The 144179-nt window shown below is 36.7% G+C and overlaps 4 protein-coding genes across 6 annotated transcripts in view; all 4 read right to left on the bottom strand.

Moving 5' to 3' along the window:
• The window catches only part of LOC121418383 (2-oxoisovalerate dehydrogenase subunit alpha, mitochondrial-like), a 19174-nt gene extending 16632 nt beyond the window's left edge, over positions 1–2542 (bottom strand). Inside the window, exon 1 of the mRNA XM_041612222.1 lies at positions 2395–2542. Coding sequence (XP_041468156.1) covers positions 2395–2508 — 114 coding nt within the window. The 5' untranslated portion in view covers positions 2509–2542. The remainder of the gene's footprint in view (positions 1–2394) is intronic.
• Positions 2543–10713: 8171 nt separating this feature from the next.
• LOC121417956 (extracellular tyrosine-protein kinase PKDCC-like) lies at positions 10714–16435 on the bottom strand. Its single transcript, XM_041611668.1, has 5 exons — positions 16299–16435; positions 15373–15480; positions 13232–13472; positions 12723–12830; positions 10714–11859 (listed from the first exon to the last, which is right to left on the bottom strand). The coding sequence occupies exons 1-5, from the start codon at positions 16320–16322 to the stop codon at positions 11582–11584; spliced, it is 759 nt and encodes a 252-aa protein (XP_041467602.1). The 5' UTR covers positions 16323–16435; the 3' UTR covers positions 10714–11581.
• A 51536-nt stretch (positions 16436–67971) lies between these two features.
• On the bottom strand, positions 67972–73060 carry LOC121417955 (serine-rich adhesin for platelets-like). Its single transcript, XM_041611667.1, has 4 exons — positions 72842–73060; positions 72281–72364; positions 69821–70776; positions 67972–69129 (listed from the first exon to the last, which is right to left on the bottom strand). Exons 1-4 carry the CDS (start codon positions 72971–72973, stop codon positions 68157–68159), a joined length of 2145 nt encoding a protein of 714 aa, XP_041467601.1. The 5' UTR covers positions 72974–73060; the 3' UTR covers positions 67972–68156.
• Positions 73061–92870: 19810 nt separating this feature from the next.
• Positions 92871–143264, bottom strand: LOC121418382 (endoribonuclease Dicer-like). Of its 3 annotated transcripts, XM_041612220.1 has the most exons (20): positions 143145–143264; positions 137269–137420; positions 136340–136502; positions 135053–136061; positions 133935–134314; positions 132557–132744; positions 120130–120281; positions 119738–119879; positions 118426–118501; positions 115887–116023; positions 115099–115278; positions 112010–112223; positions 110552–111555; positions 109679–109831; positions 102944–103812; positions 102325–102580; positions 101396–101558; positions 100387–100462; positions 95753–95908; positions 92871–92960 (listed from the first exon to the last, which is right to left on the bottom strand). In XM_041612220.1, the coding sequence occupies exons 2-19, from the start codon at positions 137392–137394 to the stop codon at positions 95755–95757; spliced, it is 5442 nt and encodes a 1813-aa protein (XP_041468154.1). In that variant the 5' UTR covers positions 137395–137420; positions 143145–143264; the 3' UTR covers positions 92871–92960; positions 95753–95754. The 3 variants fall into 3 exon arrangements, with proteins under 3 accessions (XP_041468154.1, XP_041468153.1, XP_041468155.1); XM_041612219.1 differs by lacking the exon at positions 92871–92960 and having other exon boundaries at positions 94625–95908; XM_041612221.1 differs by lacking the exon at positions 92871–92960 and having other exon boundaries at positions 94625–95908; positions 110552–111552; positions 143145–143263.
• Between the last annotated feature and the right edge of the window lie 915 nt (positions 143265–144179).

The following is a 144179-nucleotide window of genomic DNA, read 5'->3' as shown; positions in this document are numbered from 1 at the left end:
GTTTATAGCTTACACATAGGATCCTCACATTTGAAGATGAAACTATGTGATATTATGATGAATAGGAGATTCATGTATGTTCACTGAATTTGATATAATTAGTTTACTTAAATAAGATAATTCAGGTTTTGTTTTGTGGAATTAATGACCAGAAAGGTTACACTGTATGTAGGTCAACTGAAAATCAAGATATGGTGGCTTTATATTTAAAACACAAAGATACACCTGAAGTTAATAGTATAGTGGTAACCCTAATTGCTGTGTAAATCAATGTGTCAATATACAGTCCGACCTCTCTTATCCGGCCTCCCCTTATCCGGATCTCTCTATTATCCGGACGCACACTTGCCGAGATTTTTTTTTTTAAATCTAGTACAGGTACGTGAGGAAATGAGATTTCAATCTAAACTCAATCCTATACATAAAACCCACTCTGATTACATATATTTCCCAACATAGTCACCCTACACCAAACATATTTTTCATGAAAATATCTCACCCAAATCACCAAAAGAACTTTAGGAATGATAATTTCCAGTAAATCAGGGTGCAGCGCAAACATTTCATTACGTTTCTCTTTTTGATTCGCAGGAAAAACAACACATGTCTTGCTAGCTAACTTTAGGCCTCAATACGGACAGCGCCATCTATCATGTTTGAGCCTACAGTCAGTGGAACAATGGCTGACATTAAGAAGCTGCGATACCCGCCGCGATGATCTCATTTTAAAACTTGGTTTCATCGAGTCATTCACTTTCTTTCGAAGTATGCTCGATGTATACCTCAGTCATTTTAGCAGGTAAATTATCCAAGAGTTTTGGCCATCGATCGATTTCATTTCAATAAAAAACACATAATTTGCACTGACTCTGCAGTGAATATTGTCTTTACCGTACGCCCACTACAATAGTGCAGTGTAGCTACCGCCGGTGGCCTGGAGAGGCAGCCGGCAGCGCAGCTGCGTGTATTTAATATTGGGTCTCCCAGATCCGGATAAATCCCTTATCCGGATTGGTGCTGGTCCCAACGTGTCCGGATAAGAGAGGCGGACTGTACAAAGATTTTATTTATCAGATTAAGCACATTTCACAATAATTGTTTAGTTTGTTGCTTATTAAAGAAAGAGTGAATTATCAGATGATCACGCATATAAACATACAGAATGTATTTATGAAGCTTTTTTGTATGTTTCATTGATACAGTTTTCACAGAGCTTTTGGAAATATCAAAGTTTGAAGATGATAAATCGAAATAAGATGAATCAAGAATAGTCTGGAAGCTCCCGTAGAAACATTTTTCTGTGTTTCATTCGTGTACCTCGAATGCTGTCACAACCTCCTCAAAATCAATAGGCTTCCTGGGATCAATTTAAGCATGATACACACCAAATTATATGAGCCTAGGTTAAGTTAAACTGAAGTTATCACATTTACAAGGACTGCAGAAAGGTAAGGTGAAAACATGTCACTGTGACCTTGATCTCAAAATCAATAGGTTTTTTTTTTTGAATGTTAGCTGAGTCACGATGGTTCTTGTAGTTCCCGACATCATATGAAGGTATAAAATTTTTATTCATGTAGGTTCTGGAGTAGGCCTATTTGCCTAGTCGGACAAATAAATTTTTGATTGAATAAAAATGCCACAAGAAATAATACATGTAGTTCACTTACACAGAAACAAATCTGTCCAAATAAAGTTAAATAGTTTCACAACAAAGTTTTACTGTTTTACATACAATTGGCCATTATTATGAACCATGATTGTTATCACATTTATTTTTTTTCAGAGTTGACTTTTATCTTGTCCATCATGACCCAATATCATTGTGAATATACTCTTTAGACTTTAAATTTCCTCTTATCAGATCATATTACATTTTTTTAAGGGGGGGGGGGTTGCTGCACACAATAAAATTGTGGAATCACTGAAAAGAAAACAGAAATAAACTAGAGATACTCGGCGGGTCGCGCAGCCGAGCACATGTATCCCCCAAACCCACCGCGTCATCCGTCATTGCGATATAGAGCTCACATAGTCATAGAAATTTGACAAAAAAATACAATTAATTATCATGGCGACAATGACCCTAGCATGCAGGTCCCCCAAGTCCATCTACATGTACCATCCAAGTGTGGTTGAAAAGTGACTTATGGTTGTGGAGAAAGAGAGTCTTGCCTAAACCTGAGTTTAAGTTAAACCCGACTTCAGAATACGGGCCACTGCCATTAATGACTGCTTGCATTTATACCGTCATAACCACTCATTCACTAATACACTGACATAAATATGAATGGATGGGGCTGACTTAAGACTGCCTGGGATTCGAAAATAAACTGCGTTTTAATTTTAAGGCGTTACGAAGCATGTTTCAGTAATTAATCATATTTTGCTTACCGAATAATATATACTTCTAGTTTGCTTCGAAGCTATATGCTGAGCAGGAACTTTCACCTGTTTCTGATAAAAACGTAGAAATCGACATGTTCTTTGGAATAGTGACGCCATCATTACTACAGGGCAAGTCTGGCTCAGAAATTGCTAGTGCTCGCGCAACGTACTATAATAAACTATGAACATACTGTACTCTATATGAACCAACCAGCCATCGTTTCCTTATAAAGTATGAATATGCATGATTACAATGGAGATTTTCACCCACAGAGATTGTATACTAATATATCTCCATGTTTTCACCCTCTTTTTTTGGAATTCCACATAATATAAATTTTTGTTATGGTTCTTAGTTCAAATGACCCGTTTTCGCACATTTTTTTTTCTTCAAATAAGTATATTTTAACTGATCATAGTAAAAACTGCAACTCATTTACAAATTACTATTTTTAAAAATATATTGTTCTATATCATTATCCCGATATTTTTCTCATTAATTAGTCTTCATCTTGCGTTGAGGCGCTGCATGCAGAGTGATACAGAGTCATATGTGGAAGCAAGGAGGTATATTACTCATTTGTATATATCTCTATGTGAAGGTAGACAACTTTCACCTCAGTGTTTCTGATAAAAACGTATGTTCTTCGGAATAGTGCCAGACCCAGCTAAGCACAAAATATTATAATAATTTTTTTTTCAAAGATCTTAGAAATGCTTAAAAAAAACACACAAGAAAATTTGCATAACATTAATGAAACATTATTCCCCTTCTGTTACACATTAAATAAACGTTATCCAGCATACAGGCCCTAATATTTTGATGGCCTGACAAGAAAACATTTAAAAGATTTTTTTTATAAAAATCATTAATACATCTTATCAAAATGTCCAATCTTGAAGTAACAAATACATGAAAGAAACATTCTTAAGAAAACAAAACAATATTTTTATAACGTTTTTATAATGTTACATTATTAACGTAAAAATTATATTTTTAAAAACTTTCTGAAGATGTTATTGCAGTAAAATCTAATGTTCTATAAAGTCATGAAATATATGTTTTCGAAATATTTCAACAAAATATTTTTGAATTTTTTTTAATTTCTCCGAGTCTGAAAGTGATTAAAAAATGTATTAGCCAACATAGTGATTTTGACATTTTTTGTGATATAATTTTAACATTTTAAGAGAAACACAATAATATCTTACTGTCATCAGTTATATCTTGGATGAAAAATAGCATTTAAAAACTTTGTTAAAATATTATGAGAGCTAATAAACGCTCTTGAAATGATATATGTATATGAAACTATGATTTTACTTTTACAATATCTAAACAAAACAGTTTTTGAAACAAATTTGTTTTCCTAAATTTTTTCAAAAATATGTTAGAAACATCCTTATTTTTAAGTTTTTGTCATGCCAAACATTTTTGAGAAACAAAATAGCATTTTACTTACATCTTCATTACGTTTTACATTGGATGTGAAAATATAATTCTAAAAAACGCTGTTAAAATTTTTGACAATAACATCAAACGTTCTTGAAAGGTTATGAAACTATGTTTATATAAAATATATTTTAACTAAGCGCTTTTGAAAAATGTTTCCTTCTATTTTTCAAAAACGTTTCTGAAATCTATTTTAGACATATTTCCCAATGTTTCTTTTAATATGATTTCACATTTTTTTTTCAGAAACTAAAATAATATTTTCCTAGCATTCTCGATGAAAAAGTAGAGTTGTTAGAGTATTATGACAATGTGTATTTTGAGTTTTTGACAGACGTGTATCAATCAGGTATGATTATTTACGTCTGGGACCGACCTTTAACGTCACCATCCGAAAGACGTGACCAGGGCTCGAACCTCTGCATCAATTTGTAACTTCCCCACAGCTTGGATTACAGGCGCACGCCACAACGCCCAGTTGTGACATCAACCTTTATAGATATGTAATGATAATGTATTTTTATAATAGTTCAACAAAACATTTTTGAAAATTATTGCCAAAAATATTTCAAACTATATCTGAAATATCCTTATAGTAATATGATATAATATAATAGCGTTTTATTTACCCGGGGTAGCCACTTCATTTTATTGTCTTTATAATACAAATTTACCATTTGTTAACTTGACTATCATCTTTATAAAGTTATACATGGGCTCAAAATATTTGTAAATTTTGTTATACTATCATAGCAATAACATAAAACGTGATTTGTTTTTTATCCCTAAGTGCTAATGAAATGTCCAACAAACATCCTTATTTTGATGTTTTTATGATATCATACTTACATACTTTCAGAAACAAAATATTTTACTAACATTACGATACATTCTATATAAAGAAATATACCTTGTTAAAACATTGGTGGAATGTAATGATAATAGCATTTAGGGTTGTAGAAGATATGAAAATATATTCTCAAAATATTTATGCTAAATGATATCGAAAAATATTGTTTTCCATAAACGTAAATAAATATTATTTCTAAACACATTCTTTAAAACGTTTGGCTAATATCATAAAGATGATTTTTCAGAAACAAAACGTTTTGAAAATGTTATCGGAGTATTACATGAATAACATTAAACGTTCTAGAAAGGTCACGAGAAAGTATTAAAAAGATATTATGTTGAACACCATTTTATTATTTTTTACGTTTTCAAAACCCTATATAAATGTAGATAAGAGTTCATGTTAAACAAAACCATTTTTCACATTTTCATGATGATTGTTTTTTCAGAAATCAAAGAAAAATATTAATAACACATTTTCAATTTTAAAAATTTGCTTTCAAAGTTATCAAAATGTGATGACGTCAATATCAAACGTTCTAGAGAAGTCACCACAAAATATTTTTTGGATTTTCCAATTAAGCTTTTTATTTTAACATTTGTTAAGCGTTTTAAAAAATGTTGATAGAATTTTATTTAGAGATTTATTGTTTTAATGTTTTCATAACATCATATTGAAATTTTTCAAGATAATCTTTATTTCACATTGAAAATATTGATTACAAGATGAAAACAAAATGTTTTGAAAAATGTTATTACAATATGATTAAAATGAAATCAAACGTTCTAGAAAGGTCATGATGAAATATTTTGACAATATTATTATGAAACTTTGATGAAAAAAAATGTTGGAAATTATGTCGAGGAAAACCATCTTTAATGTTTTTATGACATCATGATGACGTTCATATGTAATTGTCATCCATTTTATTTGTACATGACCCAACCTGCAAAATCTGGTTGCAATGTAAGCGTTCAAAGTTGGGGGCCTGGGTTCGATTCCGGTAGAGGCATATATTTTGGCATCACCAATTTTTCCAAAGGGCAGATAGCTCTGGGGAACCTTGATTTGCGCTACGCCTATCACCGTTCTCTTCATTCTGCAATAGCTTTGATCCATCAGCTGAGGCATGGCGACTTGTCATCGTTCAAAACTCACATACACCCGACAAAGGAAATTCAATTGGTGGTGTCGAAAATCCGTTTATCTGACGGTCAATCGGTAGGGGTCGCCCTTGTCACTTACCCGTCTCTGTGATCTAGTGATAAAGGTACTGGCGTTCAAATCTGCATGATTGCCCGGGTTCGATTCCCGGCAGAGGTATTTTTCGACATCACTAATTCAAAACGGCAGATAGCTCTGGGGAACCTTGATTTAAGCTACGCCTACCATTGTTCTCTTCATTCATTTCTTTCACAGTATACTTAAATTCAAGAATTACCAAAGCTGTTGTACATGTATGTAAAATTTCTCACTTTTGTATAATTTGTCCCATACATGTACTGTATCTAAGCAATAGCTTTAATTGATCCATCTGAGCATAGGCGGCGGAAGCGGGAGGGGGGGGATAGGGGGGACAAATCCCCCCTAAATTTGAGGTGGGGGGATGAGCCCCCTCTAAAATTTTAGTTGATAACCTTTTTTTTTGCTTGTCAATTTTGTTTCCTGCGTCCCCCCTAAATTCATGTGGAGCTCCCCTAAAATGTGTTTGCCCCCCCCTTGTGAAATTTTTTACCTGTGTCCATCACAAAATTTCAGATGGACCCATCCTAATTTTGTTGGCTTCCGCCGCCAATGCATCTGAGTCGTGGCGGCTCACCTACACCGAGAATGGAAATTTAAATGGTTGTGTCGAAAATCTGTCTATCTGACGGGCAATCGGATCGGGGTTGCCCTTGCCAGCGTTCAAAGCTGGGGCCCGGTTTCGATTCCCGGCAGAGGCATTTTTTTCGGCATAGCCAATTTTTCTAAAGGGAATATTGTCTGGGGAACCATGATTTAAGCTACGTCTACCATTGTTCTCTTCATTCATTTCTTTCACAACCCCTCCCCCCATCAGACACCTTTATATATCCCCGTCCCAGTGACACTCACCTACACACCCTCAACACACCAAAACGTTCAGATGAAAGAACAAAATACTGTGTGAAATCACAATTTATATTTTATCTGTACTCGAGTCCTGGGGGGCGTTTCATCAATATTTTCGTCCGACAAGTTGTCAGATCTGACAACTTTCCTGGATTCTGATTGGTTGAGAAGCACTGTTACTATAGTAACTGTCGGATAAAACAGGACTTGTGGGATAAAACGTCCCACAAGTCCTTTCATGAAACGCTCCCCTGAAGGAAATACCACTGTGACATTATGGGTTGCGACATAATACGTTGTGCTTTGGAAATTTGCTGCGACATGTTACGTAAATGTGTTAGAAAAGTTACGACATTATGAGTTGCTGCGACATTATCGGTTGTAACAGGGCCTACATAGTTCTTTTTGCCCCTTCGTTGTCGATCTTCTTTTTTTTTTGGGGGGGGGGGCGGGGTGGGGTCTTCAAGCCCCCCCCTAGAAGCGCGGCTTCTCTCGATACCCTCACTAAGTTTTGTTTCATTGTCTTATTTTCTTTGTTTTCACATTATTTTTTAAAATCTTTTTTTCACAATCGTCTGTTCAATATCAGTGTTCCTCTTTTTTAATGTTATACTGGACAGTATTGCGTTAGGTTTATTATCCCATTATAATGGCCCTTTATACCTTAACTTATTCTGCAGCAGCATATACGGCAGTCATGATTATCACTGCTACCGAGGGGGGGGGGGGCCTCGGCCCCCTGGATCCGCCTATGCTTAGAATGTTGAGTTTTCTGGTCAAAAATAATAAAAATTTCCCCTGTTGGCGGGAGCTGGATCCGCTCCTGATTCTAAGAACCTTTTTTGAAAAAAACTTTTTATTCAGATCAACTGAAGCTTTTAATCAACTGATCGAAAAAGGGACATGAATAGAATGTATTTATCACCAATCAAATAGAGCGAGAGCGAAGCGCGAGTGGAAAAATCTTGAGATATTCGATCTGAAAACTGGATTGGTTGAGCAGGACTTTGATAAAGAATATACTGCACTTTTGCAGATTTAGAACTAAATCAGAACATTCGAAGCTATGTAACTATGAAGAAGGTGTGCATAAATCTAAGCAATTGATGCGAGCGCGAAGCGCGATCTGAAAATCTTTAATTAATAATAATAATAATAATAGCCAATTTTTATAAAGCGCTTTTCCCAGAATGGCCCAAAGCGCGTTACAGCATATTATTACCCCGGTCATTGGATTCATTTCAATCCCGCACGAAAAGTGCACAATTTCCACTCCCTGGGGAGCATTCCTTGCATTCATCGCAGCCTCATTATGGCGCTGACAAAATCAAACATACAATATCTATCGCATCCTACCGGGTACCCATTTAGCACCTGGGTCGAGAGTGGCAAAGTATGGATTAACGCCTTGCCAAAGGACGCTAGACCGCGGTGGGATTCGAACACACGACCCTCTGTTTAAAGGCGAGAGTCAGAACCACTACACCACGGCTCTTCTTTAATTCAAGGTCTGACATTTGGACATTCTAAAAACTTTTTTGTGATTATGAATAATATGCATAAATAACTAAGCAATACATGCGAAGGCGAGCTGAAAGTCTTGATCAACTGATCTGTAAAATCACCTACTAATGACTGTGTGCAGTGACTCATGAATAAGGACGATTAAGCACTTTTCTTAATTAAAGAAAATAGTCAAAAAATGTGAGCTGAGAGTAACCATCAAGAGGGTGGGCATGGAACGAAATAACTTTTGCGAGAGCGAAGCGTGACCTGAAAATTTGTTCTTTTACAACCTTCAAAATTTGACACATTTTGCAATCATGAAAACGACGGGTATCTAATGAAACATGCAATGAAGCTTGAAACGTGAGCTGTTTTTTTTTTAGATTTAGACTTGAAATCGGGCATATTCCATGCACTTTTTCTAATCATGAAAAGGAAGGCTATCAATGAATCATGCGTGGCGAAGTGCGAGCTGGAAATGTTTGATATTTTGACTCTTTACACGTTTTTATATTAAGAAAAAAATCGGATTCTGCATCTGTAATAGACAGACTGTCTATCCCAATAAGCATAATTAGAGCGCGAAGCGTGAGCTGAAATAATTTATATTTACTGACCCGAAAGGGATCCTTTAAGCACTGTCCAAGATGAAGGAAAATTGTAAAGAGGATATGGATTTCACTATAAATGCTGCGAGCGCGAAGCGCGAACTGATTTTTTTCGGGGGTACTAGGACATACTTATCACTGTCAATACAGAAGTGTGAACTGAAAACCTTGATTTTACAGCCTGAAAATTGGACATTCTACAAGCTTTTTGCAATCATGAACACGATAGGTATCTACTCAAACAATGACCTACTTTTTTTTAAGATTTAGACTTCCAATCGGACATTCCATATATTTTGTAATCACGAAAAGGAATAATGATGAATCGATGAATATTGTGAGCTGAAGCTTTTTTTTCCAACTTAGATTCTTTTTTCTCTTTCTCTTCTCTCCCTTTCCTCTTTCTCTCTTCCTTTTCCCCCCTCCCGCCCCTTAATTTTCTTCATTTTTTCCCGACGGCAGCGCAGATTTACGGACGATATCCAGAGAAGTGGGAGGGGGGAGTTGCACCCCCTTTTAGCGACGACCCTGCACACAGATTAACCTATTTTAATTTCGTCGACCATGACACCTCCTCTTTCTCCTTTTGTTTTCCTTTCGTATTTTCATTTTGTTTTCTTCTTTCTCTCTGCCTCTTCCTTCCTTCCTTCTTTTTTCTTTCTTTCTTTTCCTTTTCTCTTTCTCTTCTTTCCCTTTTCTTTCCTCTTCTTTTTTTTCCTTTTTACCCATTTTCTTCATTTTTCCCGAGGAAATTCAGAGTAGTAGGGGAAGGGGAGGGGGTGTCGCATCCCCACCCCCCTTTAGCGACGGCCCTGCCACTATCACTCTCATCGAGACTTTCAAATCTGAAATTTTCCAGCCACGGTGTGAATAATGTGTGACATATTGGGAGCCGGCGCCTTCGCATATTGCGCTATACAAAATCTTGTTCATCATCAGTCTCCCTTCCTTATCATCAGTATAATCAGTATAATCATTTGTATAATGATAAAGGCCATATTTTTTTCATCGAGGGGCGTCCTTTTCCATGCCTTTGTGATTATGACTGCCTCCTCCCATGAATGACTGTTATTATTTTACTATGAAACATCATTGTTAATTCATTTTATTCTGTATGTGGTCAGTTATTTCATGGAAATAAAATAATCTATTATTAACATCATCGTCGTCGTAATTATTATCATTATCATTGTCGCCATTATCATCATCATTACCACCATCACCACCACCATCATCATCATCACCGTCATCATCGCCATTATCATCATCATCATCGTCGTCATCATCGTCATTATCATCATCATCACCATCATTATCCTCCTCCTCCTTATCATCATCATCACCGTCATCATCGCCATCATCATCATCACCACCATCATCATCATCATCATCATCATCATCGTCACCGTCATCATCGCCATCATCATCATCATCATTATCATCATCATCATCATAATCACCGTCAACCACCATTATAGCTCAGAAAGTACAACTCAAGAAACAAGGCCTAGTGGGTGAATATATTTTGTTTGGAAATTGATTATTGAGAATAAACAGAATCCTCTCATGTTAACGATGGTAATAGTGAATCCATAACGAAATATTACATTTCTAAATACAATCAATACCAGAAATATTATTGTTTGGATCACCGTAACAATGAGTCAATTTTTATCCACAATCAAATTCAAAGGAAATTATTTTTTATTGCTTTGATTAAGATAAATAATTCTTATAAGTCTGATAAGACTCTTGTCCTTATGAATCATGATTGATCTTCATATGATATTACCAGATATATTTTGTCTCATTCCTTCTTCCCTATCTTCTTAGTCATCACCATTTATTATCTCATCTTCGATGTTTCTTCTTTTAATTTCTTTCTTGACCTCTTTTTGACAAAATGTTACGAATTTTGTGCCTCTTCTGGACTGGAGCTATAACCCTATAATTGACTACCATTATCAGCACAGCTTAATCCATGCCCATCTGGGCCCCCGTTTCATAAAGAGCTACAAATGTTAACTTTGCCCTTATGGCAACTACCATGGCAACATGGTTCAGCAGCCAATCAAAATCAAGGTTTCCATAGTAGTTGCCATAATGGCAAAGTTACAACGGTTGTAACTCTTTATGAAACGGGATCCTGAATTCGGGGCGAACGACACGAATAATATCTTAAACCCCATAAAAAATATACAATTTCCCCTCTGTTGACCAATTATAACGTCAGGTTTAAAAAAAACTTGGGAAGTGTTTTACGAAAAGCAGTCATCGATTTCACTGCCTGAAACACACTGAAAAATATTGGGTCAAATTTCAACCAGCACGAGGGTAATTATGTGTCCAACCGATTTGGGGCAGTATTTTACCCAATGCGGGAAGCATATTATCCAGTAAGATTGACAAATAAGCAGCTGCTAATTTAGAATGGGCAAAATTTTCGTCACAATGGATAAACAAAATTTTTTAGAGTACATGCTCTGAGCCAATCAGATGCATGAATTTTTTTAAAGCTCATTTCAACAGTCAGTGAAAATAACTGACTTTTTGTTTTATTAAATGTCCCCGAGTTCTATGAATAAAAAAGAAATATACTGGATGAAAGCTATACCATAACGATAGTCCTCTAAGCAGTGGCGTTGAGGATGGGGGTCCACAATGGAACTAACGGTTTTATCATTATAATGTTGGAAACACAAATAGAGTATTTCCTTTGCTAGGTCGGATAGACATCATTGAAATGGCTTTCTTAAAATGAGCAATGTATCTTCCTGTCCATGTTCTTTCCGGAGTCAAGACAAAGGCTACACACTGTCGATCTCGAAGACATATTGTTATTGCTTCATTCTCATCGTGTACAGACAGCACACATGTGGCAGCGAGTTGTCTGGTACCAGGACACCAATATTCCTCGCCTTGATCGGCAGTATGATCATGATAAACACGGAAATGTGAATCTATCAAGATAAAAGTTCAAAAGAAAATATAAGGGCTTATGAATTAAATTGTAAAGAATAAGTTTTCAATACATCAGCAAAATCGCATGGAACAGCTAGAATGAGTCAAGATCATATTTGTTATTTTTTCTTTTTGGTTGAATATTTTGTACAGTTATTATGATTAGGATTATTTGTAAATTGATTGCTTATAACTTCCTAAGGTTTCTATGGCGAAGAAGAAGAGTGTAGTAGGTTTCACGGTACACCATGTATCTTTCTTGGGCAAGTGTTGGTCCTAAAAAGGACCACCCAATCTTGGGTGGTCCTTTTCAGGACCCACACTTGCCCAAGAAAGATTCATGGTGTACCGTGAGACCTACTCCACTAAATTGATTGCTTGTTTCCATTCTTTTTAACAACTTACTCCTCAATTTCTTGATCACTTTGCACATTAATATATGCATATTTAGTCAATGACACTCTTTACTCATTATTTATTCATGAAAATGCCGATTAATGATTATGAATCACAATTTGTTATTCATCCTTTTATATGATAATAAAGTATGATTACAAAGGAGACCGATTTCAGACAGAGCGACGGTATTTCATTCGGAACAATATCATAGTATTGAAATCTGTTTGTTGATGTGACGGCGACATCAGACTCTCTCGTCTTCTATGCAAAAACGTTGTTTAAAATTTTAAAAACGTTGTTTAAACCTGTCACTCTAACAAGTTGTTTCAACTTTTAAACAACATGTTAAAAGCTTTCAACATCTTGTTTTAAAATCTTCACAATAGTGATGGGCTTGAACGTGCCTAAAATTTTAAAATGCGTTTTATATCAATCGAACTTTATCTTTCACTAGTGTTCTTACCATTAATATTTGAGGTATATCCTTGGTCTATATATTTTCCCTGCTTATAATAACTTAGTATTGTCTGCATATGCTGCAAACACTGTCTTGGAGACCACAGAATCTTTTCTGAGGATAGAACAAAAATAAATAGTATCAAAGAAAAAGGTCAGCATAATCATGCTTCCTCACCAACTCAATCACACGATGCAGTTTTTTTAACATACTGTGAATTATGACAATAAGCAATTAAGTATAATTCTATAATCATAAAAAAAATAATACAACCTCCGCAAGACATTAGTTACATTGCGTCCATGTTCTACGCAAAAAGTAGAACCTATGTTGAAAAAAATATTTTGATATATTAAGGCCTAATACCTCTATTGTTTTCTGTTGTAAACATATACATAAATACCAATTTGATAATAATTCTTAATTCAAACCGTCTTTTTTTCCATTCAGTTTATAATGGATCCCAATGAACACGTCTCTAGCAACTGTTATACTATTCAGGGAAATGTACTTACTGGTGTTATTAATAAATTGTCCTATGAGTTCACTCATCCCAGGTGGTTGTTCGAGTTGCAGGAAAACGAAGAACTTTAGGTAGGAATGTGCCATGTTCGATTTCTGACTGAAGTTAGAACAGACTTCATTGCTACACGAGGTGTAGAGTGTAATATTGGTTCCCATATCAATACTGCACTCCGAACTCGTTGAACACGGCGAATGATTGTTATCGACATCGTCGAGGTCCGCAAGTTTAATCTGAAAAACATGCAATTATAAAACATTGAATGTAGTTGAATGAAAAGGAAAAATCTTAGCTGATAAGATTTCATATAAAACAAAGATAGGGAAAGCTTTAAGAAAAATTTGTGAGGGCTACAGTAGGAGGGTAGGGTCGCATTACCCCAGTGGTGTCGCCAGGATACATGGGGAGGGGGTAAGTGGAGAGCAAAAGGAAATGTTTGGGGGCATTTACTCTACATTTGTTTTCCTTATTTTTTTTCTTGGGGGCAACTCGGGGGGGGGGGGTGTAAATGTTCCTAATGTTTTATTTCACTTTTACTTATAGATAAATATCGTATATTGTACATGCCTCAATTTATTTTGTCTATATATAAGTTCATTTTAATTATTTCGACCACATTACTTTGTTCTGTTGAAAATGAAATAAATTGAAATTGAATTGAAATCGAAAAAAAAAGACCCCTTGGTGCCGGTTAATACACGATAACACGAACATGATGAAATGATAAGTTTAACTGTGAGCATGGATCCCGGGGGGGCCACTTCCATTCACGAGTGGATACCATGCGCGACCATGGGGTCTCGAAAAGCACCCTAAACACGTAATTTCCATATTCTGAAAATGCACCCTTAACAAGTATTGGCGTGTGAAACCTTACCCTTTACAAGTATTGGAAACAAAACGATACTCTTGGCAAATATTCCCTGAAATGGACCCCTAAACAAGTATAGGAATGTTTTATTGTTACGGGTCCTTCGGTCGTCGGCTTTACCTTATTTGGTTTAGTACGAACCCACCTTCTACACCTCGCGCAAATAGGACTCTAAACACGTAGTGTTGGGGCAAAAAGGACATCCTTTATAAAACATTTTAATTTTGTTTTATCATCCCCGCAAATTCGACCCTAAACACGTAATTTTCCTAGAGAAATAGATACCCTTTTTTCATTATTTTTGTGTTTTTGACACCCTTATCACGTTACGTACGTAACGTGCCCTATCGCGAAAAGGACATCCTTTTTACGTGTTTTTTTGGTCGTGCATGGTATCCACTCGTCAATGTAAGTGGCCCCCCCGGGGCATGGATCCTACTATCCATGCCTAGCGACAAAGTCAAAGCATCAATTAAGAATAATCTATATGTCACTGAGTAATGATTTAATGAGACAAACTAGGAATGCAAATCATCAGCATTAAGAAAAAAAAATGATTACATCGATTGTCTTGCCTGAAGATATGTGAGAGTGGATAATCATCCTCAATCTATTTGAGAAGATGAGAAACTTTACGGATGCGTCATTTATCAACCTATAAAGTTTTGATAAACTTTCATTCATGTGTGATTTTATGCATAAAAGATGAATAATGCACCACACCTTTATTTTTTCATCAGCAATAAGAAAAAAATGATCACAATGACTGTCTTGCCTGAAGATATGTGACTTTGAATAATCATCCTGCATCTATTTGAGAAAATGAGAAACTTACTGATGCGTCATTTATTAACCTATAAAGTTTTGATAAACTTTCATTCATGTGTGATTTTATGCATAATAAGATGCATAATGCACCACACCTTTATTTTTTTCATCAGCAATAAGAATAAATGATCACAACGGCTGTCTTGCCTGAAGATAAATGTGACTTTAAATAATCATCCTCAATCTATTTGAGAAGATGATAAACTTAACGGATGATTTATCAACCTATAAGCCTTTGTGCTTATATGACTGTCCCCTCCCATGCAATGATTGTTTATTGTTATTTTACCGTGTAATATTGTCAATATTTTTTATGTTGCATGATTATTTTTTGCATGGAAAGAAAAAATCAATCAATCAATCAATCAATCAAGTTTTTATAAACTTCATTCATGTGTGATATCATGCATAATAAGATGAATAATGCAGTATACCTCTCCATCAACGGTGATGAATTGAGAAAGCTTGTAGTCATGGATGGCCAGGGATCCAAGAGGTGATTCGGAGAGATAAACCATCAGTCTACTTATACCAAGACATACCTGATAAAAACACATTAATAATTAATTATATTTATAATCACATGATAATATTAATAATAATAATGATAATCATAATAATAAAAATAATAATGATAATAATAATAATAATGATAATAATAACAATAATAATAATAATAATAATAACATTAAAATAATAATGATAATGATAATAAAAGTAATACAAATAATAATAACATTAATAATGATAACGCTAATTGTAATAATAATAATCATGATAATTATAATAATAATAATAGCTGGATATATAAAGCGTTTTTTGCCTGAGGACATTCAGTGCGTTCAAGGATTTAATCCTACCAGTAACTAATTCATCAACTGAGTTATGACTCTTATTAAGAATACAATATCAGAAAAGATGAATATTGTATTGGGTCAGTGGCGGATCCTCGAAAAAGTTAGGTCAATTTTTAAAAGGACAACAGGAAAGTATATACAAACACCATTCATGTCATTGGGCCCCCTCTTTGGCATATGGTAAAGGGGGTGATTAGAATGATGATATCTGTTTTTTAATTTGTCAGAAATTTCATGAAAAAGAAGTAAATAGCTACACTATTTATTCAAACATATCAAGGCGGTATACAATAATAAAAAATGTACAACCAAAGAACATGAAAATTACAGAGAAGGATTGATGTTCATATTCATTCCTACAATTTATTGACATCCATTCTTGCCTTTCGCATTGCTCGAGCAGCTGTTGAAATATATTTCTATGGTAAGAATAGAATATTCTGGATAGATGGCGCTATATAAATGCCTATTATCATTATTATTATCATCAAGAATAGACATACCCTTAGGCGATCCTCCCAAGTCATCTGAAGAAGATTGATGAAAGTAAGAGGTGTGCCACGTTCTACGATAGTCAAACTTGAGGGCGTCCTATCGCCTGATCCTTTGAAAGGATCTTCACCTTTGACACAAAAACCTAAGAGCTGTGTGTTGAAAATGGATGTAGGAGAGAGGGAGAGGGAGAGAGAGGGGGGGGGGGCGAAAAGGGGGAGGATGAGAGCATAAATTAATTATAGAAATGATCTATTTTCAAATATCATGTACAAGTGTAAATAAGAGTCAGTCTCTGAGCTAAATATTAGCTCACCTCATCTCAACAATAAACCAGATAAAGACACTATATTATTCCAAAGATCTTCTGAATCACAATTAAAAGCAACATTCCAGCAGTTTTTGGCGTTCAACTCGAAAAAAAATAAAAGCACGAAAAAGTTGGAAACAATAATGCCAATACATTGTGTGGCATATAATACAAGATGAACTTCATGCAACATAATAAATATTGACCCCCCCCCCTCCATCTGTTTCTCTATCTCTTATTTTTAACCAGGGAATTTCCTCATCTGAAAACACTGTGCATATTTTTAGTCACTGCAGAATATACATGTATATAAATACTCGAGTTGATTAAAACAAAACAACAACAAGAACAAAACGATGTACTGTTTTGACCATTCCTATATAGCATTATTTTGATCACCCCCTTTGATTTACAAATAAAAGTACTTGATGAAATTGCTAACCCGACGACTTCCGAGATACTGTAAAAGCTGTTATTTTCGCGTACAGAATTTTTCGCGAATCGCGGGGGTCCCGACATTTTCGCGGGTTGTTAAATTCGCGATCGGAAGATGTACCATACATTTCCACAGCATTTCAAAGAAGCAAAACTAGTGCAATTCATGTGCAAATCTACACTCTTCAAAGTCACCATGCTCATATGTATTTTGTACATAAATATGTCCCTGTAAAAACAGTTACAAATTGTGGAAAAAGTGGCTTAAATTTCACTTTTTTAACCTTTAGATCTAAAAATTCATCATGCCACAGGATCTATAGAGTTAAGCAATCTTTGGAATTTGTGTTTGGTTCGATTCATTTTTCAAAAAGTTGGTAAAAAGTGCAAAATTGTGGAATTTTGTGAACAGAATGTTCACCTTCAAAATTCTGGTCATGTGACTTATGAATATTAATGAGTATGCAAATAGCTACCAATACGTGTGTATAGAGTCAATCATATGACAATAAAATCAAATTGTTTCATGGAAAATACATTTTAATATTACAGTGAGTGTATAAATATTGATAAAATAATGTTAGAAAATAGTTTAGGCCCCGATTTTGTTTGAGAAATTAAAAAAAGTGAAATTCTAGCTAACTTTTTGAATCACTAACTGTACTTTCTAAGCCTTATTTTTTGTACATATAGAGGTGCATATCTCCATTTTCTCATTATGCAGGATGTTTTCAATAGCATAGCTTTGACGTTGGGGGCATTGGCACTGATTTAGAAATGTGTCAATATTTTCGCGTGTTGTTAAATTCGCGGCCGATCGGCAATTCGCGAAATACGCGAAAATAAAACCCCCGCGAAAATAACAGCTCCTACAGTATATGTAATAACCGATCTAGTCGTTCAATTTAGGAGCTTTTCACCTTGTTATTGTGTTCAAAACAAGCCACAAGGCCCCTTCAATCATGAAAAAAGAGCTTCCAACGTGAAAGTAATTGAATTTGTCATCTTTTCGCTTACGAAGTCGTCGTATTTCTTCAATCATTGAGGTGGGACTATGAATAGAGACAGCGGGGTTGATTTGATTCATTCAACCGTTACGATCAGAGCATTCATGTTGTCACTATCCTCTTCCTCAAGATCTCGATCTCCTTGTATCGCAATCGCGTCGTCAGGTAAATGCACTTTCCTTGTCGATCTCATATGGGCATACGAAGATAACATTCCAGGAGGGGACTATAGTGACAAGATACAACCAGCTATGATTGATCAGACTGTCACTTCTAATCCAACTCTAATCATGTGACCAAGTCAATTTAAATTTTGCAAAACAACACGGGAAATTGAAGGCAATGTAATTCTTGACAAAAAAAAATCGGACTGCTCGTCTGTTAGAGTTTACAGATGAAGTTTTCCTGATGCCTCGTGACTTAAGGTCTTTGAGATATTGTTTTAAACGCTGAACAAAAACAAACAGCAAAACAAAGCGCGACTATGCTTGAACCCCCCCCCCAAAAAAAAAGAGCGGAGAGCACTGAGTAGACCTATATTTACGAAGAATTAGTTTTTACTGACAGTAAATATGAGAATAATAGTAATAATGATAATAACAATAACAACAACAATAATAATAATGATGAGGAGGATAATAATAATAACGATAATAATATAATCTAAGTGACTGGTGGAAAAGAGTCGATGAAGAACATGATACCAATTAAAGAATAATAGGGGTATAAAGGGGTGGGGGTATAAGAAAGATAAAGCGAGGGTCTGGGACCCCCAGTATACTCCTTGGTGCCTATCTTGACAATTTCACACCACTTATCTCTATCCCGCGGAAATTGCCACTTCAACCTGTCAGGATGATCTACTTCTATCTATCTTCCTAAGATGCGAACTGATTCTATATTTTCAGACGTACGATAAGGAAGCAGAGTAATCTCAATATGTTTACACACGGACAAAATTGTCAACAAATCGCTATTATTGGCGGTAACATCTTGTGTGAAAATCGAGCAAGCGTGATCTACTAGTGAATTTGAACAGATTTACAAAAAAATCATTATGGAACCAATAAGCTGAGAAAAACCATGTTTGATGAAAATAAGCCTACATGATTATAATAGTGAATTGGGCAAAAGTTAGACCCACTTATATCAAACACCATAATACACCAATATCATGTAGACAGTACTCATTCCATACAGCAAGCTATCACTTTAAACTAATCACGGAGTTACAATAGTCAACACTCAATTTATGAGACAGTAATGGAATTCATTTTAAATCCATTGTCCGATCATTGCTTTAAGGCTGACGTCCTCAGTTATTTAGATGAGATTGTACTATTCGAACGGTTTTCCAAGAGCACAATCACGTGACCAATATCAGGCGATACTATATTATGTATGTGGGAAGGCGCCAAACGAAGATGACATTCCAGCCCCCCGATTGTTATGTTCTCATTTTCCTCCCTTCGCCTCAGGTTAAAATGAAAACCAAGCGAGGGCAATGTATTGAGACACTAATGTCAGTTCGCGGGATATAGATACCACCTCGAGCACATTGCTAGCCGACTTTTGGATCTACTCTACCCATAGTTTACATAAAGTCATGCCCCAGTTTAGTTGTGATCGATGCAAATTTATGTATCTATCATCCAGGATAATGAATGAGATGTACAATCTGTTTGGTGATGTTGAGGCATTTTGCCGCACAACGACATGTATGGGAATAATTATCATATGAATCCAAGTTAAGCAATATTGATGAATAATTATCGACCTACAATTCATCAATTCCTATTTTTATTTATTCATTTTTTTTTTTTTTTTTTTTGGGGGGGGGTACTTCATTTTCACACTTTCACCACAAACGGCACTTCCAAGTTACTTTGTATTCATCATTAAAGTGCTTATCAAATTAAAGTAGGGGAGAGCGGGATGAGTCCGCCCACCACGTGAATTCCCCTTTGCTGTGATTGGATATAAGTTTTGTTGATGATGTAATGACAACCTATCCGAAGGTGACAACATACCTTGGCCAGAGGTCATGTGCTTGGAATCCCCAAAACTTACGGCGACTTATCCGTTTCGAGGCCATATGAATAAAATATATATATGTATTTCAGATTTCTTGAATTTGTCTGTAAACACCAATGAATGCAGTTATAGCAAGCTTTGCTGTTGGAAGGTGAGATATTTGCCTACTGAAATATGCCATTGATACTTCAACCATGCTTCAACAGAGGTTCCACATTTCGCGTAGAACAAGACAAAGGGAAATGGATGCCCGAGGGGCAAAATAATTCGCCCCTTTTTCTGACGGGGCAGGTTTGCCCTAATTTATGAACATGTAGGCTTACATATAGTTCTATACACAAATTTTAAAAATAGTAGTAGTTGCTGTACCAACATAAAAAAAGTTTGGTGCCTTAGAACCCATCATTCGTGTTCTATATCACTGTTTTTCCTTATTGGCTAACTCGCCCCCAACTTGCCCCGAGCCCGTTCTTGTGAAAACCGTGTGCACGTCCTCAGTGAAAATATGATACCCTATTATATTATGTAGATATTACCTAGACCTTTATTTATGATAAAGCACGACATTCCTGCGAAAGAAATGACGGCTCTGTAGAACATGAAGAAGAGTGGGGGGGGGGGGTGGAGCGAACTCGCCCCGCTATCCCCTATTTCAGAGCATTGGACTCATAATCGCAAGGTTGTGAGTACGAATCCCAACTCTGCCATTGTCTCCACTTTGATAAAAAGGCCCGAGAGTGATATCTGTCGTCTATAACGTCAGCCACTATGACTGATTAACCTAGACGTAAAATGTTTCATAGGTAATTGGTTATATACAAGCTTGGCGTTTACCAGCAAAAATGCTGTCCAGCCGATTTCCTACGGGAGTTACCACAAACAGAAACAAACAGTGTAAACCTAGTTAATTTGGCAATTGATTATATTAGTAAAATGAATATTAACTAGCTAAACAATATCTATTATATAATAATAATAATAATATAGAGTATTTCTAAAACGCCAAATCCACATTGATTATGTGCTCAAGGCGCTGAAATATACTTGGTTTATTACTATTACCCCGGCTGTAGCTGAGCGGCCATAAAGGCGCTAAAGCATTCAAGGAATAAATCCTACCGGGTACCCATTTACATCATCTGGGTCGAGTGCAGTACAATGTGGATAATTTTTTTGCTGAAGGAAATTACGCCATGGCTGGGATTCGAACCCACGACCCTCTGTTTCAAAGTCCGAAGACTAATCCACTGGGCCACAACGCTCCCAATTACCATATTATTTATATCACCGATGCCACGAAAGCCTGTAATTACTCTTGGTAATAATTACATATATAATGAAGGAGAGATACATCATATACAAACTTTGTCACTTTTGGTTGGAAGGGTAGTTTTTGACAGACGTGATTATGTAGAGTGGGAGAGAGTGTTGACCTGAACGATCTGTTATCTCCACGGTAGAACGATTATGTACACACCATCAGACCATGCAGGAGACTCCAAGCTCTGAGCCATACGGGACGATGACCTCTTCTCCAGGCGAGTTTTAATTGGTACACGATGGTGGCGGTGATGATGCTGATGATAAAGATGATGATGATGATGACGTTGATGATGATGATATTGATGATGTTAGTGATGATGATGTTAGTGATGATGATAGTGATGATAGTGGTGGTGATGATGACGACGATGATAGTGATGGTTGTAATGGTAGTGATGATGATGATAACGATGGTGGTGATAATGATGACGGTGGTGGAGGTAATGATGACATGATGATGATGATGACAATAGTGGTGGTGGTGGTGATGATGATGGAGGTCAAGATAAACAATATGGGGCGATGACCTTCCATTACTTCTAATATTTACCATCATGTTTTTGGTTTAATATCGGTACCCCCCCCCCCCCCCTCTTTCTCTCCAGAAAATTGACTACGCCCCATAAACTTCCGAACGGGCAGAAGGCAGTCGAATTATATTGGAAAGCGAAGACAGATGGTTAAAATACACAGTCGCAAGTAACACAAATGGAGCTTTAGTTAGCGTAAACATGTGAGCTATCTATTGGCGTATCTTGGCAATGAATTCTCTTTTCCCTTACAGTGTCTTCTTACAGTGGGAATGTGAAGAACTGAAATCGAACCTTACTGAAAAGCTGTCTTAAAGATTATACCTGAAGTAACGTTCACACGCATAATACTTTGCAGAATTGTATGCTTCGATATATCGCCAACATTACATCGCTACGTGCCAACATTTCAGATTCTTATGAACTTATATGAACTCTGTATTAAAGACAAGTTGCATGTTCTTCGTTATCATTAATTTATACTTTCCTTTCTCGATGATCGTTTGTACAAATGGTATAATTCTGTGATAACACTTGTATCAGTTATTGTATAATTTGCTTATGAGACTTATATTGTTTTATTTTATAGTTGATTTGAGAGAAGGCAATAAAAACAAATTATAAAACACACAAAAAATACAATAACTTGTGTTCTGAACCATTTTCCCCATTAAAGATGTACAGTATGAACAAAGTCAGGTTTGTCTGTCCGCGCCCGCATTATTTTTTTTTTCTTTGGTAAAAAAATTAATACACAGCTTGTTCAGTTACAGATGCAGAAACTGAGATCGTTTTAATGTAAAAACGTGTAAGAATGTTAAGTTTTCAAGTTGAAATATCCAAAATTCTTAGTTCGCGCTTCGCGCTCGGTCTATTTGATCAGTGAGATGAGTAATCTATCATGAGTCACAAATGGAACATGTCCTTTTCAGAACAGTTATTTAAAAGTATCGGCTCACGCTCGCATGAACTGAAAGTGCTTAGAATTTCAAGTTTTCTGATCATATTTTCAGCTCGCGCTTGCACCAATTGTTTGGTTAATACCTCCATCCTCTTCATGGTTGCAATCTGGTGTTCAGGTCCAAATATAAAATTTTTCAGCTAGCGATTCGCGCTCGCATTTTTGGATTGGTGAGAAATTTAATATTTCACGGTTCACTGCGAACAGTCTTCAACAGGTCTGTTTGCTGGCCAGTATAATCACAATTTCAGCTCTGAATTTGCGCTCACATGGATTGTTTAGTTAGATACCCCTCTATTTTATGATTACAAAAGTAGTCACAATTAATGCTCCATTTTCAGGTCTAAATATATGTATATAAAATATTCAAAAAAATTGAGCTCGCGCTTCGCGCTCGCACGGTAATTCATTCAGGCCACATGAAATACCTAATCTTGCTTCTAAGAATGACAATTTAATCAGGACTATGAATCCTTAAAAAATAACAGATTTTGGCGGCCGCGACGTGGAAAATGCGGATGAAAATATTTTCGCCCCCCCCCCTCCGTTTATGAAAGCTGGAACTGCTACTGAGCATGACGAAAGAAAATGTGACTAAGGGTAATTGTAGAACAAGAACAAGATTCATGGTTGCGGGACGTCGGTAATCGGTACTAATATTTGTCGGTGATCAGGGCCTCCACACCCCCACCCCTACTGGAAAAGACCTGGCGATGCCCCTGATTGGGGCTGTAAAAATAAATGATAATTTACAAGCGTTATTGCAACAAAATATTTGCAGTGTATGGAGAAAGATTATAACATGCTGTGGTAGGTAGTGTCCACTGGAAGCACAATTCATTGAAATTAATTGACTACCCTGGATTCGTTATTATTAGTAGTAGTACTAATACTAATTGCAACTCTCTGGCAACCCAACAATTTTCTTTTAATTTCAAATTTCTAAATGCTATGAATAAATATTAATCCTGATCCAGATAGCCCAGCTTGATAATACTCATAATCATTTTTGTTTTTCAGTGCGCCTCATTGCTGATAATCAGTAAATTCCCCTTCAATATTACTTTTGGCATTCCTCAAGAAATGGTGGTTGAATTTTTTTTATTTTATCCCGACATCCCAGGGTAATTGAGCTCCTATACTTTGTTACTGAAGAAAAACTTTCAACATGATTGATAAAATATATCATTTTCCTCGTATGAACTCTTCGTTGTATCACATCACCCGTTTATTCCACCTCTATATTCAAATAACTCCCCTGTGAATTCACCGTGAATTCAATTCAGTATGCGACATCAGAATGCATCCATATAAACGAAACGAATAAAAATACTCACAACTGAGATCACAATACTTTAAAGACAAACTTTAGACAAATAACACCGCAACCTCCGGCGAGAAGTACATTTAAGAGAAGTGTTATTTTGTTGAGAAGTTTGATCAAGGGATTAACCTTCTATCTCTTCTGTCACGAAACAGTTACAAGTAAGTTATTTTTAGGTTATTCTTGCATGTCTGGTCAGACGAGAAGTAATGCTAAGTCATTTTGAGAAAGAAGACTCTATACTGTAATACTGATGCAGGCATCCATTTTGGCAGAGACCAATTCTTAGATTCTGGTGTAAAACTATATAGAAAACTATCCAGAAAAAGACAATAGAGAAGATATTTCATCTGACCATTAAAAAAGAGGTAATAAAAAATTATTGCAACTATTATAACTAATTTGCGATTTTGGGCTTCTGGCTTCAAGACGGTGGCCTCAGTGTTTCACTAAATCGCCCCTTTGTTTTTTTTCATGAATTATTGTTTGTAATAAAAAATAATTTGTTTCTGAAGAGCGAGCGAGCGGATCGAGCGAACAAAAATTTTGACCTTTTAAATATAAAAATCTTATTTTTTGATAGATTTTGACATAATATTCAGCATATGATATTATATTTCACCCTTTTTCTTCTATTTTCTTTTACTTTCTCTTTCTTTTACTTTTTGTTGTGAAAATTTTGGGGGTCAAGACCCCCAACCCCACGCCAGTGAACAACAGTTATATAGCAAATGAAGTCGTCATTTCGAAAAAGAGACATTAATCTTGTTACGTGCAGTTTCTAACCTTGTACCAATTTCACCAAAAAAGAGAGAGAGAGATAGAGACGAGTTGAACATGTTGTCGAGATCTCCCTCATTCTGTTTCTAATGTTTCTTTTCTCTCTCCCGTCGCCTTCCATATATGCTAGTTATTGATGCTTGGTAGACCGGGGGTAGACCTCTATATATCTCATGCGTATGATGTTTGATGTGAGAGTTCTGCCGAATGCTAATATCATAATGGGGAAAATTGGAACTGACATTTCCTTCAAAATGTCACTGATTCGGGTCGATCGATCCGTCATATTGACTGGAATTCAAGCAAAAACATCGTCGAATATGGTTCGCTCTATTAACTGCAACATAGGATCGACTTTCATTGCGGAATTCCAACGACATAAAAAAATAGATGATGTACAGTCCGTATCAAAAAAAAGTTTACACTTTGAAATATTCCTATAAAATGATATATTTCTAATAATTATCCTAAAGTTTTTTTTTACATATCGGTAAAGATCTCTTTAATCGAATGAAGTTAAATTTGTGAAAATAGGCCCATCATGTTGTATTTTTTCCCCAATTAGGGGGCTTTTCAAAACGTTTTATTGATACGCACTGTATAAAGAAAAAGTATTCTTGAACATTGCTTTCTTTAATGTAAAAACATACTCAATAGTTGCCGATATTAATCATGGTCAGAAATTATATTACTCATATGGGCCTATCTGATAGATAATTACAAAATAGCCTGTATTTTGTTGTTTGCATTGTTGACAAGAACAGTGCTTATTTTCCAGTAGATTGTATCAATAATTAGGAACACTCGGAGTTATGATTTTAAAGCGGATAAGATGTCAAGGAGAGGAGACTATAAATGCACAAAAAAACTCTTAAACTACATGAATTATTAGAGCGCTGGACTTCTTTTAAAGAAATGGTTGAATTCTATATTTGACTATTATTATTATTCTATCTCAATGCTTATTAATTATAATTATTATAGTTTTTGATGAATTTTATTATTATTTATTTATCATTATCTTCTCTACTCTCCATATCTTCACTTTGAGACCTAAATATGCGATCTGCTATCTCGCTGCAAAGGTGTCAACAGCTTATGAACATGTGTGGAGGCTCTGAGCGAAGGAGGAATTATGAAAAATTGCCATTAAAATAACCCTATTGATGCACTAGAACCAATAGTGCCCTATTATTTCTTCCACTTTTCTTCGTAACGTTGCCTTTTACCCCTCTTTTATAGACCCTTTCCCCTCCCCTCCTCCCATTCTTAATCTCCCCTTCCAAGATCTCTTTTTTGTCTATATTCTTTCGGCATATCTTGTAAATCTGGTCTTATCCATGGATATCACGTATGGTTCTAAGTGATTAGATTCTTCCAGCCTTACAAGGATGTGAAGCTGTCATCAGCCTTCCATTAATGTATACAAGCAGCTTTACTTTATTTCGACATTCGTGAGCGTAGGGAGCGAGCATTCTCAAACTCATGTAAAGAACACCGCCTGGATAGAATCCATCTTCCTTCATGCAAATAGACGAGGAGCGCAACAAGCACTTCATCTATAGATACCCCCCAAAAAACCTCATCCATCACCATGAACGGACATATTGCAACGTTCCGTGGGTTAACCAACGAAAAGTAACGAAATTAAGGGGTATCTTTTATCAGGTTTGGGCGGTCTATTCTTTCCGAACCCAACATCGGTTTCTTGGTTTAGACAAGAGGTACACAGGGACTCTAATTGTTATGGATTGACTTTGAAAGGCTTGCACGGCAATTTGTCCATCTTTCATCCTCCTACTCAATCATTCTATCGTATTCCCCTCCTAATGCTGTGACCTTTGACCCCGTCTCTAGCTCGAAGGTGATGGATTGCCTTGGTGCTCGGAAGCTGCGATGTCGGGGTTTCTCTGCCATATGCTCGGTGAAGGGTCGGTGATGTTTGTTAAAGTGTTCCAACAGTCAATTCATCAATTTTATCAAAATCTTAAAAATACATTACTAACTTCCAATTCCCTGTCTGAACACGCTCATTCTGTGAGCAATAATGTGATCATTATTAACTAACGACTTAATTCATGTCTGATACTCATCTTATCGAAAGAAACCCAGCCAAAAATAAGTTCCCGCCCTGTTTGGTGAGTCTAGTAGGCCTATATGCAATCTAGCGAATCCCTTTTACATGTTTTAAGAGTGAAAACTTAGGATCCCTTTAACATGTTAAAAGCACAGAGAAAATATTGCGTGAGGTGAAAACATATTGGGGTTGTGCGGCTGGGGGTAGGATGGACCAAGTAATGGAACAAAATGTTTCTCACATTCGGTATAGCATACAGTCATCCATATATATCAGTTACATGCCTATATTGATTCGACTTGTTTTACGCGTTTGTCTAAATGACAGGCCCATGACTAGATCCGGACAGTCCACATGATGAATGGATACATCTGGTCTTTCTTCATTACACTTTATTATCTTTGTTGAAACGTGAAACTACCGGCGCCACAGACAGACAAATTGACATACAAGCGTGTAGAAAGACAGACAGACATAAAAACAGACCACTGGGTCTACTCAAGAAATATATATGAATATAATGGCGTAGCCAGGCTGCAGACTCTATACTTTGGCGTCAATATGGAATTCGGTTGCCATAACTATACATCTACATCGTTCTGATCTTCTTTGTTTGATCCCTTTTGTTTTTTATTTACTGCATAAAAATCAAAACAATGGAGGGCCTAAAGTCAGAAATGAAATGAAAGTGTTCACATGGTGTAAAAGTTTTTTTTTAAGCACGGATAGAACACTCTTTTCAGGACTCTCTTTTTGGATACACATCACCAAAAACAATTATATTCAATGATTATAGATGTACATCAGATGCATGATTAATCTTATCATTGTTTGAATTTTTGTAATACGTATCGTTTTTACCTGTAAATCATCTTCAAAAGGAATTACTTTTTATATTTCTAAAACTGGAAAATTAATACCAGCCTCGCCTTAATTGATAGCTCAGTCGGTATACAGAGCGGGGGTTTCGGATTCCGGTGACCAGGGTTCGATTCCAATAGTGGTGCGCTTGTGCCCTTTGCTAAGGCATTTATCCTCATTATCAGGTTCCTGGGAGATGACCCTAAGCCGTTGGTCCCCTGGTTGATTTCTCACAGGCATTCGTGCTTTCTAAGCAGTCAGGTAAAAAAAAAACTCGGTATAAAAAATGTGATCGACGCCACCATGTTGTTTCGTGACTTGTCAGCCTTTCCGCTGCACCTTTCCAAAAGGATGTCATTTCCAGACTAGAGGGGGATTTAAAGATTTAAACGAAGCTCAAGACAATAAACACTATGGATCCTAAGACATTGCGGGTATAACGTGAAGACATTGGCGTTTATTTTCTCTGAATGTCGCGGTAGGTCAGGTTTATGATGGAAAATGGTATAAAGGAGGTTTAAATCCCCGTATACGGATCTCATTCCACATCTCTGTAGGTCGAATTTGCCATCATCATTCTCTTCGTTAGATGTGTAAGTTGTCATAATTGGGACCTCGTGTTGAAAATGTGAAAGAAACACATCATACATAACACGTTGCAGGGTTAACATTATGAATATACATTTAAAACTCAAACATTACTTTTATTTCACCTGGATATAACGGAAATTCTAATACCATTCTTATTCTCACATTCTTTTGTTTGGTCATGTTCCGTCGGTTGCTAGGTCAAGGGGCTTCACATACCCCGTTGTCGGCTTCATTTCTCATTCCTATCCAATATCAGAGAAGTCATTGAGATCGGGAACCCAGTACGAGAGTGAGTGAAAGGAGCCTTAGCGGGACGGTATGCGATGACGATTTAATTGGGGCGTCTCGAATGGAGAACTCGGGGGAGATAAAATCGGTCTCATTTTGGTGAGCACTCATTCCACTCGATAAAGAGAATTGTAAAACGACACCTTATCACCTACACCCGCTTCACATTGAATTTTCTTCTCCCTTATTTAACCCCAAGGAGGTACACAAAGTACGTGATATATTTCCATTGAATCTGGCCCTTTCGTAATAGGCTAATTATTCCAATTTATCGGAATTGTGATATACGTTTCGTTCGTCAAAATTGATTTACTATTAGACATTCCTTTTTTATTCAGCAATTTCCTCAAATAATTTAGTGGGGTTTTTTACTATGGGAAAGCAGGCGAATATCAGACTCACTAGGAACTTGACGTTCAAAATAACAAGGAATTATTTGATTTTTTTTCTAATGAATACGGTCAATCATTGATGCAAAACCTGTATTTCGATTCGTTTATTCCTCTTATATAAATAGTGTAAAATCTATTGTACAATCTACCTAATTATAATGTACGACAAATATAAAATTATCCCGAGTGCAGGTTTATTTCACCGAGGCCGAGGTGAAATAGACCTGCACTCGTTGACTATCATTGACTACACTATCGTTCCTCCGTAGAGGCCCCTTAATACGTGGAAAGTCTTCTTGGATGTTTTACCATCTTGAATCATAATTGTAATGATGATTGCTATTGTAATCATGACTGTGATTAGCGTTCGTGATTCTAATCATGTTCAAGTTTGGTTTCACACGTGCTAAAAATTCGCCATTATCCTTATTTTTCACTGGAATCATCATTCAAATTACGATTTTTGTTACCGTGTGAAAGGGTGGTATGTTTAGAGAATTAATAAATAATTCTTTCATTGGCATTTCTTGCCACCCCTTCACATGGAAAAAATTAAATCGTAATTTGAATGATGATTCCAGTGAAAAAAGGATAATGACGATTTTTTAGCACGTGTGAAACAAATACTAAAACATGATTAGAATCTCGAACGCCTGCAATCATCATTACAATGAGGATTCAAGATTTCACGTGTGAAAAGGCCATCAGAGCCTAATTTCCAAGGCTACTTTAATTGAAAAGTGAAGATTTGAAGATCTTTCCCTTAAATACCAACCAGTTGGGAAATTCGATTTAAGTGGTGAAGTGTTTAAACCAGTTTATAGTACCAATATGAGCATCTTGAAAAGGTATTGGCAAATTCTTCATGTTCCGTTGCATATGTAAGAGAGCCGAAAAGCGGCAAATATCGTTGCCAGGTTCTATTCACATAATGGCTTCGAGCACCAACTTATTCAGTATCATCGTGAGCCTTTTATCATCGCAACAATTTATAGTTCCTTTGAAAGAGATCTATTCAGGGTAAAAGCCACATCAATTGGGCCGTTAGGAATTAATCTCACTTCATCAGCGAGTTACAAAACTATCACATGAGTGCCATGACAATAGTTTCTTCTCCATGAAAACTGAAGTTCTTTGTGCTCCAAACTTTCGCGTTGTGTGATTGCCGTGCAGTCCTTGCATGGAGGATTCCTCCAACAAAAGGTGTGTTCCTGACGGAAACCTCACAAGGAGATATGCGAAAAAAATGAAAGATTCAGCCAACTACCATTAAATAACTTTGAATAAGACAGACCTACAATTGCAGATGAGCTCTTGAGACGTCTGATACTGTCAATATTCATGGTCTAATTATTTCCCATTCAAGGTACCCCAGTCTTTGCAGCAATATCAGACATGTCAGAGCAATGTACACTTAATGACTCTTATGAGTCTTAATTTGAGGTCACTAAAAGCAATATTTCATAGAACTAAAATGTATGAATTGGATTCCTGCAGCATATTTTTGCACAAGAATAATCCATCTATAGTTTGACCTATAAAATGACGAGAAAGTTATACGGCAGAATATCTTGTCAAAGCTACAACAAATATTTCAGAAATATAAAGAACTGACCAGTGATCGTCATGCCAGTTTCATGTCTCTATGGTGCAAGATTTAAAGGATGATGAGGTTGATTATTAGGTTATTTGATCAATTAATAAATAATTAAGTTATTAATAAACAAACACCCTAACAGTTTTCAGTCTTTACACTTTGACTCATTCTCGTCAACACCATTTTCTTATTGACACTTTATCCATTTTCCCAAGTTGTGTAAAATGTTTGCCACTACTATCATGATTGTGCATGCATGTAGTTGTCTTGAAAACAATATAAACACTGGCAAAAGAGAAGAAAATCAACACATATCAATGTATGATCTATAAGAATCAACATCACTTGGGATTTTCACTTTGTTTCCCTTTGATTTCAGTTACAGCAACAAACAGAATGATGATGATGATGATGGTAAAATGGATAGTTATGAATGATAGTGATATTGAAAACTACTAGTAATAGCAATCGAACTGGCTCTGCGAAGTGCACTTACGAGAAATATTACCTATAAAAATATAATAGCTTTTCGTCAGATGTATACTCAGTTATTCCCTATACATAATTATACACATTTTCCAGTAATATACTTTGGGAATATGGTGCATGGTCGTAATTAATTCTGCTTAATATATGAATTTTCGTCTAGCTACCATTTTCAGAAATTATTAGTGGCCAGTCCATTTGTCGACCCCTCGCCCATTTTCTTTATTCTTCCTCTACCAATCAATGTCAACGCACTAATCAAACACACCGATGCACTCCGCATGCATGCCAGTGGTCAGAATGAGAGCACTATTAACATCTCGTTCCCATTGCATTAATATGAGCATCTCCATCATTTCTGTTTAATTTATCAGCACTTCTTCGAGGTGGGTGTGCATGTGACGGGTTGCGCAGTTGAACGAGTTGGAATGCATCGGATATTAATGAAATCGGCAGTGGGATTTGGGTCTTTGCATGTCAAGCGATATTGGCCGAGAACGAAAAGGTGCACGAAGCGCGCGTTGAGCGTGCCCCTATTCGGCGGGAAAGGCACGAAGAGTCAACAGTGACAAATTGCAATACAATGCAATTCATTTCGCACCCTCTCCTTTTCTCTCTCTCATTTATTTCATTCCAAACCTCTCACTTCTCTCTTCTACGATACGAATTTTTCATCAGTAATAGCTTCTCGGATTTCAGATGAAGTCTGGATATTTCTATTTTCGTGAAATAATGATTCCTCCGCCAGTATTTGATTGACAGTTCAGTCATATGTGATAAATATCTCAAAGCTAAGTATCGTAGACGGATGACATTGACGTAGTGGAAAGTGTGTCGTGTTGGACAGGTAGTCTTTTATATTTATACGTCATATGAATAAAGATGATACATGCAAACATTTTGTAAAAAGAGAAAAGGAACAGGTGTCTGCATTAATGTAAGCATTGTGGCACGACCTTATTTTGTTTAAACATTTCAAAACAGCATTTTACCACTCATAAACAACTGATATAGAAATGTGGAGAAATGTGAAGGGAAACACTTAAAGGTCAAGTCCACCCCTGAAAATGTTAATTTGAATAAATAGAGAAATATCAAACTAGCATCATGCTGAAAATTTCACCAACATTGGATGTGAAATAAGTTTTGCTTATTATATTTCACAAAACAGCTATATGCACAACTCATTGGCATGCAAATGAGACAGTCGACGATGCCCCTCACTCACTATTTCTTTTGTTTTTATTGTTAGAATTATACAATATTTATTTTTTTACAGATTTCTACTGAAGATATGGATTCATTAGAAATAAATAAGATAAGCAATTTTTATTGCATCACCATAGTCTCTATATAAGGTAGCCTCTGATTTCTCAAACAAAACTTGGACACATTGTGAGAGATTTATTCTTCAATATAAAGTCAATTCATTTCAGGTATTCAGATTTATTTCCAACAGAAATGTTGATACCAATCATTTTCATAAATTTATAACAAATATTTACGATACAAATCACTGTCATTATAATTATATTAAACTACATCAATGATAATTAAAATAAAGATACATACAAATATGGTGCATTTTATAGACAAATTATAATCTATGATTTAAATAGAAAAAAAGTATCTGTGGAAATGGGAGATTCACTCAAAACCATAGCTTGTATAATGTGAACCTTCATAAAGGAAGGTATGAAGGTATACGAAGTATCCAAACTATTGAATTCCACTCCGGAGTTCAATCTTGAAAAAAATTAGAAACGGTCGAAATGCAGTTTTTATTGAATAAATCATCAGGAAAATATTTACCAACGATTTGAATGATTAAAACATGAAATCATGGAACATGAGAATAACATTAAGATAAAAACAAAGTATAGCTGAAAGAGAGTGAGAGCAAATAACGCTGATGAAGATACATGACTGGATGTTTATAATCTTCGTTATTTTACCTTCAAAAACCTCTTGAAATTCACAAAAGTCCAGGATCGTTTCTCATTAAACAATATATACGCAGCCTTCGGCAGCATACTTTTGAATAGCGTTAATAAAAATACATTGGTAGATTTTGTGGGCCTCCAACCTGTATAGATACTTTATTAATATCCTTGATCTGAATCTGAATTTTTCAGGCATTTTAAGAGAAAAGAACCGATTCAAAACTGATTTCAGCCGATATTGCCTTTAATGAAATATGAGACTCACTGAATGACTCAAGAAAGGGAGATTCTCTTTTCGTTTAGTTCTACGCAGTTCCAGAGATTGCGAAGAGGGAGACTAAAGTTCTTGCATACCATTCTTTTTAAAGTAAGGCATCAATAAATATTAAAGAAGGGCAATTTATGACAGTGTGTTCCATTCCCCCAAGCCCTCTCTTCACCAGGACATCAACGCGTAAGCTTTGACATTAATGTCTGAAAAGATGGTATAGTCTGCTCCTAATCAATGCCTGAAATGCTGTTGCCATGGTAATGATAGCCTCTTGACATTCATCTTCGATCCTGAGGTCGTCAGGAGCAAATCAATCATGTCTTTTAAAGTCTCATAGCCCACGACCCTCTTCAAACAATAATAAGGAGAAAAACTCTGGCATATTGGGAGTGCCTCTACCTCGGGGCCTCGGTCGGTCGCCTAACCGACTCGTCGATGGAGTCCGGTGCCATCATTCCAAGTGGAGTTAGGGGGTTAGAAACCCAGGGCGCTTTGTAATTGACCGTGAAACGGATGAAAGGCTGGCTAAACAAATCAATGTTAAATAAATCTTGGTATACTCCTCTAATGTAGACGTAGTGAAGCACCCATAAACGGTGCTGAAATCTGATCTTCGCAAAATCCATTATGGTCGCCAAAATATGCAAATTTATACCCATGAAAATCATAAAATTGCCCGCACATTGGCTATGAAATGCATTTAATTGTGCTGCAGCAGTAATATTCTCTGAAAAAAAAAGATTTTTGACAAAATATTTACACACATCACATTGGTTTTGAAGGTAGTCCTAATAATGCTGTACCTTGAAATTAAAAATGGCTGCCATTGGCCAAACCTGGGGATATAAAAATAATTTTGACAGAATTTGGCTTTGCACGACGAACATTGCATATAATTTTGATGTAAGAGTGAAATATCGTATAAAACCATGGTTTCAAAGCGAGATATATCATATCTTGTGTAATTAAGATGATAAATGCTGTATTTTGAAACTGAAAATGGCTGCAATAGGCCCTTGTCGTATTATGTACAATTTGAATGGGGATAAGTTTCACAAAATTTATATGGCGGCCATTTTGAAATATAGCATTTATCTCCTAAATTACATAAGACATGATATATTTCGTTAGAAATAATGTTTTTAGACAATATTTCACTCATACAACACCATCTAGTCAGGCAAAGCCAAAATCTGTTAAAATCATTCGTCCCCATTCACGTTGTACATAATACCGTCAGCAGGTAAGGGCCTGTAGCGGCCATTTTGACTTTCAAAATACAGTATTCATCACCTTTAGACGAAATGATATATCTTGATAAAAATTATGCTTTACTCACAGATCACAATTACGTGCATTTATGGTGCCCACTCCTGTGAAAATTGGTTTCCCAGTTCGCATTGTACACAAAACAGTCAATGTCTATGGCGGCCATTTTGAAAGTCAAAATACGGTATTTAACACAAACTTGAAACCTGAAAGATATATTTCGTTACAAATTATGTGGGGTTTTTTTTAAGACAGGGTCCCATTTATTTATCACAAATACATGTACATGCATTTTAGTGCTCACTCTTTTCTTTGGTCCTGTTCTCATTGTATATAATACTGTTAGGGTCTTTCATGGTGACCATTTTGAATATTAAAATACAGCATTTATCACATAAATAGCATATTAGAGAATATATTTTGTTAACAACTATGTTTAGTCAGTATTCCACTCGTTTATCTTAATAATATGTATTTTAGTGCTCACTCTTATGAACTTTTTGGACCCCATTGCCATTGTACATAATACTGTTTGGGCCAATGGCGGCTACTTTGAATACTAAAATACAGCAATTTTCTCAGACATGACATAATGAATTATATAAATTAGTAATGATGATTTCCATACTCTACTTCGTTCATAGCTCACAATTACTTGCAGTTATGTGCTCATTTTTTGTGAAAATTAGTTTTCCCTATTCATATTGTACATAATAGAGTATACAGGGGTCTATTGCGGCCATTTTGAATATCAAGAAAATAAATATTTTGTCAAAAATCTTTTTTTTTCAGAGAATATTTCAGTCCTGCCACACAATTGCATGCATTTTATAGCCAATGTGAGGGCAATTTTACGATTTTCATGGGTAATTTGCACATTTTGGCGGCCAAATTGAATTTTGCCAATTTTCGGAAAATGCTCAAGGTTACACGAGTGGCATCATTCAGATTCGTAATAAGCACCCTCGAATTGACAAGAAACCATAAAAAATAAAGTATATATGAAAAACCAAGGTTATGCCTCTTCTAGCCTGGACTATAAGATAAACTTTAACGATAACCAAAAATCATATAAGAAACACCTGAAAAACATTCTACTTGTCGAAAATGAACCAAAAATCATATAAGAAACACCTGAATAACATTCTACTTGTCGAAAATGAACCAAAAATCATATAAGAAACACCTGAAAAACATTCTACAGTGCGTATCAAAAAAAAATTTAAACTTAGAAAAAATCCTGTAAATTTATATATTTGTAATATCCTGAAGATTTTTCCGCATTTTAACATTGGTACAGATCCATTTAAGCAAATGACGATATAACTGTCGAAAAATATTTCCGCTTGAGTGAGCACCACTTACTTTTGAAAAGTTAGTGAAAAATGATTTGCGCAGAACTTGGAAATAGTTATGCGAATAAAAGTAGACCTTAATCATGAAAAACACGTGGAATATAGCTAATAAAATTGATATGATTAATTTAACCATTTTTAACTTGTTTCCTTGCCCAAAACACTTCGAAGAGTGCATTGCGCCCCCGGATTGCGCCCCACCCCACTCCCCCACACACCGAGGCCATCTTGACGATATTTGCTTTACACTGAGCTGTGATTTACATGAAATGGCTAAGGCTTCATTTTCATTTTATTAATCATTGTCAAGCTCCGGAAAAGTGTGGAGGAAACAAGTATCAAATTAAAAATAAATTTTAACCCACTTTAATGACATAAACTTAGTGAAAAATGCTGGAGATGTCTGATGTAAACTCTTGTTCAGATTCAGTTATGTCCTCAGATCCAGCTGGCACACAAAAGGGTAAAGGTTGTGCTTACGAAGTGTTGAAATTTCAATTTGGGTGGCACAATTGTTACAAAATGCTGGAATGCTTCCGTTTTAGTTCAATCGACTAAATGTGCAAGGGAAATGTATGAGAAATATTTCGCAGGGTAAGTTTGATTTCGCCCTTTCCCCTTGACACAGCATGAAAACGAGCATTTCTGCGCAAACAGATTTCTGCGAGCTTTACAAAAATGGACAAGTGTAACATTCTGTCAAAATTTTTACTTTCATTAGATAGATGAGACCCAGACCCAAGATTATATGTGAAAAAATTACCCACATGTTGTATATTTTTTTTATTTCCCAGGGCTTTTTCAATTTTTTTGATACGCACTGTACTTGTCGAAAATGAATATTAACATACATGTGCAGTACACAAAGTAGTACGTACACTCCCCCCCCCCCCCATTGACATTGCTCCTCTGACGGATATCTGTTCCATTGTATTGCTATATAGGTAATAATGTTACCGAAATAAATATTTATATATAATATATATTCATTTTCAAGCCTTTACTTGTGTATTACCCTTTCTTTATAATCGAAAGTCATGGTACCATGTGCCTGGGAAGCGGGAGTGCTGAAGCATCCCTAAGATTTTCCTTGGGGTGCTACGTGCATTGCTATATTCACCGTAAGCAGCACCCCCTGAAAATCTGATGTCTGCTGAATATCATAAATTCTACCAAGATTACTTCCATTTTGTAGCGAAACTTTTTTTTTTAACTTGTCAAATTTGAACCAGCACCTCCTCTGAAAAAAAAAAAGAAAATCGTTTTCATGGCTCCGCATGGTACTGGCATCCTATAACTCCTTCATTCTTATTTTACTTATTTGAATGTGTATTTTATTGCATGCATTATATTTATAATGTAATGACCTGCTTTTAAAAATATGAATATGGAAAATAAATGAAAAGAAATTAAACGTATTTCTTCGATGATGTCCTCGATAGCCGCATCCATACTTTTGCATTAAAGCTCTATTCAGCTCCGCCTATCCAATCTATACAGTTATTTTTACACTTCATAAACGTGACACCGATTTTTCTCTCTCCATGACTGCATCCAATCGAGCCCGAATCAAATTCTAATTTCGAAGCCGTGATGAATTTTGATTGCATGATGAGGACTAACCATCGGGAATTGGAAAGTAAAATGTAAGCAGAAGCAGTGATAACGACCGCGCCAAGAAGAAAAGGTTAAGTGGGGAGAAATTCGTCACCGAATTGAACATCTAAGGTTTCATAGGCCGGAGATGGCACGTCTTGTTTTGAAACTTTGCAGGTGACAGTTTTCACCCAAAAAAATGTATTCATCCGGCATGTCCAGTATTTAGACTTTATTCAATCTGTGATTATTTCTGGAGGGCATCATAACACATAATTGACAATAATTAAATAAGGGACAATTTAGTTGATCAAAACACCAATATGATTGGAAATCATAGGGTGAAATCATCACGCGTAACATTCAAATTTCACTAAAATTTAATGTAAAATAAGATAGCAAAGAGCATTGATGATTATAACAACATGGTGACACACCACTGGCGTAAATGTGGTCCGAGCACTTTGGGGGATGATAGCAATATATTGACCTGACAATCATGACAATTCAAAGTTTTCGGGACACTCCCACACAAAGGGCTATGTATCAGAGGCGTCGATTATGGGGGGGGGGCAGGGGGGCGATCGCCCCACCAATGAAAATATTGGGGGGGCAAACCTATCATTTTGCCCCCCAATAATTCCGCATGTGCTAAAAATAAAATAAGATTGTAATGTTACACAGAAATCAGCAAGCGAGATTGAGATACACAACTCGTTCTTCGTCTAAAATCGTGCTCAAAATGTCCACTTTTCAGATTGGAATATCAAAAAAATTCAGCTCGCGCTTCGCGCTCGCATCATTTTTGTAACAAAAACCCATACTTTCCATGATTAAATAGGTGAATATGGTCCCGTTTTCAGTTCTAAACCTCAAAAGAACTCCCACTTCGATTTGCAATAATTTTTTGTTGGATATATATATCTTGTTCTTTATTAAAAAACGTCCATTAAATTTATTTTTTTTTCAGATCGAAATATCAAAATTTTCAGCTCGCGCTTCGCGCTCGCATTAATCTGCTGGTGAGATATGTATATATATATATATGTGTGTGTTTGTGTGTAGATATATATACATATATATATATGTACACATATATATAGGCATATGTGTGTGTTTATGTGATCGAGCGCCTTTGGAAAATTGATTCATGATTTTGCCCCCCCAATCTGAAAAATTGATCGACGCCCCTGCTATGTATAAGGGGTATAATTATAGCCGTGTACATCTTTCTGTTAAAGCCTGCATGTAACGATTTTTTTAATGACAATATTATAATGGATTTGTTGTGATATAAATTAATGAATTACAGTCAACTTGAAATGCGAGCGAGCAATTTTCCAATAGTTGGAAGAAAGAATGATGGCCAATATCTTCTTTCGATGGGTGTGTAATGATTGCAGAAATGTAGCTAGTGAGCCTTGAAAATGTTGCTTCAGTCGTTTGTGGAGCGTTGTGGCCCAGTGGATTGGTCTTCGGGCTCTGAAACAGAGGGTCGTGGGTTCGAATCCCAGCCATGGCGTAATTCCTTCGGCAAGAAATTTATTCACATTGTGCCGCACTCGACCCAGGTGAGGTGAATGGGTACCCGGTAGGATTTACTCCTTGAACGCTCTAGCGCCTATATATTGCCGGCTCAGCTATATACAGCCGGGGTAATAATATGGTACCAAGTATCAAAGCGCAGTTGAGTATATATATGCACATAGTAACTGCGCTATATAAATGGACATTATCATTAATATTATTTAAATGATATGCATTTATTACCGAGGATACTAACGGTAAATTATCAGTAATTTAAAGATGAGGAAAAGAAGCAAAGTAAAGAGCAAATAAGATTAAACAGTCCAGATCCTGTTAAATGAAAACTCATTTTCTCACTGGTTAAAGATGAGATGAGAATGCGAAAAAATGATATTATGGTTATCGGGATTAAGGGTGCTTTAGAAAATGATCATAATTAGGCCATCACCATGATCACAGGGAACGATATAAACTTCCAAAAAACGTGGAAATCACAATTATGCATATTAAAACGAACATAATTGCAAAAAGGGAATATGTTGAATAATTTCAAGATTATATCAAATTATATTATATTTAAGATTATATGATACAAAATTGCAATATTCAAATTTTGAGCAAAATTCTTTTTTTTAATATATTTATTAGATTTTTATGGAATAAATGTGATTTAAAATCTGCTGTTAACATATATTATTGTAAAGTGGGTGGGAAATATTGCTGTCCTCACTTACATATGTGTTTCATTAATGGCATTGACTTTGTCTATAAAATTCATCGTACACAGTAAAAACGCTGTTTAAAATTTTTATACAACGCTGTTTACTTCATGAACCTTACAGTGATTGTTTAAATAGTTTAAACATGTTAAACAGATGTTTAAAATCTTAAACAACAAAGTTTAATTTTCGATATCTAATCTTCGATAAATTAAACATGATTGTTTAAACTGTTAAACAACTACTGTAAGGTTCATATAATAAACAGCGTTGTATAAAATCTTAAACAGCGTTTTTACTGTGTACACTTAATATGAACTACTTGTTTGTTTTTTACAAAATCCCCCGCTTCCACTTATTTTATCGGATATGACCCCTCCTCCCATTCACGCCAGTGTATTCAAAGGATGCTTTGATTGGTTCATGATCAAAGTTATAACCATATTTAAACGTTATTGGTATCATACAGTTCATAATCGTACGTATTATTAGCAGACTCTAATGATGCAGCGGATATATTAACTTTCGGACATGGACAGTTAAAATCTTGTGAGATAAAATTGAGCGCACAAGAGGAGCGACCACGAGAAACTTGGCATAATGCAAAATGGGTCAATTTATTAAAGCACAGTAGTAGTAATCATTTGATAATAATTAGAAAGGCATATCGGTTTTGCAATGAAAAGTCGGGGGATGATTGTACATGCAATTCCCCTCTCCGAAAAGTGAAGGGGGGATATATCCCCTCATCCCCGGTATTGAAGCTCGTGTGACACAATGACAAAAAGGTCGATGTTCAAATGACACTAAGCTTGCGATTTCACTCATGTCTTATTTCAAACGTCTTATTCTTTTATAATTTGAATAAAGAAGAAACTCTCAATTAAATCGCAATAAATCCAAATAATGATCACTTTCGTATCCCTTGAGGAGTAACACCGTTTTGTCACATTGGAGCTAAAATTCGAATTATTTGAGCGCTTATACTCATAACAAATACAACATTAATAGTCATTTATCGGATAGATAGATAAATATAGACATGAAACAGTAAACTGATAAGGCGGTTGATTTTCCAACTAGAACTGTTGAATCAGCACCTTACCCTGAACAAGCTTCATTTCAATGAAAATATTTACAGGCCTGTTCAATAACTTCGTCAAAACTTTGTTCATACTTTTAAGCATAATATATCAGAGTTCATATACATGAATATCCTAATGATAAACTGAAGCAAGGCATGGTATTTATCCAGATAAAATCCCTGAAAAATTCCTTTAAAAATTGAATAGCCTCGAACAAATCATGTATGATTTATAGTGGAAAGTGTGTCATCTTCCAGACCGTTGAGTTTGTGTGGTCGGTGTGGCCAGGTGTGCGTGACTCAAGCATACAATCGAAACCGACCCAAACCGACCGATAATATGCCACAGCGTCGATCGATTTACAACTGGTTTAGTAGGTGTGACTGTATACATGAGCTTGGGGAAGTCTAAATTCATGGGGGACCATTCCGTACACGATGCTCACTGTATGTCTATAATTCATATCTCGGGTAGTATGAAATGAATAAAATCAAATACGACGCTATAAATGTCACATTGCTGTAAACAACAAGACAGTTGAGATTCAGACCGTTTTACAGGGATTTTTATTTTCTTCTTTTTTTGTATAACTGTATGCTGGTGTGTGTACCCATAATCCATCATAAAGTTGTATATAACTTCCACAATAAGCTAATAAACCGTTTCGACAAGACAATAACTTCATAAACTATAATTATAGCCGATGGCGTATACCATTCCCTTTTTCGTAAAAAAAAATGGAGGGGCGCATCTCACAGTTTAAGACACGGCGGAAAACTATACTAGTGTCTTCTTTCTGGCCAATCTCGCCCATTCTCTGCCAGCTATTAATATTTTGGTATCATTATATTTAGCAATTTGATGGGAGACGGCAGGTGTGTGTGTGTGAGGGGGGGGGGGCGTTTGGTAGTGTCCGTGTGAAGGGGTAGTTATGCACTCCAAATACACTTTCAATTTATTATCTTCCCCCAAATATTTGAGGCTCCGTCGTTGTTGTCAGGGATTGATAACCTCGTAACTCTTGTTTTATGTTGTTGCCATAAATTCCAAATCTTTTGTCGTCAAGAGTTTCTGTGGAATCATTGGATATTTGGCAGGGTTTGTTGAGAAAAGCACATCCCCGCTATTTATGATAGTAAAATTCCCTTTGGACAAACCATTTTCTTTTTTGCTATGTGAACTTAATTACACATCACTCATTTACTAAATCCAAAAATTACATGAAGATAAATAGAGTAATATACATTTTCTTTGCCTCCCTATACATTGAGTACAGGGCCCTGAGGATTTTTTTTAAACAGGGGGTGTTGATTTGAATGTGACAACAAAGAAAAGCTTTCACTACAAAATGATCAGTTTGGTAAGAAAAAATTAGACAGCAAAAAATGGTTTCACTATGAAATGAAGCTGATTTGTTTAAATTTCTGCATTTTTGTATACCAACCAGATTTTCAGGGGGTGTTGCTTATATGTGAACTAATATACGCAGCACACCCCAGCTGAATTGCACCACAAGCACCTCCGCTTCCCAGGGCCACGAATTAAACAGAAGTTTATATGATTACTCTTTCTGTTTTTGGTAACTACCGTAGGAACTCAGCAGGACAGCATTTTTGCTGGTAAACGCCAAGCTGGTATATAACCAATTACCTAGGAAACATTTTACGTCTTATAGACATAGCGGCTAACTTTGTAGACGACAGATATTACCATTACTCTTGGGTCTTTTTATCAAAGTGGATACAATGGCAGAGTGGGGATTCGAACTCACAACCTTGCGATTATGAGTTCAATGCTCTAACCACTGGACCACATGACCACACTGATATCACTTGGTATATAAAGGAACGAGACCACTGCGATCATTCCCGATTTCTGCCTAGCCAAGTCTAAAAAAAAATATGTACTTGTCGGCTTATATGGCTAGCAACAAATCCCAATGTTTCCAATGGCAAAGTTATGGTTTTCTGAAGTTGATATGGAAGGAAATCTAAAATTTTCTTGGCAGCTTTCTTGTCTCATTAGACAATGCTCTCAATTCATATAAATAAATAAATATAAATTATATATACATATATATATATATATATATATATATATATTTGTATTTATATATTTATTCATTTATCTATATGAAATGTTCTCAATCCATATATATATATATATATATATATATATATATATATATATATATATATATATATATATACATTTTTTTTTGTTTTGAATAATACACACACACCCATAATATCCATATGTATATTTGTATTTACATATTCATTTATTTATATGGAAAGAGAACATTAAAGATAGATGGGGAGATAGGGTACCAGGCGCCCCTGCCTTAGGGTAAAGCATGAACCCGATACAGCACCTGATATCGATGTGCTCTCTTCTCAAGCGAGGCAAATGGCGTCACAAGGCTAACAATTTTCCGCCCTTTGAGTTTTCGATGAATCCATTTCCCTATATTCTGCGTTAGCCGGTATTTCATGCCACGTACAGTACGCCAATTTTTCAAATCCACCTACGTATTCTACATATGGGGCCTTTCTCAGAGCGAGATCAAACAAAACTAATAAACTATTTCACGAGATGATTTAGATGCGATATTCGTTTTGTGTGCTCGGTCACTTTGCTTGGACTAATTATGGGATAGGGAAAGGTATGTCAGGCACCACAGGAAAATAATAATTTATGTCGCCATGTATTGGTGATCTCAATATGAAATGAATTTTGTCAAGACACATTATCTCAATTTATTTCTACCTTTTTTTTACTAAAGAAATATCTTAACATTTTTCACGCTTGTAATCATTTTAGGGTAGAAAAATACTAATGAAAAAAAAATGGATTTTAATCCCGCATGGTAGGCGTAATTAGTTTATAAATATAAATACGGTCGTACGAGAGGCCAATTATCTTTTCGACTTTTTATGTTCTACTTAACATCCATATAAGGACATGAAAAATACATTAAAAGTAAACAGAAAAAAGGGCACATCCCTCTTTAACCTGCCGGAGTTGTATCATCCCCGGATCGGTGAATAAAACGTTATTCAAACTGGTTTTTCCAACAGCCTCTCATTTTTTTTCGCATGCTCCTGTTGAAATGTAAACAGTTGGGACTACCTCATCTTACACATTCATCCGAAGACTCCCAAGGATCGAATGAAGGGAATGTTTTTACAGCGTGGTCGATCTCGGCCAACCTTTTTACTTTCCCCTTCATTTCCCTGACGTACCGCATACATGTATTGCTCTAATTCTCCATCCCTTCCGCTGTATATCTTCTTCTACGTGAAAAGAAAGCTTGCCAAAAGCAATGTTTTCGGTTGTAGAGAAACACCCTTTTTAAAGGTCACTTCGTTTTTTTCCGACTGCATTATACATCATTTTAATTTCAAGAAAATAAAGATGATGTTTTACATCTATCGCAAATATTTGGACTGGTGCAAGTCTAGGGGTAGTATTCATCCCTCAAATTGTTTAATGTAACAAGTGGAAATGGAAGATATGTGAAACTATAGATACTGCTCTGTATATAGCTCTTGGTCTTTGAAGTCATATTTCAAAGAATCGGTCTATTTCCTCATATAATTACCACCTAGAAAATTTATATCTGAAACACTGTCAGGTATTTTGAATGAAAAAAAAATGAATTGGGAAAAACCTCCCCCCCCAAAAAAAAAAAAAAAAGAAATGTAAAAAATCAATTTTTTATCAGTTCAATTTAGTCCAATTAAATTTTCATTTCATTTCAATTCAAACATAATACAAAGTAATATAAATAAGATACAAATTAATGGATTAACATGTTAACCGTTTTTTAATGGGGGTCCATTCGACCCCCCCCCTCCTCGACAAATTTCGTCACTACGCCGTCGCGCGATTTTTTTTACCGCACCGCTCGCCGACGTTTTTACTTTCATGTCTTGCGCATCTTAATTTTGTGACGCCCATGTACGCAACATTTTGTAAGTGCATGTCAGACCCAAAAGTGATCAAAAACGTGATTCTTTGTACAAAGTCAATGCAAAATTGTGTTTTTCAACCAAAAATCATTAAGTGTATGTTTATTTTTACTTTTGTTTAGTTTAAATTGATTTATTTTATGTTATTTATGATCGCAGAAGGGACCCCAACAAAGTTAATCGGAAAAAAAACAAAGGCTTGAAAAAACACTAAAATACATAAGTAATTAATTATATTTTGGCAATTTTTGGAGATATTTGTTAGAAATTTAAAAATTGATACTCTCACCAAAAAATGATATTCTACTAGCTATATAAAATGAGTCAAAGGCAAAAATATAAAAAAATAAGGGGCAAATTTCTTCCCCTTTTTGCATAATTGATTAATAACAATACATAAACAATTTTTTAAAAAGTTTATTATACAGTCTGGTAGTTTACATCCGGCTTAACGCGCGTACAAATTTTCGCGGTCATCGCGCAATCAGCGGCCGAGATCTGAAGGGGGGGGGGGTCAAATTGACCCCCGTATATCCTGATCTGAAATAGCCCAGTCAATATAGGGTAGAAAAAAAAATTAGATAAAGCAATGTTTGTAAAGTATGGATCCCACTTTACAATGTAAGAATAAACCATTGGGTACTTTAATATTAAACATGCATGCGTATATGCTTTTTAAAAAGACAAAAAGAAAAAAAGAGGAAGAAACTACAAAGGTGGAAATTAAACTGAGGTCAACAGTATTTTGAATTACAGATTTAAGTATGGCATCGTTGCGTAATTGATACGATGTTACAATTTTATGAAATAACGTCATTTAATCGAATTTTCGAAAAACGAAACGGACTCTTTCTAAGACTAGTAAATTGAAGTGGCGTGCAACATGTGCAAGGAGAAAACGTGATTCGCATTCAACAAAAATGACTATCGTAAGAACCATGATAGTAACACTCAAATGTAAGAGAAACCATGTACTTCTGAAAACGTCACCTCGTGCTCTTCTTAAAAAAATCGAAACAACTGTCAAATAAGGTATTCTCTGCCGGATATCTTGGTTCATATATACATATATAATTTTAAGTTGGCACGATTGCCGTTCCAAACTTAAGACATACTCAAAACTATTGTGTAGTCGTCTGAAAATGTCTGACGGAAAGCGTTCGACGACTTTTGTAAAAAAAATATATATATATATCTTTTTGTTACGTTTGAATACCGGTAAACAATGATAAAATATAAACGTTAAATGACTATCAAAAGATCAGTAATTATAAAACCGATCTTTAATATTATCATTCTATGGAAATTTTAAAATGAAACGTATCAATAAAATGAAATGTTCCACATCTAAAATGAAATACTGAGTAGATTATGGTCTGTAGTTTCATATCTAACCATGAGTGGTATCATCTGACTTTTGATGTTATAATGTTTTCAGATGGGATGAATTCAATTAAGGCTAATTGAAGAAGTAAATTAAAATGACCTAAATACCTCGATCAGGCATGCTAGCTAGACCCGATAGTAAAACGTATAAACGATACACGTATTGGTCATGAGGATGTGACCCCACCCCCTAAATAAACTCTTCAAGTCGCATGATGTTGCACTAGCTGCTATCAATTCGGAAGATATTTTCCACATTTGTAATCAGGTAAAATAAACATTTATTATGATTGAAGGGTGCCTTACATAATCATATACATAAGATTTGAGACGTTAATCACGTGATTTATTTATTTATTTGTATATAATGCACATAAAAATTGACTAAGTGATCGAGTGATTGGTTTCAATGAGTGATATTTTCGCAACAATTACTATCCTCCACCAGCCAGTAGAAACAGAAGAATTATATACTTAAATGTGATTTGTGTGTGGGAGGGTGTGTGTGTGCGTGTGTGGGAGGTGTGTTTATGGTGTGTGGTGGAGTGTGTGTGCATGGGTGCGTATGGTGAAGGTAGGGTGAGTGTATGTGTAAGGGCGCGTGTGGTGGAGGGTGAAGAAAGTATGCGTGACTGTGTGTGTGTGTGGGTTTATAGGGTGGGATGCGTGTAAGTGAGCGTGTAGTATAAAGTGAGGTGTGTGTGTGTTACACAAAGGTGTATATTAACGAATGTGTGTCGATGGCGTTGAAAGAGGTGAGCGATTTATACATTTTTAAGCAATCTTAACCTTTACAAATAAATTTACGAGTAATTAAGGTTATAAATATTCGTATCAGAAAAATCGGACATGTAATGGTGAAACATTCAGGATACCTCAACTAGCCACTATCTTCATGTGTAAAACATCTTACATACAGGAATTAGAACATGAACTTGTAAAGTGATATATTTATTTTCTCATACTTTGTTACAATAATAAAATTTAGATTGACAGAAGCAATTACGAGAAATCAACGATTTATTACGTTTTATTGAACCAAAACTGTAAAACAAAATTCATGGGTGTTTTGCGAGAAAAGACATGATACCTTGACCAATCGACTGGGTGTTTCTGGACTTGCTATCGGAAAGTATCCTTTTTCTAACGCGCGTGCACCTTTCTTGACGGAGTCCCAATAGATAACGTGTTCAAACAAGTTCACACCGTTTTCTTTATTTCCTCAAGGGTCATTTGCAAATCAATGCCTGCTTTCTCTGAAGATTGTGTCGTGACTCATCCAAACGCCTGACAAAAAATATATTCCCTCTTTTCCTTTCCACTATCTTTTGAATGAAATAGAGGGATTTAATGGTGACAAGTCTGCTATATTATACATTACGTATTTGTTGCGATTTGTATGCAAGTATAGCAGGATGCCGGATGCTGCATCGGGCAATGTGGTAGGCTGCATCCTCGCGGGACGCAGGAGAGAACACCGGAGAAGTATTTCTCTCTTCAAACAAACCTCTCATCGCATAATGTTAGACTTGAGCAGCAAGGAATTGATACTTCTACTAGGTTAATGCAGTTTGATTCATCTCCATATGGAAGATAGCACGGAGGGGATGGGAATCGCCCAGGACTGTTTAAAGTTGAGTGGATGTGTGGTCGTGCCTCTGTGATTCATCACACCACGGATAGGATGACCAGGTACAGAGACGGTGAGGGAGAGAGAGAGAGAAAGAGAGAGAGAGAAAGGGGAACTAGATGAAGATATAGTCATGTTCAAATACTATACAGAAGTTTATATATTGTATAGACATAAATCACTTGAAAAAGAATGCAGCATCATGTATGGTAAAAAGATCTTTTGAGATTGAAAAAGGGAATAAAACATATCTATACGATGCAATGTGGGAGTTATAATAGATAAGAGTTGGTTTGAGTTTCAAAAATCGATTATATGTTTAGTTACATCAAAACTATCTGGAACTGTGCTAATTTCACCCCAACAATAAAAATAATAAAATGAAGGTAAAAAAAACCAGGCCGAATATATTTATGTCACCCGCATGCATTAGTTTTTCAATCTATGCTTTTCTTTTCCTTTCTCATTATACGCCAGTGAAAGACGTTGATGAGACTCATCACCATTTACACAACAGCAAGGAAAAAATACCAAATAAGGCCCTATATAAAAACATGACTACCGAGAATTGGGAACATATATCAACCGTTTTGGGACTTCAATTTTTTTTAAGATCTTGCTTGTTAATTCTAGAGGAGACAAATATAGATCGTTCTATCTCTTTGGTCGGCCATTTTATCGACAAGATCCATTTTTTTTCTTCAGAAAGCGATCTCCCATCGCACTCTAAAAAAGTTAATGCGGGAGTGCAATGTTACCGGGGTACGACCAATCACTTTTGTAAGGTGGTAAATTCTGCTAGGTTCACTGTCTCTTTCAGCTCTCTTTAGGTTCATTATTTTTTGGTCACTATCGAGAATTCTTAAAATGATAGGGTGTTGAAGGTGATACCAGGGGAGCGTTTCATCAATATTTCCATCCGACAAGTTGTCAGATCTGACATCTTTTCCTTGATTCTGATTGACTGAGAGGCACTGTTCCTATGGTAATTGTCGGATAAACTGGTACTTGTCGGATAAAATGGTTGACAAGTCCTTTCATAAAACGCCCCCAGGTTATTCATCTTTGTTAGTGACTCCCAAACAGCAAGTGATGTCAATAATTGATGCTTAAATCTCATTTAAAGAAAGACACTTTGAAAAACGATGGCACTTATTACCATAGGTAGTTATTGATGATGCCAAACAGGGATTCTTTCCCCGCATGATAGATATAATAGTTCTTGTGGTTGTACTGTACTATGATTTTCTTGCTATAATTACAACTATACACACACAAAAAAAATATTACCCCTTCCACCGGTTCCAACCTTTTTGGGTGTAATCTTGCACCCTAAGTAGAAAAGGAGCAAAAATGTTTATACTTATATTTCTGTTAAGTTGATCTCGTTTTCACCATAAGAGGTGCATTTTTTTTCACTTTTTAAGGGATATAACACTTTACGTTAAAAGGGTTCAATTATTATATGTACCTTTATTTACATGGTTCATCTCTGCACCATATAGATTGCCTAAAATGGCTATAGCTGCACCCTCAATGTGCACAGATGCGCATTATTTCACCCATTAGCACCACTTTGGTGCTGCTATTGTACCAACCCCAAGGGTTCCATTTTGAACCCCTTTAGTGTGTACAATTTTTTAAATTTCAAGATGCAAAAAGGAGCTGAATAACTGGCTTTATCCTCATTTTTGAAAGTATTGTTCTTTACAACAAAAACGGATCCGGTTATCATTCCATGAGCAATCTCCTTGCCAGTAAGTTGGAATAGCTTTGAGTAGCTTAAAAACAATTTTCCGTGAGAATAACTGACGGTTGTTTACGAACCGGTTCCATGAAATTTAATTGACAGTAATAAGTAGACTCAAGTCCAGTGGTATCAGAGTTTCTTAGGCGACATTTGCATGTGTTCTGGGGCCCGTGTTATATTAATTGAAACATCTACAATTGTGATTAAATTAGTACCTTTTCTGTTTTGGATTCAATTGTTGTGATATGAATCACTACGATTCTATTTATCACACGAATTGAATAGCATTAGACAATTAAAAAAAAAACGAAAAAAGATCTCCTAGTAAAAATACATCAAATTAAAAATCGTGTATATTGTGAACATGTTCCCTTCGGCACATTCACGAAATTCATGAAAATGCATTATAACCAAACGAATCAAAAGGAATGAAAATAAAACTATTTAAATTCACAGAAGTACAGCAACCAGAAATAAAGAAAATATACGGAACCCCCCTTTATCTACAACCTTTTGCGCGTGAGGGTGTATGCGTGTTTGGTTGTATGGTTGCGGTTTTGCAATCGAGCTCCTCATTATACAGTATTAAATGATATTACTATTTAGAAACTTTGGAGTGTGCATTTCATGTTTTTCCCCCAAACAAATATTGAAATAGAGCCAAATATTCATTAACGAATGCAATTTCTAGGATAACTGCTAGATAATGCGAAATAATTATTGAGGCAGGCATTTTGATGAAGCTATTCAAGTATAGACTTCATTTCCCACGCATAGTGTTCTCCACACAAAAGCATGGCACCGGTAGGATCTATTCAAATCATTGCTTGGAATCCTCTAATAATATGATTTTTATGTAATGGAGACATTTTCAACCCGACTGCACAGGCTCCAAAACCCAGATGGGGACAAAATAGATGCCAGTAGAAGCCCCGTAGTTCTAGCATACAATTATTATGTACCAAAGGAAATATGCCGCCCGAGCGAGCGTGAAATTCGTCTATGAGTCGAGGAAATAGAAGTGCAAGCTACCTCCAAAAAAGCGATCGCCGCTCGCCAAACAATTCACTTGTTGGCTCGTCAAAATTGACCAGACGTATTTAATCCATTTTACATCTACTCTATTTTAAAAATGGGAAGCGAGAGGCAGGATGGCAACGGGGATTGGGGTATATACTGCTTTTTGCTTGTTTTTTGTGTCTGAGAAATGAGAATGACTCATCTTACTACCATCCATTGTGACGTGTTAGAACCATAATCACCTCCATTCTAGTCATTTCTTCATCATCATTACTATCATGGTGCGAGAGAGCAGAAGATTCATTAAAACAAGTTTAGTCATTTGTGTTTAAAAAATCTAAACATAATGATAATAATAACATTTTATTTACACAGGGGAAACTGCTCTACCAGCGAGCCCTGCATAACATTATATGTTAATATTACTTGAACATTGTATTGTAAAATGTAATCAATGGAATATATACTTGTATTTTAGCTTTGTAATTCACATGCAATTCAGACTGTTAACTGCAATATGTGGAGAATTTTAATAAATACCATTTATCTATCTATCTCCAATCTAAATGCTGAGCACCTAGCAAGAAGGCAGAAGGTCTAATTTTCATAAGTCTTTGGCATGACTCGGCCGAGGATCGAACCCACGACCTCTAGTTCATGAGGCGGACGCTCTACCACTGAGCCACCATGCCCGGTATAACAAGTAAATAACATGTAAATTCTAAATGTTTTGCATGACGATTAGATAGTTATAGCATTAAAGCCAATGTAATTGCTGACAAACATTCATTTTAGATGTGTATCGCTATATCTTTCTTTCACAGGGGTTTGTCTGAAACGAAACCACCATGAGAAGAGGAGGGACATAAGAAGTGATAGAGGGAGGAGACATAACGAGAGAGAAGTAGGGAAAGCGAGGGGGAAGTGGTTGGTGTGGCGAAACATATATCGACTGAAACACGAAAAAAAATGGAAAAAGGGCATAAGGGCGTAACCGATGATTATCATTTTCCCTTTATTGTAACTCTATGACATGATGACCGTCATAAATTAAGAAAAATGTGACTTGGCGCCATGGTGAAAAACAGGTATGACGCATGAAGAGCGCACATCTTATAGACTTCTTCAATTCCTCCATGGAGTCTTTAAGAGGTAAAAATCTATAGAGTGAATGGGGTAGGTAGGGTGATGAAAAGTACTGGCAGGGGCAAGAATACGAAAATGGGCAAGACAGGGATAAGTGGATTTGAGATGGACAAGGAAATTGGTCTTCGGTAGGATTCCACCACCTGCTAATAGGTGCTAAAAAAGTGCATTCAAGCTTTCAACGTAAAGCTTTTCATATTGAAAAGCCGAGTGTGATGACATACATGACATAAGGGAGCGTGATAATAAGTAGATTCATCACCACTTAAGTTATCATTTTATCGGATGCGAAATTTTCGATGAGTACTTTGTTTGACAGACAACATCATGTTTTAAATTGATATGTGAAGAAGAAAACTTCAACAGATCCCGCAGCCAGATAGCCATGATAGCAGGAGTTTGAATTATTCTGATACAGTTCCCTGTATTTGTCTTTGAGGTTATTTATTGCCCCTTATATATCAAAGATTCATCACGAAAGGAACATTGGAATGTAATAAGACTAAACAAGGGAGACGGTACTGAATTTAAAAAAAAAACCTATATATAAAAATTGTGTTCGCGCTTTGCGCTCGCATTATTAATGTAAGGAAGATCCCCAATTACTCTGATTTACAAAACATGAATAGTGTCTCGTTTTTAGGTCTAAATCTCGAAATTTTCCGCTCGTGTTTCGCGCTCGCATCAATTGTATAGTTATATACCTATCCTGTTTAAGTTGCAAAAAGTGCTTAGAATTTCATTTTTTTTGTGTAGAAATGTCACAAATTTACAGCTCGCGCTTCGCGCTCGCATTATTGCGTTGCTGAAATATATAACGTTCGAGCGGCCCGATCGGCGAAAATATGGCTGAAAGAAATTTCTGGCGAGTGCTAGCTAGATCCGCCCCTGTTGGTCTATTTAAAAAAAAAGTTCTATCAGGTATACCAATCCATCAACGTGATTAGACAAAACACCAAATTGATTGTGTAATAATTCTTATTTTTGTATATTTTGAAAAATTGACTACATAAAAATCCCTAATTGGAGGGCAAAAAGAAAGATCATACACCAAATTATATATGTATAACGTTTGATCTTACCTTTACAATGTTAGGGTGGCGAAGTTGGTGAAGAAGTGCAGTCTCTTTCAGGAGTTTGTAGTTTGCCAGTTGGATGCAGTCTCGTTTCGCCATCCCCCTTTCCAAGCAAGCCGTAACATCATTGCCTTCCGTCCTTACCGACTTAACAGCCACCCATCTACCATCCCTCAGCTCCACCCTCTCAACCCGTTTGGTGTAGCCTGATCCTACCAGCTCTCGGCTATTTACATGGGCTAAGTCCTCGCATCCGAGGTACGGCTCGTCCAAGATCAAAGCCGCATTGGTATCCGCCTCGTTGGACGGTTGGTTGAGGGTGGTGGTCGCAGCAACAGGGTTGGTAGAAATAAAATCGGATTCTGATAATCCATTTCGTGAATTATCCCAAGATTGATCATGTTGATGGCTTAGAACATTTTTCAAGTCACTCGATTTTTCAAAGTGTTTGTCTCGGCTTCCTTTGGTCTCATTTTTAGCCTTTTTAGACTTGTGGTGATGGCCAGGTGCTAAATGTTTTTCCATTGATAGGGTTGACGCAGACTGATACAAAATTATTTCTTCATTATCATCATAATAAGACTTTTTCTTGTTTTCGTTGTGTGGTGTTCTACGCAACGCCTTGGCATCTGACATATCTGCCCTTTTCATTGATCTACTTTTTGCTGTATTTCTTGAAGTCGCTCTCGTCTTATTACTTTTACTGGCCTTGACACCAGGTATAGTTTGATCGTCTCGAGTTATAGCACCGCTGCTGCCGCTCTTGCCATGTCCATGGTGTCTACCAGGTCCCTGGCTGCTCTGAGCATCCATCAAACGGCGCTTGAGGCGGTGCTCATTGCCCTCCACTCTTCCCTCGTCAAGCAGATGCTGGTGGTGGTGGTGGCGATGATGCCGAGAGTCCAGCTCACGTCCACCATCCATACCCTTCTTTCTTGCATTCAGTGTTTCTAATCTTAGTTTAATTCTCTCCTGATGTTGCAAAAGATCCATTTCCAGCTTCGCTGCCAATTCCAATAACTCTTCCTCTCTTGATCTCAATCCTTGTTTTTCCTCAAGGATTTCTCGATTTTGAATGACTGTAATATCGTCTCTATCATCGTCTTCATCGTCGTCATAAACCGCCACAATCATAAGAAAAAGGAATGTAAACATTAAAGCTATCCATAAATAATTAGGCATCGAGATGACAAAGCGATTCCGTTTCCTACGAATAAAGCAAAAATTCCTCATTTTGGAGCTTCTTTGTTGTACTTATAATACTCGTAATGGATTCAGGCAATTTCAATTCTTTCGAAGCACCATTTGAAAATAAAATCAGTTATTTCATCCTCTGCAACGAACTATCGAATCCTTGTCAGTAACTCAATTATATCCATTCAAATTTCCTTTTCAGTCGAGAGGTTCTGAAGACTTATGTTCCATCGGGCTGAAAAATATTACCTTTCGACCCTACATCATTTAAGCGCGAAAAATGTAAATCAGCGAGATTCGTGTCCGACACGAAGCTTGGTGTGATTATTATTGAAATAAACTGTTCATCTTGAAATCATTCACCACACAGATCAAAGCCAATGCATGCACTTCAACACTCAAGCGAGGAAATATGACATCCAATCTGATTTTACCAACTTGAATGGGGATAAAGATTTGCGCAAATCCGAGCAGTTTTTCAGTTCTCACGTAGAGGTCATGTCGACAATTTAGAGTTAAGCAAGATTTCAAAAAAAAAAAGCTTTTTGTTAATAACCAGGCTAGCCTAGGCTGTTGACCACGTAAAATCCAGGGTAATAAAACTGGTGTATGATGAGTTCCTTTGTCAAAATAGTGCTGATTAACTTTGACGACCTGGTATCCATCACAAAGAAATATGCTCCATCAGAAAGAAAAAAAATCAACAGCCATTTAATCTTGCCTCCCGGTCTTGCCTGTTCAATGAGGAAGACATTTATTACAATAGTTCTACTTCCACAAATTCGTCATGAATGTAAAACGGAAAAAACAACAGTTCAGATCAATTTTTGTTGTATTGAAATAATCGCCAAATTCCAAGCGGTGCCACCTAAAAGTATCCTTTCCAAATTAATAATCACCAACAGTACAGTTTAGTCGTTGTATTATATGACAGAACATGAGAGGCGAGTCAACAAAATCATCCCTTCCATCTCAAGTTTATAGAGAGCTGACAGTTTGGTGTAACATTATTTCCCCCACGGCATGAAAACGACTCCATCAAGTTGAGAAGACCAAACTATATGCTGTGTTCGCCGCCAGCTCAAGAAGTTAAATGAATTGCAAGAAAAATCGCACTCCTGACCCGACCGCCCAGACGAATGCTCGCATTTTGAGGTGAGTTCACTTTGCATCAGTGAGCGCATAAAAAAGGAGTCGCATGTTCAAAGAAAGGGATTTGAGAAAGCACTTATCATGTAGTGTGAATTTGCGGTTTTATTGCTTATTTTGCGTATAGTATTTAGAATTTTCAAGCAGCATAGCCGACCCTGTCACGTAATCAAATAATTTCTCATCAATATCCGTGATCTGTGTTTTCATGTTGTCACGATTTCCCTCCACTTCGAAATTATATTTGGCAATATACCCACACTGAAGGCTTCGTTCGAAAGAAGAACACTCTCGGAGCTGCCGAATATGAATTAAGCGCCTGATGCAAATGGCGTTACAATATCTTCTTTGGAGTTACACATACACGATTATGTTAATGATGATGATGTCGATCAGATGTTGACTCAATGGGGCCTACAAAAATTATATTTCCCATATCTAAAAGGGAGCTTTCCAGGGGCCTGGGAATGATTACGTTTAGGGGGGGGGTGCTGATGTAAGTTTGAAAAGCAGAAAATGAAGGTAATTTCTGTTACATTGTTCCTTTTTTTCTTTTTAAACTTCCAAAATACCGGAGGATGCTGCCTATATATGGAGAATAATAAACGCAACACCCCCAAACTATAATTTCTTCATTTCCAAGGGGGATCCACACTTTACAAGCTTTGCTTTTTAGTGGATCCCCCTCAATCCATTTATGCTCTATATTGTACTGTTTTTTTCTGTTTTACGAAGTAAGAATGCCCTATAAAATTGTACTTGATTTGTATTGCTTTATATTACTTTGTATTATGTTTTGAATGGAAATGAAATAAAAGAATTGAAAAAAAGGTAATTTTGGGGTGCTGGCAACACCCCCATGGAACTTACTTCATCCAGATTATTGTTCATGTTCATGAAATTGTAATTATACCTAATCATGAAAAACTGGAAACGTTAGGCCCACGTTATGTCAAATAATTATATTTATTCGAATTGTCATTTCCTATCTCACTACAAGTAACATAAATGGAAACCTGATTTTTGCATATGGCATTATGGAGTACTTTGTCGATAAATTATATATAGATGGGATTGCAATGAATATTGGTTCTGATAGTCAAAGACAAATTGCAGAACGTGACTCATCCCTGTACACAGTAGGTTGGTATTGATAAGTCACGATATCACGCATAAGTTTCGAGATCAAGGGATGGTGAACGGAAGAAATCCTACCTGTACGCATCACGTGACTTAACTTTGTGTACCTACATGGCGAGATGAAAAGGTAAAAGCGACTCTTTTAGCTCCTTTCTATACTACTCCTGACAGATAAGACGGCTAATTGATCCACCGACAATGGAAGGGGAACTGCTTGTGAAAAAATCTCGGTGCTGAGCTGCGAGCGGACAAACTGAACTCATTAGGGCCTGTTAGATCGCTCTTTTGTGTATTCACTTGAGTTTAGCGCAAACAATCAAATAATAGATGGACTAAACCTCCACCTTTCAAGGATTGACAGTGATTGAAAGCAAATTATCTTTCTCAAAGAATAAAATAGAGGGATGGAAGAAAAGTGGTTACGACGGAAAACATTCACTTGAAAGCAAAGTATCTTTCTGAAGAAAATAAACAGGGAGTTGGAAGAAAAGTGGTTTTGATTGAGAAACATTCGCTTCGCTGATTTTCATTGCAAATGATAGGTATTTCGTTTCTATAACCACTCTTCAGTAACAATGGCCCGAATTCACAAAGTTACTAAACAGCGTAATATAGAACCTATACCATGCAGATCTATGCGATATATACACATGTGAAGTTGGTCCTTATTGTCAAATCTGTAAAAAATTGAAATATTGTATAATTCAAACGATGAAAAACAAAAGAAATAGTGAGTGATGGACATCATCAACTGTTTCATTCGCATGTCACTAAGTTGTGCATTCACTGTTTTGTGAAAAATGAGCGAAACTTGAAAATTGCATAACTCTCTTATTATTTTTTTAATGAAATTTTCGGCGTTATTCTAGTTTGATTTTTCTTTATTTATTCAAAATTTACATTTTTTCTGTGATGGATGTGACCTTTAATAAAGTTTCCAGACTGACCTTGCCGTAAGCTATGAATAAAAGTGTTTATCTTGGCTAAAAATTTATCTTAAAATTGAAAAAGTAAGTCAAGCTGGGGCACATAATTTTTTTATATAGTGAAAGATGTTGTGCTCATTTTAGATAATTTTGTTAGCAATATTCCTTAAAATAGTTGTCAAAAAAATATATAGCTCTAATACCACAGTAAATACTTAGCGATATTAACTATCGCAATGAACTTGCAAGCTATCAAATTCAGTATTGAATGAAATTTGAGTACTTTTGAGAGCAAGTTTCAATATTTTGTAAAGAATGACATATTTGTTACACAGTCTATTATTCAAATCGTATCGAGGAATCATATCAGAAAATTGAATCTCACCGCGAAGGAAATGGGGGTGGTGAATGATTATTGACAATATCAAAAGTACAAAACGAAAACATACCCTGATCGTGAGAGGTGAATAAATGGAGGTGGACATTATTGAGGCAGTAAAAAGAATTTTATGATTATTGATATTTGGTAGTGACTTAATAAAATCACCCGGGCGAATCAGTTTCCAAAGCAACTCTATTCTATTTAAGGGGAATCCAACCCAAATAAAAACTTGTGTCTCACTAGAGGAAAGGTGTCACGCGCGTAAAACATTCCTTATAGACTTGTGTGTTAAAATGGCACTTTTGAAAAATTCATAAAAAAATAAATGTCAAATCGGAGGGTGGAATGTTTACTACCATTGGATAGGATATATATCTGACATTCCATATCTGACCAGGAAAAGGTACCGTAGCCAGCTCATTTTAAAAATAAATCGCCATTTATGAAGATAACAATGAATGGATCAAATTCATCAACTGAAACAGTAAAATAGTCCTAATTAGTCCGCCAGTAAAAAATAGTTCCAGGTCACTTATTTATCTTCCCAATATGGGCGAAGGAAGTTCAGTAATAATTTATAGAATCAGTGTTAGATTTTGAATCATATTCATACATTTTTGTCAATCAGCAATATCAAATTGAAAAAAAATCGAATGGGTTGGGACGAACGAATATCTCTAGCCCTCCTGATGTAATTAGGCTCGTGGCACCGAAAAAGAAAAATCAGATAAGTTGATAGGTGATGGTTTGAACAATATCGGACAAACTTGCTGGTAAACTGGTATTATCATTATTATTATTACCTATAGGAATGACGTCTAAGTTAATAAGTCAGAGTGGCTGACCCGAAAAACCACAGATATTAGTACTACTCTTTAGTGGGGATTCGAACTCACAACCTTGCGGTTATGAGTCTATTGCTCTAACCACTGGACCACACGACCCTGACATCTGATTTCTGTTCACTCTATTCTTTATAGAGGCTTTAAAGTAGAAAATGAATGACTATTGTGTCGTCATTTTCATCATCATCATCATTGTTATTTATATCATAATTATAATTTTCATTTCATCATATTTTCATAATCATTATCATCTGTACTATCATTATGGTATACAATCATCAGTATATTATTTATTGATTTTTATTATCAACATCGGAAAAACAATTATGTTGTTCATCAAATATCTTGATTTTAATTCAAAAATATTTTATCAGAATATGAAAAAATATTTTTTGACTGATTGATTGATTGATTGATTAATAACCAATTTATTTCATTTCAAAATTTTCAACAAATTTACAAAGCAAAACGAACTATAATACAACATAATGAAATGGGAACCTTCTGGCAAGCATATCTTGTTTATGAAGGTTCAATTAATCTGCATTTTATCATCATGCATTAAGAAGAAAAAATATATTGCCAGTCGGGTTAGATTTAAGAAAGAAGTTATATACATTATGCTCAATAAACAGATCACTTTATACATGGTCCAGACAATTGTTGTCATTGTTTTAGATAGATAGATAGATAAAATGGTTTATTAAAAGATCATCGCAGCCAAAGGCCGAATTGTGATCAATTTTACAAACATGCAAGTTACATATAAAGTTCTCGTACAAAGTATCGTAATATTTTCTTAAAATGATACACGAACCTATTATGTATACTATGTGATCTTAGAGAAGAAAAAAAAAGTCAGTGGAGAAAAAGAAGAATGCAGTGGTAGGTGAGCGAAAAGAAAGAAGGATACTAGAAAAATGTAAATGGAAGTTGTGAAGGTGTAAGGGAATAAATGGAGAGAATGGAAAAGAGAGGAGACAGAAAAGGGAGGAGAAACCAGAAGGAGGAAAAGAGGAGAAAAGAACAGATCACGTTCATCACATCTTGACATGTACACATGTAGTGAGATTTAAAAAAAAAATAAACATTAAAAACGTTCAATATATAATAAGGTAAAATGATAACAAACGATGTAATTAAACTGTGGAATCGTCAAAATATAGAGTAAAACAAAATTAGATTGATTACATGTTATTTAAAAGATTAACAAAGTATGGAAGAGACCTACATTGGAAACGTTTAGTTTTGCATTTATATTGTTGATATTTCAATTGTGATCTTAAAACATAATTACATTGCTGCCTGAGAGGTAAACTATTTGTAAATTGTGGATGCTTGGCAGGAGAACTGGCAAAGTCAAAACATAACTGTTTTCGTCTTGCCTCTAAATATTGCACGTTTCCAATGCGTTAGCATAGTCTTCATACTGGAATCCAAGCATTATCTTGCAAGCACGTTTCTGGATATTTTCCAAGGCAAGTACATGGCTTTGAGATAGGTTACCATTGTAAAACGGTACTCCGTAGTCTAAAATTGGGCGAATGTATCCTTTATATATTAAAATAAGGTCATCCAAAGGGAGTCTATACTTTTTAAGGCAACGAAGCATGTGCAATTATCTATTACATCTTTTTATAAGATCTGATACCTGGCTATCCCACTTAAGATTAGATTGTATAAGAATACCTAGTATTTTTGCTTCGTGAACAAAATTTAAATTATTATTTCCAATGAAAAATTGACTTTCTTCAACATAATTTTTCATAAATGTTATAACCATAGAAAAACATTTAGATGGGTTTAAGGTCATGTTATTTTTCAAAGACCATTGATGCAAGTCGTTGATTGCATTTTGTATATTAGACTGAGATGAAACTTTACGGCTTCCAACAATAGTCAAATCATCAACATATTTATAATAAGGTAATTCAAAATTATTGCAAGCATCGTTAATCATGACGACAAAAAGGATCGGGCCAAGTCTGGTCCCTTGAGGGACTCCTGCATTGACAACTTTAGTGTTTGAGATTTGGCCAAAATATTTAACCTTTTGCTGACGACACTCAAGGAAACTCACAATCCACGATATAACCATAGAGCTATTAGAGATAACACAGGGTCTCACATGAATGTCAATCAATTTATTAATAACAATGTTGTGGTCGATGCGATCAAACGCTTTAAAAAAATCGGTGAGTATAACAGTGGATAGAGTCTTGGGTTCATCAGCATTGGCAAATATCTGATGAAGAAATTGTATCAAATAGTGATTCGTACTTAATCCAGGTCGATTTCCGTACTGGTTTGGATCAATACACTCTACAATATCTTGAAGTAGCCATTTACATATAAAATATTCAGAAAGTTTGGCAAAGTAGGAAGTTAATGAAATGGGACGCAAGTTCTGCACTGTAATAGTTTAGATTTTGGAATAGGTACTATTTCAGCTGTTTTCCAAATTGAGGGTACAACAGAGTTCTGAAATGAAGCATTTAAAATATGGGCTAAAGGAAAACACAACTCAGGCAAATTCCTTTGTTATTCTTACAGGTAGATCACCAGATATCCCAGCTTTGCGTTGATTAAGAGACTGCAGTTGTTTATAAACTTTATAAGGTTGAACAGTTGGACATGTATATTGTGATGGTAGAAATGCAGGCAATTTGCTTCTATCCAAACAAGGGAGATCTGCTGCTACGAGAGAAAAGTGATCATTTACACAATCAGCAATAATCTTAAAGTTAAAAGGGTTGTTATCGATGTTTGGAATATCAACCGGTAAATATTGTTGCCTATATTGTTCGAAAGAATCTTGATTTGCTTATACCTAGCAGCAGGATTTGTTGTTTTTAAGTTTTTTACTCTAGTGTTATAATATCTAATTGTTTACTTCTCAATCAAACGCTTAGCTTTGTTTCTAAGTAAACGCCATAGAGATTGATCATTTCTGTGAAATGCCAGTTGTCTTTGACGAATAATAGATTTAACTTTTCCTGTTACCCATGGTTTATCAGATTTGTGGATTCGAACGTCCTTAACTGGTAAAAACAAATCTAAATGATACCGCAATGTATCCATCAATATATTACACTTGTTGTCAATATCACTTTCATAGTAAATATTATTCCAGTCATTATGAACAATCCAATCTCCAAAGCTTTGAATTCCACTGCTTTTCAATGGACGGACGGTTTTCCTCTGATTAAACATTTCTCTTTTGTATCGAGACCTATTGCGAGGCAACCATAAAACACAATTATGACCACTGGTACTGATCGGTGACAACATTTAAACTTCTTTATACAAAAAAACCTATTATAAGTTATTATTTTCTCTAGAATGTTGTTTCCTCTGGTGGGTTGGGTAACTATTTGTTTGAAGCCATCAATGCTCAAAATCTGCCGAGTGTCAAAATCGTTAAAATCGCCTAAAATTGAGATGCCCGCTTCTGGGTATTGAACGAGCATGCTATCGACATGATCGATAACTGTAAATAAATGGTCAGAATAAAGTTGTGCATGTTGGCTCTTCGGTGGAATGTAGATAACGCACAAAATCAGGCTAGATACAAATCGCGGTAAACGAGGTGGTATCATTATTTTGAATCCATAATGCTTCAACTCCATCAGGAACCTGAACATTAAGGACTCTTGCCTGAAGATATGATTTGACATAAAGGGCCACTCCTCCTCCTGAACGCCCTTCTCTCGGTTTAGAAAAAGTTGAAAAATCAGGTAATGAAAACAATTCTAAAGGGGTATCGTTTTGGAGCCATGTTTCGGTGATAGCTACAACATCAACATTATTAATATCTGTTACGATAGCTAAATCGTCATGTTTATTTCTTAATGATCTGCAATCAGATAAAAGGACTACCGGGGTAACATATTCTTTAGAATTGGGGCAAAACTGCAACGATACTCGATCAATCCTAAGTAGGTACGATGATGATGACGATTCCTTCCTATTGCGTCGATGTGATGTACGAGGTCTATAATAACCGGTATCGGATTTGACAAGAGGCGTTGTTTCCGGATACCTCCCCGTTTTCCTCTACGTATGTGTTTCAAAGAAATACCAAGATCTTTAATAAGCTTCCAAGTTTGAGGAATAACTCTGGTATTACAAGACGGCCGGAGATTATAAAGTTCTTTTACAGAATACATGTATTTAATAACAGGATCACCATTGGAGTGGTTATCATAGTTATAATGTAATGGGGGACCCGGGTTAGGATGGATGTCACCACATGAAAGAAGATCAATTAGAAATATTATAACCTCGTTCGTAGGATGAGTGCTGACATGTAGACACTCCATTGGGATAGTAAAGTATGCGGTGTTTTAGATATTTAACATGATTCAAGCGGCATACTTTGATCAGTTTGTTATAGTTGAATTGTTCTGTATAACAAACTTCTGTTGATATGAGACATGATAGAGAACGAGGCAAGCACACACAAGAAACATGCGAAGAAAACTTGTATTCAACATAGTCAAGTTTACACATATTCTGGCTTGTCACAATCATGTCCATTGTCTGTTCAAGGTTGAGTGATCAGCGGGAAATTCAAATGCACATAGCTATGCAAATCAACTGTGGAGATGGTGCACGATAGGCACCTATATGCGATGTGTACAACGTCAGTTAGCAAAGTTACTATATAGGCCTACATATCTGCTCAAAAATCACTCATGAAATGATGAAAAACACGGTCATACACATACCTCAATGGTCCAAAGATATCACAACACATAGCACAATCAAATAAGCAACATCCAAAACTCAGCAAAATTGTACAATCAATGAAAAAATGAGCAAAATCAAGGCAAAAATGAGAGCTCAAAATAAAGGACGTGCTGCCATTAGGGCGCCATCATTTGTAGTTTTTCGTATAAGTTTAGAATAGGCTTACTTGTAACACAAATTGAATTTTCAAAAAAAATATATAAGGACAGTACACTGCAACAATGAAGGAATTTCCAAGAACACCATGCATATCAACCACTCCCAAATGTCCTAACTTGTGATTTTAGTGGGGGTAATGTTGAAAGATCCCCATCCACAAGAACATTTGTGTCAATCATCCCCCAACCAAGAATACCGTTCCACACCCATGATTAGGCTATATGTGCTTTTCCTTTTCTCTCGTTTTAGTGTTCTTCATAATTACTTTATCTTATTTCTCCCCAACAAAGGCACCAATTTTTGATACTTTCTACTTGCTGACATCATTTGTTGAAATGTAGAGGTTTTCAAGTCGCCCTCCCTCCTGGCTCCAGTTGTCTGCTTATTATTGCTGGCTCCTTTCGTCTTGCCGGACTTACTATTTTTACATTTATGATTCAATTCTTGGTCTTGGACATTATCATTTCCGATTGTCACATTTAATTTTTATTTATGAATAAATTGTGTAATTTGGGTTATAACTGTGTTACGGTGATGGCACTAGGTTTTCCAGCTGTTTCTTTGGGTATCTCGCTAACAGTCATTCTTCACTTTCACACACTGCCTTAAATAGTACAGCGCTATTTGATTTATTGTAACTCAACATAAAATAAAATATATTGAAACAATTTAATTTCATACTGTTGTGTAATTAACTTAATTCCTACGAAAAAGATATTGCTTTTATGACAATTCATGATAAAAAAATGTATATGAAGTAGATTTTTGTTTTGATATTAAAATTTCGTCGACAATATCAATGAAAAGAAGATCGATAATAATTAACATCACCATTGCAATTGGGAGTATATATAAAATGTTATTAAAACATAAAAAACGTACATGGTAAGGAAGAAAGAGAAACTAAATTAAAGCTAACCTTTTTGAAGAAATTAAAATTTAGATTAAATGAGGCCCTAAGGAAAAAAATAAAGAAATTTATGAATTGCCTGTTATTTTGGAATTGTATCATTAGGTTTTATATATAAAATAAGTAGTGGTTGAAAGTAAATGCCCCTGTTATATTGGTAAAATATTCCATTACTTTTTTTATTTGAATAAATTAGATGATATTACAATCTTCGAGTTGAAGATTGTTTGGAGTGAATGATATCATCTCTAACTCTTTGCTCGCTAATTTGATTGGGGATAATAATGACAATTGTATTCGTGATATTTTATTTGAATCTATAATTTTCCAAATTACGCTGCTAATAATTGGATACATGCAATAGATGTTATAAAGATCTATATAGCATAGCTCCTCCAAATAGAGTCAACGGAGAAAGCTAATTATTTCGATTGTTGAATTCAATTTTACAAAATAATGGGCAAAATTACAATCTTTACAATCCTACAATGTTTCCATCTTGGGTTATCATTTCTTATTTCATTATCATGAGATTTTATTGCGTTAAAGAAATATTTCTTTTAAAAACAGACGAGAAGTTGGTCAAGGGAAAATAATAAGGTTTACAGTCATTATGACAATTATTATCATTACTTGTGTGTGCATTATTTTGTTTAGATATTTATCATACTTGGAAAAAAAAGTACAATTCCATTTTAATACAAAGGAGGAGTGAAGATAATAAAAGCAAAAAACAGAAGCTTTTATGCAGTCATGAAAATGAATTGTATTTATATGACAGGACCAATTAGGTTTATTTTGTTTTTAACTGTTTTTTTTACTTTGAGGGGGATGGAGTGGATGGGATTTCATGTGAGACTGCATTGCACAATTCCTGGTAAATATGAACTTTATTTCACCATTTAAAAAAAATGATAAATTGATTTTTTTTTTCTACTAAAACTTCTACAACTTGAAATGTGGCATCGATATTGTCCCTCTATTCCCCTTGCGCCTATCTTGTCTCTTCTTCATCTCTTTTTCTTAAACATCTCTCTATTCTTGTCTCTTTATCTCCCATCTCTATCTTTCCACTCCTCTCTCTTTCTCCCCCCCCCCCCCTCCTCCATACCATCTCCTCACCTCTTGTTTCTCCCTCCCTTCTTATCTCTAACTTCGTGTCTCTGTGTATCTTTATCTTCCTATCGCTCAAACTCTTTATTTGGGGTTATATGACTATATCTATTATCATATGATAATTAGTATTAAGATATTATATGAGTATAGGCATATTCCAGACAGTATCTTTGGAAAATGTAAAAAAAAAAAGATAATCATCATGAATAGTCATGAAATGAATGAAAACATGTATGTAGTATATACATTGTCTCCAAACTAGAATATATTTCCAATGTTGGTGGTCATGCATCAACAGAAAAGTGTTTGCAAGACCAAAAATATCAAGTTTGGTGGGAATGTATTCATCTTTCAATTTGTCTATTTTCACCAAAGATTCTGTGCCTGGAATATTAGCCCTGGGGCCCGTTGCAGAAAGAGTTGCGTTTAAACGCAAGCCAAAAAAATCAATCGCAAGTCTAAAATGCACGCTGTTGATTGGTTGAAAATCAAGTTGCGCATGATTTTTTAGAGTTGCGATTGATTGCAACTCTTTCTGCAACGGGACCCTGGCCAAGAAGTTCAGACTGATTTTGTGATTTGAATGTTACCGTTTGTATTATATTTTTTTACATCGAATCTCATCTTTGTCATGCTTCTGCTAGCTTTGTCCAGTTTAGCCCCACCCCACACCCTCATTTGTTTTTCTTTCTCTCTCTCTCTTTTCTCAACCCTCTCTCTCTTTCACTCTTACAATTATCAGTTCGTGTCTATCAGTCTCTCTCCCTCTTTCAACATGCTTCTCCATCAACAACCAATGATGACACTGTAACACAAGTTTATTTGATTAAAGTAGAAAAATAGATATACATTTTATTGATCCCATAAGGAAGAAATATATACAACCACGAACTTGTTTTGATATTGTTAATAAAAGCACCTCACAGCTTGATGAGATTACAGCGTATATTTACCCCCCCCCCACCATAGACCTATGACATTTTAAGCATGGTTATGAATAATGCACATATTCCATGTCCAAGTTTTTATTCATATTAACATTCTAAATATGAACTGCATTTGTTTAATTTCTTATTTGATTTTTTTTGGAATTCATTTGCTGATTGTGCTAATGATCCGGCTAAAGCAGAAACAGTTCATGAAACACTCGCGTCCTATGATAATCTTCTACCAATTAAGATGACATCATTCCTACAAAAAACAAGAGACTCTTGGTATTAAACGTCTATAACCATATTCATAAAACCTGAATAAGTCTAGTCATCACCTAATAGCAAACTTAATTAGATGATTAATAGACTCAAAAGGGGTTTATGAATATGGCCACAAATTATATGCTGCAACAAAGTTCATCCATAACATTCCTCAAATTTATTTGATAACCAGTTTGTAAATACCAATGACTCTTTAAAAAGTCATTCTTCTTGTAATTTATGGCATATCAGCCCCCAAAAATAATAATACCGATGTAGAAGATCAGGAGACACAATGGAAGCTAGCAACAAGAAGCTATGGATAGTTCACATTCTTTATGACTTAAAAAATTCTGTGAGTCTCTGCAAAATGCTTGATTATTATCAATATTTTTGAAAAAAATATTTGTTGTTTCATGCCCCAACAGCACTATGTATTGTCAGGAAAAAGTGCTATGTAACTCCAATTGTTTTCATTAAAATCGCTGATTAGATTATAAAAATACAAGGAGAAATGACACAGGCATTGACAGCAATGAAATTAACATGTTGATACTTATTCTGATCTCAGTGGAACTTGTCTTAACCAGTGGGTTATTAATGTGTAATCAAATTTAACGTTTGGTGCATTAACATTTCTGGCTGTCTAACAGTTAACATAAGCCTCTGTGGACCTAAAAGGTAAAAAAAAAAACAATACAATACTTGAACTTTAAGCATTCAGATTATATACAAATAAAACCGTGATACTTGTAGCTACCAATACTTACCAAATATAGAACCTGTAAATGTGAATTCAGAATAGATAGGATTGGACCAATGAATATATAACTTTGTTTTGTAGGTTAATATGCCCCTGGGTACCGTTTTGTTTGTGTGCATTTGTAAAGAAAGACCCCCCCTCCATCTCCCAATAAATACGCTTCGAAACATGTGAAACGGTTGTTTTTTTTTTCAAGACATTTTATTCAAATCTTAAACTACCTGCAAAGTCTATTTACAACAAAATGACATTTTTACAATTGGGCAATTCCATAAAAAATTGATTTTGCAAGTCTGACTCCCATTTTTCATTGTTTTGCTCATCATTGTACACACTGTTCAAGCCACAATAATTTGTGAGCAAAACAATTTTTTTTTCATGTGAAAAATAAAAAAAGGTTCAAAATATACAGGACGGGGCATTAATACTTTATGGAACTGTCCAGTTGTAAGTAAATGTGATGAGATTGAACTTACCTCTGGTACTTATTTTCCCCTAAATAATAAATGTTGCAATTTGTTTTATGGTTTGTAATTTCATTCAGCATTGATGCCCCCATTTCACCCCTTTTGATTCTGTTTATATAGTGTTCTTGTATCACTGTAATGCTAATTCAATGGCTTTGAGAACTGTTGAAACATAAACTAGGCTTGGTCGCTTGGTAGGGTCCAAATCGCAGCACTCAAGTCCAATGTTCAGGAGGGCATCCAGATGAAGACGGTTGCCCATCCTAACAAAGACACGACCAATCTGGAACGTGTCCGACTTGATTGAAGGCATCTGGCCGTCAAGGGCAACCTCCGGTGCTACATGATTGTAAAGCCCTTCCGTCCGATACCGTCTCTTTGCATCTTCATTAAGGCAGTAGATACGGGAAGGGCAAGCAAGCCGGGTTGCATGACCAAAATCAATGATCTTGGCCCTTAGTCTGCCTTCCTCCTCACTAAGCAAGATGTTGTTACACTTGAGATCGTTTATCAGGAATCCTTGTTGATGCATTTTGACGACTCCCTCAACGATGTCCAGGGCGATGGTAAACTTTTCTTCCTGCGTCCATCCGGAAGGTCTCCTTTCCAAGGAGTCAGCCAGAGTGATGCTCTTCCCCCTCTGAGCATCACCCACAAACTCCATCGCCAGAGCAAGCGTATGGCAATCAACGGTGGCGTATCCGTAGTACCGGGGGAAGTTACGGAAAGCACTCAGATCTTTCTGTATGCCGGCCTCCTCGCTGATGACATATAGCTGGCGCTGGCGGTGCGCAGGTTCCCTAGACAGAGGGAAGTTCTTCAGGGCGATAGGATCTTTAGTCATCGCATGCCTGAAGAGGTATACTGCCCCATTGGAACCCCTTCCAAGCTCAATGGTCCTGGCTGTGCTTGTTGTTGACCACAAAGCAATGTCTTTCAGCTCTCTCACCATGTTGTCACATCTTGGTGGAGTGATGGACTGCATTGCTTTGTGGATGCTGGTGAAAGCTTCAGCACTGGTCCAAACATGAGCTGCTCCAGAAGATGATATTGAAGAGCTTGATGAGTTGAGGTTCGAAGAGGATGCTGTCGTCGAAGGGAATCTGTTGGACAAAGAAAAAAAAGAATTAGTTTTATTTAAAAAAAAAAATTAATCATTTCATTTATTATTTACCTACTAGCAGTTCAATTTTGTAGTGTTATGATTACAAAGGTTCTTCAGAACTATAACTAATCTAAAGACTGAAATAGATTCTACATTGAGATTTGAAAAACAAAAGGGATTAGATACATGTAATCTGTTTAGAGTGCACATTTAAACTTTTATTTTCACATGAAAAATATTTTGGAAAATGTACTACAGGTAAAGCTTTCCTTAAGATAATTTTAACTTCAATACTTCTATTATATTGCAGTAATTGTTTTAATATGATTACCATACCATACATTAAATTGTGTTACTTTTCATAACTCTTATTTCAAATGTTCATACTAGGCATTGTTCTTAATTGACTTTACTTAATGAAAATATTCCAGTAAGTAGTGAAGATCTTTATACCTTTGTTAATGTTTATGTCACTTTGAACTTTTTTTTAAAAAGAAGTTCTTGAAATCTTAAACAATGTATGAAGCCTACTAATAAAAAAAAATCTTTTTGCATGCCTGACCCCCACCATAGTAATAGGTCCATGCCCCCACTAACTAGTATTGTAAATATCAAGTAACTAGTGAAGTTCTTCACACCTCTATTTTTTATGAGTATTATTTTCATGTTTATAAATTTTATATACTCACTCCTCTTCACTTGATCCATCAGATGTTCTAGTGATGTTGAGTGCTGGATGGATAAGCCTGAGAGAACCTTCCTGAGATGATGGAGAAGCTGATCTGAAATCTCCAGCAGGAATTGGTCCTGTTGACTCGATCGGTGGAAGGATGTACGTCCGATCCTGGCCAAGGAATTCCTGGGGAGAAGGTTCCCCTTGCGACTCCTGGTTCTGTTGGTTCTCTGTGGGTGATTCGGGAGGTGTTGGGACGGACTGGAAGCTAAGAAGCACGGCATCGTTGGGCTGATACTCTTCGTCCAGAGGCACGTTAGAGGCAGAGTCTTCAGCTGTTTGGGAAGAGTTGCCGTCTGTCTGTGCCTGAAGGTTGGTCATCTCTGGGAAGCTCTCCAGACCAGATGGGAGGGAGACTGAGGAGGTCTCCTGAGATGATGGAGAAGCTGATCTGAAATCTCCAGCAGGAATCAGTCCGGTTGACTCGATCGGTGGAAGGATGTACGTCCGATCCTGACCAAGGAATTCCTGGAGAGAAGGTTCCCCTTGCGACTCCTGGTTCTGTTGGTTCTCTGCTGGTGATTCAGGAGGTGTTGGGATGGACTGGAAGCTTAGAAGCACAGCATCGATGGGCTGATACTCTTCGTCCAGAGGCACGTTAGAGGCAGAGTCTTCAGCTGTTTGGGAAAAATTGCCATCTGTCTGTGCCTGAAGGTGGGTCATTTCTGGAAAGCTCTCCAAATCAGATGGGAGGGAGACTGGTCTTGAGACCGTAGAGCTTTCCAGAGACGGGAGGGAGGCTGGGGTAATATCCAGAGATGGTAGGGATACCAAGCAGCTCTCCTCTGGTGATGAAAGGGAGAGTGATGATGGAAGGTCATCTCCCTCGGTTGTAGAAATCCTGTCAGCGTCAGCAATCTGATGATCCAAGGAGCCAGAGATTCGCGGTTCTGTCCCACGTTGGAGTACCGTCTAAAAAAATATAGTAATATGTTGATAAGTCTACAATTAAGAAATAATTTATCAGCATTTGATTAACAATTAGTGAAGACCAAGGCGGTGGAGCGAAGTTGAAAGTGGGGTGGGCACAGGGAAAAAGGGCACTTCCTCTTTTTGAAAGGGCATATCCACCCCACTCTAAATGACAGATGTAGCCACCATCAGATCATGTTTTTGCCTAAATTAGCTGTTTGTTTTTGTGGTAAATGTAAGTTGAAAACTTTTTGAAGGATATTTCTGATTATTGAATATAAAGTATATGTTAGCAATATATTATTACGCAAGAGAGCGTAGCGAGTGAGCGTTTGGAAAAATTAGGAAATTCTATATAAAGTTGTAGAAGTTGCTTTGTTATCTATTCTAGCACTAATAACATAGTAATTTTTCTGCATTTTTCAGTATTTTAAAAATGTACAGAAAAATATTCCTCTTGAAATGATTTTTTTGTTGAAGAAAAAGTTATTGTCGGAAAATTCTCTTATGAAAGACCTTTTTATCGCTTGAAGAGATCATAAAGAGCCATGTTATCACAAATAAAATATGGAAGTGGGCAACTGTTTCATAACATATATGCAGCATATAGTTCATCCATTTATGTGTTCTCTGTATTATATAACTTTTTTAAGGACATAAAAAGAAAATTTATGTCTTCTCTGTATTATATGCCTTTTTTTAAGGACATAAAAAAAGAAATGAATAGAAAACGAAATACTTCACTAAATGAATAACATAACAAATAAAAGAGAATCAACTTCAGAAACGAAAACGCAGATATTTGTAAAAAAATTGTTATCTCACAAAGGACATATTTCATTTTTAAAAAGGGTATATTGTCATAAGGGAAATTTTAAGGGGCAAGTGCCCCCTGCCCCTTTCGGACTGACAATTTTGAACAAACTAGAAAAAGTTAAGGCATATTTATCAAAAGTAAATAAGATCATATAAAAGTGTTATTATTTTATTCAAATGGGACATGGGGCACTTGATCAGAGTGAAAAAGGAAACACTGCAGAAGAGGGTACCAGTTAACACATAAAACCGGGCCCTCCTATGAAGAGGCACTGAACATGTTTGTAAGGGGGCATTTTTCTTGAGTTAAAAGGGGCACTTTTTTGGTGCTTGGGGGTAGGGGCCCTGTGCCCGCCTGCACCCCTAGGATTTACCAATATGTTATTGTTTTACATTTTGATGTAAACTTTATTAAACACATGCTAGACAAGAAAGATCATTAAAGTAAATAAATTATGATGAATTGTGAGAAGTCAAGGGCAATATCCTCCCCAACAACCGTCGGTGGCTCTCCAATTAGCTTTGTTTCTATGTCTGTCTGTCATTTATATAAATTTTCCTTTCTTCTTCATTGCCGTTTTGCTTGAATTTCTTCTAAAAGTCTTGATGATACCAATAATGTTCAAGGTAAGTGAAGATGATGATGAAAATGAAGATGACGACTTGGATGATGGGATTCCTTCCTTACCTCGAGGAGTACCTCTAAGTCTTTGACGCGTTGTTGTGCGGTCAGAAGTTCCTCTGTTTGGTCTCTCAGTCTCTGTTCTACTCCCTAAGTATAAGAAAGAAAGAGCACATAAATTTGAAAAAAATTAAGACATAAAAATATTATTTTGTAGCATTTGATTGAAAAAAATAACATTCCACATGGTTTACTTTAAGCTAGTTCCTTAAAGACGAATGACTTGGTGGCACTTCTGTTTTAGATTGACAGTGAAAGTTTTTTAGTCTAAATGAAAATGTTTGATTCTCCATGATGATGATGATGATGCTGATTTTGAGTTAATTAAACATTGGAGCATTTTTATCATATCTGATAAAAAAGAGGGGGGGGGGGTGTTTACAATTTTGCAAAACTACTTTGTATCACGCTAGCACTAAAAGTAACATACTTAATTTCATCAGCAATAGGCCTATGCATTAGTTGTTTTTTATGGAAAAAAATCATACACAATGTAATATCATTTGAATATAACAAACATGGACTTATTAAGTTATATCTACTTCTAAAAAATGAATGAGTCCTTACTTGGAGTTGAGTGGCAAGCAAAACATTCTGTTGTCTGTCTTGCTGCCACGCTGTTGCTAACGCTGGAATAGGGTTGCCAAGATCAACGCCAACACCCATCTCAGTGGCCAGGTTGTAGAGATAGCGTACCATCTGGTCTCCCACATCGGCTCGAAGCTGTAGCTATATTGTCATGAAAGTCAAGAAGAGATGAGTCAATTTGGAAGAGAATGGAGATCAAAAGTAAAGAAATGAAGAAGGAATGAACAACAATAAATGTTCTAGCCCCCCCCCCACCAAAAAAAAGTCATGCACACAATTTTTGTTGTTGTTGTGTGTCTGTGTTGATCAGAGGGAAAGGAAGGTGATAAGATTTTCTAACCAAGCTAGTTATGACCTTTACCTCTCACATCTCCTCCCTCCCCAATCCAAACAGGAGAAAAAATTATGATTTATAGATGAATGAATAAATGAGAAATTAGATGAATAATCTTCAAAGAAACAAATATGGTTTATTCTGGGTTAAGGAACTTACATCTAAAAGCTGAGCACCACCCATGGTGGGTTGGCCATGCTGTACGGTAGTCTCTTGCCTGAACAAAGGCGGGCTGGAGACACCATTTTTATTGATGGAGCGAAGAACAGAGGATAGGAAAGAAAGAAAGAAAGAAAGAAAGAAAGAGAGAGAGAGAAAAAAAAAAGACGAGGACATGACAGAGAAGGATGTGAAGAGTTCCCGGACAGCAGCAAGGGATAGATATAGGAAAGAAAATAAAGAGGATTACATGTAGGAGAAAAACGGAGATAGTAAAAAGACACATCCATCACATGCATATGCATGCAGTGACCCACAGGAAAATGTGAAACGCCTCTGGCAGTCTCGCCTGCATTACGCGATTTAATATAGCAGCAGTGCTAACTTTGAAAACTACTATAAAACAATCAGTCTCAAAAACACCATTCATATAATGACATAATACCGCGTTCATTAATTGACCATAAACGACATTTGAACGGTGACTTATGACTTGTCAACTACACCCATGTCCACATTTCATTCACTCTATCCATAAACTGTCAAAGTTATGTTGGCAATTCAACAATTACCCCAACATGGCCTAAGTTTATTGACCTTAACTGACCGTTGACCATGGTTTTGTGACCTGAAACTCACAGGGGATGTTTAGTGATACTTGATTACTCTTATGTCCAAGTTTTATGAACTAGATCCATAAACTTTCAGTTAGGATTGTAATTTAACAGATACTCCTAAAACAACCAAAGTTCATTGACCTTAAATGACCACTGACCATGGTCATGTGACCTGAAACTCGTACAGGATGTTCAGTGATACTGGATTACTCTTATGTCCAAGTTTTATGAACTACATCCATAAACTTTCAGAGTTAGGATGGTAATTTAACAAATACCCCCAAACGGCCAAAGTTTATTGACTTTAAATGACCACTGACCATGGTCATGTGACCTGAAACTCGCACAGGATATTCAGTGGTACTTGATTGACCTAATGTCCAAGTTTCATGAACTAGGTCCATATACTTTCTCAGTTATGATGTCATTTCAAAAACTTAACACCAAGTTAAGATTTGATATTGACGCCACCGCCTAAAAAGGCTATAGTCATAGTCTCGCTCCGCTATGCAGGCGAGACAAAAATTAACTTAAACCTTGAATGATTAAAGAAATGATAAAACTTGATTCTAATATTACATTCATGCCTTTATTTTTCATGTCAAAAAGGAAAGTTTAAACATTTTTCTTTGCAATCCGTTGTCGTGTTATGACCAAGATCTCTGGAAACAAATCTTCAAGAAGCTGTAGACATAGGCCCTAACTTTCAAATGACCGAAAATGTTTTCTGCTGCCATGTTTATAGGCCTAAGTCTAAGACTTAGTTTAGGGAGTTAGAGTAAGACCCTACATCATTCACCATTATATTGATTCCATCAAGTAGATCTGGCATAGGTCTAGACTAATGTAAGATCTAACTTAGATTTTTGAAGTTGAAACCTGATCCATTTTCAGGCTAGATCTAGATCTAACTTGGATCGAGCATCAGTTCTAGAGTCAAGATCTACAATTTCACCCTCTTCTTCTGATCTCCAAAGCCTCGGGCCTAGTATTACCGGTAAGGTACTGATAGTTTTGAAAGTCAAGATTCTAGATACATGTAGATCTAGATCTAACTTAGGCCTAGATCTATTTTGTAACTCAATAGACTCTAGTCTAGGCCCTAGTTGTAACTTTGTTTCTCAGTTTTTTAAGACTTTGCACTAGGCCTATACAATAAAAAAAATTATGAAACCTTGCTTGTTAACTTTTTTTTCCAATGACTGTTTAACTTTTAGTTAAAACAAAAGATTTTCCAGACACACAGCTTGGTAAATCTACTCTAGCTTATTCACTGTAGTTCAAAACACAAACCATGCACATATTTTGGGTTAAAGCAAATGCATTAGATCGATTTCAATTTAATTAACGTTAGGTCTAGAAACTAGTTCTAATGTTAATAAAGATATAAATGTGTGACACTTCCTACCTTACCCCACCCTAACGGAAAGACACCCAACTGCCATTAACGTTACACATGTAGAAATGAATGAGGATTTTAAATTAGGCCTAGGCCTAATTTTATTCAACACTCTAAAATGGCATAGAAATATGAAAATATTTCATGATTGGGAAAAGCAAAATTTACCCTAATTTATCAATGTCAAGGCTGTTACATTACTGAAATAATATGGTACTTACCGAAAGGTTTGCTGGTCCATATTCGCTAAAATATAGAATTTTCTCTGAAATAAGTCAAAGATCAATCAATTCAGCAAAAAGTTGAACGAGTGAATGGGTTTGTTTACGTGTATATTAACAAACGAGACATAATTTGAGCTATTGCGCAGCGCAGCGCGCATAATGCTAATACGAAACAATGGTAATCAGATCCTTGCGCGTAGCAATACCTGTACTAGCAAAATAACTATAAAAAAACCTCTGAGAGGGAGCCATTAGTAATTATCTCTGTGCTCTGGGGAGTGTTTCATCAACATTTTCATCCGACAAGTTGTCAGATCTGACATCTTTCTCTGATGTTGATTGGCTGAGAGGTACTATTACTATTGTAACTGTCAGATAAAATGGGACTTGTCGGATAAAACGTCCGACAAGTCCTTTCATGAAACGCCCCCCCCCTAAATACAACAGGGCCGACACTAGGCCCATGTGGGGGTGGGGATGCGACCACCCCCCCCCCTGCACTGTCGTCGAGGCGAGAAATAAGATAATAAAAGGGGAAAATAATTACAGATAAAAGGGAAAGAAGTAAAAAGAAGGTTGGATGAAGAAAGGGGCAAAAAGAAACAGTTAATACAAATGGAAAGAGAAAGATAGAGAGGGGGGGGGGGGGATCGAGAAGGTAGTTTTCAAATAATATTCCTGAAAAATATTTAGCCCGTGCTTTGCGACTCAAATTAATTCTTTAATTAGATACCCATGTTCATAATTGCCAAATTAAAGTGCTTCGAATGTACAGTTTCCAGGTCGGGAAAAAATAATGACTCGCACCAATCATTGTTTAGATACTTGTTCATGGCTGTATTGATTTTAATATCCAGTCATGACATTAGATTTAAGAATATATAAATTTCATATCAGGTCGCGCTCTTTGCTCTTATACCGTATACATGAAAAAGTGCTTAAATAAAACTGACAAGTTTTAAGGACGGAATAAAAAAAAATTCAGCTCGCGCTTCGCGCTCGCATATATTGTTTAGTTAAATATCTATCCTGATTATAATTATAAAGATGCTTAGAATGTCCCTTTTCAGGTAGGAATATCAAAACTTAATTTCGCGCTTGCGCTCACATCAATATTTAGTTATATACATACATGAACATGAACATTATTCTTCATCAAAATATATAAAGCTCAATTGATTTGTACTCATCTTAACTGTAAAAGCTAATTTTACGGGGATGTTTCATCGTGTTCGCCGCCTGTTCACGAGCTTGAGATTGCCAACACCCACACCAACACCGAACTTGAAATCATGATTTTCCCAATCCCTGGAGGTTGGTGTTGGTGAATGGGGAAATTGCACGTAGATCGTCAACACCAGCCGCAGTGCTGGGTTTAGCAGACGATATTCAACACCATTCTTCAACACGAACTGCCGGAAATACGTCATATTTTTCGAGGTCAATCTCAACACCAGCCTGATTTCAAGTACGGTGTTGTGGCTGGTGTTGTCACAACACCAACACCAGATTTCAACACCGTACTTGAAATCACCCATTATAGTAGGATGTCAGTAATCAATGGCCTCCATACCCCCCCCCCCACTGAAAAAAGGACCATAGAGACGTCCCTGCCCCCCTCCCCCCAAAAAAAATGCTGAATGCGGACAAATATCTTGCCGTGGATGAATAAAACAAAATTGTGCTTGAGGGGAAGCTGGAAATATCTGGGGCATTTCATCAACATTTTCGTCCAACAAATTTTCAGATCTGACAATTTTCCTATAATATTGTGGTTCAGTGAGCTCAATATAATATGATCATATTTTTACAATTTCTTAACAAGTGAATTCAATTAATGGTTTCAGAAAGAATAATCATTCATTTTTCTCTAAAGCGTATCTTTGGATATGAACATCGGATGTTTTTTCCATGTTATTCTTGTTATGGACTTGAATAACTAAACTTGATTGATTTTTCTTATTTGGGCAAAAAGAAATCTTTACTGAGTTTGGAAAGGGATGACAGTTTTGCATTCTATATATGAGCACACTCATGCATGCGGTACGTAAATTTCATTTTAACACATATATTAGCTATTACACACTGATGGTTCAAGAAAATGTTGGAGAAATATCATAACATGACAGTTGAGTTTTGATTGTTTTTATAATTATAATGTCAAATTCTTGTATAGCGCATCACACATAACATAGCATGTCCCTATGCGCTTAAAGAAGAAATAGTGTAAGGTAAGAATAAAGTAATCAAGTTATTTATATTGGACCATTAGTTCAAAGTTGGTATTTTATGCATTGAATAGACATGTTTTAAGGGATCTCCTGAACCTACATAAATCACTTTGATACCTCGTTGAATTCGGTAAGCATTCCAGAGGAGAGCAGAGGCATGAGTAAAAGCACGCTAACCATATGAATTTGTAAAGACAGAGGGAACAACAAATAATGCTTTTGAGCTTGATCTATAAGATTTCGGGATGGCTGGTAATATGATACTAAATCGAGTAAATAGGACGGGGCAATTTTTTTTAAAAACAGTTGTGTGCAAAAACTTGGAAGCTTTATGTTTGTTCTTGTTTCGTGCACTTATAAAGCTTTTAAAACATTAAAATCCAGGGTTAAAATCGTCTAAGGAATGACGGTAAGCTCGATGGCGCACGAGAAGCCACAGTTTGTAATTTGTGCTATGGTCTTAATTTTCCGAATCTGCATTTTATCATCATGCATTAAGAAGAAAAAATATATTGCCAGTCGGGTTAGATTTAAGAAAGAAGTTATATACATCATGCTCAATAAACGGGTCACTTTATACATGGTCCAGACAATATTATTGTTGTCATTTTTTTTTCTTTCGTACGAGTTTAGAATAGGCTCACTTGTAACACAAACCCGGGGGGGGGCCACTTACATTGACGAGTGGATACCATGCGCGACCAAAAAAAACACGTAAAAAGGATGTCTTTTTCACGACAGGGCACGTTACGTACGTAACGTGATAAGGGTGTCAAAAACACAAAAATAATGAAAAAAGGGTATCTATTTCGCTAGGAAAATTACGTGTTTAGGGTCGAATTTGCGGGGATGATAAAACAAAATTAAAATGTTTTATAAAGGATGTCCTTTTTGCCCCAACACTTCGTGTTTAGAATCCGATTTGCGCGAGGTGTAGAAGGTTGGGTTGTACTAAACCAAATAAGGTAAAACCGACGACCGAAGGACCCCTAACAATAAAACATTCCCGTACTTGTTTAGGGGTTCATTTCAGGGAATATTTGCCAAGAGTATCGTTTTGTGTCCAATACTTGTTAAGGGGTGCATTTTCAGAATATGGAAATTACGTGTTTAGGGTGCTTTTCGAGACCCCATGGTCGCGCATGGTATCCACTCGTGAATGGAAGAGGCCCCCCCGGGAACACAAATTGAATAAAAAAAATATATATAAGGACAGTACACTGCAAAAATGAAGGAATTTCCAAGAACACCATGCATATCAACCACTCCCAAATGTCCTAACTTGTGATTTTAGTGGGTGTAATGTTGAAAGATCCCCATCCACAAGAACATTTGTGTCAATCATCCCCCCCCCACCAAGAATACCGATCGACACCCGTGGTGGTACAAATGTCCTTCCTCTGATCATGCGTAGAATCTTTTGATCATGTGCAGAAAGGAACTATCCGGGGAACTACGAACTGGCTTATTAAACATTGATTGAACCCATGAACAGGACATAATACTTAGCTTTATTCTTATAAGGCCTAAATGAAATCAATGCGACCGTGAAGAGCGAGCACGTTTTTCCCCCTTAATTTCATGTACCGGTATAAACCTGGGGTGGTATTAACTGAGCACGGGACTGAGCAGCATCACGAACGAGATGCATATGGGCGATTCCACACTAGAACTTCAAAAATATCATAAATTTCAACATGCTTTCAATAAGTCATAAGTAGTGTAATATTTTACTATGATACCTAAATTTTATGAAAATTATGAGTTTTAACCAAAAGTGAAGACAGATATAGTTTTTTGGGGGGAGAACAATGGAATTTTAAATTTTCAATAATTTTGCTCATTGAATAGTCAAGTACAAATTCCACCTGAAACAATTATTTGCAAAGCAAGAGAAGATTGAAAATATTGCAGGTCAATAGAATAATATATCATTGATGGTTCCAAATAATATCTACAACATTTTCATGATCCATAATAGGGGCAGCCCTGATTTTTCCGAACCTATTTTTGGCAATGTCCCGTACGACACATGACAATGCAAAAGTTTTTCCTACAATTTTATTTTTGATGATGCAATTTCATAAAATGAGTTTCTCTTTGTTTGACCCATGGGTGATCGATTTATCCCATAAGGATCCAATTACTGCCCTTCATTTTTCAATTATTGTCCTATTAAAAAATGTCCCGTACGACACACGCTGTGTCGTACGGGACATGTCCCGTACGACACACAATATAATAATGCATCTAATTGCAGGATTTGGATTCAGAAACCATAAATAGTAGGCATATTTAAATTCATTTAATTGATTTAACATAAAGTGAACTGAAAAAGTACTTTGTTTATCTCCATAGAACATGAAATAGGTGATTCTAAACATTTTAATTGATTTCATGTAGGCTTATTCTTTTGTGAATCCCTTCAGCTAAACTGGTGATTTTCACTGATCGGAGCAGGTTAATTTCTTTTCATTGAGCATGAAAAGAAAACTTTTATATTTCAACCTAGCCTGGAAGATGACTTCCTCTTGCATGCTAATGTGGAATTATTATAAGATGTAAAAAAAATCATATCAATCATCATGATCATCTATTTGGACTTCCCTTGATGATTACTATTTTTTATATACAATATTGAAACTCCTTACTTTTTTCAAGTTGTAAAAAAAATCTTGAAAATAAGACAAACCATATGGTTTCATGAAATGCAGATGGGTTTGAAAAAGTAGAACCGCATTTCTTTAGACAAAAAAATTGTGACCAAAAAAGGGAAAAAAGTGACAGTTGTGACATATATCATGTAGATATACATTTTATATAAAAAATCATAACATCATGATCATTTTAGCCCCATAATTTACACAAAGTTTCATTCATTTATTGTTTAAATAGTGTTTGGAAATCATCAATTAGTTCCCTAAAATATAACTTCACACAAAACCTGAAGTTTTTCAGCTCGTAAAAATGCTGTGAACACTTGTACATTTCCCATCATGAAAAAAATTATAACATATTGCTCCCAATTTTATATATTGAGGTTACTTAATTGTATTGTCCTGAATGACTGCTTATCAAAAGATTATTCATAAATAAGCAAGAATTTAGGGGCAATGCTCCTTCTGATTGATAAAAAGTTCATGTTTATTTATTCAGGCTGCCCAGTACAACACGCAGTGCCTGTACAACACACAAGTGTCCCGTACGACACACACGTGTCCTGTACGACACACAAGTGTCCTGTACGACACACAATTGTCCCGTACGACACATTATTTTGTTTATGATATATTGACAGAAATATTCACTTAATAGCGGTTTCTAACCTAATGAATGTCTTAGTTTGATGGGATTATCATTATCATCAGCCAAATAATGTGATTGAAGAAGTCAAAGTGACATAAAGTAAGAAAGTTTGGCTTCAATTTAGAGATGTCCCGTACGACACATTTTGAATGTCCCGTACGCCACAATGTTCTCGAAAATTATAATTTGCTTTATTTATTCATGAATGTTTATTTTGCTTTCTTTTGTAAATGTGTTTGTTCTTGGGTAATTGAGTGTCAATTTGAGTTCAGTTTCTATGAAATTTATCTGCCCAACTCACAGACTTTTGAGTACAAACTTGAGGTTTCTAAAAAAGCCACTTTTTCTGCGTCCGTACGACACATTACTATTTTTAATCTGTATTATACAGGATGTGAATTCAAGTCATGTTAAGTCTTGGTTTTTCTTACACTCTGGTAGTAGTTGATGACCACCTATAGTTACTGGAATATTTTTTGTTTTTTCTTGTCAAAAACTGTCAAATGTTCTCTAAATGTCCCGTACGACACGTATGGAATCACCCATATACATTTAACAATACAAGTAATGCCAACGAGAAGCGCGAGCCGAAATTCGTAATATCCCAGAAAAGTATTGTTTCGTCAGGACCCGGAGTCAGGAAGATAATTCATTCTGAAAATGTCATATGGAAAACATGAGACACTTTGAAAATGCTCCAAGATATTATCAAGCTTACGATGATACCGTGAACAAATAATTAAATCTGAAGAGTCGAACAAAGTTATATTGGATAGGACACTTCTCGCTGAATTTCATAAGGAGTTCTGAACACAATTCATTTCTTTCATTCATAAATTAATTTAATTCCATCCATCCACGCGTTCATTAATTCATCCACCCATCAATTCATTTACATGTTATCCGATTTTGATTTTCAGCATTTTGCTCTGTGAAATTTACTCTATTTATTGAGATGTATATATTTCCAGCCTGGACCATCCCTTTAAGGTCGCCCTGGGCATTTTGTTGGTAGCTTATAAAGAAAGTGATAATTGGTAACTTACAAATAGCATCTGTTTATTCAAGATAATCTTAACATGCAATATTTTACTTATGCATGTATTAACTAAATTACGTATACATTATACAAAAAATGTATGTGGAGGAGCCGTGGTGAAGTGGTTCTGAACCTCGCTTTGTAAACAGAGGGTCGTTTGTTTGAATCCCACCATGGTCTGGCGTCCTTTGGCAAGGCGTTAATCCACACTTTGCCACTCTTGACCCAGGTGCTGAAAGGGTACCCAGTAGGATATGAAAGTCACTGTAGCTTGTCCAGTACTGTGTGCGCCTCACAGGCGACTGACTGGAATACTCCCCAGGGAGTGGAGGATGTGCATACATTGTGTGCGGGAATGACTGATTGAATACGATGACCGGGATAATAATATATCTGTAGAGTTTTTAGACACCTCGTTCCGATGTATTAAGCGCTACACATAAAAGCGTATTATTATTATTATGTGATATTTCATAAACTTTACATTAGCTTTACTTTAGAAGATCTGAGAATAACAACACTTCCCAAGTAAAGCTCAATCGAGACAATTTGACAAAATAAACATACATTTACACGTAATTAAGATGTATAGAAGCACCACTTTTATTCTGACATATCTCATGAGGCAGCACCACAATATATACTATATTTTTATTTCATACATTTGGACATCTTTCCTACATATGAAATAGACTGTATTATACAATCTAAATCTTTAGTATTATTTTACCTTTATGATGCTCATTGATTAATTGACTCCTTGGTTAGTATTCTGATAATTAAACCTAGGTTTAACGCTAGTCTAAACTAGCATTTAACAACATACTTCTACTGGTCTTTTAGAATACTTCTTAAATATTCATGGCAAAGACAGCTGTGTAGTGATTGATTAATTCATTAAAACTCATTACATTTTCATATTTTCCAATCCACATTTCACAACATAATTATTTTTTGACAACATTTTGCCACAGGAATAAAATAATTGGTGAATGGGTTGACAACAGGCACTCCATACAAACTTGGTCTCGGTTAGCCCAGGATAAACTAAACCATGGCTAGCTATTAGAATACCATCCCTTGAGCAAAGTCAGAATATACGTAAATGGTTACTCTTGGGATTTTATAGAAACAATATGTATATTGCCAGCCTGCATCCTGAAAATAATTTTTTTAATAAAAGCAAAACAAACAAAACAGAAAAGGAGTAGGCAAACTTGAACAACCTTAAAAAAAAAGGAGAAGTTTGAATCCTACTAGAGTCACTATCCCATACACAGAATACTATCAAACTGATCAAGTGGGCAAAATGAGTTTTCTGAGTATGTCTGTCTAAAAAAAATATCAAAAATATGATTTTTTTCATTTTTAGTTCACATCTAATTTGGTGAATTAATGGGGGGGGGGGTGACTTTGGGACACTGAAACCATTAAAAATTCCACAACTGAGGGGGGGAGGTGAAAGAGAATGGATATAAAATCAAATAAATTAATTAAAATGCAGTAATATAAAAAGAAATGTACAAATTTCCAAGATGAAATTATGAGAAATACATGTATGTATGATGTAAATTGTACTACAGAGGCAGTGATAACAGGCAGTAAATATGTTAAAATCAACATAATACATATCTTATCAAACAGTAAAAATTGAAAATAACATACCCCCCTGTAGTGCAAAATTGTATATTTCATACGGAAATAAAATAAAAAAATAGAAAGATCTAAATGTTTGAAAATGTATAAAAGGGGGCCATTTTCATTACAAGGTGAAAACCATGCTTGAACACAAAAGCATTTAAATCTACCAACTAGCATTCTCATTTTGTTATTGAAATGACAAACTGATCAAATTTTGGAATCCAAAAAAGAAATACTGTACAATTCATTAAACAAACAGTACAAACCTTTTATTGGGGGAATGTAGTGTGCAATCTCCAGAAATAACTTTATTGCATTTGATTTATTTTACTTGATTTAGTGTCTAATAAAATGGAAATTTGATGTACACTAGTGACTAACAAAAACACAAATACAAAGTATACAAAATTTTGCTTCGAGTACCCTTCATGGTTGAGAAATGACCATTTATTTACTGATTTATAAGGTCTAATTGGCAATAGATAAACAAAATAATGAAATACTGTTGAACACAATGCAGAGTCTTACCCTGGACGATTTAATTCATATATTGCAAAATTTAGAGGAAAAATAAAGGATTTGTGGAAAGTTTGTTCGCAGTAATTTTCCTTTCTTGATATAAAATGTATTACATTACTGTTATTGATATTTTATATTGCACAATTTAAATTCCTCAGGACAGACAGGACCTGTAAGGACCAATACTGGCAGTACAGAGGCATGGTTAGAGCACTTACACTAGACCCAGTCACAAACATTGCTCCAAGATTTAAATAATGCATCATTGTAACACTACGCATCACAATGACATTACCGGTTGTAACAAAAGCCTCTGTTTTGTTAACGTTGGCATTTGCTAGCGCTAACATTGTTTTTGCGCGGCCGGTACAGGACAGACAGCACCTAAAGGACCAATACTGGCAGCAAAGAAGCATTGCTAGAGCACTTACACTAGACCCAGTCGCAAACATTGCTCCAAGATTTAAATAATGCATTGTTGTAACACCACGCATCACAATGACATTACCGGTTGTAACAGAAGCCTCTGTTGTTGTTAACGTTGGCATATTGCTAGCACTATCATCGTTTTTGCGCGGCCGGTACAGGGGGTTACATCAACGTGCACATTGATTGCAGGGATGGAGCCTGGATACACTTGAGAGGGGGACAGCTCTGACAAATTAAGAAAAAACATTACACAAGCATGAAAAAAAAAGAAATGAAAGAGTTATCACAACTCCAAAAGAGCATTTTCCAAATCGAAAAATACAAAGGGGGAGGGTTGCTCCACTCCCTCTCCCCCAGGGAACTGCACCTGAACTGAATAATGGAGTTTTACACATTATGTCACTTTTTGGAGAAGAAACATGGATTAATAACCTCTTATCAGAAAACTGATGAAAAAATTCAATGGCTGTCAGAAGTGCATGAAAAGAAATTGTCTCTGGTTCAACTTAGGAGGGCTGGAGGCCCGGATTGAAAGTCACATCAACAGATTGTCACGTAATAAAAAAGGGTTTTCCTTAAAATATCCAATAATAAATCTTATCACATCATTAGTTTAAAACAGGTACAAACTACTCTTTAACATCAGTTGGAGATTCTGCACATTAATGAATGTATCAATTGTGTCTTAATGCTTACAACAAACTTATTATGTTCACAGATATGCAACATATCATGTACAAAATGTAAAAGAGCAAATGTCTGAAATAGAGGTAGATATAGCATTATGGAAGAGTGTCTGCTTTTTAATCATTTATCACACATTTTCTACACAGTACAAACATTAAGTAAATCAACATACCTTGCGACTTTCCATTTTTTTGCATATTTTTTTTCTCGTACTTTCTCAAGAAATATTCCAGCTCAAGATGAAAGATAATCCAATATTAATTTGTTTTTTTATACCAATGTAAATCTAATAAGGAATGAGCAAGAAATTTCTGTACAGCCAAATAATTACTAAAATTAGGCCATGACCTGCAACAAAACGCATTTGTGCATAGCAACATATTCATATAACAACCGAGCGCAGCATTTCTCAATCTGATATATACAATAATGCAAACATTATTAGTGGAATATATGTGCTTCATGCTATTTTTGACATTTGTTTTGTTACAAAATAAATGAAGTTAACAATTCACAAGCTGATTAAATGTTGAATTTCCATATACTGCATTATACTTCAGCCTTCATTGTCCAATCTGATAATTTATTCATAAAGTTTTTTTTATAAACAAGGTACACTACACTCCTTGGGAGCTTTCCACAAAAAGTTCGGTCACTGATTTTCACTGACTTATTTGCTCTGAGCCAATGAGATGCAAGGATTTTCAGTAGCTTATAACAATTGCCAGTGAAAATCACTAACAGAGCTCTTTATGAAATGCTCACTAGAATTGAGCATATTCTTTAAGTAGTCATGATTCACAGTACATATTTTCCAAATTCATTTGAAAAAATTCATGTCACAAAACTAGTCATAATCATATTCATAGAGTTAATCATGACTTTATGAAAGTCTCTACTGAATTCATTTGAAGAAGTGATGTTGATAAAACAAGTTTTTAGGCAAAACCAATATTCATGAAATTATGTATGTTAAAATTCATATCAAGTGCATTTGGATGGTGATTTATAAATCCATTTGTATAGTTACGCATGACTTTACAAGAAACTGGTAAATATACCGATAGATGGTAAGCCAGTTTAATACATAGGGATATATCAGAAGCAGAAACGAGGGTCATCAGTCGTATGCCAAGTCACTAACAACTTCCGAACAGCTTTATTAAGATCAATATCATATCATATTTGTAAAGCTATGTGCAACTTTACAAAAGACTGGTACATGTTCAATCACTTTTATAATTCATCCAGTCATTATTTGAAAATATATTCTGTTAGAAAAAAAATAATATTTACAAATCCCAACTTGGACACTTTGCTGGACACTGAAATTTACTATTTCTTTTGATATTAATTCAACTCGAAGAAACACTAACTCACAACAGATTTACTTTATCTAAATTTCAATCACTTGACCTTTGCTTCAACTACACCACCCATTTTTTGCTTTTGTTCATTGGTGTTTATTTAGCCCTAGTTGTTAGTTTCTGTATTTTTATTTCAAACATAATAGTAGAAAATCAATCTATTGTTATTTCTATCACATGCATTTGACATTTTATCAATGTTAATTCAATTTATGCTTTATCTCTTACCATTGTATAATCATACTATCCCTGTTGATTTTTTGCTTGTAAATTCAACATTTTCAGCCTGCGAGCAGCCTGTTTGATATTTGTTTTAAATAAACCATGCCAATTCAATTCATACATGGCAAGTCAGTTACATAGGTATTTATCATTTCGCACAAGAAAGGGTCAACAGTAAACACGAAAGGTTATTCCCAACTTTACAAACAGCTTTATGAAACAACCACCACGGCCCTGTAACAGGAAGGTTTACAATCAATCTTTAATAAGCCTGTTCACGGTTGTAAACTGCACACGAGCAGAAAAAGGTAATTTGAGATACACCATGAAGGTGGCTTTCAAATTCACTGACACAGGCATTTGTGATTTGATGACTATTCATGTATTCCTTTCAAAATATTCATTTCATCACATCCAAGCTGAAGAGTAATAAACAGAGCCTTCATAATCACTGGTATTCCACAGTAGCCTAAACAATAGTCAAATGTGCCAAAGGCAGACAATAAAACAGATTTCCAAACTTTATCCCTGATGTACTATTCTAGTCACCTGGTCTATACAATGCCTCTTGTTCTTAGAATTTGAATACTCTACCAGAAAAGCTTACGCAACATCTACATTTAAAAACGATAGTGCTTATCCTAATGAAAAATCACAAAGGTCATTGAGAAAAGTTGATCATGAGCTAACCATGAACTGGCTTATTGCCAATGACCAATCAAGATAATCATTGCATGTGTACTTTGTTTAAAACACTATAAACCAGGCAGGAACCAATCATATCGTTTCTTTCATATTTGAAATTCATTGAAAACTTATGTTACAGGGCATAGGTAGGTGCTTTATAAAGCTGTTCATGAGTTATGACAGACTTAACCAACAATTGGTGATCCTTTCTTGCGATACACTTTGCACACCAAGTTTTCTTTAGTGTCGATCTAGCTCTTAAGAAAGGATGACAAGTCATTTGTAAAGACGCTTGCAACTTCCGAACAGCTTTATGAAATACCCACTTGATTATCAATCTACTTATGAATGCATCACTGTGACTTCCAAACACACACTAATTACCAGCTGCATTAATCAAACAAATTTTATAATAATTCCCCTCAAGTAAAATTATCACTCACATCAGTCATAGTCATTTTAATGTTTAGAGTACTGAATGGAACTACAGCAGTCTCTAGCCCCATGCTATCAATAATATCATATTACTATGCATGCGAGGGTATCAGAGATCTCGAAGAAAAATAAGAATGTTTTCAATATGTTTGATACAATTCAATTAATTTCACATGATTGAAAATGTACAATTGCCTTTAAAATGAAATAAAAACATGGATATATATCATTTTCAACAAAGTAACTGCATTAAATTTGCCAAAATTACAGCATTTCAAACACTTACATATTTTATCATCAATGATGTTTATTTCTAATTCATTGTCAAAGTGTCTGGTATATTTACATTACCATATTATTTTGTTACGCAGAAGAAAAACAAATAAAATAGAATATTTCATTTAGATTTATTCAGTTGTCATAGGGGGAAATTTTGTATTATAACCCATATGTATCACTTTATAAACATAATCCTCAAAATGATTTATGTATATGAATATAATTTCTCAGCTTACAGATACACTGTCCTCTTTTATACCCACTTGCAAAGTTATATGCACTAACCAGACCAGGGGCCTGTAACACAAAGCTTAGCAATGATCGTAGAACATTTTTCTACAATCGATTGCATTGAATACAATGTACAATCAATTATGAAAATTAAGCGTACAATTAACTGCTAACCATTGTGTTAAATTAATGGACCCAGATGATGAGCAAGTTATGCTGTTTCTGCTCTTATTTGTTGAATACTCTTTTCAGGAAAGCAATCACACAATCTCAATGGGTGATTTCAAGTTCAGTGTTGACCTTTTGGTGTCGGTGTTAGCTCAATTTTGCACATGTACTGTACGAGCTGAAATTTTTGCAGTGGTTTTATTTTCGCGAATATGAACCGCGAAAATAAAAACATGCAAAAATAACTTCGCGTAAAATAATACCACGCAAATGCATGATGTCAACATTGAAAAAAAAAGTAGATAAAAGGAAGCCACTGCAGAGTGCGCCAGCGCTTAGATCTTTGTACTCCATCGTTGGGCGGCAGGCTCAAAATGAAAATACCATTAAAATTAGAATCATACCTTCCCCTCATGAAAGGAAAATGACACACAATATAAAATTACGAGTTCTACAGGAACTTGTGTTGGAGATGATGACGATGTACCGCTCATGTACGCATCGAGCTACAATACTGAAACATTTACAACCAAGAAAATACAGAATACGGTATCTTTGACCCGGAAAAAACATCAATGTTTATCCTGACGATAAATTCAGAAAACTGGAGTTTTTTTATGTTGATTGCGCGTGAAGTAACTACGGGCTCCGTAACAAAAATATTATCGATTAATACTAGAAGCAAGTGTGAAAGAACACTTCTGATTGGTTCCTGGTCAGTATTTTTGCGCCAAATGCATGTGTAATGTTGATCTTGATTGTAGTTCATTTAGCGATTGATCGCTAACCATTGTGTTACGGGACTCTGGTATGGCGTCGCATTCATGCTTTTAACGACAACAGCAAACGTGTGAGGAAAACAACAGTAATAATTACAAGAATACTGGTGATCGAATTTGAAGGCAAGCAGAAGCACTCGATCGGGGAGAACTTCAACTGGACAAAACAGACATTGACGTACGGATCTCTCCTACATTGGGGGAAAACAACTTCAGATAACATCGTTTACAGGTAATGCTGAAATGATTTTAATACATTTATAATGGTGAAAAATATATTTTCATGTAGCCTCTCAATTTTTACTTTCTTTACAATATATTTGTAAAAAATTGATATATTTGTTGTAATCCTGTTATAGTCTACAGTATCAAACTGACACTAGGGGGTCTATAAATACATTTTTAGAATGTATTTGTTTATTCTTCCCGTTTTAATCCTCACATAGATATCAGTGATTTGGATTTAATTATTAATGATTATTTAATATTCAATTAATTATTGATTATTATTTAATTATTAATTTGCAAAAGCAAAGTGAAGCGAATCGTTTCCTATAATCTATTAATGCACACACAAGATCGCAATTGCAAAGTTTGGCGAAACATGACGATCAAGAGTAGAACCCTTACTTACTAGTACTATACTAGTAGTACTTTTCTCTTGCCTGAATGTGCACAGTTTGGCGAACTAGTATGATTACGAAATGAACCTTACCCACTTTTCTCTCGCCCATGCAAAGTTCGACCAACTACTCCTACTATGATCACGCATTGACCAGAAAATACTTTGCGCTCTAACGACATTCAGCCAATGAGCATGGAGTAATCCAGCACGATTGAGTGTTTATTTACCATGTTACTATACTACAATGTGTGTACTGCCTGATTTGTGCGCGTTGTATGTGTGTGTGCATGATAAAACATGTCGGACGTACTACTACGTAGTAATTTCTATTCATATGCAAAGTTTCCTTCACTCAAATTTGTAACCTGTACTTCATTCATTAGTTTTAAAACTTGGGATTATTTTACGGATTATACCAGTTTCTTCTAGTATTTGACAACATGTTGCGTTATTTCAAACCTATCAATGACCGGCCAGCAACACTTCCAAATCCCACTGATCCTGCTCATGGTTTGCCATCTGCAGCTGTCAGGTCTGCGAATGCAGAGATTGTTTCTGCCACTGCTAGCACTTCTGATGAACCACGCAAGAAGCCAAGAGGTCCGTACGGTGCATACAGTGCAGAACTTCGCGTCAAGATAGGATGATTCGCTGCGGAGATTGTAGTGGCTGCAGCAAGAGGAAATTTCACCAAGGAGCTTGGTAGGGAAATGAATGAGAGCACCATCAGGGGAATGAAGGATGCTTACCTGAAGAAACTGAAGAGCTGTTGGGCTCTCTTCACTCCCCCAAAAAAGGACAGAGGAAGGCCTCTTCTCCTTGGGGAAAGAGTGGGATGAAAAAATCAAGTGATTCATCCAAGCTGTAAGGATGAGTGAAGGCTGTGTAAGCACCAAGACCGTGATTGCTGGAGCTTCGGGATTGCTGAAGTCTGCCAAGCCACCAATCCTACTTGAGCATGGAGGTTCAGTCACCATCAACAAAACATGGGCGCGCTCCATGTTAGACAGGATGGGATCTTCCAAGAGGAAACGTACAAAAGGAATCACTGCCCAGACGACATCGACGAGATAGCGGACAAATTTCACAGGATTGGTAGGAGGGTAAGAAAATTTGATGTGACTGATGCTCTAGTGATCAATTGGGATCAGACTGCTGTTGAAGTTATTCCTGCATCGAACTGGACAATGCATCCCAAGGGAGACAAGCAGGTCCCAATCAAAGGCAGTGATGACAAGAGGCAGTATACTGCACTTGCTTGTGCTTCGGAAGGCAGCTTCCTTCCCCCACAAGTCATCTACCAAACTACCACCTCCCTCCTATACTCAAGCAGATACCATTAGCTGTAGAAAAAAGAACATCGGGTCTATCGTCGAACAAATGCATCTTCAAAGAATCAGCGCCCTCATACGACGAAGCCCTGAAAAATAGCGGCTTTGATAGGGAAATTCAGTATGAAGAACAAAAATGCAAACGAAGGGGGCCTAGTAGAAGGAGAAGAAATAGGAAAAGAAAAATCACATGGTTCAATCCCCCCTACAATGCAGAGGTCAAGACAAACGTGGGCGGCAAATTCTTGAAGTTAATAAACAAACACTTTCGGAAGGATAACAAACTGCACCAGATATTTAATAAAAATACAGTTAAAGTCAGCTACAGCTGCATGAGAAACATGGATGCAGTAATGAAATCACATAACCAGAGAGACATCAAACAAGCCAAGACTAAAGAGGAGGAGCCGAGGCAGAAATGTAATTGCCGTATAAAAACGCAGTGCCCACTGCAAGGGAGAGGTTTATAAATGGCCCTTGTCTACAAAGCAAACATACGACACGAAAACGAGGAAAAATGCTATTTTGGGTTAGAGGAGCTTTCACATCTTTCCCTTTCCTTCCAAAGAAATGACATTACCCTCTCAGAGCTTATGGAACATTTGTCAACAGCAAAGTCAGTGCTCACAGAGATGGCAGAAGGCCAGGATGGGGCAAAGCTTCGTTCCATCAGGAGAGATACAGCAGGTAGCTCATACAAAGGAGTTGATCTTAGTGGTACAGGAGATGTCACTTTCGATGCAGCCCGCAGAGAACTGGTGCAGCCCCTGGTCGCATGCATCAGTCAGCGTTTCTCTTCCTTCACAGAACACCCAGTGTTTGATGCTATCTCTTCATTGGACCCCAAGACATGGCCAGATAACTTGAAGGACTATGAGTTCAACGACCAGGCTGTCCAGGGCCTGATCGAACACTTCAAAGATGCCCTCATTGGTCATGGGAGTCATCCTGACCAAGCCATGACAGAGTGGTTGAGGATCAAGAAGGTTATTCCCTTGTACTACAAGTCATCAACATCCTGGCAGCAGTTGTGGGGCATACTCTCACACAAGAGAAGAGTAGAATTCCCCAACTTTCTTCAGGTGATAGAAATGGTTCAGGTGCTTCCCTTTGCCACTGCACAGGTGGAGAGGGGCCTTCTCCCTCATGAATCGAGTCAAAACAGACTGGAGAGTTCGCCTCAACACTCCAACATTGAACGACCTTATGATGATCAGTCTAGAGGGCCCGTCAGAGGAGGTGATCACCACAAGTGCTGCAGTAGCTAGATCTCAAAGAGCTGGCAAGCAAAGCAGACGTCCACATGTCCAGCCATATGGTCAGCGACCTGCAGATCATGTGGATGAAGATCTAGCGGAACAGTGTTCAGATACTGCTGTGCCTACGGACCTGGGAGAAGACACAGAATTGACAGAAACTGAATGAGAATCTGGCAAAGGATTATCAAATAACATGAACAAAGATGCAGTATGTTTCATGTATAAGAACTGTATTTTATGTATATTCATTAAGCAACCATACAAGGCTTACCAAACAAAAGGATGATCTGAACTTATGTTTTTGTACAAGACAGTACAGCCACATTCATACGTGGAATCCCCAATACCTGCCACAGTACTGAAGTGCAGGCCTGGTGTAGTGTTTTAATTGCTGTTTTTTTTTTTTTTTTGCCTAAATTCCCCCAAATTGCCAAAAATTTAGTTAACTTCTAAGGAACTAAATTAAGTAACTTATCTGTACAGTCATACTTACAATGTAACAGTATTACAAGATTCTTGCCACTCCGTACAAGGTGATATCAAAGTCATAATCTCAGCAGAATGCAGGACAAGTTGCATGTAGGATTAGATTAAGAACAAAAGAACTTTAAGAAAGAAACAATGCCAAAGTATTTAAGTACAACTGAGAGAGCATCAATGGTATTCATGAATTACTTATTGAACCGTTATGTTTAGGCTGTGTAGTTTATGCACTATGCAAAGTGGTGGGATACCTCTTAAGTTTTATGATTGTGGGGGACAGTGAGAGACTAGTATGAAATTTTGAATAAGACAGCGTTGAAAGTTCCAATGTGTGATATAGCCTGGTGTGCTGGTGATGACTGATGAACTGTCAACTAAATGGTATGGTGTCCTTGCTGCTAGTTGAGTTGTTATTGAATTTGATGTAATGCTAGCCAGACTCCTGAGCAGCGCTGTTATGTGATTGTGTGCTCAGTTTGTAAGATATGGACATACGGTGATGAAGTTTGATTGAGTGCATTGTGTTATTTTTAATACAGTTTTTGACTTGGATAGTTCATTATGATGTGATAAATTGAAAAATTACAAATTGTAAAAATCGAAATACACTGGAAAACAAGATAGGGTCTACTCAATTTCAAGTCATACAATATCAAAAGTAAGTAATAGTTCAATAATAAGAACAGGCATTCCTAAAAAAGCGGCATTTGCAAAGAGGAGCACCCAAACTTGATAAAAATAGCCCCTGAAAAGTAGAGCCCCAAAATGCTAAAGTAGCCCCCGAAAAAAAAAAAATCCCTGCTGCCTGAAGATCGCCGAAAGCGTGAAACCGACGGTAGTAGACCGAACTGAATATATATTTTGCTCTGCCCCGGCACTGAGCACTTTTGGAAACCTCAACCATAACCATACCAAGTGGATATATATATATATTTTCCCAGTGTCAATTTCTCCCCGATCATGTGCTTCTGCTTGCCTTCAAATTCGATCACCAGTATTCTTGCAATTATTACTATTGTTTTCCTCACATGTTCGCTGTTGTAGTTCAAAACATGAATGTGACATAAAGCTGTTTGTAAACACCCGATGATCTACTTCATGCGCAATCAACTGCAGTTTTTTGTTTTCTGAATAATAATTTATCATTTGGATAAACTTTCATGTTTTTCCCTTCAAAGATACCATATTCCGTATTTTCTCGGTTGTATGTTGTTGCTCGATGCATGAGCGGTATATCATCATCGCCATCGTCTCCAAACCAAATTTCTGTAGAATCCATAATTTTATGTTCTGTGTCACTCTCCTTTCATGAAAGGAAGGTATAATTTTTAAGTTTAATGGTATTTTCCTTCGGAAAAATTTTCAGCAAGTTATTTTAGGCTTAGACTTGTGCATAGATATGGGATGACTGGATTGCTGTACGTGAGAGTGATCGTATAGGCACTGACTGGGTGACTTTCAAGCGCGAAATTAACAACACGCGAAAATGTCTGATAGGTAGCGATTCGCGAAAATATCTGTATGCGAAAATTTCAGCTGGTACAGTATCACACCAAACATAAAACGAAGATGGTCCTGAAAAGTCACTCACTAGTTGTTGAGATGTCACTGATGTGATCTGGATGTTTTACAAACTCAGAATAGGTTTTGGAGCTAGGGAAAGCAATCCAAATTCCAACACCAACGCCAACACTGTACTTGAAATCACCTATTCTCAAGCATCCCTTCACCATACACATGCAACCCAATCACAACTATAACTGATTGAGCTGGCAGTGAAGTTTAAACCAGTGTCGTAGCATGATTTTTTGGTCAAATTTCTTTTAAAAAGATGAAGTATTTTTTTTAATACCAGGCGTGAACATCTTAAAGATCTGAAAGACTTTATATAACAGATCCAAAGTACTCCACATAATCATTCCATCAACACCTGACTGCATTAATTCATTTTATGAAATCAAAGGACACTGTGATAGTATGGGATGGAGAAAGGTATTAAATCATATTAAATTATCAATCCCTTTCCAAGAGAAAATAATTAATCTTCACCCATACCATTACTCAGGCCTGGAACATTGCATTATTATGTATACAAACATGAGGCATACAGTTAGCATTTCAAAATAATGCAAATTTTAATGATCCAATAGATCAGTGTAATAGCATTTTGTCTTTTCACTTCACAAAGAGATATCACTAGCCAAGTCATGAAACTTAGATCTGCCCACACTGAATGCACTTGCATTCTCCACTCCCTGGTGAACATTCCAATTTGTTATCATTTTGATACAGTGCTGAGGAAACCACATAGATGTTCCCATCCTACAAGATACCATTCACTCACTTGGGTGAAAAGTGGCATATGTAAATCAATGCCTCACCAAAGGATAGCGGTATTGTAATGTTTTTCAGAATTTCTTTCAGTACGTTGAGTCTTACTTTCACTTCTGAGGATGGCTCTTCAGATGGCGTAGGGCGAAACGAGCCGCCGTTGCCTTGGCGATGTGATAGTTCCGCCCAATCCCCTTGAACTGTCCCTTACCAACCACGTTGACGGTGACCCTCGTCTTTCCATCGATGGTCTTCTCTGGTGGCCTGTAAGTACAAACAGAGTAGGAATAATAATAGAAAATAATGACAATTCTCAACTAGTTTTGTGGTGTGTGAATGTGATACAGTGCACAGCAAACAGGAGCATTACATTAAACAAATAGTCATTTACTTACACAGACTACTGTTATAAGCTACTGAAATCCTTGCATCTGATTGGCTCAGAACAAAATCACTGACTTCAGCGCGACCGAGCTAAATCAGCCAGGCTTACCAACCACCTCGCCTTCCTCAAACGCTGCCATGACTCCGACATCATCCCTCCAGGACTACAACTGGAATCTTCCGTTGACATCCCGAAAGCCAAACACATCCTACACCAAGTCGGCTTAGACCTTACTCGTGAACGCATCGCACACACCCGACACCAACTCCACGATCCTAACTCAGCTATCACGTCTACTCAAACTCAACTTAGCCGACGACTCAAGCCAGATGATCTAGACAAAGTTCAGACATTCAACAACCACACAGCTCACCAAGCCTTCCAGACCACCAAACTGAAGCAAATCAACAAGTTTGATCGACTCCACTCCTGCAAGCCTACACAAGCCAACCAACAACCCTCAACCAAAGTAACCAAGGATACTGTTATCCACCTCAGCCGAGACCAACTTACCCAAGCCGAACACAAAGTTCTCTCCCTTGGACTCAACTTCGCCAGCGCCCAAGAAGATCCCTTTCTCTGACATAATACAAGTCGAACCCAAGCTCTGCTTACTCTTTAAAGCAACCGCCAATGAAATGAGACTCAAATTGACCAATGCCCTCACCGACGCCAAGCCACCCAAACAGAACCTCTCCAAAGAAAAATATATATCCAGTTATTTCGTAAACAGGCTTCCACACAACAACAACCAAAAAAAACTTCGTGTTTTTTCTTAGGTGCTTCTTCCCTTTTGCTTTCAGGAATCTAGCAGGAGCAGTTTTTCTTGTGTTTTCTTAACGGACAGAAAAAAAGGGAGAGTTTATTTCATGATAATTTCTTAATTATTTCTGTTCCCTTTTACTGTGATAGTACTTCCTTGTACTTTTCCTTTAGAAATATTAAATCAATTTAATTTTCTCAGTTCGTTTTGATTGAAGTCTCTTGACTTCTGGGGTTGGGGTTTTTCATCCTACCACTGTTTTCTCTGTTTTGTTCTTTCTACTCGCTACTAGATTTACTTCTATGTGAGCATGAGCCTCTCGGATTCCTCCCTAGAAGAGCTCGAAATGGCCGCTGAAGAGGTGTCCAACACCGGGGTTGTGTTTCCCACCAGCGGTAATGTAGAGAGCGACAGAGAAAGATCCCTCATGGGTTCTAAGAGGGGGTGGAACCATGGATCCGAGTCCACGTGCCCATGGGGGTAGAATGGTGGAAGCGCGTCCACGTGCCCCACAGAAGAGTGGAACTGTGGATCTGCAACCACGTGCCCGCAAAGTGATAGCCCAGGCTTCCCACTAGAACCTGAACCATTTTTGGGGAACGTCGTACTAGCTCAGAAAACGCCGATTACTCCAGGGCTGCCAGACCCACCGGCTATCGGGTCACCCAAAGACCGGAGGGAGAGCACGGGCCTCTTTTCCCGGCACAGACTAGGCTCGATGCCGTGTCAGACTCCTCAAGAGAGCTTCGGCAAAGGGCTACCAGCCCCTAGTCGCAAGAGACAGAGTAGCCCGACCCCGTCGGACTCTCGATTTCATCTGACCCCGTCAGATTCGGCTGACCTCTCTTCTCGGTCGGTGAGCGCTCCCCGGGTGAGAGCTAAGGTGAAGAGATCAAGGCCTGCCCAGTCTCTTGTCCCTTCTTCTGCTCCGCTGTCGGAGCCGCTTAAGAAGAAGAAAAAGAACAAGAAATCCGCGGCCGTAAGCCCCGTTCCACCGGGCGGTCCGCCTTCTAATCCTTCTGCTGATGGCCAGGCCTCACAACTACTCAAGTTGCTTCAGAACGCCTTCGAGCACTGCGGGTTGTTACCCCGGGCAGACGCTGCCATCCAGGACCTCCGACGAAACCAAGCCATCATGGACCAAGAGACAATAAAAAAAAGAAAAACAAGAGGCTATGTATGAAATGGCACTGATCTTCAACATAATAATTTCTGCACTCATGACACAATCAAGAGAAACTTGTGTGCATCTATTTATCTATGCATCTGATTATTTACTTTGTTTGGTGAAAGCATTAATGTGAAATTTTCACATCTACAACTGGAATAGCCAATACCATGAGGTACAAAATTCTTATACACTAGGAGTGATATGGCATCCAAGTAATGCCAAAAACGCAAATGCAAAGGAAACCCAGGTACGAACTCTTTCACAATCAAACTTCCGAAGAGAAGAACGATCTCTATCATCGGTTTTGCAATAAAACTTACCAGGACTGTTTGGCAGCGATTTAATAATAATGATAATAATAATAGCTGGATTTTTAAAGCGCTTTTTGCCTGAGGATACATAGCACTGCTATGATTAAACCGGCTTAAGCTTGAGCTACCATCACAAGCGCTCAGGGCATGCAATGAATTACTCCTGCCAAGTACCAAATCACTGGCTGAAGGAAAACATGCCCTGGCTAGGATTTGAACCAAAGACCATTTCAAAGGCGGGAGTCAGAACCACTAGACCACGATGCACCCACGATAATATTACCGATAATGAAATGTTGAAAATAATGTAGTGAAAGTGTACCCTAACATCAACCGCACAATCTGCCACCATTTTATTATGTTACACAGTGAGGTAACACATGATGTCAATCATACTACAAAAGGGGAAATCAGTTCTCTTAAAAACATTAATTGTAGCAGCTGTTGGATATGTAAAAAGGAGTTTGCAAACAGTGAGAATGTTGCGTGTGAAAGTTGCAGGGATCTACCAAATAAAATTAATAGATAGGAGCTGGAACGGATCAATTAATCCTTTCAATTAATCCACTAATGCTGAGAATCAAAACAAAGGGAGTAAATAATAGCCAATTTTTACAGCATATTATTACTCCGGTCATTGGATTCATTTCAATCCCGCACGAAAAGTGCACAATATCTCCTCCCTGGAAAGAATTCCTTGCATTCATTGCAGCCACATTAATTATGGTGCTGGCAAATTCAAACATACAATATCTTTCGCAAATGTGGATTAACGCCTTGCCAAAGGATGCTAGACCGCGGTGGGATTGTTCATAAGGCGAGAGTCAGAATCACTACACCACGGCTCTTCCACAGTAAAGGATGGGATGATCACAACAAGTCAATCACTAACATGATGAAGACCTAGTGTTCCAAGAACCCAAAGTTACCAGCATTCCCCTACCTAGATAGGCTTAAAGATAAGTTTTCAAGTTGTGGTAACGATTTCAAATGAGTTCGTACAGAATCCAATGAAATGACCACCAAAGTGTCTGTTTGTTTAAATAAAAAATATGTGCCAAAGGATTCTGGAAGAAATTGTGTAATTGCTGAGAAATTAGCAAATAGGCACAGCATTCGGGCCGACATTCAAAGCAATAATAATACACTGTCCCACGAGCGCTTATCTGTGTTGGTGATCTTCAGTGTGAACATTTTTCAGTGTAGATTTCAAGATTTCACAAAGTTCAGTTTATGTAACTGTACCAGATCTAGATCCTCGATGATATAGTGACAATTAAGCTTGGTTTCACTTACTTTCTTGTGTAATCAGTGTTTACTGCAACTACTTTTATTTATCTTTAACACATTGGAGTAATCTCCCTGTTGAAATTCAACGCTCTCGAGACATTCAAGAGCAATGTATAAGCACTATGACAAATATCCTTTTCCACCAAATTTCTATTCATCAATATTTCCTACAATTAATATCGTATTTTTCTCAATAAGTCAAACAATTTGGTATTCTTGGGATTAGTATTACTGCGTTTACTTTCCTTGTTATTTTGTTGCTCTTTCATTATTTTTATGATTTTTCTTATTTAAGTAAATTTTATGTCCAATATATGCATATTCATTATAATTTTAATTATGTAATAGTCAATTAATAAGCTACTTTGTATTGTTCAAACTTTCATGCTATCAAATCGAGCTGCTACAATAAGTCTATTTGAAATATGAAATGTTTGTTTGCTAATTTTCAGACATTCTCTACCACCCCCTGTTCAGTTTCCATATATCTATTCATATTTAAATTATGATTTTATTTTGTAACAGTTTCATTTATCTTTAAAGTATGCACATTGTTTTAGTCTTGCTGTATTCATGTTTGCTTCTTTACAGGTAAGTATATTCACTAAAGTTTGTATTTCAAAAGGGCTCCAATTAAAACCACTGTTTACGCTGATTGATCTAACATTTTCATTACGAGATATAATAAATATCACTTGAAAACATGTACATGTATATGGTTGTGAAGACAACATGCAATATTTCACAAAGAATTCCTACTTTGGGTATTACAAAGAAATACTCAGGACTGTGAAACACACTGCATATGTTTCTAATATTTACCCAAATCGTGCCGTTTCTGGCTCCATCTCCAACAGTTCTCGGACAGGAGAGATTGGCAGATCCGAGGCATATTGTTCTGCAAAATTAGGGATACAAAATTGCGAACACCATTAGTATTACTTCTCTTTGACCGTCCAATACAAAAGTGATAATACAACTTGTTTCAACTAGACATGCCTTGGACATCATTTCATATAAATGTATTTTTGTTTTGATGAATAGTACATACCTTTAGAAACAGATAATCTGAAGATTGGAAACAATGAATTCATTTCGGCATTGGATCTTGCTAGAGGAAGGATATTAATCATTCATATCCATTCAAAAACATCACAAATGACAGTAATATGCTCTTTTTTTTCAACATCCGTGCAATGACCATGCACATCACACAACAGTTTCAGCTTATATTATACATATCATATAGGATACAAGAAATAATAATTATACTTGCTTATATAGCGCTTCATACTTACTTTGTCAGAAGTCTCCAAGCGCTCTACAGTATATGCAGCATAATTACCCTGGCTTTAGCAGTGCAGCTGTTACGCGCGCTGCGTTTCAAGGAATGAATTCCTGCCAGGTACCCATTTACCTCACCTGGGTTGAGTGCAGCACATTGTGGATCAATTTCTTGCTGAAGGAAATTACGCCATGGCTGGGATTCGAACCCACGATCCTCTGTTTCAGAGTCCGGAGACTAATCCACTGGGCCACAATGCTCCACGAAAGATTACGTATTGAAACAATTTATATATATTTTGACAATGGGAACACTCCCTCCTACTCCTTTGTTTTTAGCATCCACTGCATTCCTTCTTAAACCATATCTCTCGAAAAATAAAAAAAAAAATCCTGACTTTGTTACTCCTTGTCCAATTTTGATGAAATTTTCAGTTAATGTTTGTCTGATTTTACCTTCTACATTCAAATAATACATTTTTTTTTCAGCTTGGTACCCCTTTAAAACCAATAAGAACCCCTCAAAATTTTGAGGAAATGAACTGACCAATCTGTTGCTTCATCATCGGATAGTAGACCTTCCAGACGGCATTGAGTGACATACCACTGTCAAGGTAGATTGCACCGGCGACAGATTCAAAGATGTCACCAAGAGCTTTAGGGACTTCAATATCTTCGGACTCGTCCTCTTCTCCATCACTGTACTTCAGCTGAATTATGGAATAAATTTTTTTTTTAAAGATGGATAATGAACATGAAATCTGCCACAAGTAACCAATCAATGAACAAAATGAAAATTAGGATAGCATTTAATTACCCTAATAATTTATCAGCTCTTTGCCCGCTTTGTTCGACTCAAGTCACATACAGCTTACCTCCAACTTCGACTCAAGTCGCATTCCATTCACAATACACAGAGAGTGCATTAGTCTATTGTTCATACACACATACACAATAGTGATGTGTGCATCACATTGTACCATATACACACAAAGGTTTTCTTTCCAATAAACCACTAAAAAGGTATTGTGAGCTGAATTAGCATAGTCCATGCAAAACATCTCTTAAGGCTGCACCTTGAAATTAATGTGGCGCAGGAGTGATTCTGTCTGTGACGGGCAAAGAGTGAATACGTTCTATTTCATTATTCTAGGATTTTAACTTAGATCTTTTATTTCAACATTTAACTGAAATGATTAATTACTGAACAAAATAAATCCATCCATCCACTAATTTATCCATTCACATCCATCTACCCACCCATCCATCCATTCACATTAGCTCACAAATTTGCACAACATCTCTGCTTATACATGTACTTTCACTATCAAATTTTAAACCTGAAACTTTCCCATGAATTCTGCATTTGATTTTCATGAGATTATTAACGTTATCCTTGTTCGCTTTTCCTTGATAAATCCTAATCAACTCGATATTGGTGTGAACTTGACCTTTAGCTCTAGTGAGACTACATACCTGCGAATCCATTCCCAAAGCTTCATTCTTTGCATCGACAAATGTCACAAAGTTGTCAATGACTTGGAACATGTTGGCAGTGTAGGCCTTGAAGTATTTATGGAAGTTGAACTTGACGGCCAAGGAAGCAAAGATGGTGTTGTTGACCAGTGCCGAGCGGAGATCGGTCAGCGCCCCTGGAGAGAGGTTGGTGTGGTGATCGTACAGGTGACGAGTGATGAGGTAGTCCAACAAGGCATCTCCAAGAAACTCAAGCCTGGGAAATTGTTAAAAAAGGATAATGGGGATAAAAAGGCATACATAATGATATCAATAATAAATATAGCATTAATAATGCACCATTTCTCTATTAATCATAAAAAAAGGAGTAAGGTATTAGATCCAAAAAAAATTCCAGAAGTATGTACTATCTATCATTGATCAATAAACCTTTACAATGCAAACTTGTAATTTTATTACACAAAATTCAACATCTCGTAAATAAATTCAGCTGAAAATAGCTTTATTCATTGTTGAAAAGTATTACTCATTTATATATTCTTATAGATAATAATAATTATAATCTTATAGATTCCAAATCTAAGAATTCTGTAGTTCCAAGGCAAAAGAAAACAATTACCTCTGATAGCAATCTGTAATGCTATTACGATGGTAAGATGAATGAGTAAAGGCCTGGAGCAGGTAAGCCCTATCCTTGAAGCGATAGTTGATGGTCTTCTCAAAGTGCTCATATCCAACAAGTTGCTCCTTGAGTACTTTCTTTGCATTGGGCACATTCCTGGAGAGAGGGGACTCTGGTTGCTTCAGGTAGCCATATCGGCAAGACACTGGAAGATCAGCTGAAGGGTTTGACGAATGGTTAGATGATTGGTCATCCTGCTTCTTATAGTGGCCTTCCATGGTTGGAAGGACATCCAACCCCATCCAGGCCATCAAGAGAAGGGCGCTACGGAAGCCGCAAGACATCAGGTAGCAACCGATCAAGGCCTCGACGCAGTCCGCGATGCTCTTGTCGGACATGCTGTGTTGGGTGTGGATCTCGTACGGCAGAGGAGGAACACTTCCCACATCCTGCGTCTTGGCACCGGTGTAGGTCAACCCCGGAACATCGTCAGGATCTCCCACAGAGAAAGACCACTGCTCCTCGTCCTTCTCTTCCCTGGCAAAGAAATCGTCCGGACATTCTGCCTTCGTCTCGTCGATCTCCTCTTCTGAAAAATCATCACTATTCTCCTCCCAGCCCTGGTCGCTGTCGAAGTCATCATCGTCGAAGTCGTCAATACCTTCAACGGTGGAAGGATCCCAGGTGTCAATGACAAATCCTGCATCCTGGTCAGTTTCATTCTCTTCCTTGATGACTGGTTTGGAGCTCTCCTTGACAAGCAAACAGGGAGGAAGCCAGTTGATGGAAGGATCAAACAGTGATACCTGCATCTTATGAGCTAACTTTTTCTTCTCACCCAGGCAGTACAGGTTGAAATTGCTAACCTTTATGTAGAAGGGAGAAACAAACAACAGTAGAATTTTATTATAAAAATTCAACCTTTATTTGTAAATTCATTCATAAATCTGGAATACGGGTACATTGGAAACTTTCAAAGCATGTTTTTGCGTTTTGAACATTGTATTGCATCACAAGTGCTCAAAATTTTTGCAAAGTACTGTACTGAACTTAGTTGAGGCCTTTTATCTGATGACCAAAAATGCTTATTAAATTTGGTAAGCAAAAAATTAATCCCTGACATGGAAATATCAGACTATGTCCATATGTGACTCGGCATACCGAAATGAGAGACAAGTCGGAATTTTTCAAATCCAACTTTTTTAGTGATTATTATTCCCCGTTTCTTTACCTTTAATTTGATATATCACTCGACCCTTAGGAGTAAATATTAGTGGAGATATTAGCTTTAGAATGGAGGAAGAATTGGGCTCTTGAAAATAAAAATCAAGAGAAAAACGCCTTCGAAGTTTGACTTCCGTTTTTATCCTGCTCCATGAAAAAAATATATTTTGCCACCGCCGAGCTAACCGAAAGGCCCTAGTAACCGCGTGCCAAAAAAGGCGAAACGATTAACCAATGAGGAGGCTGCATTGAGAACAATAGTCAACTTGCTAGTCACGTGCGACTGCAAGACGAAACAACGTTCCACGTCAATCAATTATCGCCTACGTACACATCATTGGTTAAACCGGGGTTTTATAATAATCTTCGTGAAAGAAAAAAAGAATGCCATGATCTCCCTTATTAATGAAATAAAAGGCGGGGTTAAAAAGTTGGACCTAAAACCATGGAGGAGGGATTGTGCCATCGGCTTGTTTGAATGTCGATGGCGTTTACTCTTACCCGGACTCGTGACATGTAGTCTATCAAGCGTGTCATTATGACCTGAACTTTAACCGCATGTTCTAAAAAAATATCCCTTGTAAAATGGTAAGATGGGCCTTCAAAATAATTCGTACCTCACCTTTACTTATGTGCTCATGTTTTATTAATATTTAAGTTAGATTGAGACAGTGTGAGTAAAAACGCGAATAATTTGTTCAATAAATGGGTTCAATATCGTACCCATTATGGGGGGGGGGGGGTATACAGCATTGAAATGATTCAAAATTAGAACAAAATACAGAAAGGTATAATGAAAAAAGGTTAAAGTGATTCTAAAAGTGATGCAGAGAAAAAAAACCTTGACATAAACGTCTTAATTCTACAACAAAAAGAGCCAGGAGGTACCATGAGTAATTAAGTCCCATCATAATTTCCAACAGAGGATGGATTAGGGAAGATACGCTTTCACTTTTTAAACAAACAAGTGCACACCAAGTTACAAATAATGCGTAAAGGATTTCCATGTATCTGAATGCAGGATATAAGAGCAAAAATGTAGCCGCGGGGATCGGCGCCTGACCGCGCTCTCCATGTATAGCCAGACACAGCTCGGCCATGGCACCTCCAACATGAATGCTGATTCGGATCAAATCAAGCACAACCAATATTTTATTCTAACACAGTAACAGATAAAGAATGAGACCATGCAAAAGCCTTTGTAAGATTGATTTATTTTGGAGGAGAGAGATCCCCTAAAAGAGAGAGAGAAAAACGTAATAATAATAAATAGATGTAAAATAAATAATAAAATCACCAAGTCTCATTTTAAACCTTAAAACTAGCCGCCATTTTAAATCTAATTGCAAGTATGATTCAAACATTACAACAAGACAACCCGGTTGTGTTTATAGTTCTCTGTTTTCTTTGTCCGTTTTGTTAATTTTCCAATCGAACTTTTGACTCATTCCATTCTACCTCAGCTTGATTTCCCGCCGTTAATTGTTTGCTATTTTGTGCATCTTTGTCATTTATTTCCCTTTCTGACTAATCACGCTAGCATAATGGAATGATTTGTTCTTTCTCACATGTTCTTTCCTTCCTTTCCCGCTTTGTATGTTTTTCTTACTTTTTCATAGGCGGATCCAGCTTTTGGCGAAGGGGGGGGGGGGGGGCGTAATGCCGAGCGGCATACATATTTTTGTACTTCACCGGCGCCATAAAAGTACAAATTGAAAAAGGGGTTAAGTCTGACCCTGTCAAAATGTTCTTTTCTTTCCTTTATTTTTTTAAGCGGCGCCTTTTCGTTCTTTTATTTTTTCAAATATTAGGCCCCTTCCTGGATCCTCCATTGTTTTTTTTTTCACTTTCACTTTTCCGTTTCCATTTCTCCTTTCCCCTATCCTCGCTTTCTTTCCCTTTCCTCTTTTTGTTCCCTTTCTTAATTCCGCCCCCCACCGTTTTTAATTATTCCTTCCCATCCCCCCTGTTTTCGCTTTTTCCTTCCCATCCCTCTCTTCCTCCCGTTTTCGCTAATTCCTATCATCCCTCTCTCTTTCTGCCGTTTTTGCTTATTCCTACCCATCCCTCTCTTCCTCCCCTGTTTTCGCTAATTCCTATCATCCCTCTTTCTTTCTGCCGTTTTTGCTTATTCCTTCCCCCCCCCCCTGTTTTCGCTTATTCCTTCCCATCCCTCTCTTCCTCCCCTGTTTTCACTAGGAAAAATGGCACCTTCTCGTTAAAAGGGAACTAAATCTTTTTTTTTTTTAAAGAAAGGCATCTACAGTAGTGTGGTGAGCGAATTTTTTTTTTAATTGGCTGTAGTATCGACGCTGCGAGCGAGCAAATATCAACTTTTTTTCTAACGAAAATCCAATTTGTGTTAGATTTTTACATAGGCCTATTCAGAATAATGTCATATCTCTCTTTCCTTCTCTTATTCTTTCTTTTTTCTTGCTTGTGATTTTTGTTGTTGTTGTTTTTTTTTTTTTTGGGGGGGGATAATCCCCCATCTGTACTCATCTACCCACTCACCTGACTCATGAAACTTATTAATGCACGTATGATTATTTTTTTCCCTCAGAATATTGCTTTATTTCTTGTTTAAAAGGGGCACTCGTTATACACCGTGACAAAACTTGTCCTTCCCAGGTGAAAGAGGCACAGCGTGTTGGTAAGGGGCACTTTATTTGGGTAAAAGGGGCACTGATAAGAGAAAGGTCACCTATATCAGAAAGCAAAGGGGTCCCTTTAACGGAATAAAAACGGGCCCTTAATTCTCGGGTGTGAAATGGGCTGCACGTACAGAACACGTTTGTGATGGCATTTGGGGGTAGAAATTGGCATACGAAATTGCTTACACACACAAAAGAGAAGATCAAACTGGGAAAGAACGATAAACCGAAATATGAAGAGGATAAAACAAAGATAAGAACAAGAAGAAAAAGGGCGTGGAGGAAAAGACGATGGATGTGGCAAGGAAGAATAAAGAACGGCTGTGATATATAAAAAAAATAGAAGATCGAACGGGGAGAAGAAGGATATAGAACAACAAAAAATAAGAGGGGAAAAGAAGAGGAATAAGACGTTCGGATGAGCAAGAAAGAGAAAGAAGGAAAGGGGGAAGAAAAGAGGTAAAGAGGAAGAAAATAGAAATGGAGGGGCAGGAATAAGATCGTGGGGATGAGCAGGTGAGAGGGAGAACGAAAACAAAAATAATATTATAAATTATTAAGGAGGAACGAAGATAAAAGGAAGAGGAATGAGGCGATGGGTGAGGGAGGGAGAAAAGACGGAAGGAAAGAAGAAAGAAAAACCGGCAAAAAGAGAGAAGAACGAAAAACAGAATTATGTGAAACGAAAAAGAAAAGGTGAAATTAGGGGGGAAAGGTGGAGGGTGAAGAAAGGGCAGAGAGAAGAAAAAAAAGAGGAGAAAATAATCGACATAGAAAAAAAAGAGATCGAAAGGGGAAAAGAACGGAAAACAGAAGAGGAATTAACGAATAAGATTAAAGAAGAGAAAGGGGTTGAGGAAGAATAAGGGGGGGGGAGATTTAGAAAGAAGAGACCGACTGATCTGAAAGAAAATTGCGAACGAAAAGGGGGAGCAGTAGAAAGGAAAAAATAAAACACAAGAAAGACGAAAGAAGAAGGTAAGAGAATAACAGAGAGGGAAAGAGAGAATAGATCTGGGCAAAGTCGAATGGGACAACATGACAATGACTTTTAGGAAATGATAATTTCAATAGGTGTATTTTAAATGACTAATATTTTCAATCAATATCGTAAGTCCCGTATACCATTATCCAAAAATTAAAAATGCAGGCCTACTGCATGGTCCCATATTTCATTGGTCAAAGTCAGGGGCGGATCCAGGATTTACCAAAAAAGGATATTTTTTTTAAATACTTCGTACCCGCCAAAAAACTGACAAGCAAAAAAAAAAAGAATAGAAGTCTTCGATTTCAAAAAGGGGTACATCTCGGCTTCAATGGCATTTTTACATTACAAATTTTGTTTTTTTTTCTTCTCGGGGGGGGGGGGACGTGCCATCCCCTGGATCCGTGCCTCAGTTGTCGAAGTTCTGACATTTCTTTCTCTATCGTTCATTCAAACATGATAAAAAAATTGAAGGCAAAAATAGTTGGAAATAATAAAGCCCACAAAGCTTTCATGATGAACTTTTTTTCTTTTGTTAATGATATACTGCAGATCAATTAACCCACATTCGCGAACATACAACACTTAAATGTATTTTAAACCCTTTATTTTGAAATTAGAGTTTTCTCATCGAAACATCCCGATCACTTGCAAATAATAAGAGAATCTTCATCACGTCCATGTTATGTTTTATGAAATTAATCCTCGCCAACAAACCGTGTTATATAAACACTTTGCGTTTACGCATGACCTTTTTCGCGAGACAAGCTAGCTATACACTCTAAATCAGGTAGGCCTATCAATCTATCGCTAACGTCCCCGCCTAGTACCAACTACCATTATTACAAAAATAGCCCTTTAGAAGTTGAATCCCGTTTGTTAACTTTCAGAAGCCCCCTTTTCAATTTCAGAATACCTATTGAAAGCGATGCTTTTGATCTTTCTTTTGAGGCTCATTGAACCGATCGATCGAGCGGACGGTCGGCGGACGCCGCCAGCTGTACTTGAGTTTAAATGAATAGCCAATCAACAATGGCGTTACGTTGCTAGGGGCGGAGCTTAGTATGAAGCGAAATTCGATGAAATCGATCGTGCCAAGTATAAAAAAATTTTGAACTGACCGAAAAAAAACACTCGAGGAAAAACTGTTTTTTTATCACTTTCCCGTCATCAAATTCACTCATTTTTTTCACACAGTAATTATGAAACATGGAAGAATCTAAAAATGAAAAAAAAAAAATCTTCAAAATTTTGACTTTTTTATTAGTTTGTCGAATTTCTAGGAATTTTCATTTGCGACTTCTCTCTCATTTCGGTATGCCGAGTCACATATTATTACAAGATGAGAATAATAAACAAGTGGAACGCCTCTGGCAGTCTCGCCTGCACAAATACGCAATTCGAGATAGCAGCAGCGCTGACTTTGAAAACAGCTATTGAATAATTAATCACAAAAGAAAACACTCATATGATAATAAAATACTATGTCCATAGACCCAACATGACCTATGACCATGATCATGTGACCTAAGACATGTTCAAAACAATCATTCATACTTGATTACCCTTATGCCTATGTTTCATGAACTACATGTGCAGATCCATAAACTTTCTTATGATGCCAATTCCATAAATACCCCCATAACCAAAGTTAATTGACCCTAAATGGTCATGTGACCTGAAACACGCACAAGATATTCAAGGATACACGGTTACTCTCACGTCCCAAGTTTCATGAACTAAATGTAGATCTATAAACTTTAAAATTTACGATGACATTTCCACTGATACCCCCAACATCATCAGGTTTACATACGTATGACACACAGCCAAAAGTGATAAATGACAATAACAAAGATCTTTCCAAACCTGCTTGCTCCTGAGGAATGATAGCTTACCCTCATCTAACTGAGGGTAGGTGCAGTAGAGATAGACAGTCACTGCCTGTTTCAGGAAGGAGTCTCCAAGCATCTCAAGCCTCTCCAGGTTGAAACCATCGCTGGAATTGGACATGGTCAAAGACTGGAATACAAAATAACAACGTTGAAAATTGTCAAGTTTTGCTAACTTAAAGAATGTGAACAGAACATGTAACAAAGCAGAGTTATATCCAAGCCCACCAGACACAGCCCAGAACTGAAATGTATATACTAAATCATATACTTACGAGTATCTCATAATAATGTCGTTTACATAATTTGCAATCATGAGAGGCAACAATACCTTATAGAATGTTCACTGCAATAAACTGTTAATAAAATATGTGCCATGAATGAGAGAAATAGGTCAGGCATCTATGGCAGATTAGAAGCAATTAAAATTGGAACACTATATATATGTATTTTTTTTTGGGGGGGGACTATAAACTATAAAAGGGGTCACTACCGATATTCTTTAAGATTGATTATAAAAATAATATTCTACTTTTATACAGAATTTATCACATAGGACCAACAATGCTAACCACAGATACATGGTTACCCCATTTTCACTGGATTCTTGCTTGCCCGCATAAAGTATATGCATAATCTCCACTCCCTGGGGAGTATTCTACGGAACATATTGCTCATCAGAAGAGAACATGGGTGTGTTTCAGGAGGCATCTTTTAATTGATTTTCACAGACAAATTTGCTTTGAGCCCATCAAATTCAAGGATTTCAGTAGCTTTTAACAAGTAGTCAATGAAAAACACTGAATGTTTGGTTCATGAAATGAATCCCATTTCTTCTCCCCAATCTAACCTGCAAAATAATAGTAGGGCTAGGTCCAAGGCACATCTGTGGGTCATAGCCGTCATCATCAAGGTGAAAGTTCTCATCATCAAATGTGTCTTTATTCTCATTAGTACTGTTCAAATTACCATCTCTCCTACAACGTTCTAGTCTACTTTGGTCACATGGTGTGTTCAGCTGCTCATTCATTTCAACATCCTTAATCTCGCTTGTCTGCAGTTCAGACTCAGCTGCACGTTCATACTCTTTCAGCTGCTTATTGTTATTGCACTTTGGTTCAACATATATTGCATTTCCTTCATCATGATCGCATCTTGCTGCTTCTTTGGCCTCTTTCTCTTGCCTCTCGAGTGCCTCAAGGTCAAGTCCTTCCCATCCAAAGCTCAGGTTCGGGTAGGGATATTCCTCTGGGAGCTTCTTCAGGCCAATGCCAGCCTCCTCGGCCACCTGTACCCTGAGTTCCTCTGCAATCAGCAGCGCATTCAATCTGTAGAGGATGGATGGAAGACACACTGCTTTCCTCCACAAGGATGCAGGTATGGGATAGATGTAGCAGAGCTCGGGGACCAGGTACTGCTTCTTCTGCAGGTTCCCCTTTTTGTTTTGACCTGTGCTGATCGGCAATGCTTTCCCCTTGTGGTTCAGATACCTTGGAGTCAACAGATTCAGTCTGGATGACATGCAGTCGACGTCTACCAACGGCTGCTGGAAGTTGGATATCTGGATGTCGTACCGCTCAAAGTAGTAGTCCACGAATGTCTCATATTTTTCAGACGGGAAAGGACTGGTCACGGGTAGGTCATAGAGGATATCTGCCACAAAGTAACGCTGGGGTTGGTCGATGTTCCTGTAGATTGGCGTGACCACGGCGTCTGCGAGGATATCCGTGGAGAACTCAAACTGGCTCTGGCTGTAATCCGGAAGTTGAGGGGGTTGGTCAAGATGACCAGAACTCAGGCTGACCTCCTCAAGAAATGACCAGTCAATGACAGAAGGGCCACTATTAGGACCTGCTGGAAGGAATAAGATAAAGCAACAGACAAAAATGATTGAATGACATATAGGACTAAATGACATGTAGTATGAATTAAAGTATATAACTGAGAAACATAAAAGAAAAAAAGAAAGAAAAAAAAATGAAGATAGATAATTACAATAAATGTTAACTTTGCCATCAATGGTAACTAAGATGGCGGTTACTGCTAATCATAAGACTGACTGGTTGGAATGGATCTGGTGCCTAAAACTTGTCACCTTATTAATACCATTATCAATCATGTTTTACACTAGACAAGAGAACCCTAGATACAGCCAACCTGCTTTAATTACAAGTATAGAAATACCAAATATCTATAAAGACCACAAGTTTGGTTTCCCTTAAACATGAGCTCATGAGGACCACATTTCCTGTCTCCCTTAAGTGGTCATTTTAAAAAGGTTTCACTCTATACAGTTTTGGTTTTTCACCTTCTTTGAGAGGCACAATGAGGTAATTAGCTTGACTCTTCCCCGGGTTCAGCTCTAGGTTAGGTTTGTCAAGCCGTAGCACTTCTGAGAACATGCAGCCGTGAAAGGACTGGGCTCTCCTGATCTGATTACCACTCAGTCGTATCGCATCTGACTGAAGCTTGATGGTCACAGCCAACTCTCCTGCCCTGGTATAGACTGGAAAACCAGGCACCTGGATAAAAGAAGATAATGATGATGATAATAATGATAGTCTAGCACTTCATATTTTGTGTTTCTTAGTGCTTCACGTGTAATTATGATTATCCCGATCAGAGGATGGTTCCAAACATAAAGTGCACCATGCCAATCTAGTCACACCGACGTTCAGATCCTACCGGGTGGGTGTTTCATAAAGCTGTTCATAAGTTAAGAGCGACTTTAAGAACAAGTGGCGATCCTTTCTTACGCTCAAAACCCTCACCTATGAATTTTTTTTGTATACCATTTACCACAAGAAAGGATCACCAGTCGTTCTTAAAGGTAAATGCCAGTTTCGGTAACGATATCAAAGTGAGTTTGTACAGAATCCAATGAAATGACCACCAAAGTGTCTGTTTGTATAAATAAAGAATATGTGCCAAAGGATTCTGGAAGAAATTGTGCAATTGCTAAGAAATTAGCAAATAAGCACAGGATTCGGGTCAAGCGTCGGGCACGACATTCAAAGCAATAATACACTGTCCCATGTGTGCTTATCTGTGTTGGTGATATTCAGTATGAATATTTTTCAGCGTAGATTTCAAGATTTCACAAAGTTCAGTTTATGTGACTGAACCAGATCTAGATCCTCGACGATATACTGACAATTACGCCTAGTTTTACAGACTTTCTCATGAAATCAGTGTTTACTGCAACTACTGGCATTTCTCTTTAAAGTCGCTCTTATCTTACAAACAGCTTTATGAAACGGCCCCCGTGTACCCATTTAACACATTGGTGGAGAGTGACAAACGTGTATAAGTGCCTTGCCAAAGGACCATAGCGCGGAATAGGATTCAAACCCTCAATCCTTGCTTTAAAAGTCCAGTGACTGAACCACTACTTCACGACATCTCTCGATTGCTATGAATCAAACTAACAACAAAATGTTAAGACTAAAGAAGTGTTAATATTATTAATTGAAACTGTCTATTTCCAATGAGTTTAACAGAAACCTGAAAGAAATTTTTTATTTAAATCTTGGACAGGGGGCCTTTTAATAAGCTGACCATAAGTTCCATTTGACTTTTGAGCACAATCTTGGGCCCAACCAATCTTGTGCCAAATGAGATATTCTACTGGGAATACGTTTGAGTATGCTTGAACTCTTATCAAACTTCAGAAAATATTGGCTTTTCCATTTAAATGCTTGTTAAAACTGAGTTATTGTCAACATCAATCAGATTTGAACTGTAGCTGAAGAGACAAAAAAAAAGAATTGGATTTAGAATGCATACTTAAATAATTATATTGGGTACTCTATTTGTATAGCCCACATATCCACCTTGTTAGGTGTTCCGATATTATCCTAAGCTAGTCTACCCATTCTAGTGTTCTTAGCTTTTTGAGGAAGAACCGTAAGTAACGGTGTATTAACTGCACCTGTGTATTAACCGCACCCCCAACTTTGGACTAAAAAAAAAAAAAATTCCTCTCACATTTACATGCATATTTGAGGTACGAAGAAACAAAATCTAAGTTTTTAAGATTTCAAAGTATCCAAAGAGATTACCGGTATGCGGAAATCTGCTGTTCTTGATCAATTCATCTACAAATGTTAGAAAGAACGGTCCCGACAATATTGGCAACTTACACACTCACTCACCTCACAGTCACAGTGTACACACACACAGCACTGCCATTACATTGCAAACTACGATATAGTACATGTACCAGTCATGCCAGTACATCTTATCAAATTATGATCTGTGTCTTTCCCAGCGTAGGAGGAAGAAACATTCACATTTCTTGCATCACAACCTCACAATCACTTCTCAGAAATTTGATGTCTTAGCATGAATTTTGGATACGGGATTACAGGAAGGTTCGAGAAACAAAGAAATTGACATTTTTCCTGTTGTTTTTTACGGCTTCGTGCCGTCTCTCTCGTGTGTGGTTTACATGGTATCTTATGAAAAGCAAACAGGAAGGAAAAAAAAACAAGCTGGCGCGAAACGGGACTTTGAATAGCGCCAGCTTAAGTCGCACTATAACCACATTACAACGCAATCTCTAAGCTCACTCAACTCTCGCTCAGCGGTGACAAAATATTACCGAGTATGCTTGGCGTCTCTTTTAAATTAGCCAGGGAACTTCACTACTTTGAATCGAGAATAAAGTCAAAATTAGTGTCATGAAGGTGGGTGCGTTTGTTATGGACAACATTTAATTGATATTGTAATAATCGCTTTCCATTACCCGCGGCTCATACCCCTCTAAACGACATTGCCTGGGCGGCTACGCCCGGCCACCCGATGTGTTGTGAACTGGCAGACATCGAACATGTACGGGAGGGGTTACGGCGGGCTGGCTCAGACCCGTCACCGTGTATAAACCGCACCCCCGACTTTTGCTTCTATCCCGCCGAGAAAAAGGTGCGGTTAATACACCGTTACTTATGGTACTTTCTGTTGGTACCCAATGCTACCCATTTACCTCACCTGGGTTTAGTGCAGCAGCATTACCCAAGAAAGCGTAACCAAGGGGCCATTTCATAAAGCTGTTCGTAAGTTAAGAGCGACTTTAAGAATGACTGGTGAACTTTTTTTACGTGCCCAACCATCGCCAATGAATCTACCATTTACCACAAGAAAGGATCACCAGTCGAACTGCTTTATGAAACACCCACCAGCTATGTATATAAGTCATTATAGTAACATACAAATGGCTTTATCCAAGTATTGTTTCCTAGGTAGAATTCCAAGAAGAGTTTGCCAAACTATGAAAAACAACCCCTTTTACTCGCTCTTGTATACAAGCAAAGTGTCAAAATTTTGATGAGAGTGCCCTCTCCCCCCTCCCACCACCGTCTCTGCAGATTCAAGTTAAGCAAGTTTGGTTGTACTTGCCTTTGGTATTTGCTTTGAGGTGAGAATACCGAAGCACTGGTGTGTTTCCTCTGGTCTGTGGAGTTTCCTCTCTCGTATGTTGAGGATATCTGGTAGAGGTGAGGCCAGGGACATGTCAATACTGTACAGGTAGCAAGGTTCATCTGGCATTGGAAGGCATCCTTGGAGGCACTTCGCTACCTGATGGCAAATCATCAAGGTGGACACTATCACAGTGGAATTGGAATTGCATTTGTATATTCCTTAGAGTAATTCCAATATTGACTGCACAGTCTCAGTCAATATGCTGAAGTCAGTGAGAAGGTACTTTCTTCAGATGAAAGAGCTGTTTGAGCTAGGTGCTGCATCTAAAGGGCTTTCCTTTATGTCTGAATCTAACAGCATCATCAGATTCATCAAGACGGCCTCAAAGGCATTTGCTCATGGAGGCAATGATCACTTGTAAAGGATTTTTTTTACTTGTACTTGTTAATTTCATTACCCCCCCCCCAGCATACATCAAACTTCTACCAGATCAGTGCTCATCCTTAATATCTGACATGTCAAATAAATAGATATTTTATTTGAAATTTTGCAATGAAAATCCACTTTTTGAAGGGAAAATCTGATTTCAAAGGTAATCAGTCTGTTTTTATTTCATTTTTAAATTTGTTTTTATTGAATTCATGATATCATTTAAAAGATTTTTTTTAACTAATTGAACGAAGAATAAAAACATCCATCCTAGACACCAGTAGACAAAACAATCTAATTTCAGTGAAGAAAAGACATAGGAAGATGAAAATTACCTCTTTATCATAGTACTGTCTCTTCTTAGTTGTTCCTGGACGTGTCTGACCTTCAGCAAAGAGATGATTGAAAGCATTTTCCGTGGCCTTCAAGACCGATTCCTTCCCGATTGGCTGCAGGAAGTCATTCAGTTGTCCTGTACAATAAAAAAAAGAACCATACAAACATCACGTATTATTGCACTACAGAATCCATGACCCCTATTTTCAAAGGTATTGGCAGTTATGCCAGTGGTCTAATTATGGGATCACACAATGTGACACAAATTTTGATCATTTTTTAAAATTCATTTTTTGATCGATCTATTTATCCATCCATCCATCCATATCTTTCTACAGATATTTACCAATCCCAGGTGTGTGAGTGGTCACAAATAAAAGATCTGAAAATAGCTGAAGAGTGTGGAAAAAGTCTGAAATAAAAAGAGCTCCCATTCTTTTTGTACAGAGGAAAGCCAAAAATAAGCTGATATTAAGCTGAAAAAAAAAAATCCGAAATCAGATAAAAATCTGAACTTTCACACCCCTGCAATCCATCCATACATTCATCAACCATTCCAGTCATTTATCCAACTGTACGTTTACCTGTCCATACACCCATCCATACTGCCATCATGAATCTACATATATTTACCAAACAAGTCCCTACCTCATTATATTTCTATCTCCCATACATCTAAAACTATACTACAATGCATTTATCTACCCCTTTAGGGCTGTTATCGTTGAGAAAATTCTCTGTCGATATCATGTTAAAAATATCTTAACGATATTGATAACTATCGACAAAAGAACAATCAAAGCGCATTTTTATGCACTATAGTGATGTCACATACTCACGTTGGTCAAAATTTGTATCTGCCACTGTACCAAGAACACTATCAAATCTGCAATTAACATTTGGATCAGAGATGCTAACTGATAGCTCAAAAAAATCCTGAAAACCCAGGCCGGGGTCCAGGGGCCCGCCCAGGGCCCCTGGCGGGGTCAAGGGCGAAGCCCCCTGAAGCTGGAACGTTTTCTTATTCTTTAGAGGGCTGAAATCATTAATCTACAGTAGTACATAACAAATAATTAATGACATAATAAACTTCATATCATAGGCAAGAAAGGTGCTCAAAAAAAAAAAATCATGTAACCCGTACTCATTACGGTACGGGTTAACCTGCTGCGGGTTAATATGCTGCGGCCAATGGGTGCGACTCGGGACGGGTGTATGTAGCAGCTGGGGTGCCCTTTTTCACTCACTGTACTCATCAACAAGACAATCCTATACTATTGAAAATCCATAAATCACAATTTCTATCAAAATGATGGATAGTTCACACATATGAATTGATGAATACGCACCAGAGAACACATATTTCATGGTAGCAAATAGGTTTTCAGCTGAAATCCCGTGGCAGACAACCAATCACTCATGCAGCAGCAGGCAATTGCAGCCACACCGGGCCGTGCTTCGAGCGGTTCTACCGGGCGATCGCCCGACTGGGATAGCGCTGACACCCGTATCCCTGCAGGGTATAGAGCGGCGTTTGCAACTGCTACAGTGTATTGCTCGCGCGTACCGTGCAAGTACAGTACCAGCTAAACTTCATGCTGCGCACAACGCTAATAATTTTCCGTCTGCGCAAATTGGCCATCCAAAATTGAAATTGCGCTCTCCGTAGCGAACTCCGTGACAAGATTTGGAGGGGAAATTTTTACGGATTTCACTTTGACAATCGATTTTTTTTCCCGGAATATTTTTCAGCAAAGGAAAAAATCCGGAATTCCGGAAAAATCCGGAAAATTAGCAACTCTGATTGGATGTAAATGACTACATAGCATATTTTAACAAACATATTTAGCATAAATACATCCTCATCCATCACGTTATTAGCATTATTTTAGGATTTGATGAAGTTTTATCAATAATTTTGAGGCTTTTTGGACATCCTTGTGAGCAATCAACGTCTTTCGCATATCCGCCATTTTGATATCATGTTGTACATCTTCGAACATAGAGGGCAGCAACACACGGCTAGGCTGTGTGATAGCTGCCTTCTACGTTAGTTGAGCTTGCGCTCGTGATGTTTTCAATTCTAACGAATGGAGTCGAGTGCAGTCACAATGTTTGGATTGTCACGATCTCACCCACACTTCGCTGGGGGTGAGATCATGAAAGAGATTGAGTTTTGTGGCTAGTATTTTGTTGAGATTTTGGAGTAATTTCTGTTGCCGTTCTGAGCAGTTTGATGAAAAAATGATTTATGTGATTTTCCGTTTGAAAAGCAACATTCAAAGGGCTGTTTCCGTGAGTTCTGTGAAATCACAGAAAATCACTGTCCCTACATAACAGTGGGTTTTATCGACAAAGAGAGAAATGTTATCGATATTGCTAAGTGGCAAAAACCAGCTATTTTATCAACAGGACTATCAATAAAGACGTTATCGATAACAGCCCCATACCCCTTATCTCCCTACCACCTCTCTGTACATTTTACCATCTCCTATTCATATTTTTTTTAAGAATTTGGTTCTAAATTGACATGTTTACCTGCTTTATGTAGAATCTCGGCAGTTTTAACAGCCACCGCCATGTTGGCCCATTTCTTACGCTTCATCCACTGACCCTTAAAAAAAATACAAAAATATATCACCAGCAATATTGAAATAAATTGTTAAAAACAATCAACACATCTGTCACTGAAATAATGTCCATATTCAACATTCCAAATGCACAATTAAACAAAGAGTAAATCACATTATAATATACATATTATTATGCCATTATAGATTTCTAAGTAATTACATCAAAATAGGGCATTTCATCTCAAAGGTATAATTTCTTTTTCACGACTAGCCATTTCCTAAAGTGTACAATTTTTTAATATGAAAGATTTACTTAGAACTGCTATCAACATTCTTATTGCTAATGGTCATTTTACTGCAAATTAACATTTTGCCACAATCTGATAAAAGTTTAATAGTACAAATAAGACAGACACATATTCATGAAAGACTCCAACATGTTGATGATGATGGTGGTGGTGGTGTTGAAGGTGGTGATAATGATGTCGATGTTGATGTCGCTGATGCTGATGATGTTGATGATGATGGTGATGATGATAATGATGTTGATGATGATAATGTAGTTGATAATGATGATGATGATCGATAATAATCATAATAATAATAATGATCATGATGATGATGATGATAACGAACAAAATTTAAATAGCTGTAGAAGAATTCTCACATGTATATAAGTCACATAGTAAACAGAATGAAATAAGTTTTGCATTTCTACTGCAGTCATTTGTAAAGTCCCTACAACAGTTTTAGGAAACTCCTCCTGGGGCCCGTTGCAGAAAGAGTTGCAATCGATCACAACTCTAAAAATCATGCGCAACTTGATTTTCAACCAATCAACAGCGCGCATTTGGGACTTGCGTTTGATTTTTTTGACTTGCGTTTAAACGGAACTCTTTCTGCAACAGGCCCCAGGACATCTTCCTAAATTGCACTGTTTGTTTGATTTTCCTTCCCCTTTCCTTTTGAGGCCTTCATCAATTTCAAGCTCTAAGCTTAAGATGAAGGTCTCCCACATTTCCAAATGTACTATGTTGATATATGTATATATATATGATATTTTCTGCTATTTTTTGTAACAATAAAAAAAATATCAGGTATAAATATATTTTGATTAGATTATTAGATTGTATATATGTATATGTTATTAATTATATCATTTACCTATGTTATGCTAAGAAAAAAAATGATATCACTTGTATATGATTTATTGGAATGTGGAAATAAATAAATCAAATCAAATCAAATCCATTGCAGACATGATCCAACATACTCACTGTAATGGGCTCCCTGATGGGTGAATTGATAGGTAACTGAAGAGTGGCCTGGAACTCAGGGGTTACTTCACCTTTCCTCTCCTCTATCTTACAGGAAGCAGTAAGATGGGTGAACACATCACTAGGTAGCTTGGCACAGTATCTGTTATTCATTAGAGTAAAAAGGAATGAGATGTAACTTGAGAACATTCATTAAATATTGTTGAGAAACGCAATTACTGGCATATTACATGTTAACAATTATATTTAGACAAAAATTATTAAAGATATAGCATATCAAGCCTGATTAGATAAGCCTAGAAATAGAACAATTGGCCATCTGTCAGACATTAAAAAAAAAATTATGCAATACATCTGGCTAGCTTTGGCTAGCTTTGCACAGATTAATTTACCTGTTAATAATCTGGATAGCAGTGGTCATCGAGGCCCTGGGAGAACCTTCCTCATTCTTGGGGACATAGGCAGGCATCTGCTGGTCAGCTAAAAGAAGATCAACTTCCTCTTCTTTTTGCTGAACCTTAGATCTACTCTTCCTATTCAGAACCTGTAAAATAATGACACAAATTATGATATTATGCAATGACTACTGGGCCGTCTTACAAAGAGTTGCGATTGATCCAATCAACCATAACTATGGAACATCTAAAATCCATGTTTGCTCGAAATATTTTGTAGATGTGGTGTAAACTAATACATTACGATTTGGAATTAACTTTGAATTCATTTCTACAAGGAGGCTCAAACTTGACTGAATGTCGATTTCAGTTAGTTCTACCACTATTCTGAAATCTGATTGCTAAGATTTTATTGGTTGGAAGGTTTATATCAAATGTTATTACAATTTCTTTGAAATTCGAATCACAGCGGATCGCAGCATCATAGTGTACACAGGGCGCGACAAACCCGCTTGCCCGCTTGCCCGGGGCAAGTGAAAATGACGTGCGGGCAAGCACCTCTCAAAGTCAATTGCCCGATCGGGCAAGTGGTTGTTGCGTCTTTTTTTTCTGTAACGTACCTCGTTTTTCCATAAATCATCCAAAATCCACACTCAAAATCATGAATCAGCCTTAAAAAATAGCGAGGAGTGCAGTTTCAAATTCCGAAATTGCGTTATTTTTTCTGTACCACGTATTTCCATACATGGTACCAGGTATGAAAAAAATCAACGCAATGGCTGGGAAACAGTTGAATGTAGTATAGGGGTCCATTATGACTACCACCATGTGAAATTTCTAATGCACATTTTCCCCCTTCCGATATCACAATTCTGTGATAAAATAATAAGAATTACACAGGAAATAAATCACAGAGTCTAGTAACCTCGCATTGGTGAGTTGTCATGTCATTCGGCTTTGCTTTTCAAAACGGCCTATTAACATCCAAAATAACTTGCCGTATTTGTTAATTATAGCTTAAAATTCATTTGTTTCCCTTTTTGAGGGGATGAGGTAAATATCAGACAATAAATCATCAAACAAAGCTCCATCTATTTTACAAGGCCGGCGGGATCAGGCTCACACACGTGCGCATACTAGCTAGCCAGTCTGAGCTCTGTCTCTCTGCCAGAGCTCTGGGGGACAATTCGCTCAGTAAAGGCCTCAATGATGGTGATTTTCTGTTTCAGACAGAGTTTACATTTCGGGTATATTATTCAAAACTTCCAATAAAGTTTGATGATTTCTTCATTGTCATGTATATTTAAGTTATTAATGAATACATTCTCACCAAATTTAGACTCCCCCATAGAGAAATGCAATTTTCGTAGAAGTCTGCGTTTTCAAAGAACTTCAGGAAAAGTGAGGGTATGTGGGCCTTTATTACATGGCCGAGTACAGGTTATTGTACTGGAATAGGCGAAGTAGAAATTAGATATTGAATTCATTTATATCAAAGTTCAACTCAAAGTCACACCCACACAAACACACCCACACACACACATACACACACACACCCAAGATTCTAAGTATAGTGAAAAAAATTACTTAAAAATCATACAATATTAAACAATGTTACTATAATTCATTAATAAGTGAACAGGTATTCCTCAAAATAGAAAAAAAAGTAGCATGTGAAAACATGTAGATGAAATTATTGACCGAGTGGAACATCATAAAATGATGAAGAAAAGACTTGATGGTTTCCAAATAATTTTTTTTTCAATCAAGGAAATATGGAAAATAAATGACCATGAAATCCATGAAATGACATTTCATGGATTTAAAGATGCAAAATGTGAAATTTTAGCCACTCCACTTTTGATGATAGAATAATTTTTTCCGAGTCAATAAAGAGCTGAACATTTTTCACTGGCTTTCTTTATAGTTTCCAACTACGGTAAATGAAAGCAATTCTAAGGAAATATGTTATGCAGGTAGCCATTTCATGGATTTAAAGATGCAAAATATGAAATTTTAGCAACTTTTGTTGAAGGGTTTTTTAAAACCTTAAATAGCCATAAAATATTGATTTTTTTTCTCCAAAATAAACAAAGACTCAGGCCTACGTTGCTGAAAATATCCTTTTCAATGTGTGTTCTTTTATACTGGACATGATTCTCAATTGTTATTTAGTATACCTTAATTAAAATAAGAGTAGTGCCGTCATAATGAAAAAATTATTTAAAAAATTGGGCAAGCAGTTTTTTCTATCGGGCAAGCAAATTTTTTCATCACTTGCCCAACAGGGCAAGTGACGAAAAATTTTTTTGTAGAGGCCTGGTGTACACCTATGAATTAGTTGGTAATAAGTTGGTGTATACATGCATGAACCCCACTGCGATCCGCTTCATAGTAATGGGCTTTCATGAGCATGTTACGTTGCCTCCAATGGAGCTCAGATAGTCATTTGGAGTGCCAATGGTATTGCATGGGCCATGAAGTGTGGTAAACTGCTTTAGCATTTAACAAAGTGAGTTTAATAATTGGAAACAAAAAAAGACTTGATGGTGGAGCCCACTTTTAACTATCATACAAATCACAAATAATCATGGTTGTGTATAGTAATTCAGGTAACTGTAATAGCTTTGAGAAAATAGTGAAATATTTTGTAAAACATCGGGTAAATTAGGTTACAGAAAAATAAGACAAGTGGAATGCCTCTGGCCGTCTCACCTGCATCACGCGATTCAACATAGCAGCAGTGCTGACTTTGAAAACTACTATAACTCACAGAAGGTGTTCAGTGATACTTGGTTACTCTTATTTCCACGTTTTATGAACTAGACCAACATACTTTTAAAATTATGATGGTAATTCAACAAATACCCCCAATTCGGCCAACGTTCATTGACCCTAAATGACCTTTGACCTTGATCATGTGGCCTGAAACTTACATAGGATGTTCAGTGATACTTGATTACTATTATGTCCAAGTTTCATAAATCAGATCCAAAAACTTTTAAAGTTTTGATTGTAATTCAACAGATACCCCCAAATCGGCCAAAGTTCATTGACCCTAAATGACCCTTGACCTTGGTCATGTGACATGAAACTCTAATAGGATGTTCAGTAATACTGGCTTAACCTTATGGCCAAGTTTCATGAACTAGGTCCATATACTTTCTAAGTTATGATGTCATTTCAAAAACTTAACCTTAGGTTAAGATTTGATGTTGACACCGCCGTCGCCGTCGGAAAAGCGGCGCCTATAGTCTCACTCTGCTATGCAGGTGAGACAAAAACATTGTTCTAAATTTTTAAACCAAAGCATGGCTGTACACTTACAACTGCATGTACACATACTCATGTACTAAAGTACATCCACTGTAATTTGAAATACATATGAAACTTATAGGTAAATAGTGTCATTGCAAATCGGTATCACCGATTTCCCATTTTGGGGAAAATTGGGGGGGGGGGCATGATGGCAATTGAATATCAACTCTCTCAATTGGTATTTAAAAGGTACTTTGGAAGCAACATTAATTTTCATCATTTGAAATGTGCCACAAGATAAAGTCCTATGCAGATTGCAGAATCAGAAATCTCTGTGTCCTTTAAATCACTGTGCAATGTCAAAATAACTTCCTGACAGACTTGAATAACCACAGCACACTGCCAAACTTGGCTCATATTCATCAGATTCATGACCCATACATTCATTCATTCATAAGTATTGCGCAATAACATCTTAGTGCAATAGATTTGGTGGAAGTATTGCACAATGTTGCCAACATGGACCAACTATAGAAGGGGTATTGCGCAATATCACCTACCTGGATACATGATAGAAGGGGTATTGCGCAATTTCAACTACCTGGGGGCTATTTCACGTAAAGTGTACACTTCTGAAAAAATGGATTTTCCCCTATTTTAGCATATTTGTAGCAATCACTTTATTGTACCTGTGGTTTGATTTGATGAACCTTATCTAGTCCAATCTACAGTTGCAATTTCATGACGATTGGAGTACTTTTTCTATCAATTTTTAGCGTGTTTTGTTCGTTTTTAACGCAAAATGGAGTCTCATTCAGCATTTTTAATAAAGTTCATTGATATCTTGAATAAATATAATGAGAGATGTGTTGGATATTAATGTTTTGAAGTAAGTACAACTGTCAAGCAATATGATAAACTTTATTTGACGAAATTTGACCAATATATGAGAAACTTATCAATATTCTTGTAAAATGTCTTTTCTCCGTTAAAGAAAAAAGACATGTCCTCTCCAGAACATGTAAGTCACCAGCAGTGAATAAAAATGATGTATGTGTATCAAATCGCTGCTAATTCAATCTTCAGAATGGATGTAAGTCAAGACATGTGCCAAATTTCTGACTACATTGTGCTGGATATGTTTTATCACTTGCTTATTTTGATGTTTCAATTCTCCGTTAAAAGCGCGTCCTCTCCAGAACGCTTGACTTTTACATTTTTCGAAGAACTAAGGAGTTTGATACCTTTTGCTGTAGTGTAGAATTAATAGTATACATCAGTTCAACATTATGAGATTCAATTATCCCTCTTAATTCACCTAGATGGTGAGTTTTTCACACTTATGCAAAGTTAAATGGAATGTCCTCTCCAGTACAAAGGTACTTAATTTTTTAACAATGTGAAAAAACAATAATTTTAATGGGAAGAGCCATTCTTTTACATCAGTATACAAATAGCGAATAGGCATGAGTGCGATGGTGCGAGATTTCGCATGAGGTGAAAGAAAGTTGCTCTATTCAACGAGGCGTTAGCCGAGTTGAATAGAGCGTTTCTTTCTTTCACCGAATGCGAAATCTCGCACCATTGCACGAATAAGAATATTCGCTATTAGTGTTGTACAACGCCTCGGAATCTACCGAAAATATGAAAAAAAACAAGAGTTTTTCCCTCCAGTAATCTATGAAAAGGGAGCAAAAATATTGAAAGCAAAAAGCAAAATCCCACAAGCCGGGCCCACAAGCGCACATGATCTTGGACAGCATTGCGCATTTAGCCAGCGGGCTGTACGCGCATTGTCACCTTATTCAATGAAATCGCATTGTGACGTCACCTCCTAAAGCCGTGCAATGGTACATTTTGGATGGTACGTCTTGTGTGTGCAACGGTACGAATGTGTGACGTTCAGCCTCCCATTTGATCGCGTACAACTAGCTAAGTAGGCGTTGTACAAAAAGTAATGACCTGCTATCACAAACAGATATTCAACCTATAAAATATCATTTTAAACTTCTGAGAATTTCATTCTAGATTTTTTTAAAACACCATCAGTATGACAATGTAATAAACAGAGACCAGATGATACTACTCTTAACATTATGTTTTGATATACAAGAAAATTTAATGTGATACTATTTGTAACTGTGTGAAAAACAAATATGCTGATCATAACATTTATTTACTACCCTGATCAGCAGCAAACTATATGCTTTCATGTTGTTCTGGAGAGGACATATATTTTTAACACATGGTTGCATTTGCTATTTGGCAACTTTTACATATATTTAAGAGTTAAATTCTGATTCGATTAATTTTATTCTTATGTTAGATTGCTAATTGATATTAAATGGTGATAACTAGGCTCTAGGAAAATATAAGGCCCAGTCAATGAAAAAGAGAACTGTACATAATTTTTCGTCCACTTTCATCCCAAACCCCTTTAAAGCTCAATATATTCTCTACTAACTTGTTCAACAACAATTGACCGATCACAGACAAACAAGACTACAAAACATTTGTGTATAAATTAAAGCAATATAAACAAATACAGTCTACACTCTTCATTAACTTACTCTATACACATACCCATTCATTGAGCGCATTCATACATGTCTATTTCATTTGGATGTATGCTGCATTCCAACAGTGAAAGTGACATTGAACATGTGGTTTGCATGTGGATGGTGTGAAGGTGAAAGCCATTGCAATAATGTACTGGTACACAATTCTAATGAACTGAAATACATGTATTTTGAAACATCACAGTGCTCTGAGTGCAGTAAGCTGATGTAGACCTACATGTAACATCATGGCAGACAACAAGTCACTGAAAGTAAAATTTAATTGGACTTTGAGACACAGATCACACTACAATACAGATGAACAAGCACAAAGAAATGATAAAGCTGAAGGAAAGAGCAGAACTGCAAGATATGTCAGGAAAATGAGGGCAACACAACCTTCTAGGTTCAAGAAACATCTGGAAAAAGATGCTGCACGAAAGAGAAAAGAATACACAAGAATACAGGATAAGACTGAGAAAGAGAAGAAGGAACAAAGGGAGAAATGGTCAAGATCGAAGCAATTGCAACGAAACAAGAGTGAGAAGATGAGCCAAAGAAGTAATGGAAAGAAACGTTTCAAAGATTTGTCGCAAGAAGAAAAGAAAGAATACTTTAAGATGAAGATGAAAGAATCAAGAGCAAAGATGACAAAACAGAAGAAAACCTCAGTGAAGTAAAATAACAGGAAGAATAAAGCAGCAAAATATGCAGAAGAAAAGGTACAACCTGATGAAGGAGCTAAAAATACAGCAACGAAGAAGGTGACAAGAAAATAGAAAACCCTTGTAAAACAATCAGAAAGAAGGGGTACTCAACATCGAGTTTCATTGGCCCATGCGGTTGCTTTTTGACTGCGCTGCATGCACGCACTGCGTTGGCCATTGAAAGAGAGCAACTCTTTCAATTTATCATGTTGAACTGTCTCAGACTCAGTCCTGTTCACTATTCACAAGACAAAAATACGCTGGCATTTTTAAAAGGAAATATCTACGTCTCTAAAAGAATCTGCCACGTAAGAAGCACATGATCTTAACTCAATTTTCACTGTGAATGTTTTTATTATGCGTCGTTTATTCTCCCTTTTTTTCACATGACGGTCTGCGGGTTTGAGAATGAACTCGGCCCGGCCCGCAACCCGCAATCGGAGGCATACCGGCAGGTTAACCCGTACCGCAACGGGTGCAGGTTACAACATTAATTCTGATTGTTCATTTATTACATTTAGTTAATACTATATCGGCAGTTTCTCAGAAACTTGTTTTTTTTTTGGAAAATTTGTGCTGTTACAGTTAAAATGTTTAGTAATTAAGTTAAAATTCTTGTAAAAACTAGCTTGATTTTGTGTTTACTACGTATTGCTCTTTAATACTTAATGACTACTTTACATAAGTCAAGAAAATTATTTTAATTCTACACATGTTACATTTAAATATTGAAATTTTATTGTTAAACAAATTGTCCTCTCCAGAAATTGTCAAAGGGGACTCTATGAGAGCTCAGATTATAAACATCGAAACAACAGGGCCACAGTCTTAATAATGATGCATCAACAGATAACAGGAGTTTCATTTGAAAAGTAAAATAATGCTCAATTTATACATGTATGTCATTGTGAGTTAGCTTCAGAAATTTCAGGCCACGTTTTCTTATATGTGTTTATTGTGAGAACTTTGTATAGTTTATAATATACCCATGATTTTCATTTTGGCCTATAACATTGCAATAACATCTGGCAAGAAATGTACAAAATATCTGATGCAGTTTTATTCACATATCATATCCTTGAATTAATGTTTGTAAGGATTATCGTTAAAGAAATGTCCTCTCCAGTACGCTTCGATGAATCAAGGTTTGGAAGCTCATAGTAGATTAGATCTCCCACTTACTTAATTATTATACCCCAAAACAAAGAGTATAGATCTGAATAAAGAACTGTAATACAAATTTGAAGACACATCAAAAGAAAAAACATGAATCTTTGATGTTCCTTAATAAATGTTACCCCTTCCTTTCTCATTTTGCCATATCAACCATTTAATTTATGGCATAATACAGTCTGCCTGAGGGCTAAATGAGTATATTGACATGTTATAAGTAACACAGAAACATACAAATGAAAAAAAAACTCTGTGTGTTATAGTAACAGGATTAATAAAGTTGATGGTTTCTTGTTAAACAAAATGTCCTCTCCAAACGCCTATTTTGTTACCATATTTCTGTATACTATTTAAACATGTAAAAATGGACTTGACGCTCTGGAATTTTAGATATCAATGGTACATTGATAGGATTTTTCCTTGAACGCTTTAGCGCCTATTAATATGGCGGCTCAGCTACAGCCGGGGTAATAATATGATACCAATTATCAAAGCGCAGTAGAGTATATGCACATAGTAGCTGCGCTATATAAATGGACCTATTATTATTATTATTATTACATACCCTAAAGTTTCAGAATCTGTGAAGGGTTTTCCCCAACAACAACTTTCATTTTTGACCCCCAGTGAGACTAAAAGTGTACACTTAACGTGAAATGACCCCTGGATACACGATAGAAGGGGTATTGCGCAATAACACCAACATAAATACATGATAGAAGGGGTATTGCGCAATATCACCTATCTGGATAAGCAATAGAATCTGTATTGCGCAATAGTTCACATGTTTCTCTATGAACTACGATATTGTGCAATATTAAACGGGTGACAAATGCTATATATGCAATGCAAATGTTTACTGTCTACTGAGCACTGTCTGCTGAGGAAGTAGGGATACAAATAGAATTTTCAAAATCTCTAATAACTTCATGTAACTGGTATCCACTTTCAACACTTGACTGCAAAGCTGGGTATACATACAAACAATAGTGTAAAAAGATAAATCATCACACTATTGGAATGTAGGAAAATCTGGTTTAGACTTTCTCAATTCATTACTTAGTTTTATTCGATTGTACTTTTTAAAGACAAAATCCTGAAACTTTCTAAATCCTCAAATAAAAAATCTGGAATTCCATTTTTAAAAATCCAGAATTTTTTTATTCCGGACAGATGCTCAGAGAAATTATCACTCTCTTCAACCCACACAATTTAATTACCTTCTGAGGTTTCTTTCCTTTTCGTTTAGCAAACCTCACTGGAACCAGTGAAATCTGAGCCCTGCTAAGCAAACGCCTTACGTTGAAGAACAACATCTTTGACTCCTAAAACTGATAATCTATGGTTGAAAGTCCTGATTCCTTTTAGTAAAACGGGTCCAATTTTTATTTGAATATTATATCTACAAAACTGGTGAAATCATGAAGTTCTCATTAAATATCATGATTATGTGTTGAAAAAAACAAGGAAACACCAATATAGAGTGGCATAGATTCGTATCAGCAAAAACAAGTCCAATCACCAAGTTCTCTTTGAAATAGCATGACAGCATTTGGTAGAAAACAAAGTAGCACCACTGTCAAGAGTCCTAGATTCCTATCAGAAAAGCAGGTCTGACCATGATGTTCTGTTTGAATGTTTGACAGCCTTTGGTAGAAAACAAAGCAACACCACTGAAGAGAATCCTAGATTCCTCATCAGCAAAAAAAAAAACAGGTCCAAGTTTTCTTTAAATGTTTGGCAGTATTCTGTTTAAAAACAAAGTAGCATTGCTGTCAAGCGCCCGAGACCTCTTTAAGAAATGCAGGTCCAATCACAATCTTCTCTTGGAATGTTATGATAGCACTTGGTAGAAAGCAAAGCAACACCACAGCAAATTCCTGAGAGACATGACACACTCATTTTCAATCAGCTGGGTCTTCCTTTTTCCCCCTATGACTTTTAAAGCCTCATCATCTCTTGCACCCTCTCTGAACTTTCTGCAAAACAGGAAACATGTCCAAACATTCATAATCGTGACAATGGCAGGAACATGAATCTCCTATCCATGTGTAATTGAGCTGCTGCTCGTGTCTTTAAAGGGTGCCTTAAGAGACTGGTCATTTTACAATGAATTTTTAATCTTACAGCCTTCTTCTAATTGAAATGATAAAGTTATTCCATTCTCCATATGAAAAATGTTCTCATGATTTTTATTATGATAGGGATAATTTGTTTTCAACCATTTGGTCTATTTTCCATTTGGTCTCATCCAACTTTGGCTAATCCTACGTCGTGTATAACCGGTTTGTCTACTATTCATTTGGTCCAACTTTCATTTAGCCAATTTCCCACTTAGTCTAATTTCCAGTTAGGAAATACCCACTTTGTCTAATATCCACTCGGACTTACATAATCTGTAATGAACAAAGTGTTTATGAATTAATTTTTTAATTTAAATAAGTAAAGCAATAGGTATACAAAGTGAAACTTAGGCCAACCAGGCATTTAACTATATGAGCATTAGACCAAGCGAAGAGTAGATTATTAGACCAAAAAGGTTTTATAGCTGAGGTATTATCAGACTCAATAGACCAACTGCATGTAAATAAAATGAATACAATCCAGAGTATTCCCTGTGAATCCATTCCTAAAGCTTCAATTCTTTGTAAACTTATAACAAACTTGTCAATTATACCAAATTGATACTAGATCATCTGCTTATAGACCAAGTGATTCACATTCATTAGTGTGTTATGGCAATGCAGTGCATTCCAGGGGTGGTATTCTGGAACACTGTCATAAATTTTGTCATTTCTCTCTGAGATGTGACACCGCTATGATTGTCACAAATCGGTATTCTGAACATTGTCTTTTCCCTGTCATAACTCTCAAAGTTCCCGCCCATCTTTTCGGAAGCAATCCAATCAATATCATCGTTAGTTCCCAGTGGGAGCCCTTCTAGCCAATAGGAAGGCCCCATGACAGGTAAGGCGTGTCCCCAATACAGTTGCTGGCATCGCGCAACTACGCGAGTATTGATGCGCTTAATTACAAAGAGAGACAGGGAGCTATGAAAGACCTTAGAAGAGAAGTAGAAAAAGAAGGGCAACGGAGAAAAAAAAGGAGGAATTAATATGTAGGGCCTATGTACAGACCTTCACGTTTATAATTTAGTGGAGCTCAATAAATCGCTCTCCTTATTTTTTTGAGGAGCTCAATTGAGCTCGTCAGAATCGCTCTCCGTGAGGAGCTCAAATCAAGTCATTACAATACATGTAAGATAAATTGTAGATTTTTCTTAACATTGTATATATGCAAAAGCTGTGTTAGCTATTAATTAATCTGTGGTGAAACTAGGCCTGGGTCATGTCAATACGTTTAAGATGTCGTACACGCTCCTGCTAAAAAAAAAGAAAAAAAAAAAATGAAAAAAAAAAAATTGCTAAAATTTCACATTTTACATCTTTATATCCATGAAATGGCCTTCTTTTTTCTATAATTCCTTGAAATTACTTTGATTTAGTTGAAAACTATCAGAAAAATGAAGAATATTCACCACTTTCCCGACTCTGATTTGAACTCACCTCGGTAAATATTGTAGTCCCACATGTAGACTTCCATGGTGTTGCCATGAAAATCTACATATGGGACTACATGGGACTGCAATATTTACCGAGATTAATTTAAAATCAGAGTCGGGAAAGAGATGAATATTCTTCATTTTTCTGATAGATTTCAACTAAATCAAAGTAATTTCAAGGAATTATGGAAAAAAGAAGGATATTTCATGGATTTGAGGATGTGAAATGTGAAATTTTAGGAAATTTTTTTTCAATTTTTTTTTTTTTTTTTTTTTGAGGAGCGCGATTTTTTGCTCTCCTTATTTTTTTTAAGGAGCGCGGTAGGAGCGCCGGCGCGATCGCGCTCCTCAAAAATGAAGGTCTGTATGTAGCATGAAAAAATAATTTTGAAAATTGTCATGGATGATGAGTGAAACCAATATTTCAATATAATCTAACTAATATCATTATATGCTTGACATTCAGTCGGCAGGGTATCGGGATATTTGGTACTAAAGCCGCGCATTTTTGGTGCCCGCTAAAGAGATGAGACGAAATTTATGACACAATTTTTGTGACAAAAGTTATGACATCCACCAGAATACTGATTTTGTCATATCTCTGAGAAAAGATAAAATATGGAGAAAAGACAATGTTCAGAATACCGCCCAAGGATATATGCAATATGCGACAAGAAGTGCTTGCGCCGAGTGCTTTTGCATGTTATTGCAAATGGTGGATGCGGGATTGGGGTTGCAATAGGGTTTTATGTTAGGTTTAGGATAAGGCTTCATTTTTACGCGCTATGGGCAAAATGATGCGCCCAAATTGCGCTTTGCTGCATTGAAATTGCGCAGCAGCTCCGAGGCTACCTAAAATCAAGGCATGAACATGCGACTTGCGTACTCATTTATTTATTTATTTATTTATTTATTTATTTATACTCACTGACTATTGGCTACATCCTTGAACCCATTTTCTAAAAACCAAGTACACAGAGAGCCAGAGACACCACTCACCTTTCAAACTCTTGGTTGCCCTGCATGCATTTAAAGAATGGCTGCTAAGTGAGTATATGACCAACTGTGGTGCAGCCTAAAAGACAATTAGACAAAATTTGAAGTAGACCTACTACTTTCAGACCAAGTGAACATGAAGCAAGGAAACAGAGACACCAATCACTCACCCTTTCAAACTCCTGGTAGCTCTGCACGTCTTTGAGGAATGGTGGTACATCCGGTTCATCTATGAGCATGAGAAAGTGGGATGTAGGTGCCCTAGCCTTGGCCTTGGATTGCATGTAAGACTGGTAGCTGGTAGGTCGATCGAACCGCACCACGAGGTTGCAGCCATTGCAACGGGGAAGCTCAACACCTGACAAGGATACAGAAATAAAAAGAACAGTAAAACTAAATATATGGTCTGTGAGAATTATTGATTTTACCATAAATATAAAACAGCCCTGGAGAGCAATTCATAAAGACTTGTTGTATGTTAAATATCTAACAAAGTATGTTTTATCCAATATTATCATTGTACAACGCCTACTTACCTTGTTGTACGCAAGCAAATGGGAGACTGAATGTCAAACATTTGTACCGTTGCACACACGACAAACCATCCAAAATGTACCGTTGCACGGCTTTAGGAGGTGACGTCACAATACGATTCAATTCTTTGCGCTCAGTTAAAAATGAAGGTGAAATACGCGCAAAGCTTGCTGGCTGGCTACAAGCACAATGCTACCCAAGGTCATTGCGCTTGTGGGATTTGCTTTTTACTTTCCATATTTTTGCTCCCTTTTCAAAGATTACTGCAGGGAAAAACTCTTTGTTTTATTTCATATTTTCGCTAAACCCCGAGGCATTGTACAACACAAATAGCCAATATTCTTATTCGTGCAATGGTGCGAGATTTTGCATTCGGTGAAAGAAACACTCTATTCAACTCAACTAATGCCTCGTTGAATAGACCATCTTTCTATCACCTTATGCAAAATCTCGCACCATCGCACTCATGCCTATTTGCTATTTTGTAACACACAAATCCTTGTGCTTCACAGCTACTCAAAACCAAAGAAAATTGTCAGATATGAAAAATTGTTGTATGGCAAATGTTGATAAAATTCCTCCCTCTGTCAAAGAAATCCTGATTACATTTACAATATACAATCTGAACAGAAACATTTCTGTCGATTAATCTTTTTCATCAGGTCTAAAACGATTCTGTCGCATATTTCCTCCATATTCCATCCTCTTTTCTTAATCACATTAATGTCATTGATCTGTTTGTTTACTCAGTCATTCAGATATCCAGCGACTCGTTTCCTTTGGGAGGTCTATTTTGCAAACCACAGAGCCCTTCAACATAACATGTTTGGTTAATGATTAATAAAATGTACAGAGACATTGTATCTTGATTCACCGTTAAACACTTAAATGATTAAAATCTATGTATTAGTACTAATGCAATGCCGTCAGTGACAGCACTTTCTTATCTGAAGAGCACCTGATAAAATAACACTGAAAATCAATCAACAAATAAATAATGTAAATCTGTCTTACCATCTTCCACAGAGCTGGTAGCAACTAAGACATTGACTTCTCTCCTCCTGAATTTCCTCAACACTTCTTCATTCTTTCTCCTTTGATTCTGAGCCTGCACAGCCGACTTCTTCGCCACCCCAAGCCTCCCGCTGCCAATGGCAATGCAGCTGCAGAGGAGAAAGTGCAGCCTTGGATCTCTCTTGGAGAGTTTCTTGAAGAGCCTGCTCATCACCGCCGCCGTGTAACGATGCTCCACGAAGATGATACCGCAGAGGTTGGTGGTGGAGCGACCGGTTTGCTGGATATCGGCATTGGGTCCGTCTTCCTCCTCTTCTTCTTCCTCATCACTCACTTCGTCCTCGTCTTGGTCTTCCGGGACAACGGGTTTCCATCTAGGACTTGGGAGGATGAAAAGAAGAGGGGGAGAACACATTATATCATAGATATATACAAGAATCATTGCTAGATACATGTAAACTCACCACTGCTATTTGCAATAACTTTGCCATCATCTATGGATGAAGCTGTTTCATGCTATCATGCTATTCAGGTGGGGGTATGACACACCTGAACATCCCATGAAACATAGTTTAGTCACTGAAATATAGAGGCCTAGCAGTGCCATCACCCAATCATTCTATCTTACAACACCATTCAATATAAAATCAACCCAAGGTTCTTACCAATGAAGCAAAGTTATCAGGTAGATTTTGACTAAAAAATGAGTTCTTACAGTTCATGCAAATTCTTTTGCCTTTTAAAATCTGAATTATTACTATTTTCAAATGTTGATGGTACATATCAATTCATTTTGCATTAAGAACTAATTGGTAATTATGAATTATATATATGATACAAATAATGTTTATTATTCTCTTGATACCTCCCACCTGTAGACAGGTATAAATATGTGATGTCACACTACTCAAGTGGGGATGGCATAATAGATTATCCCCCCTAAGCGATATGTTCACTGCTTAAAATCTATGCCAGTACAACTACATATGGACAAGCAAAGTTGTCTCCAAACAATATTAAAAGAAAAAATTGCTCTTGGCACAAATAATCCTCAGCATTTTTAAAATCACCAATTAGAAGCATTTCCTTAAGAATAAAGAAGATTTACATGTACCTACTTTTTCATGTCCTTATGAGATCTAAATGCTTTCCTACGTGATGCATATTTGTTGGTCCTTTCCCGGCTAGCGCTCTGCTGAGCTTTCTCCTCTGGACTGGCCTCCTTGGGTTTGAACTCAGCCAAAATTTCCAACAGCCTCCTGACTCTAGGAGTCAGGAACTTCAGGTTATAAAAGTTGCCTCCTTCTCTGAGAGCATTGTCACATATCCTTTCAACCATCCTCAGCTGAGTCACTGCGTGCTGCAGGAAGAGAAGGTGAACGTCAAGGAACTCATGCCTCTCGAGCTTCAGGAGCTCTCGGACTAACATCGGGATTAGGATCTTGACCCCTAGAGGGCCTATCGTCATCAGGGCTGACAGGCATTCTGTAAGGGCTTGCTTGGCTGGCAGTACAGGATCCCGATTACAGTCTACAAGCTCCCCATCGAAGTCCTTGGCTTTGAAAGAGTATTCAAACTGGTTTAGCTGTTCCAGACTGTCTGTGAGGAGCTGCGATAGCTTGGACACCAACTCAACGCAGTCCCCATACTTCCGACAGAGGATGACTGCTTCTTTGGGCTTGGTGCCATATTTGCTAATACTGGTCAAATTAGTTGCGATTTTCGCTTTGCACTTAAGATTTTCCTCTATTAACTCGATCTGCTTCTCTAAAGCCACTGGCTTGAAGTCCGTCTTCAGAACCGATTCAGATAATCCCAAAATCCTGGGGCAATCTTCCCGAAGACAAGTTCTCAATGTGAGCATGACATGATGGTAGGGATGGAGGTAGTTCAGGGTGTGATGAAACTCATCCAGAATGAGCAGATTGAACATGGACAAGTCAACAAAGGACATCTGTAAGAGCTTGAGGAAGATATCGCTGTCCATCACCGCAACGTGACAATGTTCGATTTCATCCTGCCATTTTGTTTTGTCCCATGAACTCATTTCTTCCCGGTTCCTGTATTCCTTGACATCTAAATCGGTGTGGGTGCGGATTACGTTGCCACATTTTGACAGATAAGATTCTGAGGAAAGAAATACATATATGGACTGATTATCAAATATGGACTGATTATCAAATATGGTGGATATGAAATATCATGTATCATATTGATATAAATTACTTGGATAATTCATGTGACCAGTTGTCTATTTTTTATTCCAATTCCTGCAAGTAGCTTTTAGCAACAAGCAACTAAAGCCACTATGATCTTTTCACCTGCTTTTTATAATTCAACAAGGCTGGATGTTTGGAATTAAATTTACATTATAAATTTAGTGTTGCAATGTCAGGCAAGATTACCTGAATTGACCAGGAAGATGGATCTTTTCCCTCCATCCTTGACAGGCATCCTCACTGACCATGAGAGTTCCTTGATGAGCATCACTGCCAAGAATGTCTTCTCTGTCCCAGACTGCAGGTATACTACCGTGTTCTGCTCCAGAGCCGTTTCAAGTAGTTCAAGCTACAATGATACAATGGACAAGCATTAATCTACATCTGTCGCTCTCTACATAGGTGTACAAGGATAGTTTGATAGCTGCAGGAAGGAATTCCTCGAATGCTATGAGCAATGAAATCAGTCAACTTGCTAAAGAGTAATAACATCGTGCTTGAATACCTTGCTTGTTGAATATGTGAGTGAGCTACATAATTTGATGATTACGATTCATTCACAAACATATTTCTTGATCCTTATGTTAAAAGTAGCATCAAATAAAACTTATTTGCAATATACACAAATTTACCTTACATTTGTTTCTCATAAATTAATTTGCATTAAATTTTGTTCACCATTCCATAAACATTTGATCCGGGAATTTGATACACAATTACATTTTCCACAGAATCCATACTTTATGAGACTTATTAATCCTTACAAGTTTCTTTATGGCATTATAATTCAATATGGCTACATAATAGGGTGACTTGATTAATAAACTGAAACAAACGAAACAAACTGGTCTTTCTCCATACATTTTGAAGAGTAAAGCTGGTTCCAAATCCAATAAAAGGTGTACCATCAGTTCAAAGGAGTTGATTGGCATAAAAAAAATCGATCTCTGTTGACAGTTCATTAATGCATAGGAATTCACCTTTCAAGATTTTCCCCTAAGAGCTTGTTTGGACTGTTAAATCTTAACACCAAAAGTTCTCTTTACTTGATACATTACAAACTAAAATGATGGGATACCATTCTTCTTTATTTCTTCTCAAGAAGATGAACCCACCTGATATTGTCTAGGAGTGAAGCTGAGTATAGGGGTAAACTCCTTCTGTGAGGTGACAAAGCAGCTACCTGGAGTCTCCGCATCTATGACCTCTAACCCCAGTGAAAGCGGTGATGGCTCTTCCATTCTTGCTTAATCTCAATGTCACAAATCTAGAGACAATTAAGAAAACATGTATCCGGTTCAGAGTAATCGCAACTACATTAATTTAGCAAGCAGTTATTATTATAAAGTTGTAGTTTGGGGAAAATAAAACCAACTTACATTTAGTTTGGAAGGACGCTCTTCATATTCCCCAACCCCCCAAAAACACCAAAATATCGCATGCGCTAGGGTCTGAGCTCAGACCCTTGAGCATATGCGATGTTTTGAAATCGGCAGCAAATTATTAATACATGTGAGGAACTCCATGTTGACTCTATATCACCAATTTTGAGACTGATAGAAGCATGGAAAAGAACTTAGTGAAACTTTGCGTAAAGTAAGAAAATTTTTAACTGTTTTTAAAGATTGTGATGTTGCATGAATTTTTTATTTTCCTCCATAAAATCCCACCTTTGTCTGTTTGTCACTCGGAATATCAGAGCAAGTTCACGGCTCAATGTTGGGGTAGGTGTAGCATAGTGTAGCAGTAGTGAAGTGAAGTGGAGCCTGTGCGAACATCGCGTGAGGTACACGATAACAAACCCTCTACGAGGAGAAATAAAAAAAATTAATGTTAAAAAAAACTCCTCGAAACAGACGGTTGCCAGCTGTCTACATTCATGACATTACTAGCGGCTAGACCAAAAGCTTCGGTCTCTGTTAATGTTGGTTGTTCAGCTGAACTCCGTTGGCTTCACTCACCAAATACAGAGACCGAAGTTCTAGCGCGATCTGTACAGGGGACTCAATGCCCATATGTTTATGTACTTATGATCGGATAAAACGGGGAAGTGAATTTGCGCAAAAGCCGAGGTAAGTCACTGTTTTTGTCCCTTTAACTTGATTTTTCTCAGTTTTTTGGCAATTAATCAAATGCCAAGAGGGAATATTAATTTGCATTTTGGTTGCGTTAATTTTCAAAATTTTTATTCATTAAAGACAAAAATTGAAGAGCCCTGATGGCGGGATTTTGCATTGCAAGTCCCCTAATGGTGGCTGCACGATAGCGAGCCGTCTGTATACAAGGAGATGTGGTAAAATGTACCACAGTCTGGGGCACACGCGACTGCTCCCTACATATAGTACTGTGGGATGGGTTGGAGCATAGAGGATTCATGTACAATAGAGGCTGTGTGCACACAACAATAGACCCCAAGCCCTGTGCATTCATCCATGCTTGGGTGCACAACTCAGCAGAGCTGCATTGTCAGGCCAGCAAGAGATCTCATGATCACTTGGAGAGTCGACCGGTGCGAGACGAGGACGTCTGTTACTACAAACCTACTTTGCTTCGCCCGTTTGCCCTTCAAGGTTTATCTACATAGCTACATCTACACCACGAATACTTCACATCCCAGCATATCCACAGCAAGAAGGATTATCACAGCTACATTCTTCTTTGGCCTGCTTTTTGGTTCCTTATTATTTTCACCGTGCCTCGCACCAACTTTTGTCTGGTAAGTATATCTGTACTTTCCTCCTGTTAACCCACTTCCAACTTTTTCCCCCACAGCAAATCCATATCCAACATCCTTATTATTTTACCACAGTGGCGCTGCGAGCAGGGTTGAAATTTGAATGTTTCTGTAGCTACAACAAACCTACTTTGCTTCGCCCGTTCGCCCTTCGAGTTTATTCGTCAACATCTACACCAAGAATACTTCACATCCCAGCATATATACATCACAGCAATATCGTCACAGTTACATCCTTCTTTGGCCTGCTTTTTGGTTTGACTTATTATTTTCACCGTGCCTCGCACCAACTTTTGTCTGGTGAGTATCACTGTATTTTCCTCCTGTTAACCCACTTTCCACCCTTCCTTCCCCACAGCAAATCCATATCCATCATCCTTTCTTTAATTACTGCTTTCAACCTTTCTTTCCCCCACAGGCGAAACCTATACCATCATTCTTTATTATTTTACCACAGTGGCGCTTGCGAATCTTACTTTGCGCGAATTGGCATCCCATGAGATTTCAATTCATTCATTTCATTTATTTTGAGTGTGTTTTGGGAGTGTTCTGCTTCCTTCATAAATTTTTGGAAGGGGGTAGTTATTGGAGTGTGTTTAAAAGATCAAAAATACATTGTGCTTTTTATTTTTTATTGCTTGTGATTAAAGTGATATTCTGATTATTTTTCTGAATGCTTGTTGTGTTGCATGGGAGCGAGACTCCAGAAATAAATTTGTATCTTTGACATTTTGCAAAGCATAAGTCAATCCTTGTATTTAATACGCAATTTGTTTTTTGGATTTAAACTTGTACTAATTTTACTGTCCAATTTTAGTGGGATAATTGTATCAAATTTGTTTCCAGATTATCCCAGCTATCAATTTTGTTATATTTCCCAAATTGCGCAAAATTGCGAGATTTTGGAACTTTGATTTTCTAGTCTCTTTCCCATGTTTTGTTTGTGTAATTTTTGAGTGATTCTGAATGCTGAATTTTCATGCTCTTTGCTGTGTTCTGTTTGTGAATTTTTGCCTTGGGCGTGGCTCAGTTAGTGAATGAACCAAGCTGCATTGTGCTTGTTTTCTTTCACTTGTTTAGCTGAGCATTAGTTCAATAGTTTGTTGAATTTTATATCATATTTGTAGTCACCACATTTTCCAATTTAAAATAATTATTGTGTGTTTTCTGGATTGGATACCCAGTACTTATTTTCAACCATTTTCCAAGGAAGTTCCTTGTTTAAAAGAAAGATAGCTTGCCTTGATTTTAGGAATTGAAATCAGGATTTCCTTGGGTATATTGTCTTGCTACCAAATCTCAAGGTGGGATTAGGAGTTTTATTTTCCACTTTGAATTCCATATTATTATTAAATTCCCACATAGAATTTCAAATTGTTCTGCACTGAATGCAATCTAGTAGGAATCTATTTTCAGCCCGGTACTTCCTTTACTGTGATTGATTTAAGTTTTAGGCAAATTTGCAAAGAATTTTCTGTTAGTAAGTCAAATTGGGTTTCATGTTTTTGAAATATGGTTGTTTGAAATACTATTGATCAAACTGTGGAGGATACCACATGTTTTCTAGAAGTCGATGGCAGACCTCTTCCACTTGGTTTAATAAAGAAAAAGCTTCTGTTTTAGACAAACCGATTTATGATGGCATTAAAGGTAGTTGGGAAATTTTTCTTCAACAATTTTCTCGGTATGCTGATAAGGCAGGTTGGACCACCAGGCAGAGAATCAATAATTTATATTTGTGTTTGCAGGGGCAAGCAGCTGAATTTTGTGCAGCTTTATTTGAAAGCAACCCCAAAATTGATTACTTTGATTTAGTTTTTGAATTGGGAGAAAGGTTTGGACATGATTCACCTAAAACATACCCTCAAAATGTCCAAACTCACCGAGGGCATCCTGCTTTTGTTTATAGCCAATTTTCTTCATATTATTTTCCCAACCCCACAACACAATGTCCAGTTCAGGCTACCCCTGATATTTTGTGGGATTCTACCCCAAAATCATGTAAATATAATTCAAGGGACTCTGATGGAGTTGGAAAGTCACAATGGAAGACTGAGATGGCCTCTATTAATAGCAAGTTAGACAATCTTATTAGTACCCTTGCTACATGTAAACTTTCAAAATCCAATTACCCAAACTGGGAAGGGTTGAAGATAGAGGCCGACCTTCAACCCCAATAACAGAAGGCCAGGGCTCCGTATTAAGCAAAAAGAAATTAGATCAAAGAGAGACTACAACTGTATATGTTTAGGATCTTATTAGTTTGATAAAAAACTCTTCTATTGCTACAGATATAGATGCAAAACTCTCAGTTTTGGAAAACAATATAAGAGATAGCTTTAATAGTCAAAGGGTGACTATACTACATTATGTTACTGTGATTTTTTACATTAATCTACAATTTTTATTCCCATATTCTCTATAAAAAAATCTGTTTGATCCATGAAGTATGAAAAAAAATCTACTTACTTTTAACTTAAAGGATAAAAACTGCAAAACTGCTTAAATTACAACATATGTATTACAAAAAGAAGTATTTTATTTTAAATGAGACACAGCTTACAACTGCCAATGATTGTAACTGAAGTACCTGCATCTTAACATTTAAATGCAGTGTTAAATGTTTATTCTGAGTTTTGCAAATTGTTGTTATAGAGCTCTTTCCATTATTACATGCAGATACAAAACTTCCATTATTTGTAGCACTGAACATAAATGGGCTGCAGTGACTTAAAAGGTTTATAAGAGAAAGCTTTTCTCAACAGTGAAATTATGACTGTACTACATTATGTTAATGTGATTTTTATAATTATGTTATTTAAAACATCAAATGTATGATAAATGTAACAATACGAAATAAGAGGCATGTTAAATATGTTGATTACATGCAGGTATCATTTTTTATTTTACATGACAGAAGTAGTTATGTGTAGGCGAAGGATCAAAACTGGAAAACTGCCAACAAATCTTTTCTCATTGACTTTTATATATTATATTTTTTTTTTACAAACTGCTCTCTGAAAAGTCTTTGGATTATGTGAAAACTTTATGTTAAGAAAGAAATTGACTAATAATAACTGACAAAGAATGTAAAATTACAGAAGAAAAACTCGACATAATTTACAAAAAATGAGCACCTATTGACAACATACATCTGTAGTTTTTAAGGAATTACCTGATTTTATTAATTTGATTTTAATTTGTTTTAAGTAGATATGAAGACTTTGTTGATCTTTTGTTGATATAAAGTTAATTCAAAGTTTTTCAGTTGACTTGAAGAATTAAAACTGCATTGAACAAATACTTTGTCCATGATTTGTACATTGTTCAATGGAAGTGATTTAAATCAATGATTTTTTTAAAAAAATCATGATTTAGATCAACGTGATTTAAATCCGCCAACCCTGAGAATGCACAGGGCTTGGGGTCTATGGTTGTGTGCACACAGCCTCTATTGTACATGAATCCTCTATGCTCCAACCCATCCCACGTCCCACAGTACTATATGTAGGGAGCAGTTGCACGTGCCCCAGACTGTGGTAACATTTTACCACAGAGAAATTTTTTAAAAAAATGTTAGAAAACTTCTTGAAACAGACGGCTGCCAGCTCACAGCTGTCTATTAAACTAGCGGCAAGACCAAAAGCTAATTAGCTTTGGTCTCTGTTATGTTGGTTGTTCAGCTGAACTCCTTTGGCTTCACTCACCACGGGGATACAGAGACCGAAGTTCTAGCGCGATCTGTACAGGGGACTCAATGGCCATATGTTTGTGTACTTAAGATCGGATAAAACGGGGAAGTGAATTTGCGCAACAGCCGAGGTAAGTCACTGTTTTTGTTCCTTTTAACTTGATTTTTCTCTGTTTTTGGCAATTAATGCCAAGAGGGAATATCAATTTGCATTTTGGTCGCGTTAATTTAAAAAAAAAATTATTCATTAAAGACAAAAACTGAAGAGCCCCGACGGGGGGATTTTGCATTGCAAGTCCTAGGCTAATGGTGGATGCACGATAGCGTGCTGGCTAGCTACGGCCAGCGCCAGCACGGTCGGCGCCCCGATCAGACCGGGAGCAAATGAGCTGCAACTTCGCCTTCGCCTCCCTTGTTGCGCCTGGAATGCATTGCAGTGCAGGTTCAGGATTTCAAAACAAAAATAATCATAGTAATTTCGTTATCATAAATCACAAAGATGAAAAATCATATATTCATCAGAGCCAATCACGCCTTTAAATTAAGAAGATTAATAAAATACATAACGATACCCGAGAAATTAGACAAAATGTAGGCTCTGTTTCTGAAAATTGTTCAGATTTTTCTAGCGCAGTGGAAAGGTGATGTACGATGGTGGTGAATAGCCAAATGGCAAAATAACTTGTGCTAAATGAATATTGTTCCGCTGGTGTTCCGCTGAACTCCGTTGCGTTGGCTCCACTCACCAATTAATACAAAGAAATAAAAAACAAAAATGTTAAAAAACCTCCTCGAAACAGACCACTGTCAGCTGTCTAAAGAATGCCTAGATTTGACATTTGGAGGATCTAGGGGAGGCTCCCTGCCAAATTAAGTAGCACATCAAATTTTGTCTGAAGGAGAGCAGCAATAGGCATTCTACTTTGATCGATGAACAGGCTTACAGTCCTACATCGTTGGAGTAAACTAAACTAGATAATTTTGTTTAGAGGAAGGAATTACAGGGTCATCAAACAAACCGGTGGGGGTGCATGAGTGGGCTAGGAGACTGCAACCCTTTTTAAGTATAAAAGTTCTTTTCTCAAGTTTTCTGCAAAATTGTAAAAAAAAAATACAAACAAATTGGGTCTATATAGGTCTATGCATGTTCATACAACCCTTTCACAATGGTTCTATGGCCCCAATATCAAGAAAGCAATAGTAAATAAAAAATGTTCTATAAGAGGGTTGATTTTTAAAAAATGGCATGTACGGGCTAAAAATATAGTTCCAATTTCCATTATTTTGATTACTTTATCGATTCAGTATAGTAATCACTTACCAAATTTTTTTTTAGTAACTGATAGATTTGAAGACTTCAAAAACTGTATTGAATTAGACTAAATAACAAAGTAAATGTGAAAAGATTCAAGCACCACCTCTTTGAAAACAAACAAAAAAACATTATATTGTTGAATTAAAAAGTGTTCAAACAATTTTTGTTTGCCCTTAACGTCAATGTGGGTGGAGGTGATTCCCCCTCTTTTTTTTTGGAGGGGGGCTGTAAAATGTGGTGACCTATGTACTCTTTTTTATCAGCTTTTGTTTTGTATGCAAAGTGG

The sequence above is a fragment of the Lytechinus variegatus genome, chromosome 7 (genome assembly GCF_018143015.1).
Source record: "Lytechinus variegatus isolate NC3 chromosome 7, Lvar_3.0, whole genome shotgun sequence".
Classification (NCBI taxonomy): Eukaryota; Metazoa; Echinodermata; class Echinoidea; order Temnopleuroida; family Toxopneustidae; genus Lytechinus; species Lytechinus variegatus.
The sequence above is the reverse complement of the archived record's forward strand: the minus strand, read 5'-3'. Positions and strand labels throughout refer to the sequence as shown.

What these genes read in the sequence shown, in the direction of transcription:
- LOC121417956 (XM_041611668.1), bottom strand. Translation starts at nt 16,322, where the DNA reads ATGACTTGGGAGGATCGCCTAAGG. An exon ending in CTTGGGAGGATCGCCTAAGG is followed by an intron (nt 15,481 to 16,298) that starts GTATGTCTATTC and finishes TGTTTTTATCAG; the next exon opens with GTATGTCTTGGTATAAGTAG. An exon ending in ATATACCTCAAATATTAATG is followed by an intron (nt 11,860 to 12,722) that starts GTAAGAACACTA and finishes TTATCTTGATAG; the next exon opens with ATTCACATTTCCGTGTTTAT.
- LOC121417955 (XM_041611667.1), bottom strand. Translation starts at nt 72,973, where the DNA reads ATGGTACGCTATCTCTACAACCTGGCCACTGAGATGGGTGTTGGCGTT. An exon ending in TGCTTGCCACTCAACTCCAA is followed by an intron (nt 72,365 to 72,841) that starts GTAAGGACTCAT and finishes TCTTATACTTAG; the next exon opens with GGAGTAGAACAGAGACTGAG. An exon ending in ACTTAGAGGTACTCCTCGAG is followed by an intron (nt 70,777 to 72,280) that starts GTAAGGAAGGAA and finishes ATATTTTTTTAG; the next exon opens with ACGGTACTCCAACGTGGGAC.
- LOC121418382 (XM_041612220.1), bottom strand. Translation starts at nt 137,394, where the DNA reads ATGGAAGAGCCATCACCGCTTTCACTGGGGTTAGAGGTCATAGATGCG. An exon ending in CTTTGGGAATGGATTCGCAG is followed by an intron (nt 101,559 to 102,324) that starts GTATGTAGTCTC and finishes TCCATAATTCAG; the next exon opens with CTGAAGTACAGTGATGGAGA. An exon ending in CCAGAAACGGCACGATTTGG is followed by an intron (nt 95,909 to 100,386) that starts GTAAATATTAGA and finishes TTGTACTTACAG; the next exon opens with GCCACCAGAGAAGACCATCG.